This window comes from Calonectris borealis, chromosome 17 (genome assembly GCF_964195595.1).
Source record: "Calonectris borealis chromosome 17, bCalBor7.hap1.2, whole genome shotgun sequence".
Lineage (NCBI taxonomy): Eukaryota > Metazoa > Chordata > Aves > Procellariiformes > Procellariidae > Calonectris > Calonectris borealis.
In genome coordinates, this window is record NC_134328.1 from 14,373,158 (window position 1) to 14,515,328 (window position 142,171).

At 48.7% G+C, this 142,171-nt stretch overlaps 4 protein-coding genes across 5 annotated transcripts in view; all 4 read right to left on the bottom strand.

The window, feature by feature from the left end:
• Positions 1–18,337: 18,337 nt before the first annotated feature.
• On the bottom strand, positions 18,338–22,582 carry RPS21 (ribosomal protein S21). Its single transcript, XM_075166673.1, has 6 exons — positions 22,481–22,582; positions 22,169–22,262; positions 21,148–21,211; positions 19,284–19,355; positions 18,579–18,634; positions 18,338–18,400 (listed from the first exon to the last, which is right to left on the bottom strand). Exons 2-6 carry the CDS (start codon positions 22,216–22,218, stop codon positions 18,391–18,393), a joined length of 252 nt encoding a protein of 83 aa, XP_075022774.1. The 5' UTR covers positions 22,219–22,262; positions 22,481–22,582; the 3' UTR covers positions 18,338–18,390.
• Positions 22,583–22,841: 259 nt separating this feature from the next.
• Positions 22,842–47,558, bottom strand: CABLES2 (Cdk5 and Abl enzyme substrate 2). 2 transcript variants are annotated; one of them, XM_075166672.1, is made up of 10 exons: positions 47,043–47,558; positions 32,810–32,881; positions 32,537–32,629; positions 31,723–31,800; positions 30,099–30,207; positions 29,270–29,435; positions 28,396–28,499; positions 27,881–27,987; positions 26,354–26,558; positions 22,842–25,886 (listed from the first exon to the last, which is right to left on the bottom strand). In XM_075166672.1, the coding sequence occupies exons 1-10, from the start codon at positions 47,546–47,548 to the stop codon at positions 25,746–25,748; spliced, it is 1,581 nt and encodes a 526-aa protein (XP_075022773.1). In that variant the 5' UTR covers positions 47,549–47,558; the 3' UTR covers positions 22,842–25,745. The 2 variants fall into 2 exon arrangements, with proteins under 2 accessions (XP_075022773.1, XP_075022772.1); XM_075166671.1 differs by lacking the exon at positions 32,810–32,881.
• A 9,151-nt stretch (positions 47,559–56,709) lies between these two features.
• RBBP8NL (RBBP8 N-terminal like) lies at positions 56,710–70,412 on the bottom strand. The gene is made up of 13 exons (XM_075166099.1): positions 70,346–70,412; positions 69,020–69,062; positions 68,400–68,495; positions 67,920–68,032; positions 66,718–66,790; positions 65,229–65,392; positions 64,641–64,723; positions 63,077–63,240; positions 61,269–62,049; positions 60,731–60,839; positions 58,573–58,634; positions 58,126–58,249; positions 56,710–56,843 (listed from the first exon to the last, which is right to left on the bottom strand). The coding sequence occupies exons 1-13, from the start codon at positions 70,410–70,412 to the stop codon at positions 56,725–56,727; spliced, it is 1,998 nt and encodes a 665-aa protein (XP_075022200.1). The 3' UTR covers positions 56,710–56,724.
• A 63,248-nt stretch (positions 70,413–133,660) lies between these two features.
• GATA5 (GATA binding protein 5) overlaps positions 133,661–142,171 on the bottom strand; it is a 12,074-nt gene continuing 3,563 nt past the window's right edge. Inside the window, exons 3-6 of the mRNA XM_075166674.1 lie at positions 137,227–137,352; positions 136,281–136,368; positions 135,571–135,695; positions 133,661–134,579 (exon numbers count right to left, since the gene is read on the bottom strand). Of these exons, the coding sequence (XP_075022775.1) occupies positions 134,424–134,579; positions 135,571–135,695; positions 136,281–136,368; positions 137,227–137,352 (495 nt within the window). The 3' untranslated portion in view covers positions 133,661–134,423. The remainder of the gene's footprint in view (positions 134,580–135,570; positions 135,696–136,280; positions 136,369–137,226; positions 137,353–142,171) is intronic.

Here is a 142,171-nt window from a genome sequence, read left to right on the forward strand (position 1 = left end):
ATACTGATCCATGGGAAAAAGTTGGTATTAGTACAAGACACAGTAGCAAAGAGTTTAAATTGTCCATGTCTGGGGACTGTTCTTTGAGTTTTCAGTGAATGCCTGCTATTAAAATCCTTGTGCTGTAAATAGTCCAAAATCAACTATAATTTTAGCCTGTGACTCAAGCAGAATTTAAAAACTATTTTAAAAGCAAAACAAAAGATGCTTCACTTTCATTTCTGAGTTACAAACCAGCTGAGTTTGGATTGGGGGAGGGGACATTAATTCACGTACAGAAATAACAAGTGAGACAGCGGGTTATATTTCACAGAGTTTTAAACTTATTGGCCACGAAACTCTAGGGAATACAATGTCCCATGCATCCTGGCATTTTCCATCATTGGAAGACTCTAACCTAACATTTAAAAATTAGAGGTTAGTATTTGCATGGGATAATAGTTTAATCTTTTTAACAATGAAACTACCTGGCTGGCAGTGGTGGTAAGGATTAGGTATTAAGATGCATTTTTATAAATGGGGACAATCGGTCAGAGCTGTCAGGACAGCTTTCGTTGGGATTACCAACGTGATACCCAGAAGTGAAGGTGTACATAGGAAACCAGATGCCAAACACAGCACTGTTTTGCATTGCAGCAATTAGCAAACAGGTGAAAACTCATTACAAAAGAGACTCACCATGTGCATACAGCGACATGCACATATTTGCAAACAGAAAAAAACCTCATGAAATATACTGTCCTAATGACACTTTCAGAAAGCATCTAGTACGGATCTCACACTTGTCCCAATCCCACTGGCTACCCTAACCCATGCTGAATATTTACACCAACATAAACCCATTAAAAATAGTGTCCTGTGTGTTAATGAACACCACACTATGATGCGATGAGCTACTTCTACATGCAAAGGATTTATATTTGGGCAATAAACTCCATAGGCAGTTGTACCACATTTGCCTCTACGCGTGCTCCTCCCTTGAGTGAACGTGCTTGGAAGGGGCTGTGCTGTGGGCAGCAATCTCCGCTAAGACACAGCCATACCAGGATGAGATGGAGAAGCTTTTGGACTCTAATATTTCTGAGTGGTGTCTCCTAGACCAGTTCCTGAAGCTGGGATGAATTCCTGCAGGCATCTCTCCATTCAGTTCAAAGACATCACACTTGTCTGAGCACAAGTTAACCTTTCAGAACACTTGGAAAAAAAAACCACCACAGATGGTGCAAAAAGGATATTCTCACTGGCTTCCATACCAAATACTGCAGCAAAAACATAGAGACACATGAATGGGGTGAAGTCAGCGTACACAGGCAGTCACTGTCTGTCATCAGCAGAGCAAATGGCCCCTACAATTAAGAGCACAGGCTCTGTCTGGTTTTGGCATCATTCATTTCTAATGGCTGCTGCCATATAATGTACAGATGCTGTAGGTGAAATTAAACCTGGAACGCCATGACAATATATCATTTTTATCCCAATCACTGATGTGAAAGGTATGCTCAAGCTGGAATGCGACAATTTAAGTGTTGTTCCTGTCAATTTTCAAAAGCATTTGCAGTCAAATTGAGCTGCCCAAACTACTTTACTCCATTTGAAAAATTATGAGTAATAAAAATAGTGTTAGATGATGAGCAGAGGAGACAGGTGGTGCTGAAATGAATTAGCATGTAAAGTCTTGGGGACTCATCTGTATCTCCTCATCCTGCAAGAAGCTGATCCTTGTAATATTTTGAGATATGTGGTCTTGGTTCAGAACAGACGCAAGTGAAAACAGCAGGAAAAAAGCGGTGTCTGAGCAAGTCTATGTCTAAACAGTGGGAAATACTGAGGTGGAGGCAGGGAAGAGAACAGTTTTTGCACAGGAAGACCTGATCCCTGGGGGGCTTCCCCGATGGGTGACGTGCAAAGCCTCTCCTTCATGGCTGTGGTAGCCAAGCAATTCCCGTTACGCAGGCAAGTGACTTTTCCTTCCCTCACCATTGCCCCGATTAGCCTGGGTGATGCAAGCAGCAGAGAGCACACTGTGTTCACAGCCATATACACTCCCATCCCCACACACCCTTTTTCCACGTGGGAAGCCTGAGGGAGGCCAAACAAAGGGATTTTTCAAATTTCAAGTATGTACCGTTAGTACCACAGCTACAAACAGGATAAAAAACAGGAGGCAGCCTCTCTCTCCACTCAAAAACCACTGCTGCAGAGGCACTGCCTGTGCCAGTACAGTTGCACATCCTTTATCTTTGCAAACAGCGTCCTCAGCTCCCCATTCAGCCTGTTACAGCTAACACAGGATTTAGTTAATCATATACAGCAAGAACACAGCCCTCTTTGTCAGAGCCCTGCAAGTGTAAAAGACTATTCAGGCAATGGGTGGGCATCACTTGAAATTATGACACTAACGAGGGTCAAACGCTCCTTGTTTCCCTTCCATTAGTCACATCGAGCCTGTATAACACAGCGTAAAACCTGCATCTGCCCACCTCCAAACGCTGAGCTGGCCAGTGCCCATAGAGGGGTCCCTAACGATGCCAGCGTTGGTCTCCAGACACGGGCAGGCTGGAAGCAGCGGCATGTGGCTGAGCACACGGTGGCTACAGCTCCCTTCCGCAGCAAGGGATACCTGCGCATGGCACCAGGAGGCTGGGAGAGGGCTGCCAGCCCATCAGTCACTTCCAGTACATTTGTCTTGGAAAGTAACTTAACGCATCTGTCACCAATGCTACGAGATTGGCTGCCGCTGAAGCTGGTGCCTCGGGCGTACAAAAGTCTGTATACGCCTGAGCCTAGCAGCGTCCCTCCAGTGCAGAGGAGATGGAGCAATTTGGATTCCTACCACAAGCTGTCATGCAAACTGCAGTAAGTTATTTCATCCCTTGCCTTCCCACTGTATATACGGCCTCCCTGCTTTTGGGATGGGCTTGAATGCTTCAGTAACATAAACTGGGGTTTGATGTAAACTCCACCAACCTCCTCTCAACCAACCACGTCAGGTCTTTAGCTCAATCTCTGCATGAAAACTTAATGGATTTGGTCTGCTAGAGTGGCAGCAACTCAAGCAGCAGTTTCTATAGGTGCCTCTGTTGGGACTGAACCTCAAAACAGCCAAAACCACTCCATAGATGCACCTCACACCCACTTTGTTCAACCACAAAGCTTATGGGGAAAACTCAAGTCATGATTCCCTGAGGTAAGCCCAAAGTGGACATGGTGACCCAAAAGTTCTGTTCCCTACACTCCCATAATGGTGTTTTCAAAATCAAAAATTAGGAATGAGCTTATGTTGGCTTGGGCTGGTAAATGGCCACAGGCTGCCCTGTGTGGGCCGACCTACTGTCGTCCCAGGACCTACAACAGCCAGAAGAAATGTGCGTGGGCAGAATTCCTGAGTCCACAACTGGCCTCAAAAATCAGATAATACCATGGGAAAACACAGGGATGACCCCTGGGGGAAGCAATCCTGTATCCTCAGCAGCCTTCTTGAGAGTGACTCTAAAGCTGTCTTCACTGCACATAATGCCATTAGTTGCTGTAACTGCAGTAAATGCCTAGTTGTTTGAGAGCTGACTACCAAACACACTGCCTAGATCTGAGCAATTAAAAAAAAAAAAGTGTATTCTACCAGCCAACTGTTTAATTATCAAGGGTATTAAGCACAGCGTGCAACTAATAGAAAAGCTTTACATTTTCAAAACAAACTATTCTCTCTGCTCCGTTTATTGGAAAGAATCAGAGTACATAACAGGACGTGAGCACGATTCATTCCTGTCAGTACCACCCATACTGTGGGCTGTGATGGAAATGCCACAGGTCTGGGTACATGCTCTTTGGTATGCTCCCAAAGGAAAAAGTGGACTGAACTCCTTTTAAGAATCGGGCAAGATTCCCATTATGGAGAGAATTCCCTTGGTAGGTTTGTCCTACCCTGTTACCATAGTTGGCTTTATGTCATCTATCTGACCCCCCCTGATCTGCAGAGGAGAGTTTTTGGTGATCTGGAAGAGGGCAGTGCTGAGCCCTACCATTTCTGGGGGATCTCACACTCCTCTGGCACTGGAAGCTCTCCAGGGAGATAATGCTGTCACTGAGCGATGAGCCCACTAGGACTGCTGACACAGCATTTCTTTTCAAATGTAAACAGTTGTTCATGGTCCAAGAAAGCATTTCACACTGCCCAGCCCAAACATTTAAAAAACCGCCTCCTCTCCCAGAGTCTTGTTTAAGAATCTCAATTTGATTTTCATTAAGTTAATGAACTCTGGTGTTTTTAATCTGCCTTTTGTTTTCTGGACCATCTTTGGGGTGTACTTCAAGTTTTTCCCTACAGACTTCATGAGTAGAAACGCAGTGTTTAAAAAAATACAAGCAGAAAAGGAAGCTGCAAGTAAAACATCTGATATTGCAAGACATGATAAAATCACAGGAGCTGGCAGAACCGGCAGGCTGCCCTCTCCTCCTCCATCCATGGCCTATGTCCCTTTGTGAATTGGCCTTTGTTTGCTACAGATTCACTCTAGCGGTTTCTCACACCAGAAATTAAGCCCTATTTTATCCAAACCTGGCCCAGAGGGCCTTTGGCTCCTAGCCAGAACATACATAGCATTTCTTTTTATTTGCTCTTCCTTTCTCAGTCTCTCTCCCTTCAGGGTCCTGTTATTATTTTTTAAAAAAATCCTGGATTTTACTGATTAAAGTACTTACTTTCGTGTTGATACATTTGTTTTGTACTGCCTTTGGGGTCATAAGGAAGTACAAATTATTTTGGATTTAAAGGGAGCTGGGAGAAAGCTGAGGAGAAAAAGGGATATTATCAAGCATTCCTTTGGTACTGACACACAGGCACTGATATTAGCCTGGTGATGATTCAGGACTGGGGAGAGAAATGGTATTTGGATAAAATGAGATGTGCCTGCCATGGGCTGAGGGAACACGCTGTTATCAGCAGGGCCATGCCAAAGGACGTGCTGCCAGTGTGGGGGGACATCGGGCCCTGTCACAGCTGCTGCTGGGCTGGATGCAGGCAGTACGCCTGGGAACAGGCATCCAAGATAGGGTGCATCGCAGTCCAATGACTCAGCCGGGGCTGTGTTTCCTGAGCCCACCTCAATACGTTTCCCTTAGTGCCATAGCTTTAAAATTACAGGGAAAATAGCACCCAGCAAGCCGGTCTCAGCACAAGCCTTGCATTCCAGAAGGGAGACAGATGCCTGACACCAGGGACCATCACTCCAGACCATGCGTCTGCCAGATGTAGTTGCCTGCATCTGGCACACATGTGCAGCCAGTCTGGGCCAGACTTCTTGTCCTACCTAGACGTGTCCACGCTGCAAGCTGCTTCCCACAGGGCTGCTCCTCTCCTGCTACAGAACGTTGGTTTCTTGGCTTTGCTCCTAGCGAACTTCTAGGCTGCTGCTGCACACCACCACCTTCCCAGAGGCAGGCATGGAGTCCTTTGCTGCTTTGCTGCTGCCCTGAGAGTTAAGAAAGCATCAGATGACTGTCTGAGCAAAGCTAAACCTGCCCTCTCAGCTGAGTATAAATGTAAGTGGCTTCACTGAAGGGTGGAAATCTGCATCTGAGCCAATGAATTCTGCCCCTCTTCCAAGTGTGGAGGTCTGAGATCAGAGACCTTTCTGGTGCACAGCTCACAGATGCTGCAAACTTCCTAATTCCCAAGGTTTGGAAAATGCCGTGCCAGTGGAGTCATGAGCATCCCAGAAGTCACTTACTGTCCCCTGCACACTCATCCCGTGCAAGCATCTGTGCTCCTCAGGGATGCCAGCACCTTGCTCTGACTCTGGCCTATCTTTCTGGCTCTGGTTGCTCTCAGAGACCCCAAGACATAGGGTGAAATCTCTGAAGGGGGAGAATGATCAGAATCAAATGGGGAAATATTATAGGATTGTAGGACAAGAAAGGTTTTCTTGAAGACTTACAGGTCTTCCTTCTCATCCTCCTCTTATCTGCTCAGTTCCTTCTTCATATGTAGTTACCATTTCCACCTTCAAGTTCTCTTTCCTGATCCTGGAGATATGAGTGTGTGCAGACTGCTTCCAACAGATTACTAGCTCCTACCTAACCCTAACCTAGCCCATTTCCTTCCTTCTTGCCTGCCTGTGAGATGAGACCTTGTGCAATTGTCTGGTTGCTCCCCCCTAAGGTCTGGCTGTACCACCTTGCCTTTGTCTGATAAGACCTGGGCCCTGTAAGCATTTGCTGAAAAGCATGGAAAAAACAGCTACATCTACAAAGACCTCAAGCAGACTAAAGAACTCTATCCAAATCTGGAGTCAATTGTCTTTTAAAATCAATTTCAACTGAAATAAGATCCATTCCTCCCTTGTTCCCGCTCCAAAAATCAGCTGTAATCACAGGGCACTCTCAGTCTCGCAAAGTCTGGAGACCAGAGTGCGTCTCTGACACAGTACTGGGCAATTTATCACAGGAGATTACACCCAGGGAGGGTGCTCATGTGATTAGGATTTAACAGTCAATTAAATAACACCGACATTTCTAACAAAGAAGCTGCGATTAAGGAAGGACTCCAAAATTACTCCTTTTCCTTCCCGACTCTGATGCCAACCTTGGGAATCTCCCTGTTATTAACCCAGATGTTCAATTAAAGCCAACCGGAACAAATAAAATTGCTTCTGAAAGTTCACTACAATGGGAATCAGACAGTCAGGTCTGCCCTCGAGGCAGCCAGGCCGTTAGGAAAGCGTGCATAGGAAGCTGTCCTGTGTCTTGGCCTTTATCAAAAGGATTCCAGCCATGTGTTTAGTGCAAGTGATTACGCTGTTGCTGCTCAGGTCATTTCTAACGACCAAACAGGGAAGTACTACTTCTTTTCAAGATTAACCACTACCAGACAGTGCAGATGAATGTGGCACTGCTAGTTAGAAAGTACACATTCAGCTGTGATTGTCCACGCATTTACAAAGAACACGTGGCTTGCACAGTGATCTGAATGTCTGGGCCCCACATAGCGTATTAAATACACAAAACCTCTCCCTTCCCAATCTCTTCCAGCGGGCAGCAGTACCTCCCTCCAGATCTCAGTGCGGCTTTCCTTGAAATTTCCCCCAAGTCATGACCACTGAGCACCTCTCAGTCTCATCAGCTGCTTGCTCCTTCCTCACCCACTCCTCCTGGCTGAGTATGTCCATTGCTCCTGCATTTATCCTGCTTTATCCCTCCTTACAAGCAGGGCAGGCCAGGCATGGGGAATCAACAGACCCACTCCAGATGCTCAGCAGATCTCCTGTTCTGGTGGCATCAGCTCCAGTTTCGTGGCTTCCCTGCTCTTTATCTAACTACCAAGCCACTCTGTCTCTCTTCACATCTCACCTCTTGTTTTCTGTTATGGTCCATGTGCCCTCCCTTCTTGGCCATGAGAGAGGGTTGCATCCAGCTGTAAAACATCTCATTCACCTAGCACAATGCATTTCAAAACAGCGCAGGAAGAAATGCATATCACCATACTGTCTCTTCCCTGCTGTGTGACGCTGTATTGGGATGGTTTTTAAAGCAAGATCACAGGCTGAGCATCTAGGTAAGCAGCTCATTTTAGGACAGTAAGAAGAGCTTGCTGCCCAACCTGTATTCATCGTTCATCAAACACAAAACATTTCCATCTGCTCCTCTCTTTCAATGATTTTTTACAATAGTTAAAAAAAAAAAAAAAAAAAGATTGTGTCACTATTTTCTCATTTTATCAATTTCTTCCCCTAAACGCTGCGCCTCAGAGCTGTTCTTTGTGAATACGACTTTGCACTCTGTCACCCCTGGTTCCAGAGCTGTTACAGCACTGGGTCTCAGCGTACAGCTACTATTCTACTTAGGCACGAACAGCCTATTTAGAAGTTACCTGGATGTATAGAAGGACACAGCTTTTTTGACCCGAGTTTCCTCACCACAGAAATCAGGGAGATGATATTACACACTTGTGAATGTAGTCAAGATGCTGAACCTTTTTGTATGGCAGAAGAAACAACCTTCCCCTCTCCATTCCCCACTTACACTGCAGGCTGCCATAGAGATTTGATGCATCTGCTTGATTGACACCAAGTCCCGCAGGTTCATACCTCTCTCTCCACTTTGTGGGGTGAGTCCAGAGTCTTGTTTTATAGCTTCATCCAAAATGTCAGTGTTATTCCCAGCATCCTGTTCTGGACAATTCATCCCAGCAGTGTATGACATGGTGTTTTCCTAAAAGAGTATTTTATGAGGTGACTTCATCATCTAGTCCTTGTTCTGCAAGGTCGTTCAAAAGTCATGATAGTGGAGGCAAAATCCCCTTATGCTCTTTTTGGCGTATTGGAAACTACAGAACTGTTTGCTGGAAGAGGCAAAATGTGGCTGAAATAAACCCACAAATTTTCCCCTAATAGAGTTGCTAGAATAATAGCAAGGTCATAACTCCCTCTTGCTCCTACTAATTGTTTCAGCACATCCCTAAAACGGATGGCTGACCACAATACAAATATTTTTTTTCATGTAGCAGGAAAGAGTTGTTGAGAAATCACTTGGAGCACATGAGAGTCAGCCTGACGCCGTACTTGGGACCAACTACTTGCCAGGGATGCTCATCTTCTCACATCTACATCATTCTTTAACAGCAAATCCATAGTTTTCCATAACAAAGTTGTGGGGTTTTTTTCCAAACAGTAAACATAAATTTTCTCCCAAAGGTCTTCCTCATTTTTATTAAGTCATAGTACCTCTAAAACAAATGCTTGAGGCAAAACCAGAGTTAAGATACATAGATTACCACGGTGTGGTCTCATGTCCTTCTCCTCAAGTAATCTTCATCTGTGAAGATGCAGGGCAGCTCTGCAACTGCAGTGATGACACCAAAAGGGTGACAATGACACATTGAAGGTGTTACTATCAGTGTGTTCATGCTTCAAGAAGCATGGGGCTATTACGTGTCTAATTACAAGTCCCAGGAGAGACACTGGTACTGTGTCTTAATGAAGACTTTTTGTATTCCAACAGACACTTTGGATTAGAAAATCGGATCCCAAACTCAACATTTAAACAACCTCCATATTTCTGGCATGTTTTTTCCCAATATATGTTGTTTTATTCATTAGTGCATTTTCCAGCCACCCGAGTGACAGTCAAACAGTAATTTGGGGCTGTTTATTGGAACAGTAACATGTTCTGCTCCTTCTCCCTAAGGCCACACAGACACGCAGAACTAGCACCCCCACAAACTTTTTCCAGGAAGTAGTGACTTTTGGGAACCCGAAAGATAGGATGGAAGTCATTGATCAGAACAAGCAGCTGTAGATCCCTTGAGGCGACACACAATGCAGAACGGGATGCTGCCTGACACTGTTTAAATTGGGTGGATTTATGAGCTTCTCTGATAACAACTGTTATCTGGAGCTAGAATCAGTTACCGCCCCCTTTGCTGGAATTTCTCTTGGTTTGTTCTGTTCCCAGCTCTGAGCACTTCTGGAGAGTGTTTGGTGTAGCTTTGTCTTTTGCAAATTCATGAAGATGGGAATCTAAGTCTAATGGTAGCCTGTGAATTTCCATTAAAGGCTCCATTGACCTCAGAGATCCAAGAAGTCTTTAGACGGGGCCAGAGCAGTAGCAGCAAACATGGCAGCTACAACTGTGTGCCTGGAGTGGATTGTACAATGATCAGCCTTTTGTGCCATTCATGACTCCTGGGTCCCAGCTACTGATACCAGAAATGGGTGACCGAGAACAGGCTCCCCATGAGCATTGCTTTTTGCATTTTGGAGTCTCCAAATACCAGAGGCATTATCTCAAGCTGCAGAGCGTTGTAAATCAGAGTCACTCTTTCCAGCAGTCAACTTTGATATGACCCTCCCTCTCATCACCCACCCCCTAAAGCAAGAAAAAACACTCAAATTGTCCTACCCCCATAAATGGTACTGGATTCAAAAAGAGAAAAAAGATACCTGGATTATTTTATTTGCACGTCCAGAAAATTGGTGATGTAAAATTTCCCTGCTGAATAAAGGATAAAACCAGGGGTTAAAATAGTAAATTAGGACACCTAAATTACTTAGAATAGTAAATTACTAAATTACTTAAAATAGTAAATTAGGAGTTTACTCAGTAAACTCTACTGAGTTTACTGCAGACCTTCTTTAAAGTATATATTCCTTGCATAACAGTTATTTAAAGAACTGTGCCACCTCATATTGCATTTTCTGAGCACTCCTCAAATCAATTCAAAACTTCCTACTTTTTTCATCACATTCATTTTAAAGATGGGTAAATTCTCGTATAGGATGTAGCAGTCGACAGGTCTCGCTCAAAACAAATGTCACTGTCAGAAGTAGAAACTAGGTCTCCTGAGCTTTGGCCCCAGTGCTCTAGTTTTTCGGAATGCCTGTGATGCACACTTCATGGGAAGCACGCCAAGAACAGCTCTCTGCTCGGCAGAAACAAACAGCACTTTTTTTTCTTTCTTTCTTTTTTTTTTTTTAAAGGCACTGAAATCAATGAGGGTTGAGTAACAGAACAAACATGAGCCACAAGACATCTGATGAAGTGACATAGTTTGAAATTTTTACATAACTGCATGGAAAGCTGTTATACATATATGTGTATGAGACTTTCCTGAATATTTAAAGTTTTTGGGGAATTAAGACTTACAGCAGTGAGTCAGCAGTGGTTCCAACTGAGGCAAGGATTAACTCTGCTGTCAGGATAGTCTCAAACCAGCTTGAAAAAGAAAACCCACAGAGATATGTGACAAACAATACATTTTAGAAAATAAAAAATCTGCATCTGGGGCCTTAAGACCAAACCAGGTCTGATATCAACCATTCAGTAGCCAAGATCAGAAGTGAACGCTGGCCACAGTCTGGCTGGCAGGCAGGTACTGCCACCTGTCCCACACCTGCAAAGCCTCCCGTTCCCTAGACAAGGGCAGCATTTGGGTCAGACAAATCTTATAAAATTGCCTCCCTTTGCCCTGAAAGAGTTTGTGTCTAACGTGGTCACACTTGTATCACTCGGCAAGAAGGTGACTGCCGAGACATCAATTCCCTCTGTGATCAAAAGAGCCAAAGCTTGGCGCCATTATCTTCTGCAGGAGGATGCAGGCTTTCCAAAGGCAGTGCTGCGTCAAGATGTGCTGCGTTTCCAGAAATATGAGCTCTGGGCTACAATGATCAAGCTCCTTCTCAGGTAATATACTTTGCAGCCTGAAAGCGGCTTCCTTAATCTGCCTTTTGTAGTTCATGTTTTAATCAGCACCATCTGGGATTAGCTTCCTTTTATTTACTTATTTTTGGGTACAGGCAGTTTTAGATCCTTACATTTTGGTCAGCCTGCCTGGAAACTCTTCCAAGTTTGAGATTACCAGCTAATGTACAGAACTCCGGGATGACAGTTCCAGGCACTTGAGAGCAGACACAAGACAGCAGCAAAAGTGACCCATCAGCAGACACTGAACTTAACTGCAGTGTCGACTTGTTATGGTCGTTATTTCCTCAGCACAGGCTTGTGGGCTGTACAGTCACAGATCCGGCTCGTGCACTTGGCTGAGGGATCCGGCACAAATGACCCCGTTTTCCCAGGAATGCAGAGGGAGTTCGCTGCGAGCATGGCTCCATTGGCCAGAACAGAAATCAGGCATGTAAATCCCTTTCTTTTAGCCTCAAACTAGTCAAAGGGACAATTAAATCCCTAGCCTTTCTAGCCCTCATAGAGGAAAGAACTGAATGAGCAGGGACAAGCTGCAAGTAATGATCTCTGCCACCTTCCCAGTGCACTACCCAATTTATTTTGAAGCGCTATTTTTATTCAGCCTCAGACATTTGAAACACTTTGCCTAGAGCACGAACTATCACATTTCCCGGCTCAATGAGCAACCCTTATAGAGTTGTTTTATGAAAACGCTGTTTTGTGAAATAAAACAGGCAATATCTTAGCATTTTTGCTCAACCTTACTTACCTGACAGGCACTGCAACTCATGAGAGCGGGCGACAGTCTGAGTAACTTCACATCAGGACGCCAGTGCATTGTCTTTTGGTATGCATCAACAGATGGATCAAGGTGCTTCTGAGGACTCCGGTGCCCTATGAAAGCAGTAAAAAGATTATTGCATTTAAAGCCAGATAAGCAACAATTTTGATGTATGTGGCATGTCCTAGTGCAGAGCTTACAATCCGCTCATCAAAATACGAAGCGTGACTTTTACTTGCATCCCTGGAATAATCCCCAATCGACACCCAGCAAGCCTGGCCTCCCTGCACAAGGATCATCCTCCATCCTCTCAGAACATCTGCCATGGGTTAACAGATAATATACGTACAGCTCTGGGGCTCCCAAGATCTGCATTTTAATCCTGGCGCTATCGGATGTCTGACGGATGGCCATCCCTCACTTTCAGAGCACCATCGCTTTCCCAGGTGCGAAACATGGATAAATATACGTATGTCCCCGTAAAGCTAGTAGAGATCTGCTGCAGGAGAAGCGCAACACAAGACTGAGGCATTGCTGAAGCCCATCACCAGTTGTTGCACCAAAGGTTTTTATTTTAGTTACCTTTTGATCGGGACAAGAGCTGTGCCGGGTGTGGGTGCCCAGGCGCCGGCGGGAGGGCCTCTGTGAGGAGAAGCAGGGCCGCCTCATGCCGGACCCGGCCGGTTCCAGCCGGCTCCAGCCGCCCCGCCACAGGGCCCAGCCGAGCCCCTCAGCAGTGCCGGGGCATGGCTGGGAAAATGTGTGTAAGAATGGGCAAAATGGGCAAGGTAGAAAAAATAATTGTGAGAGACAGCCCTGCGAGCACTGGGGCCGGGGCAGGACGGGGAGATCCAGACGCCAGAGCGGGTGTTCCCCTGAAGCTGAGCCGAGGAAAAGGGGGTGGTAGGGGTTTCTCACCATCCAACTCTGTTTTAATAAGCAATAAATTAATTTTCCTGTTTTGCCCATGATGGTAATTGGTAAGTGATCTGCCCGCCTTCACCCACGAGCTTTTCCATCTTATTTTCTGTCCTGTTGAGGAGGGGGAGCAGGGGAGGGGCTGGGCGGGCGCCTGGCAGCCGGCCACGGTCAACCCGCCTCAGGACCGCAAAAATCGGCTAACGCTCTGCTCCCAAACCCAGGGGCCCGAATCCTCAGCAGAAGAGGCTGTATCTGCTTTTCTTCACAGTCCCAGTCCAGTAGGAAGAAACCACAGAACAGGATTTATTAACAGACTAAAGCTCGGGTATGTATGATGCAGAAAAATATGCTTGGTTCAGCCTGGCCACATTTGTTTTACTTCCTATTGGCTATTTGAGAATAGATGCCAAAATACCTTTTTGATTATAATACATTAAAAAAAATCCCACATTGACCTTATTAGTTGTTCTTAATTCTTAAAACCTGCAGTTCCTATTGAGGATTTAGTCAAGGACAACTCCTGTCTGATATTAAACAATAGTGTATTTCCCAGCAGGAAAAAAAGCCTAATTCATTTTCTATGTTTTTTACATGGCTGATTAGTCCAACATTCATATGGGGAAGCTGCCTCCCCTGGGATGCCTCAACGCAAATGGTGATCAATGAATTAACTAAAATCAAACCCTCCCTTAACCTGTTCAAAGTAATATTTGCAGCAGAGGTGTTTTTATCTGTGCGTATCACTAAGAGTGATGGCAACAGAACAAAACAGGAGACGGGAATAGACAGCTCTCCTTAACATCCAACTGAAAATCAAAATTGCTGCCAAATCTAATGTAACAGCTTAGCTCAGTCCTCTAGGCAGGCTTTCAGCCTCCAGCATCGCTGCATGCTTTAGGAAAATAAACTATATCCCTCGCAAGCTGTCCCAGCTTCCTTTCCGTAGGGAGCACTAGTGGGACAGCCTCTGCTCCACACTCTCCTTGGGAGCTTGAGCCAGGAAGCAGAGAGCAGCAGTAATGGATATACATGAAGGCAAAAGACACTCTTGGCCTTTTTTATTCCTCTTCTGAGTCAGTGCTCCTTTCTGCAGTGAAGCACAAGTGATGCCAGGGACATTGCCCTTTGTCTTCTCCCAGCCTTGGCAGCGTTTTGTCTGTTTGGCACCTTGCAAGCAAGGGTGGTGTTATCAAAGCTGCTTGTTCTGTGCTCCCAGCAACAGAAGATGCAGTGGCCTCCTAACCGCGGACCTGTGATCACAACACACAGCTGAGATTGACTAAAGCAGCTTTTCAACACCATGTAGTTCATTAAAAGAATGTCAAGGCTTAAAAGAAAAAAAATCAGTATTATAAGACATTGACAAGCTCCTACCAAAAAAACAGGTGTTTTAAGAAGTAGATGGGCTCTTGTCTGAGCACCAAAATTTTTGGCCAAAGACACTAAAATAGCCCCAGTTAAATCAGATGTCTTTAGGATGCCACTGCCAAGTCCTCGTAAGTAACAGAAAAGAATTTCATGACTTGGTGCAATGTAACCATGTAAGGGCAACTCTGTCCATCTTGTACAGTACAAGTACAGTTCATTCCCTTTCATGGCTCTAGAAGATCTGAACTATTCCTGTCCCAGGAAAACAAAGAACATTTTACATCACAATACTAGAAAATGTAACTCAAAATTGATTTTTAAAGGGACACATGTCCTCCCTTGTCCTCCCTGATTCTGCAGAAATTTTTATAAGACCTCATGTGCTATGCAGTCTCGCTGGTGAAAACGGTGTGAACTTCAGGAAGCCTTTAGCACAGCACTAATCCATTTCCAATCGAACTAGGTTTTAGGATATGGCACCATAACATTTCATAAGCTTATTTTGACACAAAATTAATGAAAAAGTAATTTTTTTCAAATTTTTTAAATTCTGAAAAACAAACAGCAATCAGTATTACAAAGCAAAGTTGTAAATTACAACATAATTCTTAAATACTTAATCAATACAGAAGTGTAAATTTGGTTTAGCTGAATGCTAATGGAGTTTTATTGCTTAAAAAGACATCTGAGAGACCTCAAGTTCATCCTGAACTTTTAAGCTGTGAGTTCACTTTGCCTTATGGAGGAATTCCACTGAAATCCACATGGATGAACAGAGTCCCAGGGGATTAGAAGCAAGTCAACAATATTTAAACTCTTTGGTAAACTAGGCATTTATCAGCAGTAAACAGTCACTGGTTTTATTTAAAGTTCTACCCTAATGCCAAGGCAGAAGCAGCTAATTTAAGATATGTCAGAAAGAAACATCAAGTCCAATTAAAACTTATCTCCTTTTACTGTGTACAAAGGAAAGTAATGAGGATTGGACATAAGCCAAGCCAAAATCTCTCCAGTTTGGAGACTGTATTTGTCTTTCCAGAAAGTTTTTTCAGAGATTTATCTGCTGGAAAAATGAATTATTTCCAGGAGAATCATAACTAACAGTCCTGTTCCCCCCCTTTTTTTTTTTATGCATTTTTCATGGTTGACTTAGATGTCAGAAGAAAATAGCTCAAAAATAAAGTGTGGGTTCATTTTTTTCTGCTTGTGGTATTTAAAAGGTATCTATCCCTCTCTCACGTGCTTTTTGTATTATTAAGTTCAACATGAATTGAACATGAAGCTTTTTTTTTGGTCTTTTTAGCCGAGTTCCCCCTTGCTTGAAACATCCAGGAGTTTATCTTTTAAAAGTTCTATCAGCTTGGAGGAGGACTAGTAAATTCAAGTGTTATCAGTGGGAAGACAGAATGTGCAACCAAAGATGTTTTAGTTTATGGCTGTGCTAAAAAGGGCTAACAGCCTGTCGATTTTGGTCTTCTCTGCTGAAATCGCTCCTGAAACAAAGGTTCAATTACGTACTTCATTATACCTATCCAGTGGCTTACACTTGAAATCCTAATTCACTTTATGATTTGAAAAAATCCTGATTCAAATTAAAAAAACACACCACACTGCAACTACACATTAAAATGGCCTGATTTGCCACGCTTAGCTTCAATAGATATTCATGGTGTCAAGACAGGATCTTCCAAAGAAATATGCTGCATTTTGACATGCCTGAGAACTAAGAAAAATACAGATAAGGAGAAAGATACTACACTTGGGTAGTTCAGCCATCCTCCGCCTTAGTTCAGAGGCGATAGCATCCCTATTCCATGCTCTCCTGAGGGAAGCCTGAGGCTTAAGTTCCCACACCCACATGCATCCACAGTAACTTGCAAACAAGTCAGAAATAAGCCACATGGTAACCAGCTCTACACGAAGACAGCTTACAGCATAAACAGGAAAGCATCACCAAAACAGTTTCTATCACTTGAGAAAACTTTGAGAGAGGCCCTATACAGAGATTTCAGTAAGGACAACTGCAAACATTGTCCTAGAGATGATCACGCAGGAGCGAACACGGTGTGATCTGGATATAATCTCTCTCAGTAATTCTTGAGAATACACAGATCAGAACACATGATCTGGAGGACAGCCTGTGTATGGTTGTAGATATTATGAAATTGGTAAAATGCGGCTGACAGTGGAAGTTTTCAATCCTACTCATATCACGCTGGCATATTTTAAAACTACCAAACCCATAGATGACATTCCATTTAAGGGATAAGCACCAACTGACAAATAAACCTGCTGTGTGCAAACAACATCTACCAACACAAAAGCAGCACCTGGAAGAAAGAATATAGCCTTTTCTTGTATCCCTCCTGCGAAGCAAAAATCTGAGAGACATTATACCACTAGAAAAGACACCATCTTTTAAGTCCTTGTGGAATTATAGCCAAAGTAAATCAGAAATCTCTTTTCCCAATAGAGGTGCCAATAATTTTAACTAGACACTTTAAGACACAGAAATATAAAGTGTCTGCTCTTCTCTGAACTCCTATTCTTTCCCCTTTCTCATACCTGTATCTTAGCGCCAGCGGTTACTTCTAGCCTTGCACTTACTGCAATTCTGTTTCTCAATTCCACGGACAGTATAGGAAAACAAAGATTGTGGAGAGCTTTTGCAATTTAATACAGTGCTTAACAGTGTTAAGACATAACAAAGTTGTAATACTGCGGAAAGCACTGTGGCCCACTAGAATGACACGTGAGATCCCAAAGGTTTGTTAGTACAGCTATAGCACCTTGAGCATAGCGCTGTCCAAATGCAATACCAAAGCCGAATGTGAAGAGCTAATCAAAGGAAAAAAAAAGCCATGAAACAGCAATTCCTGGCGTGTGTTGGCACACAAAGCAGGAGCCAGTTCAGAGGTGTCAGAATACAGTACTGCAAGGTCAGGATGATAGATCTTTTAAACACTTGGTAGATCTTTTAAACACTTGCGTTTGACAGTACATCTATGATCTCAGCCCTGCAGGATAACCAACCTTATTTCTAATCCAGTACCTGAAGTCAATGCCTGACGGTAACTCAGCAAAGCTGTGGTTTAAGTATCAGTGTAGTCTGAGCCAACAAGTAATATTTTTCTTTCACAGTAACTGCTTCAGAAGCTTTACATTATCAGAAAACCAACCAGTTTAAATTAAAACTAAACACCTGAAGTACAACAGGTGAAACCTTGAAGCAACTATTTCAAACTACATTAGAAAAACTTGTGTGCGTTACGTCAGAAGCGTGAAGTGATGGAAATTAGCCAGACACAGGGAACTGACAGATAAGAGAGGCAATGTCAGCAGATGTAGTATCATTCAAACTGCTTGCATCCTCCCTCTATTCCGCTAGCAAGATAGCTAAAAAAAAAACCCCACCACATCAGCAGGTAGAAAGTATATCTAGCCCTTAAAGAGCTATTAAGTAATTTATTAAAATATTGCCAAATATTCAGAGTTCTCTCTCCTTAATTACCCTGCTTTTCAGCTGGGAAAATATCTTAATTTTTAATTCTTTTTAATTTTTAATTCTTAAATAAGAGTAAAAAGGTAAAACTTTGTCTCTCTCACACGGCAATCAATCTGCTAGCATGCCAAGCAGCATTTTTGATAAGACAGTTTTCCATGAATTCCAGTTTTAATAATTCACTTAAAGAATGTGTGTCAATGGCAGAGTAAATATTGTGAGCCTCTATCAGCAGAAAACCCACTAAACCTTGATATCATAACCAAAAGAATCCCCTTAGTTTTTCCAACGAAAAAGCAGCAAGCTGATTAAGTTGCTACATTGCAAAATGTTCCATTACAGATCAAAAATGGAGTTGAGCTACAATCGCAAAACTTATTAAATCTGTAAAAGAAAGATGATAGTGAACCAAAGAGTGAAGTGGAAATTCTTGATTTTCAACTCTGGCACTGCTTTACAAGCTGATTTGTTTTAAGAATTCATAATCAGAATCTGTATATCTTTTGAAGACACACATTTCTAACTCTTTTAAGACTAGCTATAATAAATCCACCGATGTTTATGACTTGAACAAAAGACACAGCACAATATAGGTTTGAACTGTTTATTTTACATCAGATGTTCCATACCAGAGTTTCTTCAGTTAGAAGTTCCTAGAAGAAAATGAAACAAACATTGTTACAAACCAGTTTGCTTCAACAGCTCAAGTAAATAGTTTTGACCAACTGTGTAATCATCCTATAAATACAGTGTATACATTTTAATCCTAAAAGTTGGATTTGGGTATGGAAGTTACCCCTGCAAATTAGAGGATAAGATAAACATACGTACTTGGAAACAATTCCATCATTTTTTGCCAGACGCAGAATGGAGTCATCTGATTCACCCTTTAAAAAAATAAAAGATGATCCTGAAGTGACCAAATAATTGCTAATATACACTAAAAAGAGAGCCAGCTGCAGCATTTAATGCTGGTCATGAAACGCACAACACTTTCCACAGATCACTGCACTTTATATGCACAGATTAGCATTTTCAAAACAAGTTGTTAAATTATTTGTCATCCTTTAGAATAAGAAATGGTTTTAATTTGATAAAAGACACACTTGCATTACAAGATATATTTCTGGGTAAGCAGACTTCTGATGAACTCTAGGAAGCTTCACACCATGTTTAACAATTTTAAGTCATGGTAGTATCATCTCTAATAATCATAAACAACAGATAAAAGCCAGATATTAGTAGCTTGGTACATTCTTAAAAGAAAAAATCCACTTGCATGCTTCAGTGATTTTAAAAAAAATATAAACATACATAATTCTACAGACCAAAGGATTGAGGAAAAAAACAGAAGAAACTGATTCTTGCAAGTGAATTTGTTCACATCTTTACTCTGTCTTCATTATCTCCACAAAAGCTGTTCCTCTAGAATGAGCTGAAGGCACATTGCGTTTTCAGGGCCAAATATAAATCTAAAAAATCACTAATCAATATAACAAGAAGCACAATCATCTTATAGCTCAAGAAAATACTTACCATTCTACGAATTGCTCCGCAAATGGCATACGTTTTGAACTGGCCATTTACTCTGCCTGTTACCTTGTCAACCTGTAATTACAAGTTAGTTACTCCATACAGATCCCTATAAAATTTTATGCTCTTACATCACGCTTGCCAAACACTCAAAGATAAAAATTACTTGTTAAATTTTGCAAATATTTTTCCGCAAACTACAAAAACCCAAGGCAAATACTGAAGTTAGGAAGACAACTATAGAGTATCTTTTCACAGCAAATTTACAGTTAATTACATAGTGCAGCTATAAAATTTAATGGATCACACAGCATAACAAGAACACAATACAAAATGGTAGCTAAAAGAAGAAAATGCTTGAGTTCTAAAAAAATGGAAAAGTTCAATGTAAAGTTTACTTGGGCATTTTACTGCCTTTGTTATTTTTTCATGTTTCTTTTAATTAAGGTCAGCATTATGGAAAATTGAAGTGAAAGGGGGAAGGGGACGGTTACACAGGTAGAAAAATGTCCAAGTTGAGACGCAGAAATTGCCTCACTTCCTCCAGTTGCTGAGAAATTTAACACGAAAAAAGACAAAACAATATAAATCATGAAATTAAACAGCATAGTGAACCCTGTAATACCATGTGAGTTTGTTTTTGAGTTCTGCTAATCTCTGATCCTTTGAAAGCAAGAAATAGGGATCGCTGAAGGAATGAAACACAGCGAACAAGAAAAGTATTTGCCTTAACATTTACAGGAAATCACAAACAGAGCATTTTTTTAAATGATTTCTTAAGTCAGACAGATAACATAAGAGGCTCAGTTGTTTAAAAATATAGGAATGCAGTCTTGCGGTCTCCCATTCAAGAAGAAATAAATCAAGCTATATAGCTCATAAGCTATAGGAACATTGTGTCCACAGAATTCCTGCAAGGTGAATACTGATAAACAAATGTGAAAAAAAAGTGTGCTAAAAGGAGTTTAAATTAACTGGAGCCCATGTGCATTAACTGGGATCCTGCAGGAGTCAAGGTCTGCTGTGGTTTTCTCAGCAGGTATGTTAAGCTTGGAGGGATTCACAACAGTGCTACCTCAAGAAGATGAAATTAAACTTAGACAAGAACAAATTCCTTATGTTACAGAAAGAAAACTAAATGTCAATACAAATAACCAGCATGCCTCAGGAAAAATGCTAAGCATATAATACCCCAAGCACTGAGTTCATGAAATGATAATGCTGCACACAAAACACATGATCAACCTCATCTGTCACCTGTCACGAGCAGCAGTGTCAAGTAATAACAGAAATGATTCAAGCAAAACATGGAAGATGGCATTTTAGTTAAGCGAAGTAGAACCGAAATAGAGTTCTGCTCTGGAAACTGTATCTTTCTTAAAGTTTGGACAAACTAGAAAAAGCACAGAGAAGATCAACAAGAATAAAAAATTAAAAATTAAAAACCAGGGTGCACAAAGACAGACTGAAGAACGGTACTTTCTTACAGACGGAGAAGGTAGAGGGGATAAGAATCTCCCAGAAACAAGCATTTCTTCTCCTTCTTTCCTTCAGGACAAGGAATTCCCTAATTTATAATTCTAAATATCTAGAGTTAGGAAGTTGTATTTCATCAAACAGTTAAGCACTGGAACAGACTGTACAGAGCTTTATGAAATTCCCTCTAATGAATATTTTCCAATAGGCTGAAAAATAACCAGGGGTGACATAGTAATATACTTGTACGTTTGAAAGCCCTCAAGCTCTACACTTACATGGTCTCTAGTGAATTATTTGGAGACACATCACAAGCTGTTATATTTCTTAACTTCTATCAAAAGTTTAAAAGTGTAGCGCTCTCATCACATACTTCTGTTATGAAACTTACCTCAGAAATATTTATCTGAATAGAAGCATGATCCTTAGCACCAATTATTCGGTTGCTAGCAGAGCTTAGGAATAAAATAACAAAGATATATTTAAACAAATGGAAACGGACAGTGACAATGGAAAAAAACTATTAAAGCCAAGTCTACATGAGAATTAAAGCTGCACAAGAAGTTTAGACAGTAACAATTTAAGCTTTCAATGCTCAGAAAATTAAAATGCAGTTTTAAGCATGTTTAAAGGAGACTTTCACTTGGTAGTGTTATGCCAAGTTGCCAACTATCCCCTGGTTTTTATATGCCCAGTTCATCCCTATACAACACACACAGCAGCACAGGCCTTCAAAACACACAGAATATCAAGTTTTTATTTCCTAAAGTGCAAGAAATACAGCCATCAAGGTAATTCACGAGAATGCAGTTTCTATGCCTTTTTCACTGGGAGCCATTATAGCTGTCAAAAGCCACTCAGGTTGCAAACCCTTAGAAATCACAGGTTGTAAAAAACATTTGACTTAAACCTAATAAAATGCATACAAATGGTTTACTTTTTAGTGATTTTTTTAAACACACATATTTACAAAAAACTTCTCACTGTCCATTTGCTATAATCTCAAAATTGCACTTAAGATGTGCTATCAAGGCAACAAGCGATCACTTAACAGGTTCACTACGACAGCCTGTAGCACGGGAACACCAGCACGCTGCAAACATGCACATTTACTTCTGAAATGAACTACATGTGCGCTGTCGCTGCCACTGTAAGGCTGACAGTTATGCAGCAGAAGATGCACAAAGTATTCTTCCACTTTAGTTGTTGCTTCGCATATCATAAGATATTTAAAAATACAGAAACAGATAGAAAACAGATTTTTTTTTTCCTCCCCACAGATATTCGCTACTACAAAAAAAGCCTTTTGCACAGAGCGCACCAGCCCCCGGCCCGGTTCTCCGCCAAGGGGAACAGGCGCTGCAGACCCGCCAGCCCCAGCGGCACCCCCGCCGCCGAAGGGCACCGCTCACCATTTCCGAGGGACGTAGAGGTCCACAAACTCCCCGGCGTCGTTCTGCATCGCGTTCGGGTTGCCGCTGCGGCACAGGCACCAAGCGGTAACACCTGGAAGGAGCAAGGCAGGGCTCACGGGCCGTCCCCGCAAGGCCTGGCTGGCGCAGAGCGCTGCCCCCGCTCCCCACAGCCAACCAGCCCCGCGAGGAGCCCGGAAACCGAGGGAAGAGCACCCCCCGCCGCCCCCCAGCCCCCCGGGGCCCCGCGCGGGGCCGGGCCGGGCCGCCCCGGGCGCTCCCTGCGGAGCAGCAACGCGGCCCCGCTCCTACCTCGCGTGCGCCGCGGCGGAAAGGAAGGCACGGCGGCGGAAGCGGAAATACGCCAGAGGGGGCGGAGTGCTTCCGGCGTGCCGGCACTACGTCACCAGCGCGGGCGCGCGGCCGTTAAACGTCAGTTAAACGGTCGCGATGGGGCACCGCCCGCCCCCCCCGCTGAGGCGGCCCCGCGGGAAGGGAGGCAGCGCCGCCGCCGCTCGGCCTTCGCCCCGCCGGCTGGGGGGGAAGGCGGGGCCGGCCCCCCGCCGTGAAGCCGAGGGGCCTGGCCGCCCCCGGAACGGGCGGGAGCCCGCCGCAGGAGCCACCCTCACGGCAACAGAAAGACCATTCCGAAACAAGACGTTTGGTTACAAAACACGTATCAAAACAGCTTTTATTTCACAGCATCTTAATTTCACAAGTTCATGGGGGAAAAGAAAAAAGGGAACAAGGCTACAAGTCAGACTTTAAATAATGGAGTGAGACAAAACCATAACAGTATTGTTTACATAAAAATGTACAGCCTCTTATCAAGGGAGTTCTCCGTGCTGAGGCAACCCGGCAGCGTCTTCACACAGCGCGGGACCGCCCCTCGGCGTAAAGCAGCCTTTCTCTGCAAAGCAAGAGGCGTTGGGCTGTGAGAACGTAAAGCCGGCAGATCCATGCCTCAATTTTGGGTCCCACTTTCAGTTTATTAATCGGTAACGTAGTAATAGTCCTTTGCCACATGGTGGCAGCTTTTAGGTGAAAAGATAAATATTCCCACACAGGACTGCAAGCTACACTCTAGAAATAGAAAAATCAACACATGTACAGACAGAAGTCACCGTTTCTCTGCAGGAGTGGGTCTGCACAGACACCACAACAGAGGTACCGATGTAGAAGCCGCAGACAACACCTCTGGACAGCTCTACCAGAGACATGGGTGCAGCGTTTGCTCCACCGCATCGTTTTTGGCCTGTGCTTCCAAACAGCTTTTGAGCTCTAAGCCAACGTTTAGAGTAACCTTTAGACAACATTCAGCATTCTGTAATTTGTTCTTCTGAAAGAGAAAACAAAAGCTTGCCGTTTTATGACGTGAAACCATAGCTTCTGGGAGTGTAACTCCAGCCCAAATGCCCACAGCAACTAGACAAACTTCCACTGAATAAAGACCACAAAGTGTTGCAAACCGAAGTGCGTTTTTTTTTTCCTTAGAGGTGAGAAAGGAAAGTTAATTTTGTTACAGAAAACTCTTTATACACTAAACAGAAAGAAGTTCTCAGAGAAAGACATTTTCTGGCTTCGTTCATACTAACCAAAGTGTTTTACTATTTCTGGAGATACCGTGTGAGAAGTTTGTTTGCTCAGTTCTACCTCTTTCCCCTCATGACTTTAGGAAGTGGTGGACCACTTTAGTTGTCTTCACCACCGTTGGCTAATTTGAAGGCTCGTTATACACTAGATGTTTAGTATATCACTATTTCTTGCATGCAAGGACAGTTATATTCAGTAGAAAGTTTAACTAGTAGGCAATTTTTTAAACCTTTTAGAAGATAACTGGCAAGCTTATCGTCTAACTTATTAGCTACCATCTCACTTATGGAGACTGGCAAGTCCTTCCGTGTTAGAGAGAAGTCACAAGCATATTCAATTTTACACAAATAACTTGAAGCTACATACAGTTGAACACAGTTACAAAAGATTTGATAGTCACTGTAATTATTATATATGAAAAATACATTTCAAGCCCTACTTAAAGAGGAAGGGGCTCCAGTAAAGTTTGCTGCAATTCTAATGAAGCCAAATTAGCTTCAGACAAAACACAGCTGAAGAGCACTCAGCTTTGTTTTTGCCTACAACCAACATTTAATACAAGGAACAGGAATTTACATTACTTTACATATTAGATAGCAGGACCTCAGTACGAGGTCTAGTATTTCATTTCGGAACCAAACTTAAATTACAAATTTCTCAGTTGTAATAGCCAAGCATCAGTTTTGTTCCTTGCAAATGGACACAGTTGTATCATAATATTGCTTCAGAAAATAAACCCAAGAGCCAATACCACAGAAGGTTCCACATTTTAAAAATAAATGAAGGAATAGCCAATGGTCAGAGAAGTTATTTAACCTCTGCGTAAGCATTAGAGCACTGCTGGGCACCAGCCGTTAAGTGGCTGTTCAGATGTGCAACAAATGCCAGTTTTATGAGGACCATCACAGTGATGCAATGCTTGGAAGAACGGAGTAAAAAAGTAGCATTTTAAATATTGAGCATGCTTTGTTTCATTGGCTTAGTTTGGCAGCAGTAGCTCTACTGACTTAAGTATTTGCTCGGAGCACATAAGACCATATATAATACAGTCGTACTAAAAAGGTGCTTATTTCAGACTACAGAACACTGAAACAAATAAAAATCATAAATGATACATTTGACAGCAAATTGCTCTTAGTCAAGCGCTCATCTTCCATTGAAGAGTGAATTAGGATGGCAATTGCTTTGCTGCAGCTACCTTGTATTTCATGACAGATTTTCAATCAATCTTTCCTTTTTAAATAAAATGTATATTTCTAAGATATTAATAGTTAATTAAATTGGAACGGAGTAATTTCAATCTTGCTACTTCTAGATCTATAGTATAGTAGAGAATAGATGCCCTGTGTTATCATTAGTGCAGATATACTGGAATTGTTTTCCTTATATGCAAGGCCAATGCAGGTAAAGAATAAATGGCTATACAAATTCAGGATTCCCCACTAAATAACATAACTAACTTAAAAAGCACTGGTACCAGACCAGCCAGTTGTAGGCACATCTTTAAAAAAATAAAGTATGCATTTCATTAATGTAAAAATGCGAGAAGATTCTTAGAAACATCTGAACTTTATCGTGCACTGGAATGGAAGTGATGCTTCCTTTAGTTTCAAGGAATACAATAAACGCTTAAAAAAAAAAACCAATACCATAGTATTCTTCATAGGGAAGAACAGTTTTAGTAAAACCAAAAAGATAAATAAGGAATAATAAGCAGCCATGACAGCTGACTGGTGAATATTTGTGCTTTAAATGTCCAAAAGAAAAGAAGTTCAATAACTCTTCTCGTACCATCCCCCAGACTTGGCATATGTGTCCATAATGCACGCCTCGACAGTTTAATAACACACTGCAGGCTTCAAAACTATCTGTAGCCATGGCAGGACGCACACAGTGGCACAGAAAGGCCAGTGGCAACTTCACCAGCAGCGCTCAGTGATGCGATCCCCAGCACCCCTGGCTGTCAGCTGGAACGCAGCTTTGGTTAAGACTGTTGTGTGAGCCGTCTGTAATGAGGTAAAACTTGGTTTTCAGGAAGATAGAGAGCCAGTTCCAAAGCTACAAGGACGGTGAATTCAAAACCAATGAGATCTCTTCTGTTGAATCGGAATCTCTCTTCTAGTTTCTGTGATAGTAATAAAAAAAAAAAAAAGAGGGGGACAAAGAATCAGTGAATCTACAAGATACCTAACACACTGTTAGATTAAGTCAGCATAAAACAGGAGTCAGTGATGCACGGCCAGAGCGGTACCTACAGAATCAAAGTGTTGCCAGGGATCAGACAAGTAAACCAGCTTATCAGCTCAGCCGTGACACCCACACAACAGTGACCTATGTTTGCCTGAGAAACAGCAAGTGCAAAAATAACCTCACTGTAGGATCAATAGGACATTAGACTGCACCAGTCAGGTAGTTTTAATGATTTAAAAAAAAAAATCAAGGAAGAACCCTAATGAGACATAAAACTGACTGAAAGAGCTGGTCGTAAATGCAAGTATGCACTGCTGAAAGTTTTGGCTTTAATCTTTGTCTTGTTCTATAAGCTAGAGAGAAGGTTTTGACAACACCTGAAACAAGTCTCATAGTACTTACATCTATAAGGTGTTTAACTTCATGTTTCCTGAGATCACTGCTGATCTTGGCTGCAAGCAGAACGCAAGCACCAGCACACAGTTTGCGGTTCTGTTTGTTGAGTTTGCCTTGGAGGACGAGCTTCTCAAAGTAAACATAAGCCATGGAGACAGTAACCGGCTCCAGATTGCACTCTTCACTCAGGTTCCGCATCTCTCTCTTTAAACTGGGAATAAGAAAAAAAGACACCCTCTCAAACATAACAGCTTTTATGAAATGCTCTAGAAACACTGCAGCAAGGGAACTCAGAAGAGCATATGGGCAAGACTCCTGTTTGGAAAACCGTGACGAATATTATCCTAGACTGAAGAAGCCCAGCTGGCAGCAAGCTGGAGCTGATGCACAGACTGATTTAACCTGGCTGACATCACCTACTGTGGAAGAACAGTTCTGCATCTGCCCATAAACACCAGGGGCTTAGCTGCCCCACTGACACACAGGCTATTGCTGTATGGGTCCCTCCGGGCTCCCGAACTGGTTCGTGATTCATTTCGTAAGACTGAACCACCCTGACCTACAAAATACCACATCAAAGCCATGCGGATCTCAGCAGTTGCTGCACAGAGACCTGTCTACTCCACACCTCGCGGGAGAATCAGGGCTGAGGGGGAAGGCGGACTGGTTTACACACTTCCCACAACAGCTGGCCCTTCGCTTCAGCATACAGGCAGACTTTATGGTGGATGCTACCTCTCAGGGCTGCCATCCACGCTACACCTGCAAGAAGATACCTGTGCTAGCACACTACTCTAAACAGCTACAAAGAGGAGTATGCAGGATGCTGGCAGAACACACCCCAACCAAGCAAGCCTCCCACTCGGAGTCAAGAGTTACACATAGCGCTGGTGATTCAGCAGAATTGTGTTTAAGCCGGCTATTTCAGAAGGCCCCTGCTGCATTAACCACCGTGTAATACCAGCAAGATTACAGCTCTCAGAAGGCGCAACATTGCATCTCGCTGACGAGTGGCCACTTCTGTGTGGCACAGTCCTGCCTTCACGAAATGCTTTTCTTTACCAAGACTCCCCAGACCTAACACTCTTCTTTATCCTAGAATCTTGTTAGAGTCTTGTTAGAGTCCACGATTCTCAGTGAGTCTGGTAATTGAAAGGCAAAAATAGCCAGAGGGTCCAGAAAGACAATCCAGTTAGCGTGGAACTGCACTACAGCCAAGCAATCAGGTTACAAGTATTTGTTTCAAGGCTAATGCTGCTTCACTGTTAATTGGCTATGAGTGTTAATACACCACGGTTGATGAAACAAAACCCTTTTAGGCTGAACTATGAAAAGCAACTGTTACCCTTTCTCAGCATCCTAAACATTCCTGTACAGGGCTGTCATCCTACAGTCAGCTCAACTGGCAGCAAAAGATTAGTGTTTAATCATATACACTATTAATAGATCTAGTATTTGCTCCATACAAGTGGAAGATAAACGCGGCCTTGTACAGTGTAGAAGACGTTCTCATTATTCAATGCTGTTTCTTACCTCCTAATTTTGCTCAGCGTCAACTTGATATGAGGAAACTTCTCTCTAAAGGTTTCATTCATATCCTTTTTAAGGTCCGAGGGTTTCACATATTCTATGACTGTAGTCTGCAACGCAAGAGGCAAAATTTATCATTTCTCTTGTGATCAGTACTGACAGCCAAAGAAGTCTTCCAAAGACACTAATGCAAAGGCAAACCTGAGTTTTATTATTCACAATTTAACATTTCTATAATGTCCGAAGTAACAGACCATGTTGAATCTCAACAAAAGACAAATCTTAAAAAACTAGTAAGCAAATGGTTACAAGAAGCAAATGACAACATGGGGATACATGTCAGGTTGGTCCTCAACAAACTGAGTGTACAAACCCAACTATTTGTATTTTTCCTAATCAATTATCAAAAAGCCACAACTTTTTCTTTCTAGAGGAAGTTTTCTTCCTCGAGGAGGTTCTTTACAGGAGGATCTTCCAGGCACTCACTCACTCCTCTGTTAGCTATGCCAGTCACTCACCATGTAAGAGGCAAAGATGAGAACACGTTTATGTTTTCCACAGGGCCATTGAGGATCATCCAGAAGATTTGGATCATACTCTGTGGCTTCGCCAGCTTCACTTCCTGAGTGGAATAAGGAATGCACAACACTGGGTCACAAGATACAGAGCTTTAAATTCCCTGTTTCCTCTTTTAAAAAGTTTTCAAACAGCAAACATTAAAAGTGTTGGCAGACCCCGTAGTACAGGCAAACTGCAGCTACAGTCACCTGTTCGCATCCCATGAACACAACAGTCACGTATTAGAATTATTAAAACCCCCAACACAAGCTCTTTCTCCAGCATGTGCCTGACGCACCGTTGTAGACTTTGTGCAAACAGTTTGTCATCCACAAACATGCACAGGAAACAACTGCACGAGACTGAATTCTTTTGCCTATACTCTAATCTAGCAGACAGCAGAGCTGTCAGGTTTGCTCTTTTACACAGGAGAAGGGATCTTTGTCACAAAGTCTTTGGCTTTGCATTGTTACTGTGCTAGAAGGCAAGGAGGACCACCAGTACCTATGTACACCAGACGTTTCTTGTTGACTAATATAAAACTTCACATTTCCAAGGAAATGGCTTCCCACTCCTTGAATTGCATAAACAAAACTAGCCCAGATACACAGAGGATGCACGGAATGTGTGCGTGTCTCAGCCTTAGGGCTCGTTGTTTATACTTCATTAACAAGCCTTCTTTGCGAGGCTGTGCCAAAACCAGTCTCCTTCCAGCTGCAGCACATGCTTCCTAATAATGCACTTTACCATTTGCAATTGTTTCAGACAAATATATTCCTTTTATGTTTTTCTGCTATGTGCACAAGTGGTGACAAAGCTGACGGCTGTCCTTACCAATGTCTGTTCCTGCTGGTATCGTTTTTGCTGTCACAGGTTTATATCTTGATCCGGGAAGACTCCGGGAAGCACTAGCTCGACAGGAGGGAACAGCACTATGGCTGTCGGCTTTGCGAACAACTAGGGCATTGGTCGGATACAAGAATTTTGCATAGGACACAACCTTAAAGAAGGGAAAGTTGTAGTAGTTATGGGGGAAAATTTACGGAAAAACTTATTTCCAGACATCAAGGATTTTCCAACTCAGAGCCCCCTGGAGTTTGTGTTTGCGGGTGGGGACCTTGGAATTGTGGGACAGGAGGAAAGGGAAAAGTTGGATGAGGAATGCCTTGCTTTCACGACTTCAGTAGGGAAGTGTTGTAGAAGATTTGGTGGGGTGGCAAAGAAAAGGGGAGAATCACATCAGTAAAATTCTGGCAGTATATAAATTTAACTAAAGAGGTATAAATTTCACCCGTATTTCTATCAAAACATCACTCACATGTTGTCTGAGATACCAGAGCCAAATCAATTCTCCAGAAATGGAGGCAGAAGTGATTATGGGCTTCAACAGCCTCCTCAGAAGAAGCTTTATCACAAGCCAAACGTTTCAAACTTTAAGGATCAAAACAAACTTCCACTGCTCTGAACAGTTACAGCTCTCACTTAATTTATGCAGTGCTTTGCCATCCATGAAGTGATTTGCCCCAGCATGAAGTGGTCCCAGGGTGAAAGCAGCCAGCTTACCCACCCACTACCCCCAGCTCCAGTCAGTGGTTTGGTCATTGGCATTACAGATCAAGAGAAGAGAGGAGAAAAAAAAAAGAAAGGAAAAAAAATTCCTTACCTTGCCATCAGCACCCAGCTCTACTCCCTCCAGTCCAAGCACCATCTCAGTGGAGACTGAAACTCCCCCAGAAGGATGTCGTTGCTTCTGTCCTTCCATTTTTAGATCACTAAATGTAGATAAGAAAATGCAATATTGGAAAATGCAGCATAAGCCCAGCTTCCTCTGTGGTAAACACCAGGTCCATCCACTACAGCCAACACCACCAGGTCAGAGTTGTACGTCAGAACAGTGCAATCCCTCAATCCCATCTCCAAGAAAGCATTAATTTTTTAAATACTCTTTCCAAAATGTAGAGATGTTCATTAACTGAAGAATCAGATTTCATATCATTTTAAGTCAAATCTGTAACAATATACCTAGCAAACGTAAACTTTTAATATTTTATATTTTTTTAATATGGTCTTTCTGCGCAAGACCATACCATTCGTTAACACACTAATGCTCAAAGACTTAACAGCAAACACAATTTATATTACTAGTTTTCCAGGATTAGAAACTTGCCTTTCAATTGCAATTTTCCAACCACTCACACACAAACTCAAATTAAGAATTAAGGCTGCTAGCAGAACTCTGCTTCAGCGGTGGCAGCATGCAGCTTTGTCACCTATACTCCAACGTGAAAAAGCAGCTTTCGGTTAAAGAACTACATTGCCAGCTTACACACAAGCAGAACAACACAGTGCTCAGAACTGCTCTAAAATAGCTCCACTGACCTTGCAGCTTTTCTATGAAGTGAGAGAATATTTTCCCATCAACTATTTTTATGGCAATTGTATTTGCATACAATACAATTCCCACCGCTAAACATCCGTTTCCTTCGTCCATAAGTTATGTACAGGACACAAGTGACAACACAATTGTTTTGCCAAAAGTGGATTAGAATAAAATTAGTATTTTCTATGGTATACTTGTAGATCACAGACCTTCACAGAATCAACTTAGACTTCACAAGGGACTGAGCAAAGCTGCAGGGAAATACAGCTAGCAGGTTTGGTTTCTCATAAGTGATCATATTGACAGTTCTATAAAAAAATGTAGTACAAACACTAAAAGCAGTTTCAATCAGTCTAAACTGTTTGTTTTTCTTAGACTGTAAATAGTGACATTCATGGCTTAGAGCTGAAAAACAGACGAGCATCTTAAACTTATTTAGATGTAACTTCACTAGAAAACCTTGAAGGTTTCCAGTAAATGCAGCAGCCTCCTTCCCTGACGCTCTGTATGCTTTTTTGCTGACACAATTGTTTATTGCACTACAGACAGTTGATTTCTGACCACTTTAGGAGCATAGGAAAGCCTACACAGCACAAATCGCATCATCTGTTCAAAGCTGGTTTCAGGGATTTCGCAGGACTGGAGTGCTTTAAAATATGAATAAACACCTGAAGAAAAGTCTACCATATCCACCGTTTTTCTCTTGGAGTTTGAATGAACACTTTGACACTGTGGCAATGTCTGATTTCACTGCTCTGATAGCAAGCTCTTGTCCTTACGCATAAATGGTAAGTCAAGTAAGTTCACCTGCTTCAAAACAGGAGACCTGCACCAACCGTACCCATTTAAAAAGATCTTTTGCAAACAGTAGACCAGACATTTCACAAAGCAGTTAAAGATGACTCACCTGATCCGTAAACTCTCCCCGTAAGGTAGGATAGAAAAAGCCACACACAGTGTTCGTTTAGCACAGATTAACACTATCCTGTAAGCAGATGGGAAGAGATCAGGGTAAGAATTAAGATTCAGAAGTTAAAAAGCAGCTTTTTATGGAACATGAACACAGAACTCCTTTAAATTGCTGTGTAAGTTACATAGATACTGCTATGGATTTTACGTTTTCAGAAAGCAGCACAAAAGCAGAGGTTTTATTCTGACCCTGTAGGTCCTTAGAGCCAAGTTCTGTATCAAACCCCAGCGTTCAGTAACTGCCACCACCTTGGCAGCTCCTCAAAGGAGATCCTAGTCTTTAAATATATATCCATATTTATATAATTTTTACATAAACCTTGTGAAAAGATGTAGATAATATTTTATATTTAGATGAAGTCTCACACCTCTATTAACAATAAATATGAACGCGGTCCCCCCTTTCTCTTCTGCCCAGCAACTATGGGTCAAGAATTCGGCTAAACCAAGCCATTCTCCTCAAATCCTCCTCAGCTCTAACCTCTCTGTGTGCTGGAGATAAGAAGGGTGTTAGAAGAGAATGATTTAACCTCCTCAAAGCAGGATGGCAGAACCATCGGAATATTGCTGCAGATGTAGCAGATATGAGCGCCTACTGCCTTCGACAGAAGTGTGTATAAAATTAACAAGTCCCCAAGGCCATCACCTTATTCCCACTGACATTAAATGGCTAATCGCATTGGACTGGAGTCTGCTGCTGAGCACACCCTATTTCACCTGGTACAGGAGGCACCTTCATCTCCAGAAGTTACCTGCTGTTCTTGGTGTCATACTGCCTCATGTTCTTGATGAAGTGCATCTTCTTCAAGCTTTTGTGTCTTGGAGACCCGGATATATGCTTGGTTCTGCAATTACAAAAAAAACCAACACCACCCGTTAAGTGCTCTGAAAGAGAGTCATGCCAGTTGTATGATCAGATGGCAGCACTAGCATGCAGGACCTCAGATATTGGCGTGGAAGAGGGTGGAGGGAGGAGAGGACTGCATGCAACGAGTTGAGATTAATGCTGCTTTTGAAAAAAGTACCTTCGTACACTGGCATATTCCACTATGTCTTCTAAAAAGTCTAGAGAGCAGCGCTGGGAGATAAAACGCCTTCTGTAAAATGTACAACACCACGAAGAGTGAACAATATTAGTTCATGGCCTCTGAGTTTATGAACTGTAACAGATCTATGAGCTCTTATGACAAATGGCAGGTTTTTTGGATTTTTGTGTTGGAAGAGTGCTTAACTAAGAGTTTCAAGTTCCTAAAAAGGCCAAGAACTTGTCTACCCCTCCAGGGCCCTTGAAGTACATATTTACACCAACTTCATTAACACGAGCATTCATTATCTTCAACACATAAGAACACCTACCTATCAGTTAAACACCTAGAAAGCTTCCAAATACTCATTTAAAATCTTACAAGAAAAATTGCAAGAAGCCCCCCCTCATCAAGGCAAGGGACTAAGTCATTTTATATCAATCTATGGACAGATATAGGTATATCTATATGATGACTGAACACCTCTGTGTGTTCACGATTCAGAACAAACACAGTCATCTCCAGCTGATGGAGTCGGCAGACAGAGTCTATGACGGCAGCTCAATAAAATTGACAGATCCCTCCGGAAAACAACAGAGGGCTATTAGAGGAAGCCAAGAGTATTTGGTACCCATCTGAAATCCCAGAATGGAAGATGCAAGGAGAATAATAGTAGGAATCACGTGAGTTAGTGTAACAGTAATAGAATACTACATTTAAGCAAAAAAAAAAAAGAGACCTTGCCAAAGTAAGATACATTACTATTGTCAAAGACAAGACATTCTTTGTTGGTAGAGATTTACAAATGAGCTGTGAAGCTATGACTGCAATTTCCATAGGAACAATGCACTCAGATTCAACTGCCACCAGCAAAACACTGACACTACAACTATCAGATTCCGTATTTTCTGCTTTTGCTTGAGCATACATTGTGCTGCATTTTTAGCACAAGCTACACGCATTCAAGACCAAGGTTTTCTTCCAAAGTGACATAGTAACTCAACTAATGGACAATACCACCATGGAAGTCAACGGAGAAGCAGCATATGAGACAAAAGTTGCAGGACTCTGGTTTGACAAGATCTACTTTTGGAAAAAATTCAAACTTCAAGCTGCATCAGAGCTCTGGCACCCACGAGTGGCCAAACCGCTCAGACAGACCAAGGCCAGGCTCTCAGGCCTGGGAGTTAACATCCAACACCAAAGCAAATGCACGGCACCTTGGATTGGTGCGGGGGAAGAGGCCAAGAAAAATGGGATTTATTAATTGCTAACAGCTATAGAAAAGTTTTTACACAGCAAAGCCATTTACAGCTTCAGTTGATTCAAGTTAAAGATCAAAAAACACTATTGGGGATTGAAGTCTGGTCTTGAAGCCCAGCATTTCAGGATTTTGAAGCAGCCTGACAATCTGCTAGTCCCAGTGACTTTGCCTTTCGTCCTCTCCAGCCTGAGCTGGGTAAGAAATCAAACCACACTATTTTGTTGCTACAGAAGAGACACACCACAGTTCTGGACACGAACAAAATCTGGCTGCTTTTTCTTAAGCATGGTGTCTAGAAATGCAAACTGAGTGACAAAGCAGGTGCTCTCACCTCTTTTCCCCCTTCTAGCAAGTTATTTCTTCTCTTCTGAGTACTTGGAGCTATTGCCAGAGCTGCCTGCCAAAAACTGTGCCAGCGAGACGCGGCAGCGTCACTCCACGTGGCACATCGCCGTTACAGGCAGCGTCGGCGATGCACGGGACTTGATACGACATTACAGATTTCCACAACAAGCAGATAGCCAGTAACAGGAGCATTTGCCCCTCTTGCTTCAATCTACATCAGGAACATGAAAAGCAGCACTTTAGAAAAGATGGTGTTCTGGTATTCTTCCTCATACATCGACATAAATGTTACTCAAAACTGCTGATCTGCAGGCAAGCCTCTGCAATAAGGTCTCTGAAGTTATTCCTGTAGTTGTACACACCAACGATTATCTAGAGGTTTTGCAAAATGCAAAACTTTTCTGAAAGCATTCCTGAAACCAGGTTAGTTCCTCATTCTTTACCACAAGTTCAAGAGAAACAATTCACCATTTTCTGTGTCTTCAAGTACATAAAGAGAATGAATGCCAAAGTCTGCTTACAATCGCCTTAATGAAATATAATTAGCGCCCTTTTCCAGTGAATTTGTAATAATTTATACTCCCATATAACACTTAATTTTTTTCCCCTAGAAGGAAATTGTCTTCAGACTCCCAGCAGCTGCTCAGACATTCTTAAAAGGAAAAAGATCACAACTCAAACAGGTAGGAGGATGAAAAATTAGTGTCCCCTTCTGTAAACACAAGAGAGGTGAATCCTCCCACAGGACTAACACCTTCAGTATGGCTGGAGGCTGCCTCCTACAAATCAACAGCTATTAAGGGTGCTACTGAAGAACATTCATGGTGCAGCTTCAACGCCCTTCACCAGGACTTCGGTTTTAATTTTTTTTTTTTTTCCTGCTTTTCAGCGAGAACTGCACAGGAAAGTTTAACGCATGCACATACACATGGTTCTCCAGTCTACTTTGGCATCCATCCTGCAATAAAAAACCCTTCATGAAATGTGGAGACCAATCTCAAACCTCCTGGCATGAATGCCGTTGGTAACGTCCCCAGTTTTCCTCCCCTCCCGGGGCTGGCTGCAGGCAGAGACGCCACGTGTGGTGAGCAACGGGGAAACACAGCTAACGCCAAGGACAACAGGCGCCGGCACAAAAAAAGCACGTGGTTCTGTAAAAGGATGCTGGTGTAAGTAACTGGACGGATTGGGAGAGCCCCGGCTACACCCTCGCTAGTAACTCCACAGTGCTGTAGGTGCAACTGCCCTCAGGGTCAACGAGGGTGGGCTCACCACCACGGCGGAGACCCATCGGGAGCGTTACACCTTCTGAACACCGCCTCGTTTTCTCAGTAACAGGGACAGGAGCGACCAGCACCTGAACCCGCTGCTCTGTAAGAGCGCGTCGGGAAGGAGAAACCTGCTGCAGTGAAGGGCAGGTCCTGCCCCAAACCCAAACCCACAACGACTCACCCCCACGCTGCCACAGGAAACTTCATTTTTAGCTACGCTTGTAAATAATATCTTCTGTCCTCAAGTGAAGCTGTCACCTTGGAGGAATCCCAGATGCTAAGCAAGACACTCTCCCTCAAATCTCAAAACAGGGTGTCCGTAAAGAGGTCTCACTAATCCAGGTACCCGGAACAGTTTGTATGCGCAAGCCCACGCTTTACAGCAACGCAGCTCCCTCCCTGCGGCCCGAGAGAGACTTGCTACATTCCTCCCTTCCACGAATGTACAGAACTTCTTTATCAGGCAGTGCAGTACTTGGAGTATGCTGCAAAATTTAACACTTTTTGAGTAGCCTGCACTTATTTTTATATATATATACACACACATATATATTTGCTTTAGTTTGAGTGCTCTTCTCACGCAACCAATCCACGCTTCAGCAACAGGCAGCCCAGGATCGCTTCAGCGGCTGCTGGCTTCGATGAAAAAAAACCAACATCAAGTCACGTATCCTGTGCTAAGCAGCTTCACCTAGGATAACACTTCTTGCTTGTGGTCTGATCCACTGGAATTCAAAGGATTTTAAGTAGTTTACACAGAACGTTTGTTGCCAAACGCAACCTAAACACTAAAGCAGAATACCAACATCTGTACAGGCACTGCAGGTTACCTTACGCACACCCTTACCGATATGCCACCTGACAATCAGAAATCGAAGTATCCAATATTAAAATGTTAACGAGTTCCGTGGAGCAGGCTGTAATTTCAACAGTATCCTAAAGAAAGTTCAAACACGCCTGTTTGCCAGTACCAGCTATTTCCTTGACAAGCTACAGAGGGTTTGCTTGTTCGTACGTCCTTGGCCAGGAGCTCACTTTGGGGTGCTCCCCCCCACTATTGCAGGAGCCAGTAAAGCAGGACCCTGCCAGAACTCCACCATTAAAAATAGCAACTGTGTTTACACAGCCAGCACCTCCGAGGGGACCCACCAAGAGAGAAAACACATGCAGCACATGCTCAAAGATAAGGGGCTATCAAGGAGAGGAATTCTGGATTACGCCTTGGCTTGTTATCTCCGTGTGCACACACGGACGCACACAATCCAACACCACTGCCGAATCCCTGAGGAGCTAAACATGCACCTAAAAAAAAAAGCCCACAAAAAAAACCTTGTGTTCAGATAAAAACCTAACAAATTATGTTCAGAGTTGCATTTTGACTCCCACCCTGGGAAGCAGTAGCTGGCCCACACATTTATCCTGATGGATTTCCCTCTGAGGAAACCCAACTTCTGAGTGCCTCCAGCTTCAGAGTTGTCCTCTTCTGGTCCTGCCAGTGCCCCACCAAGCGCTGGCAGAGAAACTCTCCGCCGAGGGCAAACAACAACGGACACGCAGCACGCAGGGTCCCCAGCCCCAAAGCTGACACAGCTCGTAAGCGTTCCCAGCAGAAGAGGACACAGCTAAGAGCCATCTATGTATAGCACCGGTAATCCCGACATGTCCCGTCTTATGAACTGAAAGGAAAAAGCGGGTTAAGTCACAGATTAAAGAACAGCGACCTTTCCAATGGCTTGCCAAGAGTATTTTCCCCTTCCCACCACGGGCTGGGCTACCTGCAGACACCCAGAGGACAAGGGTAGAGCTTCAGGATGTTGCTGTAGTTGGAAGTGCCCAAGTTGACCATTCTTCAGCAGATGTTATAGCTGAATACAAAAGAGATACTGACCCTGTGCTATCAGACGTGGCTTCAAGCCTCTTCCACGCCTGCTCCTGCGCCACTGCGTCCTCTAAGGGACAGCGGGGCAGCCCTTTGGGCACCTGTGTCCCTGCTCAGCACTCCCAGGCTCTGCAACAGCCCTCAAGAACCTCATTTTAACTTCTAATATTGGTCTTTGAATTGCAGTGGCCAATGATCTTATTAAACCACTGCGTGCAGCTGCCGTTTGGCCATTTTGAAGCTTTTCTGTTTTGCCCTTCTGGTTCCTGCATTTCTGCTACAGCAGGTGCACGGGCTGCCTCGTCTCGCTCCTTCCTGAAGGGTTACGTCAGAAGTTTCTGAAGTCTTATGGGGATTCTCCTCCCATCCCGATTAACCCCCAGCTCTCACACGGACAGGTTTCCACTCTGAGCCAGCCAGAGTTCAATCAGCATTCAGCTATTTTCACCAACGCACCACCCTGAGTTCGTCTTCTGCCGTGACTTCTTATCCTCATCGCTCCCAGGATCGCCAAGCCCTGCAACACAAGCCTTCAAAGATGCTGCAAAAGCCAGACGCTAACATGACTTGAGACCTCCTCCAGCCAAGGGACCGGCGGGGCGGATTTGGTTCGGATGGAGTCACATCGTCACCCTTCTGCTGGGGGAAGGATCCCACGCTGCGTGCACCCACGCAGGCACCCACCCCCAGGCACTGGGCTAAAATTAGCAGCAAGGCTTATATCTGCTGTTGCCCTTTAGCCGAACGTACTGCTAATAGATGGGTGGAATGGGGGAGGTCAAGGATTTTTAATTACTGTGTAAAATTAGGGCCTAATAGAATTTGGTTTCCTATTTCTCACTTGAAAGAGTTTTATTTTAATATGGATGTCCCTTTGTAAGGTCCTTTACAGGCCTCAGTATAATCACAGCTGTCAAGGGACTGAGTTATTAATACAACAAGGACAAAAATAATTTATTGATTTTTGGAAGCACTAGCTTGGTAACAACTGTCAAAGGTAATTTGCACAAGAATCCAGATCCCAAATCCTGTTTACAATAGGAAGACATACCTGTTAGATTTGTTTTGCCAAGACATATTTTAAAGATTAAGCTGTATCGTTTTCCTTCCTTACGGGCGAGCCAACAACCCGATATGAACTGTGCTTCGGTTTAACTAGGTAAAATACTGGCATCAAGGGATTAAGAAAACCAGTTCTAGTTTTTACACGTAATTTTTTGCAACTGCCATTACTTATGCAGCCGAGGAGACATTTACCGTTTTCAGGCTTGCATTTCAGAGTGTACGGCTGTGAGCATCCCTATTCTCGTACCAGTGCCCCACGCCTTACCGCCCTCGGCGCTTACATTAATGAGTGTCCTGCTCGAAAGCAGATCCAGTACAGCTCACCAGTACCAACAGGTTCTCAGTAATTAAAGCCAAAAGAAGTCAGAGACCACATTTATACTGAATCACCTTCAAAACCACACATTTGGTGAAATAAATGACTTTAATGAAGAATCTACACCATGAAGTGCCCAGCACCGAGCAAGCCATTTTCATGGGTAGATGGTTTCAGCTCTGATGTTCAATGAGAAGCAGCGGCAGAGAAGACACCCTGCATAACCGATAATAAGCATACAGCTAAGTGCTCCTTCTTTACAAAGTCATCTACTCACTGTTTTATGGCACCACAAACGCACAGTTTGGATTGCAGGCCACCGTCCCAGGAGCTCATTCTGACATTTGTTTAAGTATCACACTGCCAGAGAGTAAATACAAGTCTCACAGCAGGGCTGGTTTAAGTTATTCCTCCTGTAATCTTCATTTTAAAGAGTAAACCCAAATTAGCCACATGAGCACGGAAAGTACTTCTATGCTTCAGAGCAGTTCCCTCTGCGAGACCTCAGGATGAGGGGGGAGACCCAATTCCTTCACCTCTGTGTTCTTATTCAAGGTTTGTTTGCAAAACTGAAGGGGCACCAGGGGCTTTCCTGCTGGTCCCAAACAGCCAAGAGAAAATCCCACACTCCTCAAACACCAGTAAAGCCACGTGCAAGGAAAAGAATATGTCATGCAGCCTACGGGACAGGCAAGAAGGAACAAAAATGAAGTATAATTTGAAGGAAGGTGGAGGCAGAGTAAGTGGGAAGCTCACTAAGCCTGGAGAGTTTTAAACACTAACAAGGAAAGAAATTAGATACTCTTCACAGCGGCTGCTACTTCACTGCTGATTCACAACCACATATGATTAAGTCTAATGCTACTAAGAAACGAGCTTGGTATTCATTGCATTTCATAAATCACATTGTTTTGGTGCTAAGAGTGTTTAGACAATCCAAAGATAAAATAATGCCTTCCAGTAAGTATTATGAAAGCCATCTGTTGCAACAGAACCACCAAACCAGATGCAAGGTTTGCCATGCCCAGAGCCTACTCCTAAAATCCCTGCTACTTCTCACCAAGCAAAGTGGATGTGCTGGCCAGGACACAACCAGTAACTGTATTTCTCCAAATTTCTACCAGTTTCTGGAAGCGTTCCTAGCTCACCAACCTGGTTCCCTCTGTGCTTTGTGCTCTGCTCACTAAGCACTGAACGGCTGACCAAAACAGGCAAGTGAAATGCAAAGTGTGTCCTTGATAACACTGTGGGCATTATGCTAGAAATATTCATGCATTTCCATGAGAGATGATGCTCTCATTTCATCATGTGCCTTGTTAAAATAAAAGCCTTCAGTACAATAAAACTCCCAAGTTTAAAAAAAAAAAAAAAAAAAGGAGACAAGCTTTTAACTGGGAAGGAGAAGAAAATTCAAAACAGGCGACCGGAGGAAACCCAGTCAAACAAAGTTTAGAGAGGTCTCCCAGTGTTTTTATGGGCACTTGGTTCTTCCCACCGCAACATCTGTCATCCCGTCCAACCCACAATCAAGAGGTTGTAGCCTCACCAGGCCAAAATTTTATGCTTAAATTGCAGTGACCACAACAGAACAAGTGCAAATCTGTCCATGCTGTAGAGCAAGCAGCTTTTGACCGTGCTGTGGCTGGCTAACAAACGAAATGGCTACCCAGCTCGGCGGCAGGTCTGCAGGCTACGCTGAGCTGGGGCACCACCACGCTGAGCGAGAGCCGGCACGAGAGGAGCTGCAGGAGTGGCTGCGCAGTCAGGGCGTTCGGAGCTCCCGGGACCACAGCCTCAGGGGTCAGCTGGCAGCAGGCTTTTAGTTTTAAAGACTCGATGCATCTCACGAATCAGAGGGCTAACTCGTGAAATGCTTTTGCTTCGCTTGAACTTATGAGACCAGTTAGAGGTTCCTCATTTAACACCTTTTTCAGAGGTTAGACTATAATAATTGACAGTAAATTACATATACAACAGCTATAAACCAAAGGTTAGGAGTTTAAAGCTCTGCATTTGAAGAGCTAGCGTGACAGAGTGGCTTTAGCTGAGCACCCTCATGTGCAGTCACCTGCTTTATCAACAGTATCTCGTGCTCATTAAAGAATCCAAATTTCATCATGCTTGTGTGCACGTCAGATTATGCATTTTTAAACTCAAACTACAGTGCCAGAAGACTTCAGAACAATCTTCAAAAGAAGGCTCAAAAGCATCTTCCAGCTCGCTCAGCCTGACAGCCTCACAGTTTTAACTGGTTGATAGATGGAAAAAGGAGGAACACAGGACAGCTGAAGTTAAGTCTTCAAGATTTAATAAAACTAAAAAACACATACTGCAGGAAATAAAAAAAAAATTTAATAGAGAATTTTGTGAGAGTCATTTCCCCTTCCTCCTCCTTTTTTCTTTTTTCCCCTTCTAAACCAAACTAACCGTACCCAAACCCAGAGCAGAAGAGCTCGTCTGTAGCTCAGAACTACTCTTTAAAACTGAAAGCAAAGATCCTTCCCTCCCTGCCTCATCCCACAGCTCACAGTAAATTGCAAAAAACTGAGAACCACCGTTGGTAACTCTTCTGAACCGGTTCGGTCACGGTGCCAAGAGCACACAATAGCCCCAACGAAGAAGCTTCACCCACAGCTAAGTGAGATAGCTATCCAGTCGGTTGGCGAAGCAGATGCAAGTTTGGGCACCCCACGTCTCTGCAATTATCAAGAAGGACTTTGGGGCTAAGCAGAGTTATGGTAAGAGTCCCGAGAACCTAAACATGTCCTTCTCACCACCGCCCACAGCGCTCGGCATACAGCTGCGGCCAACACCAGCTTTGGGAGGTCCGAGTGCTCAGACTCAGGAGGCACTTGTTCACCAGCTCAGCTCTGGGGGGAGGAAAGCAAGGAGGAGAGAGGAGATAACTATTTTAGACTGTGAATCAAAGAAATGACGTTTTAAGCCAATACACCGAGATCCTGCAGACTTCAGAGTCCAGAGTTACACTTGAAAATAATGGTTCAATAAAGCTTGTGTTATTTTTCCTGACTCGAAGGACGCCTGTAAAGTAAATCTTGCAAGTAAAACATTAGAAAACAGCCACGAATGCTGTGCTGCTACATTCATGTACGTTGGCAGTACATTCAAGTCCACAGCAGAGGAGCACCAGGATAAAGCAGCTCCAGCCCTAACACTCTTGCAGGACTTGCTTACTGGAGGTCTGATACAGGGCCCCACCCATTCTTCCCCACAGTTAAGCTATTCAGCTTTTTACATTTCATTTGGTAGCATTTTCCCCCTCAGCTGACGACCCGTTGACTTGAAGCAGCAAGACAACATCATTCCGACCACCTCCACTGCAGCGAGGAAGGCGAGCGGGGCAAGGGGAGAGGGAGGGGGGAAATGGCGCTTCCCCCTCCTGCAGCATCCCGAAACCTGGCCGCTGGGGCTCCGGCACAATTGCTTTGAGAAGCTACATAATCCGCCCGCAGGTGAAATCCACTGCAAGTACAGTTAATTCTGTACAGACTCCTCCTGCCTGGAGATCAAAGTTACTTTAAAAGCCTCTGGACTCTTTTCAGTGAAGAGGTCACTGAGAGTGTCCAGGATTGTTTGACCCAGACCCATTCGCAGAGGTGCGCAGGATACAAGGATGTGGATTTTCTGATCTCCGAGTTTCCTGCTAGGCATCCAACTTAGTACTTCTGATTCTGATTAATATACCTGGCAGAATGGCAGATAATAAATACTACAGGCAGCTATAAATTAAAAACATTTAATATGCTGGGGGTTGGACTAGATGACCTTTAAAGGTCCTTTCCAACCCAAACTATTCTAAACCATTCTATGAATATTGGACACATGCAATTCACCTGCAGTTGCAAATACAAGAGAAAGTTGTTGAAGCAAATTGTGCTTGCCGAGGAGGAGACTGCAGCCTTAACATTTCAGCTGACTTTTAAATAAGGTTCAGGTTTAGAATATGTTCATTTCCAGCCCCGAGCAGCACATCCCAGTTTACTGTTCATGCCTGAAAGGTCAACGCTCGCAGACTCTGACAGATCTTGCTGCTTCCTGAAAAGCACCATGTGTGCTCGGTTATTCCAAATAAGACTTAGAAATTAAAACTAAGACTTTCAAACACTTTATTTCATCCATCTCAACAAAATCTGTTTATTAGCAGAGGGTTTTTAAAAAATATTTATATTTCTCAAAGTGCAAACAGCAGCTAAGCTGACAGCAGGACAAAACAACACATTAACCATCATAAGCATAAAAGCCTGACCAAGCATTTCTGCCGTTCCACCCAAGGAACTAATGTGATCACACCTATGTCAGCAATCTGGCGTCCAATTAACACTTAAAAGCAGAGTTGGTCCAAAGTGCTGCTGTTATCAACCACTGTTTAAACTCCCACCCCTAAAATGACCTAAATTAGCTCAGTCATTTCTGATTTATCAGCGACCATGAACATTCAGTTCAGCTCCCTGACCACTGAACGCCAAGGACATTAAAGCATCAGTTGCAAATAATTCAGTCTCAGTATTTATACTTAGGCCCAGCAAAATGCAGCGAATATATGGCAAAACCAGCTGCTTTACATTACGCTATACTGAAACCTCAGAAGCACAACAAGCTTTGACATTCAGGGCTGTTGTTCCCACTCCTCATGTTTTCATAACCTGGCTATTTTCAGGGCCCTCTCTTATCTGTGTTTCCCCAGAAAGCTCTGCCGGTTTCAGACCCAGCTGCAGAAATTCATTAAAAATGTGTGAATGCCGATTTGTTCGCTGTTTGCTGCCTCCCTCCACTGCTTTTTCTGAGGCTTGTTCTTTGAAAGAACAAAAGAACAGAGCAAGATGGAAAAGGAGAAGGGAGGAGGGCTGGCAAGCAGGTTAAGCAAGCTGGTATAACACAGCATTGTAATTTAAGATCCTGTAAACAGAAGATTCCTTAGGAAAACAAAAGTGGAAGGTTAAAGTCATTAAGTTTATAATGCTCAGCCAGCAGCACAACGAAACCAAGCAGCCAGATTGAACGGTGCCTCCAAGGGAGCGTGCACCGCTGAAGTTCCATCCTAAGGACCTGACAGCTACCGAGCAACTCCAAGAAACTCCACGTTACACCAGCTGAGCAGGTCACTTATTCCTTGGGCTGTACTGAAGATCCTGCCTCTTGCTAATAAACAACCACCGACTCCAGCAGAGGTGCTGTCACAACCTGTCCTGAGCTACGCCGGCCGGTCTCATCAGCTTCTTGCAACTTCTCATCAAGTCAAACAAGATCAAGTTTTGCAATAAAACTCTGCCCAACGAAACTGCCAGTTCTAGATAAAGTGATCTCCACGGAGCGGGGCAAGCCCCAGTGCGATGAAATCCCCGGGCACGGCACAGGGCTGCAGTGGCACCCGTCACCGAACACCGACGGAGCAAATCTGGAGACCCTTCAGCACGAGCCCCTGGTTTAAGGGAGGCTCCACCGAGGGCAATTCAAAGCAGCTCTTGACAGTGACTAAAAAAGGACTCTGAAGAGAGCAGCTGCCTTAAGTGGGCACCAAAGATTAGATATCCAGAGTCACAGCACAGATTCCACCTCCCCCTTCCCTCTGATGACTTCAGACGCCTGTATATTTGCACGATGCATGCAGTTAACCTACCTAGAGTAGCGATATTACTGTATGGCAAAACAAGACCCAGATTCCCGAGTCCCAGTAAAAGGAACCCCATTTTGCAATTGTTTGTTGATTTCTGCACCTTATTTTGAAGCAGCATGCCACACGCAGAAGGGGAAGCAACATAACCACCACCGTCCTGCAGGAAAGCGCGTCCCTGAATCACCCCTCCTGTATTTGCAACAAGAGGAGACGCTGCTGTTCTGCAGGCACGAAGGGATGCTCTGTCGCAGAGCAAACTGTGGAACCGTCCAGCGAAAAAATACTGCTCCAAGTCCCTCACCCTGCAAGTCGCAGGTGAAATCGTAGTTACAGAGGGATGGTCCATCTCACCCACTCCTGCGCCCAACGTGACCGGGAGTAGATACGTTGGGTCTAACACATCCCCACGGGCAGCGTAAAACTGTCCTTTTGTCAGAAGATGTGTGTATCTCCACGTAAAGATGTGGATCTTCTGCCTGATAGTTTCAGCGGATGTTCTTCACTCACTCTTTTCTTCTTTAAAGACAAAACATAGATGAATTCTCACTCCAAACCACCCTCACAAGTAGTATACAAGATGATTAATGCAATACAATATACCCTTTCAGCCGTCTCTTCCAAGCTGAAAAATCATGGCCTGTTTTGTCATTACTCACACAGAAGCCCTTTCATTCCTCCGAGTATCCTCCGCGTGCTTCTCTCTACTGTTTATTTCCAATTTATCATTGTTTTCAGGTGGATTGATTAGAATTACGATAGTGGAACATAACAACATCTAAAATCAGATGCCAAGGAAAGAGGGCATAAAACGAGAAGATGCCAGGAATATGTATTAAAAAGTGTTTTCTTAGTACCCTCTTGTCTTGGCGTGGGAAGAGGAAGGATTGAACCATTTACATGAACTCCAGTGGTCCAGAACTCAGTACGCGCAGGCACGTTGAATGTCACACCCACAGAGGTAACTGTGCTTGTAAAGCTCCTGATGCAAACTCGCCCTCAAGAGCTTTACCTACAATATTAAAGCAATGAAATGAGTAGCACAGCACCTAGTGCACTGGCTTTTGTGGACCAGGAGTGCTAGGAAGGAGCTGTGCCACAGCAACACCCTTACTTCAGGCTTTCCTGCACAACAAGCTGAATACAACAGTGCAACCTGCGCATACAGGACATCCATCTAGCAGGCCCAGCTTCAACTTCTCCAAGAAGTGAGGAAAGAAAGGTCCCTTTACAAGCAAGAAAGCGATGAGTGGTAAATGATAGTTCAAGAAGGAAAAAAACCCAGGAGGGACGACGCACAAGAGGACCCCCAGACCTCACAAACAGCTACTTTTCTTCATATTCATTTGAACCTCCAACTAGCCGTTTCCTGGGGATGAAGAGGACACCTCCATTGTGAGATGTACACTGAAAGGGAACACCCATCAACTGCATTAGCAAAGCTCCCCAGCTTTAAAGCACAGACAATGTCTCTATTTCAGCTCACTAACAAAGCTCTGGAAGCCACTATAAAGACCACGGAGACTTAAAGCCTTTGATACTGCTTTGCCTATCTGCAGCCTCAGAGGCCAGCTCACTTTACAAAGCTGTTTATGCAAGAAACGGCCTGAAAAAAGTTCCTTCAGAGCTCAAATCCCCAAGATCTGAGCAAGAGCCCGCCTTCCAGTAGATTAGAAAACCAACACTTTCAGGCCGATAGAAGTCCCTCGGAAATGCAATGGTAATCCTGCACTGAAGGCCAGAACATCCTCCTCTGAGGCCGACTCAAAGTTCCTACCATACAAGCATTTATTAATATACAGAGTTACTGCACCGACAAGCAGCAGAGATTAGGAGAAGGCACTACATCAGCAGCGTGGCCGTTGCACGGGGTAAGAGTCCTACCTAGCAATGACTCCGTCGGCTTCATCTGGAAACAGAAAAATGCAAAAACTGGGCTAGGGAAAAGCAGCAGGCAGGGTTCAGGATACCGCAGAACTGCAGCCAGAGACTCAGCGAGCGAAATACTCTGCAAATCCCCCTCACCAGAGGCTCCCGCAAGCTGGGGCATCCTCCGCACAGGCGGCCGTACCTCCCCGGGGCTGAGCCGCACCCCCAGAGGCAGCGGGCAGGGCAGAGCGGACAGCGCTCCCCGGCTGAATGCCCCCACCCCCCAGCCCCCGGGACACCTCCGGCGGGGCTGCCCCGGGGCAGGTGCTCCCTCCCGGGGCGAGGCGACAGCGGGGCCGGCGCCGCCTCCCACGGCCGCTCTCCCCCGGGGCGGCCGTTTCCCATGCTCCGCTCCCCACCCCCCGGGGCCGCCGGCCGGCCGAGGGCCCTGGGAAAGTCCGGCTCTTCCCAGGGCCCCGGGGTGTCCCGCCGCTTCCCACGCCCCGCGGGGTCAGGGCGGCCCCGCCGCCGGCGGAGGGGGGTGTGTGGGGTGGGTGCGGGCTGGCCCGGCGTGCCCCGTCCCCGCACTCACCTCTGCCGCTGCGCCTCCAGCGCCAAGCCGCCGCCCGCCGCGCTCTGCGTGGGGCTCAGCAGCCCCGGGGCGCCCGGCTTGGCGGCCGCCAGCATCCCCGGCAGGGCGGGCGGCGCCGGGGGCGGCGGGCAGAGCGGGCCGCCCAGCAGCAGCTGCGGCAGGAAGATGCCCCCGCGGGGGGGGTCCGCCTCCCCCTTGGCTCCGGCGTTGGCGAGGGGGGGGACGCCGGGCAGCAGCAGGGCGGGCGGCGGCTGGCAGGCGGGCGGCGGGGACAGCAGGCGCGGGGGGGCTCCGGCCGGCTCCGCCGCCGCCTCCTCCCCCTCGCCCGGGCCGGCGGGCGGCGGCGGTTTCTCGGCGGGCGGGCAGGGCGGTCGGCCGTCCAGGGAAATGTTGTTGAGGAAGAAGAGGGCGGCCTGCCGCCGCCGGGAGTCGCCCCGCTTCCGCGGCGGCGGCTGCTCGCGGGGCGGACGGGGAGGCGGGGAGCCGCACGCCGTGGCCGCGGCCATTCTCCGAATGAGCCGCGACCGCCTCGGCCACCCGGGCGGGGCGCCTGGGAGCGCAGCGCGGCCGGCAGCTCGCACGCTCATTGGATGCGTCGCGCCGGAATGTAAATGAATCCGACAGTAGCCCCGCGCTCATTGGCTCGGCTTCTCATCACTGGTAGCCCCGCCCTCCCCTCGCCGGCCGGTGGGGCTCTGCCGGGTCCTAGCGCCGGCGCGCAACGGCTCCGTCGGCCCGGGCAGCTCGGTGGTGCCCCCGCCGAGCGGGCAGGGGCTGCCCCGGCAGCCGGGCTGGCCGCGGCGCGGCACACCCCCTCCCTGGCCCTCTGCCCGCGGCCGCCACGCAGGCAGCCCCTTCCCCCCTCAAGTACTCCCCTACCACAGCCACAAGCCCACCGTGTCCCCACTCAACCACCCACCACGTCCCCACGCAATCACCCACTGTGTCCCCACGCAAACACCCGCCGTGACCCTTTGCACGATTTTTTTAAAACTTCTCCTCCCCCCATCTCCCCACTCAAACCCCCAGTGACTCCGGCGGTCGCCCGCTCCCGTGGTCTCCTGGCTTTTGGGCAGGCGGGGAGGACACATCTGCTAAAACCATCGGCAGGAGGCTGTGCGCATCAGACCGCTCCTACAAAAGCAGGTGAAGGTGGTTGCTCCTCTTGCTCCAGCCCAGCAGCCTGGGACCCGGCCCTCCGGCTTGCGGGGCTGGAGTGGACCCCAACCCACCAGCCCCGAGGATGCGGATCCCTGTGCATGGCATGGATACCCGTGCATGACCCTGAGACTCACCGGCAGCCCCCGAAACTCGTGTGGAGGGATGAATCCTCACGCCTCCCAGCCCCTGAAGCAAAGCCAAGGCAGTGCTGATCGTGGGCCGTATATGGGCAAGGCAGACCCGGATCTGGGAGAGCATAAACTTAGTATTTATCTCCACAAAGTGACTCAAGGCATTTCTGTGCAGCATGCCGCTTCCCGGACGGGTGTGTTTATACTGCACAGAATAAACATACCCCTTAGGCACTTGAACTGATGTCTGCCACATCCCGGGGTGATGCTCTGATGGCTTGCCAAGTAAGAAAGCTCTGCCTCTTCCTCCGTCCTCAAAGGATGTTGACGTACACTGACGATGTCCATGCCACTGGGCCTGGCAGAGGAGCTTTGCTGGGCCTGATGAAGCCTCTGGCACTGTGAACAGCAGGGTGTGGGTGCTGGTGGCCTCTGCGTTCCTCTGAAACTGAAATGGCCCTTGCAGTCTCCTGTGCTTCCCACCTCACATGCTCCGAAGCAGCTTGTGCTCCCAAGTGGGATTTTGCCCGTAGACATGGACATATCAGACCAAATTTGCCATTAACGAGAGACTACTGAGTTGTTTACGATTAAGCAGGTATTAATGTATTCGCAACACTGGACCCTTAGAATGGTAAATGCTTTTGCCAAATATGTTTAAAGAAGCTACATGACAACTCTTAATTTTGCTTGCAGTTTACACCAGCAATCAGACTGATGTCTGATGAGATGACCTGAAATACGGGCACTGATTAAAAGATAGATTTTGAAACTGTCCTATAAAACACATACAGGTTCTACGTCTTTTCATATGGCTGTTTCATAAAATCCTTTTTTGTATACTGTTGCAAGTGGGACATCAACCCTTGTCTTGTATTATTATTAGTATTTAATAATAATAATAGGATTAGGGTAGGAAACATAAGACAATGTTTTCTTGTAGGCTTCCATTAAAAAGCCTATAGTGAAATATAAACTCTCCCCTTAAAATCCCAAGAACATCCTCAGTATCTTATGCTATTCAAAATAGGTCAGATTTTGAGCCTAAATTATTTGGCAGAATCATCTCATATCACAGCTGCAGAAAAAATAATTTGGGATAAAAAGGAATTAAAATCCTGCCTGCTGGCAAGCTCTTCAAATAAGCCAAGGGATAAACAGGTATGGAAACCTAGCTAGGCTTGCTGCAAACGATTCTCTAGAACAAGACTGGATTTTAAAAAATAAATGTTTTTTTTCATTCTTTCCTTGTAAAAACAGCTGTAGGATGTAAATCGTCCCACTGAGTCAGCGCAGGATGAAGCAGAAAGAAGCCAGCCTCCATAGCTTAGTGGGTTGCTAACTTCAAAGCTGAATTTAGCGGTTTGAATGTTGCTGCTGTTAATGCTGGGGAGCTTTCATCTACGTCTGACAAGCGAACTAGATTATGAGTACAGTGGGCATGTTGCTGTGTTTCAAGCAATCTGCCGCTAAAAGAGATGGATGGCACATCAGCATCATTTCCACAAAGGGCAGCGACTGGGTACAACCCCGAGCAACCTTTTCTCCCTGTTTCCTGCAATGAGGGAATCCCTGCAGCAGCGGGACGGAGGGAGCCCGAGCTCCGTGTTGACTGGAGAAGCTCCTAATTCATATACAGGGATGCTGTTTTGGGGAAAGGCTGGACTCATCGCGGTGCTGCTGCACAGCAGCTTCAAGTTCTGGGCTGAAGCACGCTCTAATTTCAACCGCTGCAAAACCCCTGGACAAACGGGAAGGCAGGGAGTTCTGCATTTACAGCAGTGTTTATTGCACAAATGTAAAGCATTACTCTGAATCTCCAATACTCAACTCACGCTCATTTTGCTCCTGGAGCTCCTGCTCTACCTTAAAGGAAGCCCTGGGCTGTGTGGCTATGTGTCTGAACAGTCAGGGATCGCTGGAATAAGGAGCTTGTTTGGAGTGGGCTAAGCCTGCAAGCCCTTTTTCCAACAATATGTGGGAAATAGAGTCATCAAAGTCACCAGGATTTTTCTACATGCAAGAACTGCAGGATTTGGTCTAAGCATTTGATATGAGACAGCATTTTAAAGTACATATGTGGGCTGGGTGTTATATTTTTTGCAAAATCATGGCCCAAAATCAAGCAAAGATAAACAGGTCATGAATATATTTAGGCTGGGAACCAGAAGAACAGCTTCCCAGTTGGAGGAACTGCCAGTATTAAGATAAGGTACCAGAAATTTCTGTACACGTTTTTCCAGCCTAAGCGGGGTGTGGATGGGGATCCAAGAGGCCTCATGGGGGAGGCCTCTGGAAGCCTGGGAGGATGATGAGTAAGTACAACGTACATCCAGAGCTCACCGTCCCCCCTCCCCTGAACAGGCTGTAACCGCAGGTCCTTGTCCCAAGGATGCTCTCACAGCTCACCCCTGTTAAGTCCTCTCCTTCAGTCAGCACACCCAGGGGGACCAGCACTCTCTGGAGCTAAGCTTCACACTCACCACATCCATCTAAAGACCAGCCACTGCGTTTTTGGGACTATGCATTCTCCTGAGCACGTCCTCCCCCTCCTATTTAGTACGTCTCAGAAAAAGCCCGGAGGTACCATTCCTTACAAGTGTTATGTATGTAAGAAATTACGAAACCCTTTCTAACGACACTCACATGTTGGACCACTCCTGCTCTCCGCTGGCACATCCATCTCCCTCAGCTCTCCTCCTGCATCCCAAACCCGCGAGCCGGGTTTGACTTGAGTCAAAACCGTGCGACCTGCAATGGTTTTAATCTGCCTCCAGTCGGTTCCAGCTGGGAGTCCTGGTTTCTCTTGGCCGATGCTGGAGCGGAGTGGCCGTGTCCCCTGGATTCCTGGATTCCCGAGTGCTCACCCGAGTGCTCACCCTCCCGAGGAGGGTGACACAATCCTCTGCTCTCGCTGCAGATTTCCAGTTACAGCAAAATAACATGCTGAGCCCCAGGAGGCAAATGTTGCCAGCAGACCTCTGTGCTGATAACTGCCTGCCTTGGAAAATGACTCAGGCTCTCCCGTGCGACACGAAGTATTTAAAAAACACGGAGCTGACTGATTTAATCGTATAGCTCTGCACTCGGAAGAGCTGTGTGCTCACGTCATGAAAAATGTATGTGGTGTTTACGTGAGGATTTGTGAATGAATCAAAGCCTCTCCCCTGAACCACTGCGCTGCACTACATGTTGTTATTAATAGATCAATAAATTTCATGGGAGTATCTTGTAAAATGCGTTTTCTGGAGAGGTCCCACTGGACATCAGCACATCTAGCAGCGAGTTTGGTAAGAGCAGGGTGTGCAGCACAGCCCTGCCAGAGAAAGAAGAGCAGAAAGCCGTGATGCCCAAGGGATGTGGCAGGAACATGCACTCTGGCTCAAAAATTCCTACAATAAACTTTGCTCGAGATAAAGGAGCAAAGGAACTCCCCAAATCTCTCCCTTCCAAGAACCACCACTGCATTGCTAAACCTATCCACATCTTCACAGTGTCCCTTCAAAAGTGTAAAGCCTTGCCCTTGTGCTCTGTTCTGAACACCCGAGTTGCCCCTGTCCCCTCCGAGCTCCCAGTTCTGCATTGCTGCATGCGAGGCTGCCTGGGTGCGTGCTGCCTTTGTCACACGTGCCGGGTGCATCTGACCTTGGGAGAAGGACCTACACAAGATGCCCAGCCCACTTAAATCCCCAAAATGGGACTTAAGCAAGACTGCAGTAATGCCTGGAATGCGTTTTCCTACGGTGAACCGAAGAGTGAAGCTGTGTTTCCAAAGCCAGCACTATAAATGGGCATTACTTACTGATCAGATCTTGGTTAAAAGGATTTCACTACAGAGAAGGTGGTGCTCAGTCTCATGAAAAGGGCATGAATTAAGCCACTTCCAAAATATCTGTTGCCATAGAGGCAATACCACCGCAGAAGATTGTAAGGGGGAAGAATCTGATGTGCATTTCTCTATTTTTGGTGCTTTTGGTTCCTGCATTGCAGCCAGCTGCGTCCCCAGCACAGTTCCCTTTTGCTCTGAGCTCGTTGGACTTCCTACTCTCCTGCACAGCACCGTGCTGAGAGGAAACTTTGTGTGGTGGCAGGGTTTTTTTTTCCAAGATGAAGATCTATACTCATGGCTAGACTTGCACAAACTTATTTCTTATGAAATTTTACAAATCAAGTCTAGAGAGTAGCTGAAAATGTCAATTTACTGCTGAGTTTAGTGGGAGGCTGATGCCCAGGGAGGACCGGGGCAGGTCTGCAAGCTGAGAGCAGCGATCTGTGCTCTGAGAATGATTCAGCATGTACAGATGCTTAAGGATCAGGAAGCAAAAGATCAGGAAGCAAAAGAGTTGCGATGGTCTGTTATCGGAATTGTTTTGCGTGACGGGCAATAAGGGAACCCGTCATTGCTATTTTGGATGGACTAAAAGTGAACAGAAATGCTTACACCGTTGCTCTTTCGGATTTGTGTGCAATTTCAAATCCAGCCCCTAACCTGAGCGAACCCAAGCTGTGCTCTGAACCTGTTCCTCTGGGAAACCAGTTCACCGGCCCAGACGTCCTACCTACATTGTGTCACTGATGACCTCAGAGCTATAATTTGCCTGAACAAAACAAACATGAGCTGCCACTCTCCCAGAAGGACTGATCTCTTCGTGGGACAGCTTCTCTTCTGCTTTATTGCTCTGTGGGTTGTAACTCTAAGGGTAATTTCAGTGGCTTTTTGGAGATCATTGTGTAAAGCAGTCCTTGTGCTGAACGGAAATGTGGCAACAAAAGTGGTTTAACTCTGCAAAAATCATAGATTGCTGGGTCTGGTACACATATGCCCCTCGGATTCATTAGCCAAACTCCAGCGAAGTTATTAAACGGCTGCCGTGCTCTCAGAGAAGGCAGGATCAGCCTGTCAGGCTGAACGCTGCCCAGTGCGGTCCTGCAAACGCATTATCTTGAGCAGAACTGAACCTGCGTATGGAAAACCTCTGGGAAGCTCCGGGGTCCCTTGCAGGTCTCAGATTTCTTCCCTACAGCAGAATAGTTCAAGTCTGAGGCTGCCTGCATATCACCAAATCGATACGTGCATTTATCTGTCAAAAATGACTTGAACAAGAGACTGACAGCCATAATTACGAGAGTTAATGGACTTCAGCAATTATCCATGTTTCTGCAACATGGTGGGGGGTAACAGCAAGCCAGGGGCTGGGTAGGAGCAGAGTTTCCGGGCTGGATCAAGTGCAGCGTATAAAGTTTTATTTCACTTCAGCAACTTGCTCAGAGGAGCACTTTGCTCAGAGCTGACAAAACTATTCTTTGTTTTTATAGTTATGGGTTTGCCCTAACTATGAAATATATTTTCCTGCCAGCCCTTCAAACACAACTGCATGGAGATATGGGGCATCAGCTGAAAACGCCTGCTGGAAAAAGGCAAGAAGCAACATAAAAGAAAATAAAAGTCCAACAAATGAAGGTGAAATCCGTTGTGGTCTTGTGCAATGGGAGAAAAAAAAATCTCTTGGTAGAAAAAAAAGAAATTGAGGAGTTCATTATTTTTGGCAGGACTTCTGCACGTTTTGCTTATCAAGGGTTTGTCATAGGGAGGGGATTATTTTATAGTCGCATAAAAGTTCCCTCCCTCCTTCAGTTGTCGTGCTCCCAGGCTGCCTCCCTGCAGTCTGAGGGGCCTCTTTACAGGATTTCATTTCCACTTCTTTTTTTTTTTTCTGAACGGGGTATTTTTAAAAGACAGATTTATCCAGTTCACCATGTGTGTTCAGTGCTGCTCTGGGTATTGCTGCCCCCTGCAAGTCAGTCCGAGCAAGGGACAGACGCAGCGCTGGCTGCCCGGGACCGAAAGGGGAAGGCATCAGTTGTGGCCCTGATCCACTTTCCACGCCCGTGATCCGATGAATGCTTTGAGCTGGGATGAATCCGCACTGCAACCCTGCACCCCCCACCTGCCCGTCCCCTCCTTGTGCCAGCCGTGTCCCCAGCACAGCACTGAGATGCAAAATGAGAGATGGACGTTACCTGGGCTGAGCTGGTCCCCAGGAGAAGGTGCTGTGTAAGTTGAGGTCCGCCTGTCGGGTGGTCGTGCCATGAGAGCCCCAGGTCCCTCCTGCACTGCCCACCCGCCTCCCTCTGCTTCACCTGGACGTGGGGCATCGGCAGTGCAGCTGGTCTTTCTCCCTTAGACCCATTACCACTTTATAACCTGGACGTCTGAAGCATTTCTGAGCACAGACCTCCAGGATGTTGATTCCCAGAATATCCACTGCCAGTGGATAACTCACAAGCTGGGACATTGCTCCTTGGTGCAGAGCACGACTAAAGGGTTGAGCTCAAAGGAACTTCTCCGGCCGAGTACAGCCTCTACTGTGTGTTTTTTTCAGGGGGAAGCGGTTGCCAGAGCAGTGCAAGTGAGATACAAGCTCCTGCTGCAGCTCCAACCCATCAAACCTCGCTTTGTTTTTCGGGGTCTGGCCTGGTGTTAATCAGAAGCTGCTGAGAGATGTGAATGAACGTGAGGAGGAAAAACCCATCAGCCAGGGACGTGATTTCTGGCAAAGGACTGCAGTCCACCCGGGACACGGTGAAGGTAGGAGCCCGTTAACCCACAAGCTCTGCACAAGGTATAACACCCCGTCCTGCCCCACTGTTCTGCCAAGGTTATTTGGAGGCTCTGCTTCCCAGCCAGCTGCTGCTAATGAAGATACCCCGTGACATCCAACGAGCTCTGCAAAACTGTGGAGATGGGAGGAAGATGAAGGCCATCTAAATAATTTTTCAGCTTGGGAAGTTTAGCTGCTCGGAAACATTCTGGCATCAACCGCCCCCGCGGGACCTCCCCCCGCCTTCCCTGGACACGCCCGCACGCTCCCTGCTCCTTCCCTGGTGCCGGAGCTGGCGGGGCCCCTCTGGTCCCCTTCCCCCGGCTCCGCAGCCATCAGCCGCCCAGCCCGGGGCAGACCCCGCGGAGCCCCCCGGGGGCTGAGCCGCCTCCCCCCGCCCCGGGAGCGGCCCGGCCCGGCGCTGCCCAGCAGGCGGCACTGCCCGCCCGCGGCACCGGCCGGACCCGCCACCCGCAACCGCTCCCGCGTGGCTGAGCCCTCGGAAAAAACATCCTCCTGCCCGGCTGGGTGCGGGGCTGACATTCCCCGAGCCCTGCGGCTGCCCCGGGCAAGGCTGAGCCTGGCTCCCCCCCCCGCTCCCTTGCAGAGCTGGGGCTTTTCGGGGTGGGTTTTTTGCTGCCTGCTTGCTCCAGGGAGGTGGGAACGTGCTGTGGGGTGTGCAGAAAGGATGCTGGTGGCAGGCTGGGTGCTTGGCTTTGCTTTTGTGAATGGGCAAACAAAACCATGGTTAAATAGAAATAACCGCGGGTAAAGGAAACGGGCAGGTACCATCTCTGGCACTTCTCCTCCGGCCTCCCTCCGTTTCGTTCCCGTTCTCCGCACGTGCGCTAGGAACAACCCAGCCTGACTCCTGGTGCAACGTTGTGGCTGCAGGGATGCTCACTGCAGCCCTTCTCATCCCATCCCCAGCTAGAGAGCCCTGTCACTTGATGCTGAAGGAAAACTTGCCCATGCTTAACACATCAGAAAAAATTGTTTAAGAACAGTTTATCCACGTGAAAACAAGCTCCCAGCAATCCTGCCAAGCTCAGTGTGAACTGCTGAGCTGGTGCTCTGCTGTGAGCCAGAGCTGGGTCTCACACACCTGCCTTTCCAGGCATGCAGGACACCTTGGGGAGGGGGAGCGCACAAGCCCTTCCTTCCCATGCTCTTCTCCCTGCCCTCTCCAGGGACACGTCCCACCTGCCCACCCACGTGCTTGCTCCTCTTAACTAGAAAAGAAAACCATGGGCTTTCTCCAGGCCAAACAAGTTCCATACATTATGAAACCTGGGTAGGGATTTAATCAATGCAGGTTTGTGCATGGGGCCCTGCGATGTTCTGCTTGGTCACCACCCTTCGGCCAGCCACCGGGACATCGTACATGGGGAGCAGGGTCTGGGTAGTCTGTTCTCCTTGCATGAAATCCCAGGGAAGGACACGGTCCTGATCCAGGGTGAATGCTGCAGAGGGCATCTCCTCTTCCTAGCACCAGTCTGAGGGTCTGCTCCAGCGCAGGGCTGGGGGTCACTGAACGCACTGCTCCACCAGCAGTGACCTGCCTGCTCCAGGTATCACCTGCTCAGCTCTTCCTTGCCTAGCCTCTCCCGGGGCACCGAGTGAGGATTTTCAGGGTGCTCTACTCATTAATGAGTCCTTATGAATTCCTCACTGCCTGGCCCAGCACGGCAGGAGGAGTCGCTCTCCCAGTGTGGGTGGGATGCTGAGGTTTCTGAGCCCTCTCCTGTGGTCTGCAGCATCTGTGTCACTTCTCATCCTGCCCTGCTGTTAGCTCTCCTCGGAGGTATCGTTGTGGGAAGCGGAGCAGTTCTCCGGTTCCTTCGTGATCCCCGCTGAGCCCGGCTCCATTTTGACTTTCTTTCTTCCTCTCATTGACTTCTTAGCTCCTGTAGACAGCAAGATGACCGCAGGAGTTAACCACAGAGCAATGGATTTACATGTATGAGGTCAGCATGGCCTTGTCCCAAAATAGGGACAGCGCAGGAGGAAGCAAAGTTCAGCAAAGGAAAGATGAAGAGAAACCCCTCTCACACGTGAGATGCACGGGTACCAGGGGGAGGCTGTTGTGACCCTGGAAACAGAAACAACGTGAAGCAGAAATAGGCAGAGAACCGAGCTGGTGCAGGAGCGTACCTGAGAGGGTACCCAGACCAGAGGGGTGAATTTCTTGGATTTCTCCCCCTTCCAGTGCGGTACATGACACACACCACATGCTGAGAGAGGGGTTAAATCTCTCCATCACCCTGTTCCTGCCACAACTGCATCCAGCCCTCACTCAGGACATCCCCATCCAGTCCCGCAGAGTCAGATGGTGCCTGCCCTGGGGAGCGCAGGGCAGCTTCCCCCCCGTTGCTCCGAGCTGCTGGATTTGTAGAGCAAATCCTCTTCTCGCTCAGCTGCGGTGGTGTCCCTCGAGTGAGCAGGCACCTCCGGAGGCTGGGCACAGAGCAAGGGGCAGCGCTTGGCTGTTAAACAAGCTCCCTTCACGCTCAAGCAACAGCCCTCTCTACATTTATAATTGGGTCAACATCTCCCTGTCTTTACCGACGGTACAAAGGGGGTGATAGTAGCGGGGTATTTCTGACAGAGCACTTTTTAAGACTTGACAGGCACACTGTCTTATCCTCGTCCTTATCAGGAGCAGTTTTCTGCTTATTCACCCGTAGGAAACACAGGTACAACACATTCCTCTGTCAGCAGGGAAAACCTCCACAGCCGCACTGGAAGATCAACAGAGTTGGCAGAAACCTTTCTCTGAATGTCAATAACTCACCCCTGGGAATTTGGCCTTCTCCAATCCCCACCTCCCCGACCAGCTAAGCAAACATGAGGGACTTAGCCCTGTTAGCTTAGGTGCTCGGGAGTGCTCTCGTGGCCACCCTGCCCAGGCTCCCCTGGCTAACCATTAGCAGGGGCTCCTCTGGCTGGAGACACAACCGTTGCCAAAACACGGTGCAGCGTGTCTTATCGCAGGGAAACGAAAGACTCCACCGTATCACCTTGGGCAAACATTTTTTTGCAGCGTGGCATGCACTCGGCAGAGGAGCACCCTCCTCTCCGCTGCAGGGAAGGCAGCCGGTGCCCTTGGGCATTTCTCACAGGAGCCCCTCGGGAAGCAGCAGAAGCTGTAGCCCTGAGCTGATGCCACGAGGAACTCCTCCTCCCTACCTTTTGTCCAGGGATCCTGTCCTCTTTTTCTCTTCTTCTGCAGTGCTTGAGCTTTGTCTTTGGTGCAAAAATATTTCCCATCAGCCTGGGCTTCTTGTAGATCATCTTCATATGGGGCAGCCACCTACACCAATGAGAAGAGCAGTCAGTCTAGAAACTACTCTGGCTTTCCCAGGGAACTGATGGCCCGGCTGCATTGCTGGGGACCTTTGTGACCATTGCTATGGAGTGGTGACAAATGCTGTTGTTCATAAACCCTCTTGACTCGCTGGAAAGAGTGGTACCTCTATCGCTCAGCAGCAAGTTGGGTAACAGTTTGGGAATGGGGTTTGGCACCTTGTGTAGGAAGAGCCACCACTTTCTGGACTGAGCTCGGGTGGGGACAACCCATCTTATGCCCTTCGGACCCGACAGCCTAAGCTAAAGGGCTGAGGAGAGCAAACAAACCTCGCTGTCCGTCGTGTCTGGCTCATCAGATTCCTGCTTCCCAGACTCAGCATCATCGTCATCTAAGGAAAGACAAAAGGAAGGGTTTTTTGGCTGGTGGGGGGCCCAGCAAGCTCACGAGCAGATGCAGAGCCACTAGCCCCGGCTCTGAGAGCCATCGAGGCAGAAAACAGATTTAGCAATAAACTGTGTTGCAAAGCAGAGGCACTGCAAGCTACGTGGCTTGAAATGAACGTTTATGGGAGATCCAACAGGACTCTGTGGGGGAACCAGCTCCCAACAAAGCTGTATCTGTAGGACTTTGCTACCCCAAGGTCATAAGCACTGCCCCAAAGTCCATGGCCATGTGGAGGTTGGGAAGCTGAGAGGCATCTCAAACCCCAGAGTGCACCTTCCCGTTTGAGACCCAGGTGGGGAGAAGCGTGTCTGGGTGAAGAGGGACAAAATGGACAATCCTCAAGTTTGCTGCCGGTGCCGGTCGGTGCCTCTCGGCAGGGAACGTGTGCCGAGGAGCAGAGGAAGGAAAGGCGGGGGAGCTGCTTCCCTGCCCGGCAAAAGGATTTTGCTGCGCACAGGCCCCGAGGCCACACAACCCCAGACACGTACCTGCACGCACCAGGCACGCACCCGACCTTTGCACAGAGAGAAGCTGCCCGGGCCAGGGGCCGAGCCTTGCTGGCGGTGGCATCACCCTGTCTGCACCCACAGCGGCACACCCGTGCTGGCCGTGGAGGGGCAGAAAGGGCTGGGGATGGAGCTGTGCCCTCTTCTGAGGGGCAGGGGCATTCCAGGACCTCAGTACTTCTTGCTCCTGACACCCAGGTCTGGCCTGGGTGGGACTGTCGGCAGGGCAGCCTCCCTTGCTGCTCCTGCCCAGGTGGGAGAGCAGACGGTGCTGCTTTCAGGCACTCCTAGAGCCCCTGATCCCGTCCTCACTTTATCCTTCCATGGGTCAAGGTTCATTAGAAAGTGCAGAAGTATTTGTGTATTGTTTCCTGGGCTTTGTGTCAACCTTAAGGTGAGAACTAAAGAAAGTCCTGTATTCCCACACCCAGAATGTAATCAGCTGAAATTCTTCTGCTATGATGATATCTCTTTAGCATGTAAATCACAGAGGACTCCCTTTTTTTTTTTTTTCCACCGTGCAAAATCCTGCTCCGGAGAGTGTTCCCAAACCGCTCCGACACGCCCAGACCAACTAATCCAGGCGAGCTCAACTTTCTGGCCGAGCCAGTAAGGCTGGTACCGAGCAGCTCTCGGCAGACGTGCTTCCCGCTCCGCTCCCCATGGCTGCTGCCTCCCACCCTCCAGGCAAACCTGGCACCCACATCCCGTGGCGGTTGGGCAGGGAGAAAGCACTGTGTGTCCCCAGACTAAGGGCACTGCTGGTTTTGGGAATGGAAAAGGCTCTTATGGAGGATGGAGCAAGGAAAGGGAGGAGAGCATCCTGTCCTACCTGCTGCAGGTACCAGCATCCCTCGCTCCGTGCTCAGCCCTAGGTGCTGTGCCAGCACAGGGCACACTTTGGAGCAAGGGGACACAGACAGGGATGGTTTTTCCAGTGCTAGACATGCAAACGTCTTGCATTTTCCCCATCTCTGCTGGAGCGACTTCTGAGCTTCTGCTTCCCTGAGAGGGGCGGGTAATGCTGGAGCAGCAACATTGTCTTGTCGTGGCTCACCGTGGAGTGGGTTTTGCCAATGGGTCGATGCTAAACCGACCTCTTTAGCTCCTGGAGAACTCTGTTACACCCAGCAGCTGAGTGCAGGGTGCAGGGTGCTCTGCAGGGTGTGCAAGGGCACCCCATGGTTGGCTCCTGGTCTGTCCTTGGCAGAGATACTGGGCTCTTCTCCAGAAGAGCCGGGGTTATTTTCTCCCTATAGATACTAAGCCTGAATTTTGGGCATCCCAAGGGTTGGAAATTGAGCCCTCAAGAATGGAAATGTGAAACCTGAAGTTGTCCCGATGGCCCAAAAGAGCTGGGAACCAGGAGCACCCGGGTCCCTGGAAGGGTGTCCCATGCTACTGCTTCGGTCGGCAGGGATTGCAGGTGCGTGCAGAGCCCAGCATGGATTGCTCCCGGCTGTAAGATACCTTCACCAAAACGCACCTTTTGCTCTTGCCTTCTCAAATGTCACATTTGCCTGGGGCTTTTTACCTGTTTCTCCCTTCTGTGCGCTGACAGCCAGTCTTGCCCCGGTCTCTGGAAGGGCCTCTGGGTTCCTCGGCATGGAGTTGTTTGTCGGATGTTCCCGTGAGAGCACGAGCTGTAGGATACAGGGAGCACAAATGCTGCCTTCGCCAGGCAGGAGGAAAGGGCTGTCCCCAGCCTCTATGCAATGACTGTGACACCCGTGGGGACAAGCATCGCAGAGGCGTTTCTATGCACTGGTGGTGTGTTGCAGGGGAGCCCAGCACCCCTGTGCACCAACCTGTGGGACGGGGCACAGGCGCTGCCTGTCCTTGGACCCGGATGGAAACCCCGGAGCACCGGAGGGGACGGGAGGTGGGGAACGGGAGCCAGGGCTGAGTGGCTGTGGCTTTGCCATGTGCAAATATGTCCTCATTGGCTTCACACGCAGCAAAGCCATCCTCCCACGGGACGCTAATGGTGGTCATAACGGTGCCAGCACCAGTGCCAGACACCCTGGGGAGGGGAAGGGACCACAGTTGATGCTAACATGAGCTGTACTCACCACAGCTGCATCCTCCTCCTCCTCGACAGCACCAGGCAGTGCCCGGGTGGCATTGGGCCAGCGGTAGGGGAGACACAAGTCATCCCGCTCTGCCCCGTGTCTCCCGCAGAGGCTGCGAGCTGCTGGCACAGCGAGGCTCTCCCCGGGGCTCAGCTCCTGGCGGTTGTGCCAGCCTGTTTCCCTGCCACGGCTGGAGTCTGACAGATCCAGCGGCGCGTCTGCACCATCGTCCCTTGCCGCCTTCGCCTTTTCTCGGAGCTCGGAGCTGTCCCGGCTCAGCCAAAGCTCCTTCTCTTCCTTCCCATCTGCAGCATCCTCCAGGAAGGACCTTTCCTCCTTGCATCCTGGCGTGATGCTCGGCCACGGGGAGAGGGGCCGCTCCTCGGGTGCGAGCTTTGGGTCTCCATCTGCCCGCTGGCCTGGCTGGCACTGCTGCATGAGGAAATGCTGCAGCCGCTCCCTGTGCTTGAGGAGGTGCAGCTTCTCCTCCAGGTGCTGATCCCTCACGTACACCATGGCGGCAGGGAGCTTCAGCAAGGTTGCGCGATCTTCCCAGCCATCACGCGACCGCGTCCTGCCGTCGGCGTCTTTGGCCCTGAGCAAATGGCTGGAGAAGCTGCCGCCGTCCCGGTCGGCCGAGGCACAGTTGCTCGCCAGCCCCAGCTGGTGCAGGGAAAGGTGCTTGTGGAGGAGGCAGAGCTGCTCTCTCCGGGTGGTCAGTTTTAGGTTTTCGTAGGATGGAGCAACCTTGGGGGAGTCCGGTTTGCTTGCTGTTAAATAACTAAAAGAAGCAGGAAAAAAAAAATCATGTTAATTAGAGAATTGTCGTATGATTTCCCAGCTCCTGCAGGTGATGTGCGAGGTCTCTCCTGCTCTTTCTGTGCCCTGTTGCAGCTCTTGGCCCGTGCGTCAGGCTTGCCTTTGGGTGCTGTGCCGGGGAGGAGGGTCCTGGTGCAGCCGGCAGCGGGTCTCCGCACTGCACACACTGCAGGTAGCCATCACCATCCCACCATCCAACACTGCTCTCCTGTCCCTGGGCCACGGCAGCTGGGATTGAGCGAGTGGGGGGATGCAGTGAGCGCTCACGTCAGCACTGCTGCTGAGAAGTCACTTGTCAAACCATGCCTTACAGCCAGAAGCATCCTAACTACCCCCCGTTGGGCTTTCTTAGTGCCTTGGTGGGCCTGAAGACCTCCAGGACTGAGGAACAGCCCGCCCTCCCCTAACCTCACTCAATGGGAGATTTTTACAGCCATGCTAAAAAGGTCGGTATGGTGCATGAACCTGCCCTGCAAACCAAGTCCCTGCTATTGCTGGTTATTTGGCAGCTTCCATGTGTGCGAGCTTTTCCCGGGAATGCTCGGCAGATCCACTCCCACTCTGGGAAACTCGCTGTCTCTACAGGTGAACTCACTGGCTTCGCTCAGCCCTCTGCGCTTCTGAAACCCGTGGGGAGGATAAGCCCGGGGAAGCGCTGAGCCCTGCAGAAAAGCCCATTAGAATAGATAAGGAGGAGCAGGGATTGCTGCCTCCCGTGAGGCAAGTCCTTCTTGGAGGAGGGGGCACCCCGTTCGCTTTACGGGTCTGTCTGACGAAGCTGGAGTAACGAGAGGCTGACCTTGTTGGGCTGGATTCCAGTCATTTTTTGCTGGTGTAAACTGGGAGACCCCCCCCTTCCCCAAGGCCGTGGGAGAAGAAGGTGGGCAGATACAGCGAATAGCGGCCATCTCATTGCAGTCTGCCTGGTGGGACAGCTGCCGCGGGCCACGGATCAGGCCCACACCACGACCCAGGAGCAGGTAACTCACGCCTCAAGGCTGGGGCTGTGCTCGCGCTCCGACGGGAGAGGAGTTTTCCTTCCCGGTGGGGACACTGCTGCCCTCGAAGGACTTTTTTCCAGGAGGCAGGGTCTGGAGCCGGGTCTCACCAGGGCAATGGTTCCATGCAGCTGGTTGGCGATCCTCTGGGACGCCTGCGGCAGAGGGGAGAAAGTCCAGGTGAGCCGTTCTGCTGTGCACCCCGGGCAGCGCGTGGCTAAGGGGAGCCCCGCCGCGCAGAGACGCAGCTCTTCACCAGCGTGAACAGGACAGACAGCTCCTAAATTTGATACAATTCTGGTCAACAACTCAACCGTATTTTTATTGGTTTTCCCAGGAAATTTTCCCTTCGTGTTTTCTAGCGGGATCGACAGTACTCTCTATTTTCTGGCTGCACTGATTTGTAGCCCAGGAGGTCTTGTGCTTCCTCTCAAGTCAAGCCAAGCCATGATTCAGTGGCTTAACCAAGATAAGACCCTGCAAATTCCCTGACCCCTAGTCAGGCCACTAGACTTTATTCATGCAAGCTCCTGGCGTGCACGATTTGATGGGTGTATTTCCAGTGGAGTACCTGGCTGTGGGGCCAGGACATCATCATCTCCATCTGCTGTCATGAAAGGCTCACCACATGTTCTGACTTGACTTTCGCCTGCCCACCTGGAGATGTCACCAACCCTTCCTGCGATCCCTATTAATTATCCTCACAGCCTGCCTGCAGCCTTAGCAAAACCCCTTTTCACCTGCTCTTTCAAGTTTTCTGTGGAGTTCAGGTAAGCGAAGCCTGTGCCAAAACAGAAACATCTATGTGGGCGTGTATGTGGGCTTGAGTTCCCACGACCAGGCACAGGGCTCCAGGTCCTCATCTCCCAGTACCCAATATCACCATATCCCTCAGCATCCCTCGGCTGACACATACTCTCTGTGTTTTAAAGGCACGGCAGGCTTGCATCAATGCACAAAATGGCAACCGCTGAATGCCAGGCCCCCCGAAAATACCAATATTCATTATGCTGCAGATGGAGAGATGCTCTTGGGCAGGGCTGCTGTGGTGTATTTGTTCTCAGTACCCACAACTCCCACAGTTTCTCCAGGCTTTTAATGCAGAGCTGACTCTGTAACTCAGGATAAGCTACACTGCAACGTGGCTCAGCACCACCTCCCCAGGTCCTTCACTCCTCAGAGCTTTCCCCAGCACGACATCTGAGAGAGGAACCAGTGCGACGGGCAGAGGACTCAAGGATGCTAGACGTGTTGTCGTGGAGGATAAACACAGGAGCAAAGGTGTGCATGCTCACAGCGGGGACAGGAGCCTGTGCTCAACTCCGAATGATGTGCTTGCAGCGAGTGGCAATTTCTGCAGAGAGGATGCATTTGGCATTTGGTAGGTGCCCTCCTTGGCTCTGGCAATGGCAAACTGCCCACATCTGGCTCATTATTTCCCTCCTAGGTGTCTCTTACTCATTCTCTATCCTAGTCCACCCCCCTTGATTCAGTTCAGATGACCACAGTGGTGGGGAGAAGGCCTGAGGACATCAGGCCACCTCCGGCAACTCACAATTTCTGCGAGGCTGACTTCTTGGAGGACAGTGCTCGGGGAAGTCCTACTGCTTGGAGAGCTTCTCTGTCCTGCAGGCTTTTCTGCAAAAGGAGACACAACCAGCCACCGTGACGGTCCCGCAGAGCTGTTGCAGGCTGCCCTGCCCGGCCGTGTGCCGGCGTCTTGCAGCCTTCCGAGGATGAGCTGGCTGGCACCAACCACCTCCTATTGAGGGTTTTGAGCCAAAATTTCCACCTGGCTCAAGCCACCACCTGAATGAACCTACCCTCCATTGCATGTGTGGGTGGCAGCAAGGCAACGACACGGTCTCTGCATGAAATGGGTGGTGGGTCCAGACCTGCACAGCACTCGTCTTACAGTGAGGGCACCCAAGCACTCTTTTGCTCTAACGCAGAGCAGCGTGTTTCTCCCTTGACATGCAGTTTCACCCCCAGCAGCTATTCTGGCCATGGCAATGTCCATCTGAGCTACCAACACCTTGGTTTTTGCTCTCCAGACCCTTTCCCAGAGCAGCTTTGCACCATGGCTCAGTCACTCTTCCCATCCCCAGGTCCCTTGAGGGCGGTGGGAGCCAGCAGCACCCACCTTCTCCCAGCTCGAGGCCTGGCACGTCGTGGTGGGCTTCTGCTCCCCTGTGAGCTGCTTTCTCGCTGCCGGCATTCCTGCTCGCTGGGGACAGTAAAGCCAAGGGGGAGCTGGGGGTGGAGCTGCTCTCTCTGGAGGTGACTCCTGGGGGCTTTGTCCTGTCCCTGTTGAAAGGAGAAGGACACAAATGAATGAGAAGGGGCAGGAGATGGAAATCACCAGTTTGAGAGCCACTGTACTGGAAGTTCTGATTTATAGAGCCCGATATAATAAATATACATATTTATACATATATGTATGTGGATATACCGGATCCTCAGACTCACCTCCTTCCATTGCAGCTTATCGCTAGCTCAGCTGCAGTCTGGAGCATGGGACAGAGCCAGCATGACAGCTCAAGATCTGATTTCCCCACTTGCCTGTGGGTAATGTCGCAGGAAGCTATGACATTGGGTAAGCCAAAATCCAACTGCGGCTATTGCAAAAGCTCTGTGAGAACCTGTACGTCCCTGGCTGGGCTTTCAGCCTGATGTAGGGGTGGATTCAGCACGGGGATGTGGCGGCTGTCCCCCTTCACCATATCAAGCTGGTAGGGCTGATGTTCTTGGTCACTACAAGGGAGTCATTGAGTCTTGGAGACCCACACTTATGTCATGGACAAAGTCCTGGCTGGACCCTGATGCCAAGACATGGGTGTTTGGCTGGAAGTCTTCCTATCCAGCAGCCCAGGGAAGAGCAGAGCAGGGCAAAGCAGAGCAGGAGCGCTCGGTGCTCAGCAAACCCAGCCCGACCTACCGCTCTGAAACTCCTCAGGCCTTGGGAAGCATCGGGGAGTAAAAGTGGGAGTTTCTCTTTAAGCGGATGGTGCTTCTGTGCTCCAAAGAAAACACATTTCTAAACTAATCCCTCAGTGCTAATTCCTCTGGACTTTAAACCCTTGAGGAATGAGCTGATTTGTATATATTGGCCAGCCTGGCAGGTTGCTTGGCTTTCAGCACAGCGCTCTGCTGGGATATGAACCTGTTGGTGCAGATCGCTTCTCCCTCTTAACCCCGTCTCAGTCCCTTGCGTGTCACTCTCCTTCCCCCAAAACACAACCTGCTTCCTGCAGACCCTCTCTAGCTGCTGCAGGAGGGGAGCTGGTGCCATGGAAAAGCCATGGAAGCCCAGGTTGAGGTCTGTGGCCAAGGCGAGCAGCCCAGGGCTTTGCTTCCCATGAGCAGTCCCCCATGGGGGGGTGTTGAATACCCTTGTTCCCCAAAAACTGACTCCCTGGATTCAGGTGAACAGGGGAGTAAGCAAAGGTCAACAAGGACTTAGAGACCATTACAGATGTTTTGGTGTCTAACATCTACAGGAATCTGTAGGAATTAGATGCTAAAATACCCCTGAGGACGCCGTGGTCTGGACGTAGCCCTGCTCAGCTGCAGGGATGCCTCTGTCCTTATCAAGACCCCTTGTAATGAATGAAACCCAGGAGAGCACTTACTCCAGGCTCTGGAGCCTCTTCAGTTCTTCCTTGAGAGTTTTGTTCTCTTCCCTCAGGCGGTTCGTCTCGTTAGCTGCAGGGACACAAGTTGTGCCGTGGATTCAGGCATCGCAAGGAGAGAGCTGATGCTCCTCGCAGCTTGCTGGGGGGCACGGGGGAGGAGGAGGGAATGGCACCAGGTTTCGGAGGGATGCCGAATTTCCTTCCTTCTCTGAAAACATGCTGGGGGCTAAGGGATAAAAGGGAGCAACTTTCCAACTTGGGTTTGGTCAGGATTGGGGTCTGCTTGCAGCCTGTCCAGCTCGGGGGGAGAGCGTGACCCAGATGGGGTGATGGCTGCAGCACGGTGGGATGGACACAGCCGGCATCCTGCCCACGAGCACCCAGGGCCGCCTCGGATGAGCGGGTGCTGCGTTAGGGGAAGGGCTGGGGGCCTCGAGTGGGATGGGATGAAGGCCAGAGGGAGCTGTGAGCACCCAGCAGCCGGGTGCCGCAGCGGGGAGGCAGCGAGCGTGAGCAGGCAGGCTCCCGGGCAGGGTGGGCTGCCGCCTCGGCTTGCTCCTGCTCAAAAGCAGCACTCGGGGAGCAATGGCATAACAGGGGAGATAACCAAGGGCTGCTGGCACATCTCCGTCCCTCCTAATGCCTTATCTGCTTTAACCCCACAACCCTCCCCGGGCCAGCCAGATCCCCAGGGAAAAACACCCCGAGCCTGAGCGGTGCTGGGAGCTCTGCCAAAGGCTCGGGAGAAGATCCATCCCACGTGTTGCTTGATTTCCATTTACCCATGCCGAGCTGCTGTTGTGACTTCCCTGTCTTTGCCAGAGTGTTGCTTCTGCGGTGCCAAATGCATCTTTTTTCCAGGCAGCTGACATGGCCTGGCCAGCTCGGGGCTACTCTCGGCGTGAGCATCTCTCATTTTTCCAGAGGTGCGGAGGGCTGGAACCCCCCAGCTCTGCCGCTGTGTGCGAGCGGTTACCTCTGCCCGGGGGGAACTTGGGCTGCCATCCACTGTCCCGGTCAGATCTGATTTTTCAAGACTTGCACACGTGCATTGGCTCCCTTCCTTCTCCCCATCCCCAACCCCCCCCCGGGTGCCTGGTCACTGGGAGGGTTCACGTGTGCAAATATCTGGGAGAAGCGTTAATGGAGCAAAGACTCAGCCAGCCAAAGCCGAGCTTACAGCAGGCGGCGGTACATACTGAGGATGAAGATGTGCTGCAGGCTCTGGAAATGAGAGGTCTCGTACTCATTCTGCTTCTTTTTCGCCAGCTCCTGGGTGACCATGCATCTGTCGCAGAGACCTGCTCGCAGCCTGGAGGAAAACCCCCGGCCAGCAGCTTGTTACCACATGGTTCCCATGGGGGAAATAAGCTCCTGCCCTCCCCACAGAGAAGCATGAACCCCCAGCCCATCACCCAGAATTGGTGAGAGGGGTTATCACCCGTGCAGCCCAGCCCTGGCCCTTCCACCCTGCCAGATCCAGTCCCACCACCATCAGCTTAGAAAAGCTCCTCTGCACGTGCCCAGGCTCCCCCAGTTCTCCCAGCAGCCGACCATGAGCAAAAAAGAGGTTCATGTGCTACATCCCGCTTCTGGGAAGACAGCAAACCCCAAACTCTCCTCCTAGGAGGGTGCACTCGCTGCCACCGAACAGCACCCTACCGAAAAATAAATCTTACCTGTTTTCTAACACTTTTACATTTTCTTTAAGGACCTTCTGTTGTTCCCTTAATTGGTGATTTTTAGCAAACAACTCTTCAATTCTCTGAGCATCACTAATTGAAGAAACAGAACAAAGAAAAGAGCTTTATTAGATTTCTCCCCAAAATCTGTGTCTTTATCCGCAGCACCCTGCAAAGGGGAAGGATTTCTGCCCTGAGCCTGCCGTGCTGCTCACACCTGTATGGCTGAATTGCTTTTGCTTGTGTGGCAGGAGGGGAAACAAATGTGTTAGAGCCCAGACGCTGCCCTGCAACACCTGCCTTTGGAGTTAGCAGCTTGCTTCATCCCGTTTTATTGCTTCCCAAGAGAGCAAGTGCCTGCCGGCACGAGCATCACTTGCCAGTGAAGGTAAACTGGAGGTGGGCTGGGATCATCCCAAGCCCTGCCTGTGCTGGGGACTTGCATGGTGAAAGTTACCCAAAGGTTTAAATTTGGGAGAGCCAGAAAGGCAGACTGTGCTCTCTAAATGAGGCAGCCTCGGAGGAGTGCCCGGGAGGTCTGAAAATGAAGTGGCGTAACCTCTCCTCCGCCCCCCGTCCCGCCGCGGCGTGGGTAGAGCAGACGTGGTGTTGCTCACCGGCACTTCTCCGTCGTCAGCTCCGTCAGCTTGCTTTGCAGACCTGGAATAATTAACAGAGACGGAGAGGTGGGTATTTATTGCCAATTCCCTGGCACTTCAGAAACAAGATGTAATGATGGAACTTCAGGAGGGTGCCTGGCTTTGCAGAAACCTCATCAATTTACAAACCTTATTTCTGAGAAGGAATAACACATTGCCTGTCTTAAGCAATATCACAGCTGGAAAAGTTGTAGAAAATGTGAGCACATTTTGTATTTCCACTATTTAATGAGTCTGCATTCCCCCCCCCCGCCCAAAAAAATAAAAAAAGTCTGTTTCAGTTTTGTTTCTACTTATTTCTCATTACAGCATGTATTTCCCAGGTGGGCAGTATTTTATAACTCTCAGGGCTGCAAAGCATCTTGGAGGATATTTACAGCTCAACAAGAATGGCTTTCGTTGATGGATCTGGAGACGTTACATCTTGTCAAATCCATTTTATGCAAAGTAGATGTAAACATGTGGTTTAAATTGCTCAACAGTTTCCTCTAACTCTCACATGGCTTGAAATTACACAAGAGAAGAATGAATTCATAAGCCAGAATCCTCCAAAAGCCCTGTTGTTTTGTTCATAATATTGATACTGGGAATTATTCTAATAGGAAAATGATTGGATTTGGCATTTGGTTGCTTAACCTAATGGTTCTTATTTTAATAATTTATTCCCTAGAGGAATAAACTATCTAACCTGCTCTAAGGTTTTCTTTAACAGAGCCTCACACTCCTGCTGCTTCAGTCTTATAGATTATTGCATCTTTCCACTTTTCCTTCGATCCCTCAGTATCCAAATATACTCCAATCCACGCCGCTCGGAGAAGATGCCCAGGGGGTGTGCATGTCACCTCTGCAAACCTCCCAATTCACCTTTATCACAGACCTCGGCAGCAGGAGCAGGAAAGGAGCCAAATCCCCTGTGATTAATGCTTGGAGCAAGTGGGATTCCCGCAGGTGGGATATCTCCAGGGATATTGGATGCAGGAACACCCTCTCTCTTCTGCTCCTCCTCATCGTCCAAAAAGTTCTCAGTAAACCTTGTTCTCCACTGGGATAAGATGGATAAACCATACCAAGGTGCCATCAGATGGTGTGGTCCCCTGAGGCGGGAGGGACCTGTGTCCCCATCCATCCCCGTGGGTGATGCTTGCTGAGCCCTAATTCCCAAAGCTCCCTAACCCACACCCGCTCCTCTTCCCTTTGGGTTATTTCAAACCAAACAGATCAAGGTGGCATCACAAGGAAATGGATCTCTGCTAGTTTTTAATAAGACTTCTCATGTCTCCTTACCTTGGACCTCTTTCTCATGGATTTCCTTGAGCTTATTCAGGAACTCTGCAAAACTCTCCGTGGTCATGTTCAGGGCTGCGCTGCACGCCGGGCTGCTTCCAGTGCGAGGATGTCCTTCCGTTTCAAATTCTCTAGGTTTCAGCCTAAAATAGAAACAAAAAGTCCAATAAAAGAGAAGTGTCTTCTGCATGTGGTGTTCTGGAAATTCTTGGAAACAGGACAAAGCTCAAATCTAGAAAGAGAAACCATTTGCTAAAGCACGGAGATGCACAAAGCAGCAGGCTCATCCCGGGAGGCATTTTCAGACCTGTCCACCCTGCCTCAGCCCTGGGCTGCGGGCATGGGCAAAGCGGAGAGTGATGGCTTTGAAAATGGGAGAACTGAAAGCCCAGCTGAAAAATCAGGCTTTTCCTCTACTTTTGGAGCTGTTTAAATCACATTTCTCTGGGGCAAGGCATCTTCTTGAGGAAGGGATTGCAGGGCTCGTGTCGGGACCACGTTGCTGGGGACTGATGATGGGAAAACTCGCGGCAGCTTTGGTGCTCGAGCCTGATGGACCCATCTCCTCCTGGGTCCTGAGATGCTCCCGTGCGTCCTTCCTCCCTCTGGCACCACGCACAGCTTCCTCAGAGACAACACGTACCACTCGGCCGCCCTGCTGTCATCGCCCAGGCTCCCCGCGTGTCCTCGCTGTCTGCAGCCTCTTCAAACCCTTGGGAGACACCAAACTGAGTGTTATTCACCCCATTTTACAGAGAAGCCAGGAGAAGTGATGTGCAGAGCCGAGCCCCACAGAAAGCCTGGTGGGTGCAGAGCCGGTGTGGGCACCCCGGGGTGCGCTGGCTGTCCCCAGCCCCTCCATACCGGGAGCAGCGTCCCAGCTCCTGCCTGGGCTCAGGTCTCTGCTCAGCTTGCCCCTGCCTCAGTTTCCCCATTGATGTTATGGGGAAACTCCATCATGCTGAGTGCCATCACTTAGTGCTGGCGGTAGCGTTCTATAATCCCCGACAACAGATAAAGTGCTCTGCTCTCTAAAAAAAACTTGCTTTTTCCTTTTTTGGTTGAAACCCCCCCCTAAAAAACCAGGAGAGGTGGAGAGCAGCCAATGACACCCCCAGCTCAGTAAACTGGGAAAGGCAGGAGGCAAACAAACAGCCTGAAAGTAAAGTGGTTGCTTTTTAAGAATTTTGCCCTAATTTTAAGAATTTTGCCCTAATCCCAGTGATCATAAATTTTGAAATTACTAGCAGGAATGGAAAGCAGAAACTTTGGAGATGAGAAAGCTCATTCCTCCCGGGGATGCTGATGTTGGGATAAACTCTTTCCTTTCCATCAGCCAAAGCCTCGGGGAGTCTCAGATCCCCCAAAATAACTGTGGGCCCAGGTCCCTCCCGGACCATCATGGTACCGGGGAGGGGCGTGCGTCCGAGCATCCCTGCAGAGCATCGTGGAGGGTCCCCTTGGGTTTGGGCAGGAGGGGTGGGCAGCCTCCCTGCCCCCCCTGAGCAGGTCAGCAAAGCCCTGCCCACCCCGGGGTGTCCCAGGACCACCAAAACTACGCTGGGAGAAGAGGGACTTCCACGTGAGGGCATTCAGCATCGCCACATGGGAGCTTCTCCCCTAAAAGTCACACCGGGTTACTGAGTCACGGCCGGTAATCCTGTTCCCAACAAAGCACCTGGGCACGCAGCCTTCAACCATGCAGAGATGCCCAGGGAGAAAACCTCCCCTCTGTTGTTCAAAGGTGAAAGGCTGGGTTGGGACCTGGGTTTTGCAGCCCCACAGCAGCACGGGGAGGTTTCCGCCGGGCTCCGGCACGCTCCCAGCCCGGCTCCCTGCCGGCAGCCCGCCTGTGCCTTTATCTGCATGCAGAGCAGAGGTGTGCCGGATCACCTGCATATGCAAGATGTGGGCACGCAGAGCTGGAAGAAGAAACTTTCCCCTAAAGCGTCTGATTTTCAAAAGAAATGAGGCACGCGCCGGCGAGCAGAAGCAGGGAGCTTGGCTTGCGTGCTCTTACCACGCTTGGATCAAGGGAAAGAGCTTCGTTGCCTTTTGAGCGAACAAGCAGAGATCTCACTGTCTGGAGAAACAATTAAAAAAAAATATTCATTGCTTCCACTTCCCTGGGCATAACCCACCCTTTCCCAGGGCTGGGTGATCTCTCCCAGCAAGTAAAAGCCACGCGAGGCACGGCGTGGCTTGTCGCGGCTCGCGCAGCTCGGGATCAGCTGCCGTGAAATGGGACTGGGAACCGATCTCCGCTGCTCAGCCCCAGAGCTGAACAACGAGCCAGGTGAAATAATACCCAGTTCTACTCCAAAAAAACCCGAAACCCCTGATGAAAAGATGTTAATGAGAAGCACTTTCCGGGATCGCTCAGTCCTCAATTCGGCTCTGCCCTGGGCAAAGCACCTCCCAGGGCTGAAGAGAGGTGAGAGCCACCGCTGCCGTCACGGGGCTGAAACCCCGAGTGCTGGCTGGGAAGGCTTTGAAGAGCTCAGGCGCTAATTCCCATTGCATTCCCCAGTGCTGTAAACTGGGAAGGGATTGCAACTGGGAGCAGAGCTGGCAGCAGCCGCGTGGGCTCCCTATGATGCTCGCTGGTGCCGGATCAGCCCCTGCCCACCTGGGTGCTGCCCTCTCCCCAAGGCTGGTGTCTCAGAGGGCTGAACAGCACCCGGCATTTGGGGCCATAGGGATGCAGCTGGGACATCCCGGGAGGGTGACATCCAGGCTGGGGCTCGTGCCAGCCCGCGGTTCGGGGAGGCAGGGCTGGGCTTGGATGTGGTGGGAGGCGGAGGGCGCGGGGGCAGCCCAGGTGCTCAGCGCCGGATCGGGATCCCTGCTGCTGTGACTCAGCGCTGCGGGCAGAGCCCGGCAGATCAGGATTTGGGGCTGGGGTGTGGGCAGCAGCTTTGCTTTCCGTGCACGGCTGCGGCTGTGGTGCCACCAGGGTTGAGGCTCACTCCTGATTTTCTTTTTCTCAGAGCCCCCAGGTCAGCGGGGATCTGCAACCTCCTGGGGATCCGATCAGCAGGGAAAAGCTATTGCCATTTTCGGTGCTTTTTGAGATGCCAGCACCCGTCCCTGCCTGCAGACGGGATTGCCACTCCGCGGCAAACCTGGTGAGGACTTTGGGTCTCTGATCTGTGCAGACACACGGTTACAAAGATGTTGCACGAGCATCGGTCCCCGTGTATCTGTACCCAGGATTTGGCCTTTTGCTGCAGCAAAGCAACCCCGCAGACAGCCCAGGCTCTCCGAGGGGTTCGGCTTTGCTCCCTTCTTGCCCAGTGTAGACTGGCCAAGGCATGAAGCCGCAGCCCCCCACTCCTCCACTCCACTCGAGAGGATTTATTGAGGGAGATTTATTGATGAAGACCAGACCACAGAGCCCCTCAGTGTGGAGCTCGCTCCCTGAGACAGGGATTTCATTTACAGCCCTGAGCCCTTTCCAGAGCTGTCACTGTAATATACACCCGCCGGTGCCGGATGCGGCCCCGCGGCGGGGCCGGGAGCAGCCCTTTGGTGTGCCGGAGGGGCTGGGTGTATTTCAAAGTGACGGGTGCCCTCTGCAAACAGAGCCCCAGTGTCGGGGACCAAAGGCAAGCCTCAACCCAGGCAAGGGATCTCATCCAACCCCTAAATCTGGTGGGTTTGGAAAGCCTGAGCCCCCGGGGCAGGGCGGTTGCTGACGGCTGTGGCTTTGCTCACCTGCCCTCCGTGTCCCCCGATGCTCAGCCTAGGGCGGGACACGGGGTCCAGGTCACGGCACAGGGTCCCCAGCACGTCGGCTCTCATGCATGGGGCTGGGGCAGCCCCCGGCATCGTCTGGGTACCGATGGCATCGCTCCCCGGGGCGGGATGCTCCTGATTGCGGACGGGGAAAGGAAAAGCAGCAGGAGGTTATTTCCTAGCCCATGCCAGGGGGCTTGGGAAGGGACAGACTGGGACAGCTGGCTCTGACAGCACAGTGTCCCCCATTCCCTGGTCCCTGAGGGGTTTCTGGCCTCTCGTTACCATCCCCTTTGCTGCTGGCCATGCTTGCATCGAGCCATAGCACATCCTGACCCTCAGCACTGTTTCTTTTCAGAAGAATAAAGCAGCTCATTAGCTAAATGAGCTTAAGATGTTAAAAAAAAATAAAAAATGGCAGGACTCTGAAGTTCTAACACTGCCGGATCAGTGAAGCTTAATGGATTTACAACCAGATATTTCCCCATCAGCAGCGCTGGAGTTGTTCAGCTTCAGGCTGGATTTATGTAATATACCTTTTGCTGGGTGATTGCCGGGCAGGGCTGCTTTCACCAGCCAAACTTTCTTTTCTTGGCTACCCTACTATGTTCCTGGTCTAATTTTAGAATTATAAATTGAATTTTTACCCAGAAAAGCTGCCTGATCACTCATGGAAAATCTGCAGTGCCAGGAGTATTTTGCAGGCCAGCGTGAAGCTGATCCGCTTTGCTGATGTACTGTGCACTTGGCAGATAGGAGAGAGGTTTTTTTTTTGCTGGGCATTTATTTATTTGTATGACTTAATGTGGCACAGGCTGTCCTAAAATGGAGCCCAGCACTTGCTCTCCACCACGCTCGTTTTGCGTGCGGGTGTTGGATAGGGGCTGGCAGATTGCAAAATTACCCCTGGACGAGTGAGACAGGAGGAGCAGCTTTGGCTCTCGCCTCACCAGGGAGGAGGATTCAGTGCCTTCCTCTGCCTCACGCAACCAGAAAATCCTCCCTGAAGCAGGGCAGCAGCTCTGTGCTGCTCCGCCAGCCCGGGGGCCGGTTTGCAGCGAGCCCTTGCTGCAGAGACCCTGCCCCAGGGTCGCCTCTGCGGATTTAGGATGGGGATCCCACCCGGGCGGTGCGGAGCTGCAGCAGGGTTATGATCCACCTTGCCAGCCCTTTGGGTTTGCTGGGGATCGGTGCTGGTCACGGTCCCTGAACAAGCTAAACAGGACCGGCAGCACCAGGGAGATGCTGCCCCTGCTCACGTGTGTGCAGACATGCCCTGTTTCAGGGAGAGGAGAACAAGAGCGAATCCTCCAAGAGAAGCCTCAAGTCCCAACCCACACACTTATTTACTTCAACCCTATAAAGTCTGTGTTGTCATAATACAGCGCAGCCCCGGCTATCACAAAACCAGCAGCTCAGTTTCTCCCCCACCACCCCAGCCTTTTGGAGGCAGTTTCTGCTTCTCTAACCGCTGTGGCAACCACCAAAGCAATGGGGATTTTCTTCCATTACCTTATTTCTGCTTGAGAGCCCCTAGCTGGGGGGTGTCCCTGTGTCCCCTGGGGACAGGGACATCCCTCCTCCCAGCATAGAGTCTTTGCGGCCGTGGGCTTGCAGGATCATTAAAGCAGGAGGAGTTGGTCCTCTGCAATACCTGAATATACCCAGGAACTGGACTTTGGCTTTTATATAGCGGGGTGAGCAGTTAAGGGGTCTCTTCTTGCTGGGAGGGAGGTCCCCCGCTGGGAGGGAGGATTTGTTCTCCTGCTCCCCCCCAGCTCCCTGCTGCTTTGCTGAGGTTTAGCAGTAAATATTTGTCCTGCTCCCCACTCGAGGAGGAATGGCGTTTGGACCCACCAGCCATGCCATGATGCTCCCCAAGAGCGTGGTGGGCTTTGGCCGGATCTGCGGGCAGGTCTGTGTGCCCGCACGAGGATTCAGAAGATGATTAAAAGTAGCCATTTATCTGCCTGTGCATCTTGGGGTAACCACAGCTTCTATAAACATCACTTAATTAACACCTCAAAATGCTCTGGGAAGTGGGTAATGAAGCATTATCGCATTTTTCAGGTGTTTTAATTGAGAAGCGGTGAGGCTCAGGGAATAGCTCAAGGCCCTGGCGGGAGGGGAGGCGTGCGGCTGCTGCCTCCTCCCAGCCCAGCCAACACGCTCCCGCTGCCTCCCCCGTCCCCAGAGCCCTCGGCTGGGGAAAGCGGGTGGTAAATACCCTGGGAAGCTCTGATAGACGGCGGTATCACCCCACGCTCTGCTTGTGATCCCGTTACGCTGTGCATGGCACCTGGAGAGCATCTCAGTCTCGCTGTCTCGTTCTCCATGGCAGAAGACCTTGACAGCAGCATGCCTGGGAGCCCACGCTGCTCCTGACGGATGGAGAATCCGTCATTCGTGGTCGTGCGTGGAAAGCAGGTCTCGCGTGGGGTAAGGGGCATCGTAACCATGCTCACATAAACTGGCACCTCTGCTCCTGCTGTGTTAGGGTGTGCGTGGGCATCCTGAGTCAAGGTAGTTTCAAATGAAAAGAATAAATCTCTCTCCCCCGGATATGGTGCAGGTAATGAAGTCTTTAACTGAATCAGCTTTTCTCTTCAGCACTATTTAAAAAAGGGGTTATGTGCTAGGAAGATTCAGTCCTGCAAAACCATCCTGGGTACTTTGGCCCCACTGGTTGAACCAGGTCAGCTGGATGGGGGTGGGATGGCCTGTGGCACTTCTCCTCTGTGGAAGCTTGTAGGACCGCAGGGTGCTGGATCTGGCTCTATCCCCATGGCCAGGGCAGTTTAAAGCCGCTGGTGGTACGGGTCCAAAAGCTGAACCAGGTGGCTGGGACCCCCTGCTGATGGGGATGCCCCAGTGGGAGATGCCTGGGGACCCCCTGCCGATGGGGATGCCCCAGTGGGGGATGCCCCAGTGGGAGATGCCTGGGGACCCCCTGCTGATGGGGATGCCCCAGTGGGAGATGCCTGGGGACCCCCTGCCGATGGGGATGCCCCAGTGGGAGATGCCTAGGGACCCCCTGCTGATGGGGATGCCCCAGTGGGAGATGCCTGGGGACCCCCTGCTGATGGGGATGCCCCAGTGGGAGATGCCTGGGGACCCCCTGCCGATGGGGATGCCCCAGCTTTCAGGGGGCTGGGAGACCACACCAGGCTTTTATCCACTGATGTAAGGCTGAAGTCTCAGTTGTCAGTAAATATTTCTCTCTTATAATAGCAGGAGCTGCAGGAAAGGCTCCGCTTGCTTTGAAGACCCAGGGCAACATTGCTGTCTTTGCTGTTATTCTGCCAAACAAGCTCCCCACCCACCCACAGGACACCTGCATGGGACACGGTCCCCTTGGCCATTGGTTGCTGCGAAGTGCTGGGACCACGGTGGTGCCTGGTTTAGGGTGAGGAGAGGTCGGGGGGGCTGCGAGGGGCCCTTTCGTTCACCACGCTCACCGCTCCAGTCTTGGGCAAGACCTCGTGCCTTGGCTTTCCCTGCACATCCCACGTGGCTTTTCTAAGGCAGTGACGAAGCAAATCTCCGGATGCTGCTTCTCTGCTTTCAAGGCTCCTTTTGGGCAATTTGAGCAATGACAGGGTTTTAGGCGTCATTCAGCTGGGGCATCCCAGGCTGAGCACGAGAGGGGCAGGAAGGGTGGATGCTTTCCCTTCCCGGCCTTGGCATCTGCTCCTGACAAGGTTTGGGAGGTGGTGTGGGAACTGAGCTCATGGTGTTGGGCAGCTGGAACAAATGAGCTGCCTACGAAAGCCCTGGAGAAGCTTTGATGAAAGATGCCAAGACTAAATCCACCAAATCTCCATCCTTCAGGAATTCCTGCAGCTCATGTTGAAACAGGTGGGAGATCCTGCTTACCTCCCCGCTTCTGGGGAGGGAAAGTGCCCAACGCCTCTAATTTGGAAGAAAAACCCACCCAGCGTGGCTTTGCCTTTCTTGCAGCCATACGTCGGTCCACCCAGCTGCAGGCACGTCTGCCAAGCAGAGCTAGTCCTCTCCTGAGCGTGGCCCCTAACACACCGCATATTTGCAGGCTAGCCGGGACATGCGCACCCTCTCACCGCTCCCGAGCGGATCGAGGGCAAAGCTCAGTGGGAGATGCCGTATTTGAGAAATATCTGTTTCTTCGACAGGCTTGCACGGGACTACGCTTCCCCACCTTGCTGGGCAGATCTCCTCCGGCTTCATCCTGCATCTGATCAAAATCAAGTGGTGACGTGATCCTCTCCAGGGCAGCTCTGCTCCACCTGGGCTTTAGCCCCACTGTGGCATCATGGACAGGTCCTCTCTTACCAGCTCAGCCCCGCTCTGTGCTGTCCAACAAGTGGGATGGCCACAGCCAGGCATTTTTATGGGCTGAGGCATCTCTGCTTGTCCCAAATGCTTGGTGACACATTGGTGTTGGAGACACTTTGCTGCCGAGGCTGGGTTTTGAATCAATACCACGCATCAGTGTCCTGTGTCCTCCACTGAAGCTATGGGAGGATCTGTGGTCATCTCCCCTGTAAGTGCTTTCAGGGCATTCCCCATCATGGGACCGTCCCAGCAGAGGGGACAAGGAGCAGGCGATGGGGACAGTCCAACCCACAGCAGCAAAATCCCTGTGCAGGGAGGCAGCCTGTGCGGACACAGCCTCCCCCCTGCAGCAATCCCACCATCGCTTCCTCCCCCCTGGATTTAAGGTAGGCGAGAGCAGGGAGGGGGCGACAGCCCCCATCAGCATCACACCTCGTGCCTGGGGCTGCCCCAGGAGCTCTGGCAAGCTCCAGCACTGCTGAATATTTGCAGTGCCCGCAGGAGCGTATCTGCCTGCCCTGGGAGGGCACCAGCAGGATGTCCCATGGGGAATGCAATGGGGACAGAGAGTCTGAAGGTGGGGGGACAGAAAGCCACCTTGCCCAGCTAGCAGGGGTCACCACAACCCAGCTCCCACAGAGGAAGGAAGCGTTCTTCTTAGCCCTGGCAATAGAGATGCAGTCAATTTAGGATGGGAAACCAGGGGTGGGAAAGGAGCCCCACGACCCCATTGAAAGTTATTCACTGCTGAGCGTGCGCGTGGTTTGGTGCAGGCCAGCGCTGCGCGAGATGCTGCATGGGAGGTGCATCAGGCATGAAAAGAGGTGATGCCCCCCCAGTGCCGGGCACTAACGCCCGGGTGAGCGGTGCTGCCAGCCCACGCACACCCCCGGTGCATCCCGTGGCTGCAGACCCGGCTCTGCTCACGCTACGGCTGTCGCGGCCCCCTGACATTTGCTCAGAGAGAGCTTTGATGTTTGCTGCCTCTCTAGATGCAAACATGACCAGACTCCCCGGTAGACCCATAAACCCTGACACCCACAAGCTGCTCTGACCCTCACACAGCTATTTTGCTTCGCCCGAGCTAGAGCTGGTTGCTGTTTCTTTGCATTTCAGATTCCAGTGATATCTCATTACCTTTCAAGCTCAAGTGGAAAATGCCAGAGGAGAAGTTTTTGTTAGAGGAGAGGAGAGCCCCGGGGTCCTGGCTGGGCAGCAGCCGCGCAGCCTGGGCTGGTTCAGCTCCGCTCCCCGCCGACCCCGCACGCCCACAGAGGCAGAGCCGCCACTTCGCAACAAGCCATCAACTCCCCAGCTGCTAGAAAAATCTAAATTTCCTCCACGAACTCCGTGAGGGGACAGAAAAGCAAGCAAACCCGTGACACAGCAGCCTCTGCCCATCAGATGGGAGCTGGAGCAGGCTCCGGCTGCCAGCACCAAGTGACAGCTCTCCCCAGCGTGCTGCTGTGTGGTTTTTGGGCAATTCTCCACGCGCAGCTCAAGCCAGCTCCCTTCCCGGCTATGTAACACTGCCGAGGACAGATAAAAATCAGCGCAGGCACAATACTCACATTGGGGGGCTATCTCTGTGTGTCTCTCCCTCGGCTCCTCCGGCTCAGTTAAGTTGTGATCAGGAGACGGTCATCTGGGACACGGGAGACAGGAGTGAGCAGTGTGGGTGAACTTGCACAGACAATAAGCCATAATTTTTCTTTGCAGTCTGACTGGCTCTACTGGTTTGCATTTCTTTGCCCCAGCAGCAGAAAGGAGGCTCAGCTTAACTAAAGCTGCCCAACAGGTTCTGCTATAATACAAAAAAAGTGGCAAGACCAGTCTGGTTTGAACCCAGATAGAGATTTGATTGTTTTCCCATAATTACAGTTCAACCTGTGCTGTTGGTTGAAGTCAATCACATTAGCAAACAGACCCATTTAAATAATTCATCCACCATTAAGATGGGAATTTTTTCGTTTTACATAACTTGGCTCTTTCAGAGAAGAAGATAAAAAAAGAAAAATCAAATGTGACAACAGCATCCTCCTACTAAACCCTTATGCGCTTGTTTGCCTCGCTCGGAGGGATGTTGCCTCCATGGAGTGCTCTGCCGTGCCCTTCCTAGGAGGATCATTTCCCAGTGGCACGGCTTGGACAAGAGGTTGCATTTGGGCTTGGGACCCTGCTGCAGAGTGGCACGGCCCAGGGCACGTCATGGGGCTGTGCAGCAAACAGCCCCCAGCCCAAACAGGCTGACAGAGGGGAAGGAACATGCCCAGATTAACACAAATGGCTACTTGCAAGTGCAGGATGAAAGCCTGTGGTCCTGGACTGTCTCTTGGGGGCACTTCGCAGTGGCTGGGGATGCTTTGGGGACCAGTGGGGAAAGGCTGGATGATGATCCTGGCCGGCAGCCCTGGCTCAGCCTGGGTTGCCTCCTGGCTCCAGCTGCTGACACAAGCAGCTTTCATCCCGAACCGTGGGCCGTCAGAGCCGAAGGCAACGTGGACACATCCTGAGTCTTTGAAGTGCAGCTATTTCAGCATCCCCCAGGAAAAAGCTGGCACCGACTCCCCTGCCTGCCTCTGCCAAAACTGGGCAGGGACAGCCTTCCCCCGCATCGCTGCAGACAGCAGCAGCATGCAGGAACTGTGAAAGCAAGAGGTGCATTTGCTCACCATCAGCATGACACAAATAAAAAAAGCAATAAAAAGTTGTTGCCTACATATCTGAGACCCAGACGACACGTCCTGCTCGGCCGAGAGCTGCCCGGCGAGCGCAGGGCCCTGCTGTGCTGGCGCAGCTGCCTCCGAGCACGGCTCCACGCTCGGGAGGGACGCGTCCGTGTTGCTTAACAGGACACGTAAGCTGGGGAGGGTGGTTTCCCTGTGATATTTCCAGGGCTGGTGGATAGGGAGAGCTCCTGCGGAAGGAGTTTTGGAGCACTGAGGCTGAGCTCCTCCTCCGACTCATCCTGTGCGAGGAAGGCAGCTCTGCCATGCTGCACATCCCCGGAGCTCGGTCCCCAGCCAACAGCTCAGACCCTCAGCCAGCGTGAAGTTGCATCCATCCACCGGCAGCAATATCACCACGCTGATTTACACCGCAGCTGCTGAGCTGGCTCTTTAAGTAAGCCTAGTGCGGCGCTGAGCATCCTTGGCAGCGTTTCCCCGCAGCAATTGCATCGCCCATCTGCAGCTCTGCTGCCAAACGGTGGCTTCGAGCTTTGTTACCTGCGCACGGACAGGTCGGGCAGGCGGGGAGCAGCTGGGGCTCCCAGGAATGCAGCTGCACGCCCACGCTATGGAAATGGGCGGCAGGTAAACAAGCAGCCGCTTGGTGAGCAGTGGTCCTCGGCAGACCTGTAGGGACTGTTTGGTGGTTGCTCTACATGCATGAAATTCCTGGCTCGTTCCTCTGCAAGAGGGACATAGCACGGGGCTAAGGGGGGCTTATTTTCCATCTGAGGCTTCTCACAAGCCATCTGCAATGGGCAGAGGGAAGTTCTTGGCCTCTTTATTCCCTTTTTCTTTCCTTTTGGGCTTTTTTGTTTTACTGAGGGATATGGCAATTAGAGATTGATTGCTTGATATGATCTGGTACCTCAGGCTGATGTTTGCGGTGGTGGAATTAATGGCAGCCACATGGAAGAGATCCTTGCTCGGACCAGCCCAGTGATATCATGGGAGCAGCAGTGGGGTAACAGGGAGGTGAGGAGCTTGGGGAGATAACCTGCAGCAGCCAGACCTCCGAGCAGCGGCGGTGGGACCTGCGGCACGAGCCGTGGGGGCACCACCACTGTCTTGCGCCTGGTCCCAATGGTTCAGCGACTGCTCTATCTGCAGCATCTCCCACAGGGGCATTGGGGAGGGAAACATTAAAAGGAGGGCTTAATGGTAGCGGCTGCTTGTGGGGAGTGAAAAGACTCGAGGCAGGAGCAGCTGCCTGGAAGGATGGTGCTGGTGCACGAGAAGGCAGAATGGATATTTCTAGCAAGCAGAAAGTGATGCACTTTGAAATAATCTCCACCTTGTCTTGCAAGTGTCTATTGGAGATCACGCAGACTGCTCGCAGGAACCATGATTGCACCAAAGATTGCTCTGCTTCCAGGCCGAAAAGCCAGAAGATCTGGACAGGACATCAGTTTCTTTACAACTGGGAACTTAAATAAAAAATAAAAAAATAATTTCAAGCCCTTTTCTAGAAGAAAAAAAAAATATTCTAAGCAAAGAAACACAAAACTACTAATGCAACCTGGAGGTATCTGATCAAGACTGAGACAGATGGCTGCAACTGGAAAACCAGCGAGACAGGAGAGCATTGCTGCATGGGCAGGCGGGGAGGCTCTGCAGCACCGGGGCTGCGATGGGCGGCATGGAGGAAGGGCCATCAGATAATTGCATCTGGGAAAAAGCAATCCGGTTCAGAGCCAGAGCTGTCAGAGGCTGCTGCCAAAATGTATCAGCTATTGAAGAGGACGATCACTAGTTGGACTCAGGGCAGAAATCCCCCCATGGTCACCATGGGCATGTGCTGCCAGGAAAGTGCCATGAACCTGTAAGAAACCTGGAGGAGGGTATTTGCCAGGGTGGGTGTCCAGAGCAGACTCCACACATGAGACTGAATGCATATTTAAAAAAAAAAAAAAATAGAACCTCCCCTGAACTGATTCTTTCTGTAAGTCCAGGCACATTTTCCCCTTTGTAAGCATACTTCTCGCCCTGCCAAATTCCAGCTGTTACCTTTACTGCGTAAGACAAGAAGGACCTTCAATAGATTTCAACATATTTGCTGGATGGAAAGGAGGTGGCTGAAATCACAGAGGGAGCTCTGCCCTCCCAAGACAGGCAGCCAGCAGGTCTGGGAGGTCCGAGTCCCATGCTGCAGGAGCCATCCCCATCCTCTGCCACAACCCACTCGAGCCAGGCCCCAAACAGCCATTATTCCCAAAGCTGGTTGTTTTATGCCCATAGCTTTGAAGACAATCTAAATAGAAGCCAAAGAAGGGAAAAAAACCCCTTTCCTGCTACCAAAGAAAGCAACCCTCATAGTTTTCCCACCACCTTTTTGTACCAGAGTGCTTGATAACACATTAAAGAAGAGCAAGGTAAGTGGTCTGAGAGCATCAACTCAATATATAACAGGGAAACTATTTTAATGGTGAGAAAACCCATTCCCTGAGTTGATTCATACTGACCCCAACCAAAATCAGAGGACAAATGTGAGTTAGGCTTTCAGGGAAAAATGGGTGCCACAAATAACATTTATTATGGATGCAGGTTATCCTGCATTCCACAGATTTCAAAAGAATGGGAAAAGTTCCTGTTTCAGCTCCATGAAAGCACGTATTTGTTCCCACTGAAGGGGCCACCACAGGGGACTAAAGCCACCCAGTAATTACAAGGGGGGGTCCTCCCCATGGGCTGGGTTGCAGTACCTGAGCGAGGGCAGGGCAGAGCTGGAGATCAGAAACAGGTTCATCCAAGAGCCCAAGTTACCAGGTGAGTTCATGGCATCATGGCCAGAGCTGGAGACGAGCATCCTGCAGCATCGCTGGGACAGGGACCAATAGCCCTACGCTGGGCTGAAATGGTCTCCTGGGCCAGGGGTGTGGGTGGAGGCCCCAGGTGAGGCTGCTCAGGGCTGTTAAAGCCCATTAGTGCCCTCAGGGCCCTGACAAAAACATTCCCACATCATTAGCAATCACTTATGGATACGGGGAATCGGGTGAATGGGAAGCAGAGCCCAATGCCTAGTTTTAGAGCACATCCATAGTGCCAGCTGCAGCACGTGCCAGTTATACTGGAGCCATCTTCGTCCGCAGCAGCCTGGGAGCCGGTGGCCCCTCACTGTGCACCTCCCCGCCTGCTAATGTAACTTCATGGGGTCCCATCGCCATTCTGATGAGTATTTTGAGGCCAAATAAAATGAAATAGAAACCCAGGCTGAGGAGCCGTAAGTGTCTGCCAGCTCCAGGGCAGGATGAGCGGCAGGAGCACCCACTGCAGTTCTTGTTGCATTGCCCTGACCTTCCCACTCCATGGCATCCAGCACAAAGCTTTCCTGCCCATCCTTACTTCTATTTAGATACTAGGCAAGGTCACAGACTCTATCCTCCACCTGCCTTGCCAACGGCTGCCTTTCTGCAAGAAGCACGGTCCTAATCCCTGTTACAGTGTAAGTAAGTAATAAATTGGGATTAGGCTGAAATCAGGACCTACCAGCGCAGCTTCAGCGGGGCAGGCAGTGCAATTAAAGCCCAGAGCTCCAGATGTATTTGGTGATCTCAGGTTGGAGATTCAGCATAAAAAAGTCCATGCAGGGTTTCTTGCCATCTCCTCTGTTTTATTCTTGTTAACTGTCATCTCAGTGCAGATTTAAGAAACATTTTTCCAGGCTTGCAATCCTCATTGCCTTGTCAGCAGGGCTCTGGCATTTTTGCAGCCATGCTGAGCACAGTTTCTCTGAGGGAACGTTAGTGTGTGTCATGTGAACAGGAAATTTTTGGAAATACATCCTCTCCCTTGTTTGAAGGCAAGTGATGTGAGCTCTGCACATAGAAACCTTGCTGAGAAGCGACTGCTCCATCGGCACGGGTTTCCTGGGAAGCAAAGTGAGTTGGACGCAGTTGTCCGAATCCCTCCCGCTAACAGGGGAATAAAATCTTCCCATGGACTATGCAGGACTTTTCAACTTGGTCCAACAGCAGACCCCCACCCGTGAGTCCCTGCTGATAAGCCGAGTGTGGAGGTGAGGCGTGAAACATCCCCCTTGCTCAGGACTTCAGTGGGGTTTGTGGTGACGAGGACGAGCCTGACCCACTACGACTGGCTTGATGCCTCCCCATTTCTGGCCCTGACTGACCGGTGGTGTTACTGGACATTCAATGTAAGCCTAGGGGCACTTCAGAGCCGGATCCTCTTGGGCTTTTCATAAAGCCCCCTAAGAGCAAACCCACCGGCTGATGCCCAGAGCTCTCCCTGGCAGGAACAAGCAGACGGGAGCAGCATCAATAGGCTTATTTTGAGAGGATGCTGCTCTGCAGCAGACATGCAGAAACAAAGGCAAAAAATACAAAGGGCAGCTATATAAATCCAACCAGGCAGATGTTGCAATGAGGTATAGAAATTTTCCCTGGCTAAAACCACCCCAGCCGACAGCCCTGCCGTCCCCGCAGCCCGCAGGCTATCGCAGAGCAGCCCATATAGCAGGCAGCATCCACCAGAGGCTGCTCGCCGGCTGCGGAAACACTGCCATTGCCGGCAGCTGCCTGCACAGGACAGGGCTCCGGGCCTTGCCTGGGGCAGGATCCGTGCGCCCGCAGGCCTGGAGGGGGTCCTGGCACCCCCTGGCAGCGCTGGGTGCTGGACCCGAGGGATGGATGCATCATCCCCTGGAAGACCAGGGGCGGAGAGCTTGCTGGTTGCTTTTCTTGCCTTGCAAAGGTGGAAAGTCCCTGCAAAAGTGGGATAAGGAGAGATCAAGCTAAATCAGTTGTTTGCAGGTGCTATAAGCATTTCAATAACACTAAATAACAAAGGCATCGCGCTTTTGTGCGCTGTGGTAGCACTGTTTCACCCTGGGTTTGCATGGGGTGGCACTGGGTGACACAGGGCGCAGGCGAGAGGGAGCTGCTTTAACCCTGGAGGACACCCACAGATCTCCTCGGAAATCTGCTTGGAAAACCCTTGTTTTAGGCATTACCTACCTTAAATTTCCATTACTAAAAGATATAAAAATGGATCAGCTGGGAGAAGGGCGTCCACTGAAAGTGTACTGATGGCACGGACAGAATAAATTCAATTTTCACATGGGTTTTCCTCTTGCCATCTGCTCCTGGAGAGCGTAACTTGGCTTCTCTGAGTCATCTCACTAATTTCAAAGCCAGGAGCTACCTGCTTGCAAGCCTCCTATCATAATTAGCAAACCGGAGCAAAATACATATCGAGGCAGAGGATAAACTTTGGGAAACCTCTAACATTCAGACCCACAGCAAAGGGTCTCACTTCCCAGACCTAAGAGCTTCACGCTGACACGACAGCACTGAGGGCAGGGAAAGGCTATTTCTGGAAGGGATGTTTGGTGTAAGGGTATCAGTGCTTTTTGGGCAGGTCTTTCCTGAATCAAAGGACCCACCTGCACGAGACGCGGCTATGGAGACTCCAAGTAAATGGTGATAGCAGATAAACATGTGGTGCTTATGCAGCCCCGCTCACCGGCAGATCGCCCGGCTCTTTGCTCTGAAGTGGGTAAATATCATTATACTCCCTTGCAGATGCAGAAGCTGCCAGTTTGAGAGATCAGAGCGATTTGTCCAAAGTCATGGAGCTCGCTTGTGGCCCTAAAAACTGTCCCTGACGCCTGGCGGGAGGGCGACTGTGGTGCTGCGGGGTCCTTCGTGCAGCAGGGACGGATCCAGCCTGTGGCTGGTGTTGCTCCAGTGATGCCAGCGCTGGCAAACATGCTATACAAAACCAGTAGAACAACTTGGAGTCACTCAGAAATCAAGCAGCTGGCCAATTTTTATCCTATTGCCTCTCAAAATGGCAATATATTGTCCGGACTCATGCAGAAAGTGGGGAAATTTCCAGCAAAAACCCCTCTTTACCTTCTATTTGGACCAGCGCTGCCAACTCCGGCCCTGGACACACGCCGGCGAGCTGTGCCCGCGCCCCGGACCTCCTCCCACCGGTGCTGCTTTGCCCTTTAGGTGTAATTTTTCTCTCGATTGGAAGGAGAAGCAGATGAGTCCTTTCCACTCTGGCTCAGTTTTCCTTCACCTTCTTGAACCTGCACCATCTGGGTTGCAAACACCCTAGGCGAGCAGCTCTTGCCTTCCAAGGTGCTGCAAACGTGCAGGAGAGTACAAAGACATCAGCAAACTGGGTGGCAGCTGTTCTCAATGAAGCGCAAAAGGATGATGGAAACGTAGCTGTCGATGTCAGGTTTTGGCACAACTTGTCTAGTCAGGAAACACGTTGTAAGTTTTCGCGATCCCACCTAAATTCACCTGTTCCTATCGCTGTTGCTCAGATTTTCCCCTTAGCTCAACGTATGAATATTTAATACCCTAAAAAATATAGTCTGGCCCTGTGGATGCGGTGGTTTGCAGGGTGCACTGGTGCCTGATGCCAAGGACGGGGCTGTGCCAGAAGTTATTCCCCTCTCTCCCAGCAAATCAGCCTGTTGAAATGTGCATTTCTTAAACTTTACAAAAACGCCCTCTTTTTGGCTCATCCATCTTTATGCAAACCCTCAGCTCGGGGGGGGAAACGAGAACGGGTTGCATGTGCTGGGGTTCGCCTCCCCTCCACCTCTGCCTTTCCCTTCTTCTGCAAGGAGGAAATTAATGCAATTAGGGTTTTTTTAACCATTTCCTCACTAACATGAAAATGTGCAGGCAGTGATGGCAGCCAGCTCCCACCTCCCCGGGGATGGAGGATGGTCGGACAGCCCCTCTTCCAGCCTGCGCTCCTGTCCGAGCTGGACCAGGATGCTGATCTTACCCCAAATTAATATTTTTTTCCATGGGGAGAGAGGAGCCAGGTCCGTTTTCAGCTGGCTCCCGCTCAGCTGAACTGGGGAGGACCCCACTGTCCTCTGACACGTCTTGGCTGTCTTTTAAGCGGTCATGACCCATAGTTTGAGAAACTCTGCATTTAACAGTCCTTCCTATCTCTTACTCCTCCATCTCAGCTCTGTCTCCTACAATATCCATTTTCCCTTGCCCCTCCCTCCTCCCCTGGCCAAAAAGAAATAAAAAATTAAGTGTGAATTTCAGAGCCAAAGATGCCTTTGGTTTTCTTTAAGCAGACACCAAGAAGTGAAGAAAAACCCTTCCCGTAAATTATAGTCCCATGAAAATGGCTCCAATTGCACAGAGAGTTTGGCAAATTACAGAAGATGCAAATGCCAATCGAAGAAACTCTGGCAGTAAATATTTTTCACAACTGCTTCATTAGCAAAGCTTTTCATTGGAAAGGCTCCTGCTCTAGAGAGCTGGGAAAGGATGACAGCTCTTTATTTTTTGGTAGGCTTTAAATGGTTTACCCATAACACACAACTATGTCATTTATCCCTCTGTAATTAATTCATCAATAATATCTCGGTCTTAAAGACAAGAAAACTTATTTTGAACTTCATTTCTGGCACAGATCCTTGGAAAGAAAGATGCTTCATTGCTCTTCTCTTGGCGCTCCTCGATATATTATCTCCAGCGGGGCAGCACCTGAATACCCAACGTACAAACCCTGAAAGTGCCAAAGTTGGGGTTTTTCTCGCTCTGTCTCCTCTTCCCCATAATGGAAAACCAACAACAAAGTGGTCACACCACAATAAAAGGCAAGAAGAGATGATTTGCCTCAGTCCAGTTGGAGTGGAAAGAGTGAATGTCAAACCAGCTGCGGAGCATCCAGTGCCACTAACCCATCACTGGTTTCTCACCAGTCTCCTAGTATCTGATTAGAAAAATCATAGAAAACCTTTTCTTTGGTTTGCAGTAGTGGCTGACCAGCTCTTAGGCAAGAAAAAATAGCTCTCCACCAAGTTAGGCTGCAAAAACCCCTAGAAGATGTTTCCCATAGCCTCCAAACCCAGAAGGTGAATAAAAGGACTGAAACGAGCACTGTACGGACAAATTGCTAAGCTGGTGCTACTGATGTTGTGTTCTCCTTCTGGGGCCAAAACCTTTGGTAACGTAAGACTTGCCCTAGGGCCTCGTTGCTGATCGTTCGTTTGCGTGGTGTAACACTCGCAGAGTGGCGTAGGCAGTTGTGCAATGCCACAGCTTGAGCTGTGCGAGCCCATGATTTACGTTCCTTCCTCACGAGCATAAATAAAAGACAACGTCGTCCGATATATTTGCAGGGATCTCTGCAAAATTTCCTTCTCTAAGTGCGAAAGCTCCTTCGGGGAACGTGGTTTATTTGCGCCAAGTTCTCCCCCACCCGCGCCAAGGGCTGTGTCCAAAACACGACTTTCCAGCCGTGGTCTTTGCAGGGTCCCCTCTCCCGGCTTGCTCCCTTGCCTTGGCGTGGGAAGCTGTTGAGCAAGCTCGGCACATGGGTGGCCGGGGGGATGGCTCCTGCAAACCCCCCCTCTCCCCTACATTGCCTGCCCTGCCTGGAGGGGTCCAAGCACACCCACCCCAGCAAAACCACTGCAGCCACGTGCTGCTGGGTGCCCCCCGGGAGCCCGGTCCTCGTGCAACTCCTTTGGGGAAGTATTTTAGCAAGTTCCTCTCCATCGCCCGGTAAAAGCAACACCCGCTCCGTGCTCTTTGCAGAAACGAACGTGCAAATAAAACCTGAAGGTGAAGGGCTTCGCCGCCTGCCTCCACGCCTGGCCCGGCTGCTCCCAGCCCCATGATTTATGCTTTGATTTGCGAATGCCTCTTCCTGCCAGGTGATCACATGGGCCCTCGCCTGCACATTATTTTCGCATTTGCTTTTGCTTCCCTTCCCTCCCCGCCCCCCCCTCGAAATGGTTTTCATTTTTATTAAAGCAATTTATTCTTGCGGTTGCCAAAGGCTTATCAGGTTCGGCATACGTTCAGACAAGTCGTGCCTGGTGATTTTGGAGGGGGGGGTATGTTTGAGGGGAAAAAAATGAATGAAAGCAACTCCACAAGGGCGGCCGAGCGGGGCTGGAGCGAGCGTGGCCGGTCTCCAGCGCCGAGATTTCGGCTCCAGGCGAGGGTGGAGGTCAGGAGTGAGACAGCCTGCACGGAGCTGGGGAGGACCAGAAAAGGGGCAAAGGGGATGGGGAGAGATATTTACACCCCCTTGAGCTATTTGCAATACCAGTGCTGCCAATCTGGAGCTGTTGGTATTTAAAATGGCATGTGGAGAGGCGTCTCTCCTCCCTAGAAGGTACCCTGTTAAGAAACTCCTTGGAAACTTCAAGGGAAGGCAAATCTTGATTGACGAATTTTCTCCCTTTGCTTGACCCGTCAGCCTGTGCTGCCAGCAACGTTCCCACTAGCTTCGGCAGAGTTTGCCAACATTTGCTGAGATCCAAAACCCATAGAAATCCACTGGAGCCTTTCCATGGATCTCAGGGAGCTTTGGGTCAAGTTTTCTGCCTGCGGGATGAGGCTCGGGGTATGCGCGTTGGCTGCCTGCTCGGAGTCTGCCGGTGAGTGATGAGCTGTTGAACAATGTCTTCATCTCTGGGCAGGGCCGGGAGGAGGGACGGGGATGCTAACTGGAACCAGCCTGGAGTGAAGTCATTTGTTTCGCCGCGCTGTTCTCCTTCTCCTGAAGGCTCCCAGGGAAGGAAGCAGAGCTCGCATGTGGCGATGTCTGCAAAAACCCGGGGCTCTTGTTGCGTTGTGTTAAAGCTTCCCATTCATTCTCAGCCCTAGAAAAGCTGCTCAGTCCCCGAGGATGTTACCCACCTCCAAAGATCAACCCACCACATCAGTCCCACCACGGCAGACCTCCCACCGCTGCTTTCCTGCAAACACCGTAGCTGTGCTGGGAAAGGGCCGTGGCAAACGCTGGCAGCGTGGGGCGAAGCACGGCCCCCGTGGAGGCTGCCCCGTCCCTGGCCAAAGAGAATGAAATATCTCTGAACTGACAGTTTTCGAGTGCTCCTTATGAGGCAGCTAAACATGGGTTTTATCAGCGTATGAGAGCTAGCAAAGATAACACTTCAAAGAAAACACCTTCTAAATACACCTTTAAAAGCCTTAAAATGTAATTCCATAAATGTTTGTGTTACTCGGGCAAGAGATAAAGCCAAGTGGTATTACTGAATTGTAGTGAGGCCGAATACCTGCAAACTTCCCTCGTGTCCCTATCAGATGAATGGTTCACTTATTAATCTATATCTGGATACAGGACAGCCCTTTCCTTTCTCAATAGCCTTTTTTCCCCACCTCTATGTGCTGGCTGCTTTGCCGCTCTGGCAGGACGCGGGTGCGGGCGCAAATCCCAGCAGGAGCAAGCGGCTGCATGGGCTCCGGTTCAGTGCAGAGACCCCGTCCCCGCAGCTTCACCCCGCTCCTGAAGATTAACTGAAAAGCAAGGTTGCAGAGAAATAATTAAAGCCAATTCTTGCTTAATTGGTGATGCTGGTCCCATTGGTTTGGAAGTGGTTGATCCCTTTTTCCTCTGCCGTTGGTGGGTCAGGACCGTGATGTCTCCCTGTCCCAAAGGATGGACTGCAGTGGCCATGTTTCAGCATTATAGAAATGCCAGGAGAGATTTGTGGCATCTGAGGATTGCAGAGCTGTGGGGTACAAATATCCCATTTCGGTTTTGTCTTTCGTGGATGTCAAAGAAATAGAGAAAATCAAAAAGGCAGGACTGAAGCAGCCTGTGCAAAATCCTGAATTTTAATCCTTCACAGCACTCTGGTCAAATGAAAACAACTCACACTAACACGTGTGCAGAGAGACTTCCCCCTGTCTGGAGCAGGAGTGAAGGAAATCCCTGAAATCCCTGCTCTGCTGTCGCTCTGGGCAGCCGGTACCTTATGGCAGGTTCGTGTTTACACAGGGTTGTGAGTCTGGGGGGGAGACCGATGCAGTTTTCCAACTAATTTCCAATTAATTTCCCTGCAGCTTGTTTAGTCCCTACGATGCTTATCAGGGAAGATGGGGTGCTGTTTAACGGGCCAACGCGGCACATCATAACAAAGCATCATGCCAACACCTCTGGAAATGTTAAACCTTGCGAGCACCAACCTCAAAAAGCTATTTTAGGAAGCAAATCTGCCCACACTGGCATACGTACAGTCCTCCAGCCATCTGGGATGGGAGCAGGATTTGGCTATTAGTAGTTAATTTGGCTATTATTTCGTGCCTACTCACCAAATCCATCCTTGAGTTACACTTAGCAACTTTCCTGAAGCTCAGTATGGGGGATCTGGCCGGGGGTCCCAACACCCATCACCAGTGAGAGACGACACATATGAGCCAGGCAAAGGGACTGGTCTCTGAGGGGCTGCACAGCCTCTGAGTTTTTTCCTATGTGAATAGCAGAGATGAGGCCACAAGTTTTCCGGCAGAGCTTGCAGCCCCGACCCACGGGCAGGTCCCTCTGGCAGCACTAATGGTCCGGGAGTGGAAATTGATGGTGGTGCAAAGGCAGCACAAATTGATCCAAACTCTTGTCTGATGGACAAAAAATTCCCGATGTATTGTTCAGTGCACTTAGTCTTAAATAATTAATATTATTCTTAAGGAGCTTTTTTCTTTAAACCCCGCCATGCACCTTTCTCTGTATTTAACCTGTGCAGACCACTTTTCAATCTCTAGCACTTTCCTTCTCCCAAAACAAAACCCTCTGGATTTCTTTGGATGCCAGAAAGCAGGAGTTTGAATATTTGGTTTAGATCCAGAAACATTTCCCTCTCTCTAAGCCAAAGAAAAGGCATTTGCAATTTTTTTGTACCGCACAGCGCAGAAAGATGCTTAGAGAAAGAAGGGCGAGGGGTGGTCCAGGGTGTGCCATGTCGCTGGGACCTTGTCCTGTTGGAGCCACCATAGGCACCCAACAACCCCAGCAAGGACCACAGGGAACCAGTTTTCCCTCATAAAACCTGCACAGCCTATAGGGAACCTCAGCGATGATACGGGTTGCAGGGAAGGCGACTCTACCCTGCAGAAAGTGGCTCTGCAAGCCCCGTGGCCAGAGAAGGCAGCTGGGAGCCGCCCGCCCAGTGGGCTGGGAAATCGAAATCAGGCATCAACGAAGATGAAGAATGGCAGAGGGAGAAATCCTGTCTTTTCTCTCAAGGAGATGTTTTCTCTCCTTCATCTAGCACGCAAGTTATTTAGGCTGTGTGTATGTTTAGCTGTCAGTGCCTGGGATGCTTAACACATTCCCTTCTGCTCAGCATCTGAGGGCAAACCCAGCAAAGGCAACGGCTGCAGCAGCACCGTGAGCAGCTCGAGAGCTTTAGAGAGCCAGGGTAGTAAGCCCCCATCCTTCTCCAAAAGTCCCTTTTGAAGCCCAATTCTGCGCTTGCCCAGGGGCTCCTCTGGCTCCTGGTGCTCAGGATGAGTCCCCAGTGTGTGGGCTTGACAGATCAGCCCTCCAGCTTGGTAAACCCAACTCACTAATGGTAAATAAAAGCTTAATCATTTGTGTAATCTTTCCTAGTTACCAAAGAAAAGCAACTACTCTGAGCCCACCCAGAGGCTCCAGTGTCAAACACTTCTCCCCGTGGTAATTGATGCTGGTTCCCCAAAATTCAAACTGATAGGAGTGTGTTGAGTGAATGCTGATGGGCAGGAGAAGGCACCCTGGAGGGTACACGTCAACCCGGGGCTTTATCTTCAGCCCAGAGCTCCTCGGCCCATGGTTGTGACTGGTTTCTACCAGGGCAGTCAATCATGCTTGCTGGGAGTCTCCACTCATGAGAAGAAAACACGTTAAAATGCCACCTCTATCATTTTTGCACGTAAAACAAGACTATCTGTGGCAGAGGGTGAGCTGCTTTTGGGTGCAGCTTTGGGGGAAGGGGCTAGGTGCATCCCTAAGGCACTCTGGCCTTTACCCCAAGTCCAGCAGCACCCAAGGGATGCTCTGGCTGGATGGAGATCCCACTACAGCAGGGACACGGGGGTTGCCCCACGGGTTACGTGACCATGTCAACAGCTGCTCTTACAATGCAACATCAAGAAGGCAAAGGACCACCACAAAGGATTAACTAATTAGGAATTAATGACCCCTTTTGGCTGGGTTATGGGGCAGAGAGGTGCCTAAGATGTACTCAAGGTATCTGGAAGGGCTAGATGTGGTTCCGCTTCTGCAAAACTCCTCCTAACATCACCCCAGCCCCGCTGCTGAACAGCCAAACCGCCCGCAAACATCCCCTGCCTGCACCAACCGGCAGGGCTTCGCTCCTCTCATGGTGCTGGCAGCTCTTCTGGCAGAGCTTAGGCAAAGGTCCCCACGTGTTTTGGCATTCAGGGTTCCTACCTCTTCTCTTACCACTGTATTTGACTCAGACCATTGAACTGGGGTGTCTGTGGTGGGATGGATGGAAACCATTAGACCAGAGAGTAAATGAACATGGCTTTCCTGAAACCCACACTGACGAGGAAAACACGATACCTGCTGTTTGCAGAAGCAAACGGGCTGTTCTCGGAGGCAGACCCAAAGGGGAAAGCCAGCAGGGCTGGTCACAGATTGTCCAGAGCCATATTTTCATGCTTCAAATGTAACATGGCTTGTACAGGACTTGCTGCACCTCATCCCAAATGCAAAGAGAAAAAAATGTCCTCCAAAACACCAATCCCAGGAGGTGATGCTCCTCTTCCTTCTGGGCAGATATCCAGTTTTATTGCAAAGAAGCTACTTTTTCTTTCATTTTACTTGGCTGTTATATGCTTTTCTTCCTACAAGAGTCAAGTGCTATCCACTGGTGCTGTCCAGGTTTTCAGGTCTCTATGTCCATTCAGTCCTCAGAGGAAATGAGGGAGATATTTCTTTAGTTGTGTGACATCTTTGCAGCATGAATTACCTCGTGTTTTACAACGCTCACTTGCAGTCTGCTGTGCATGCACGCTAGCACTGATAATTTTTTGGCTAATGGTGGTATTAAATCATCAAATAAAAACTAATGAAGGAGAGAGACAGAAGATGTGATGATGATGAGGGGGAGGAATTCATAGTAGCAGAGGGGGCCAGCCATCATCCAGGCAGGGCTGCTGAATTTGTGTGTGTTAATTAACATTTTGATTCATTAAGCATGGCTCATTGTATGGCTTCATTGATGAGAAGGCGATTTCGGAGCTGGTGCCAAGCAGAAGGAATTTTTTCCAGGTCCCATCCTGCCCTTGTTTTGCTGGTATAGGATCGAAGTGGCTCTTAATCTTAAATGCAAATAAAAAGAGAGCCCGAACGGAGCATGTCTGAGGGCCCAGGCAGCCCATCGACTGGCCGGAGCGAATGCCTCTGGCCAGAGAGAATGCGGAGAGAATACAAGGCTCCCTACCCACATCAAGTTTTCTGGGGCATTGCAACGGTTAAGAGAGCTTGCCGAAATCCGGCATCCGGATCCCCCAGCCTTCACTTATATATACAGAAACCACTGTACATCTCCTGGATGGCATTACACGGCATAAAGAGGTTACTTCTATAGAGGTAGGGATGGCCACATTACTCATGTGCAGCCAAGTGCTGAATCATCTGCGTCACCTTATGAGATGTCATCTATACTTGTCATATATATTTTACAGAAGGAATATTTCCAGGATGTTTTAGAGAGCATTAATATCATTTATATGTATTGCTTCTTTTATCCCTTTGCATAAAAAGCCAGGTGTATTTTTTTGCTGGCAATCTGGCCACCCGGGACTTGTAAGGAGAGAAGAATTATAGCTCAAACACTTCAGAAATCTCTAAAATGCACCTGCAATAGTTTCCTCATCCATCACCATGCTGTTATTTTAAGCTTCAACATCTTGGGACTTCCCAAGCTTCCAAGCGAGCATTGCATGTCTTTCCACACCCTCCCAGAAATTAATAACTACAATTAAGAAGGTGGACCAGCTTCTCCATGGGTGGAAATCAGCCCAGCACCAGTCCAAGCCACCAAGCCTTGCTATCATACACCAGCAGAAGACCTTGCCCTATGCAGCTCTAGACTAGAAAATGCTGATCCAAGACCAGAGGGACATGAATGATCCTTCTTGAGGCACTTCTCCTCTGGCTCTTAGAGTAGGAATTACAGGGACTCATAAACACGGAAAATAACCTGATTAATTCTATCTGAACATCAGGAAACAAGGGGGTTAAGATCAGAGATTGGTACTTATTGTGTCCAGTCTGTTTTGCCCAGTGCCTGGTGCCCAGCTTTTTTACTGATATTGCTTTTTCTTTAGGAAAAAAACAGCCAAGTTGCTCTGCTGGCTCACTGTACTTTTAAGAAGTGCATTTGGCCTCATGAGAATGCATCAAAATTTTGATGCTTAGCAGAAAATAAAAATATTTGCACTCAGTTCATTTCTAGAGCTGCACATAAAATGCTCCCCCTCAGGGCATATCCAAGGAAAAGACTAGAAATAAAATATAAATTCTAAACAGCAGTAAAATGTTTATCGCTTTGGGGGTTATGAGTGTTCAGCTTTTATTACTACGAAAATCAATTTACTGAACTTGGGTTTACAGCAAAATCACAGAAGTGAAAACCTAACTTCATTCAGCATCCGCGGCTTCGCTGCTTCTCCCTTCCCGTGCCCGGGAGAGCCGTGTCCTGCCCGGCCCCGCTCTCTGCCTCGTCCCCCCGCAGCTCCTCTCCCGATGACAGCCAAGCCGCCCTCCGTGGCTGACAGCCTCCCTGGGCTCCCTCCCACTGGACCTCTCCGAGAAGGAGACCAAGAGTCCAACCTAAAAAACAAACCCTGAAAAAAAGAGGAAATGGCCCATTTTCTCTGCCAGGATTTTCTTTTGCATTTATGACCCCATCATGAGCTGTGGTTTGGGGTAGGGATGCAGGATACGGTCGAGAAAGGGGGCTGCTGAAAGCAGCCTGTGTGTGAAAACCCCCATGTGAACTTCATCGTAGTGGAACTGGGTTATTTGCTGGAAAGTGCAAATTTGCATGTTCCAAATAATATTAGGATATTGTAATAGTGATTCAAATGTCAAAATAATAAAAAAATGACAAAGCAGGTGCATAGAAGTCACTTCACTGTGGCTGGGTATCATTCGGTGCAACCCAACCCACCGACGAATCCCACGTAGCCACTCCTCTACTTCCATTTCTGGAGTTTTTAAGGCTAAAATCAATGCATGTTTTAACAGAGCTAGTGGAAAGCGATGCAAAGAGTTTGGCCAAAGAGCTTCAGGCTTGCTGGGCCTTAGCAGTGGCTCAGAAGAAAACCGTGGCCAGGCTGCCACGACGGTAACATTTTGCAAATCCTTCACAGTCTGGCACATTCCCCCCCCGCAGAGTCCCATTTCTCCATAAATGCAAATATTTCACATAAAGAGAATTTCCACCCTGCTGATAATTTCTGGAAAAATTGTAGCAGAAAAAACATTTTTTTTTTCCCAAATTAAAAAAAAAAAAAAGAAAAATATTGAAAGAGGGTTAGATCAGCTCTACAAATAGTCAAAGCAAACGTTTCGGGTGCGATGAGGAGGATGAAAGCTGCCGAACCGAGCGAGTCAGCAAATAGCTGGGGATAACAGCAAATTCCGGGAAGGAGAGGCGCAGCTCGGGAGAGCGTGTTTGGGGTGGGAGGGTGAAACTCCTACCCGATATTAATAGGTTTGGCCCGTGCTGAAACGCAGTCAGAAACACATGAAAACAAGGTGTGTAGGAAGGAGATGTGAAACCCTGCGTGCCGGCCAGGCTGGGTACTGGGTGCCACGCCAGCTGGGTACTGGGGTGCCACGCCAGCTGCGTCTCTGCACCCCGTGATGATGGGGTTCAGGGCTGGCACCACCAGCCACCCCGGGATTTGCATGGGGGAGTTTCTTTTTGGGTACAGGACACCTGGGAGCCGGTGCACACACATTTCCACTTTTGCCACCCAAAAGAGCGAGGTTCCCAGATTTTGGGGGGATGGGGAGGGGTGTCCGTCCGAGGTGGCTAGTTGGCAGCCCCGAACGTGGTCCCTGGCTCTGCATTTGGGGGGGCCTTGTATAAAGGAGGTGCTTCTGGAGCGAGCCTCGGCATCTCCCTGCAGAGAGCCAGCAATGCTTGCCAGGACCGCAGGCGGATGGGGGAGCCGTGGACGGGGCAATGTGGCCGTGGCTCCGTGCACAGCGGCCGGCCCTGCCGCCCCGCTGCCGGCTGGCCAGAGGGCTGCCGGGCATCGCCAAAATAACAGCTAGTGCCAGGGACCGGCGGGTCCATCCCCTCCTTGGGAGTGCATGGGCTGGAAGGCACATGGGGAGGTTTGGACAGGCAGCGCCGGAGCGGCACTATGAAAACATTGCTGATTATGGGCTAATTTTTTAAGCCCCATATTGCCCCCACAGTGACACCCCCGTCCTGTAGCCAGCTGCATCCCTCAGCCTTTAAGGGCCACGTGGCAAGAACAGCCTTTGCATTGCACTTTTTTAAGCTTAGCATGGTTTGCTTCCGTCCTTGCTAAGGGCACGGTACCCACAAGACAGCCTGAATGGCTGCGAAGGCGATGCCGTCTCCCAGCACGCTCCGGCGGTGAACGCAACCCACTCCAGATGCAGATGGGACTTCTGCCCTTTCCCTTACACCTTGACACCCCTCCAGCAGTCCCACCCCAGCTGAATTTTTCAGCTGTTGCACCAAAGCAACCCCTCAAGCTTTATCTATCTATCTTGCAAAAGATGGAAAGTGCTTTACAATTTTTCCAGAGGTCATCTGATAACCCTGTCAGGCTTAATTGTGCCATAATCAAATCCCCCCCCGGCATGGGGTGGAATGAATCAATTGCGAGCAAACACCGCTGACAGACCCCACCGACATGAAAGGCGTGAGCTCACAAATAATTTATTAAAAATATGTGTGGTGGAGAGGATTCGTTTTCATTTCCTAAAAAAAAATAAAAAAATGGTCTTCCTGCCTTGCAAGGGAGCAAACAAGAGATGGGGGAGAGGCATTAAACTGCAGCGAACGAGGGAGGAAGGGTGGGTGGGGATGCAGGAGGACAGGCTGCGCTGTCTCCAGCGCGGATGCTCGGCCCTGAGCATCGTGCCGTGCTCAGGAACCCGGGGACCCTTCGCTCCCGCTGGGGCGGCTGGAAGGGGCACCCGCCAGGGGATGCAGGGCCACGCTGGGGGCTGGGGCAATGCCTCCTCCCCGAGGCACGGTAATGGGGACATTGGCTTTTTTCAGCCACCCCCCCAGCTAATAGCTCCTGATTTTGGGCCATGGTGTCCTGCCCGCCCTGCCCAGCGCAGAGCTCTGCCCGTACTTTTCGGGACAGTTAGTTGCCTGTCTTTAACACACAAAGTAGTTGCTTCTTGACATGGAGCACATCACAAATCCGCTCAGCTGATTCCCTTTTTCCTGAGAAAAGGAGCTGTCCCCATCACCTCCAATGCGCCAGATGACGGATCAGTGATGGAAACCTGTAACTGCACCCGACGCCCTTCCCTTGGGTGCCCAGAACCGCGTACCCCAAGGCAGAGGCACAAACCGCCCACAAAGCCATTGCAAACCATCACCAAGGGGTGATTCCCGGTGGGGAATCGCTGCCGGGCTGCGCGTGGGGCGGCACGGGCAGAGACGTGGGATGGCTCCTTTCCAGGGATTACATCCTGCTCCGAAGACTTTGCTGTGGTGCTGTCTGCGTGAGCAGGATCAAAAAGACTCGCTTGGAAGTTAGCTGTTAGAACAATATTGGTCTTGCCTAGGAAAATCCAGAGCTCCTTGAATTTTCCTTCACACTGGATTTATTTTCCAACAAAGCAGACTCCCTCCTCAAAAAAAAAATCCTGGTAAAATAACACACATGAGGAGGATTTAAGTCATAAAGGTGCTGAGTTTTGCATCCCTTTGGTTGGCATCACTGGGAAGAGAAAAAGCACGTGTGAAAAATAACCTGAATTTTCCCCCAAAACTCAGGCAATATTCTGTGGAGAGGTTCGGGATCCTCCCGATGAACACTTCCCTCTCTACAAAACCAAACCCTCAGGCTCCTGTGTGAAAGCTCTCTACCTCTTTGCAAATTGCGCAGTCCGAGAGACAATGCTGATCCCGATTCAGCATCATTGGGATGATTCTCCCGGGAATGCCGATGCAGGTTGCCTGGGCAGGACCTGCGGCTCCAGCAGCAGCACTGCCGCGGTGATGGGATGCACATAGATGTGCCCCTTTTGGCTCCGCAGCGCTCAGAGCACATCTATTCCAGGTCCTACACAAATGACCCCTCTGCCGTAGGCTGAGGGAAGAAGGGGGACAGCTTTCCCTGCTGCTACCACCACACCATGAGCAATGTCCTGATTTCCAAACTCCTTTGACCATTAACATCTGATTGTTAATTTATCAGCAAAGATTTCACACTAAATACCCCTATTAATCCAGCTTTCCAAGCCAACAAGGATTCCACAATATATATCCTTATTAATCAAGCTTTCAAGCTACCAATTAAAAAAAAAATTATAGATTATATATAGGTTGTTTAATAGACTGATGCAGCACTTCCCCAGTGTGAACCAAAGCCACCAGCCCCTCGCCGTTCCCTCAAGCCATAATAATAACTGTAATAAGACCAAGCTGACTCTGTTTTTTCCCATACAGCTCATGCAGGAGGACCACCGGACTGACCTCTTTTCCCGACGGGAGTGGGAGAGCCCCGCAGAAGCAGCTCACATTAAATATGGGAAATGACTGCCACCTCCAGCCCTCCGCCTGCTACTGGAGCCAGCAGCTCCCGGCCCTCCTTGGGTGACTTGGGGAACCTGGAAACTTGTTTTACCGCTTGCTTGTACCGAAGATATAAACAGTGGGGCTCGGAGAGCCGAAACACGAGATGGCAATTAGCCCAGAGCTATTAGCTGTGCCTGAATATCATATACTCCAAGCTTCCTTGATCCACTGGAATTTATATGACCGTTAATGGGGACTGTAAATTGCTGTCAGCGGGGATAATTCGATCCATGTTTTTTTGGAGAGGTGGAGGGACAAGGGGGAGCGGGGAGGAAGAGGGGAAGGTACCCCGAGATGGGCATGAGGAGCTGTACAACAGCTTTAAGGGACTGCTGTCTACTGGCATATAACAGATAATAAAAATATGGTTTAATTTAGAATGTAAGGATATGGTGTCAAAATAAAATGTCTCAAGGACAAGTAGGGAACATAAAAAAGTCATAGCCCATGCTGTGAGCATCAGCTGCACATCATAAAGATACATTAATGGTATATTTCTTTAAAAGAAATATTCATACTTGGGGGTTTTATGAGAAATAAGAGTTTAAAATATTAAAAGTGGAAATTTTATGTTTGGAGGGGAAAAAATGTTCAGATGAAGGTGACAGGAACAGCAAGAGTGCAGAAGTAAAGCGCTGGTACCTTTGGTGGTGCTGGCAGTGACAACGGGCAGCGACCCTGCCATGCTGAGCTGGGGTCCCCACCAACCCGGCGTGTCTTCCCTCTACCCATCCTGCATCCACAGAAACCAGTGGAATTTGTTATTAAATGGGAACAGAATCAGGCCCCAGAGGCCAGAGATACAGGTACAAAGTAATTTCTTATTGTAGCCAACACGCAAGCAAGGCTACTTAAACCAGATCCACTTGGGTGCCAACGGACAAAAATAAAATCAGTGACAGAAACGACGCTTTGTTGTCAAATTCAAATGTTAGAGACAAAAGCAATTAATCTGGGTGTGGATCGTTCCTTTTGTCCTAGGAAGAACTCACAGCATCAGAGCATCTTTGCAGAATGTATGGCTTAAAGCCACAGAATAAAGACCTCTGAGCCTGTGGCCGGTCTTCCTGGGTTCATCTGAGCTCAGGAATAATCAAGAGACCCACGAGTTCATTTTTATCAGGGTAAAAAAGCATTTTAACCCAATGACTAAAATATCCCTTCCTATTGTTCCACTTCTCTGTCAGTCGCTGGGAAGAACAACCCGGCATTTCCTTCCCCTGTCCCGCTGCTAAAACCGCAGGTTTCAGGGGAAAGCTCACAAAAATTAGGAATTTCTAAAATTTGATCTCCCATCTGCAACCATCGATGGCAAGCAGCTGTAGGGGTAGTTCTACTATAATATTTCACTGACATTAACATCCAGGGGTCCCAAATGGAGTCAGGGTGCTGGGATGCTCCTGTGCCAGCTTGCAATCATTTGCTGATTTAATACTTGTCTTCTAGATATTTACCTGCACCACTTCTGGTTTCTTAAAGGTGAAGAGATTTTGCTGCAGAGCAGTAGGTTCCAAAAAGGATGGGCATTGCTTGCACAGATTGCATTCGGTATCTCACGTTTGGAGGATGCTGCCTGCCCAGCCCCAGCCGAACACAAAGGACCATGTAAAGAGAATTCTGCTGCGTGGTCAGCTGCCAGCACACCCCCAGGCTGGAAATTACAGCTCTGGAGAAAGGAGGACTAAAATTTCATCCAGTCCTGTTAGAAGACATCTTTTTCCCAAATATAAAGCCAAATTTGCAGTATCTTGGGACACCATAAATATTAATGCAGAGTATATTATGCTTGTGTAGTGTAACTATTCATGATGCATGAATATTAATGCCCTGCATCTGAAATCTGTCTCAGGACACTCAGTGCCTATCAGCAAACCTTCATGGCTCACAAGAAGAGATCCTTCCCTCCCTTGATTTAAAACCTGTGCTCAATCCAGTTGTGCAAAAATTGCAATTGTGAGCATTGCTCAAGTAAAATTTTTAGGAGGAATGTCCTTAAAATAAACCAAACCTCTGTTCTCTTGGTCTCCCGATGCTGTAACAGCATACTCAGAGACCATTTTACTCAACTGGACCTTCCACAAGGCTGAAGGTGGCATCGCTCTTCCCCATGGTCCATAAAACGTGCCTACCGTCCTTAGGCTGCTTGGAGCCTTGTGTGGTCCATTATATTTTATACCGGTTTCCTAAACATTCACAGTTAAATAAACTATGATAACAATTCATAAACATTTTTCTAACATGCGGAATGTTTGACATGAATTTCAGCTATTTTAAAACTAATAAACAATTGTCAATCGGACGTCGGAGACTAAGCAGAAGCCACAACTGTTCTTATGGAACATCAAAGGCATCATAAATATCTGATTTTTTTTAAGCAAGGCTTTTGTACTTTTGCATATGAGCCTCTGTCAGAGAGCAGAGGGACGAGCGCTGGGGCTGTGTGTTATTGTCTGCTGTGCTTCGCGTTTCGACCGAGAAATATGAGGCGTTACACTTCATAGGATCAGACTGCACTTAAGAAATCTCTCGGTATTTGAAAAAAAAGCCGAGCAGACGTCAGGCTCCTGCTCTGTCCGCTGCAGATGCGCTTTTTTCTCCCAGGTGAAAGGCACCTTGCGGAGCCGTTTGCAGCCTCCCTCACTCTGCCGTCCCTCCGGCATCGCTCCTGGGGTGAGCGTGTCCCACAGCCCTGCCCGGTCCCCACGCCGGCACAAAATCAGGCAGCCTGGGGCTGAGGAGCCCATGTAGGACACGGGTCACTGGGGAGCCATGCAATGAGTCTGGATGGACTTATAGGGAAGTGGTGGTGGCCCAAAGGGTGCAACCTCCTTCCTGCACCCATCTCTCCCAAGCCGCTGCGCGTCTGCAAGCGGGAGCAGGGTAGGGGACCAATGATGGGCACACAACTCCCTCCCCAAAGAGCATCTCCGGAGGATTTTGCATTGCTGCAATATGGGGTCACACACGGGGTCCCTTAGGGCTCGAGCCAGTGCCAGTGGGCAGGGATGGGGGCACAACACCGGGGCCCCGCGACCGCCCCAAGCACTCGCAGCTCCTCCCCAGCGCAGGACCAGCCCTTTGATCATGCCCTGCTGGGTGGGGAGAGGAGACAGCTCAGAAAAATATTTGTCAAGAGAAATACAATGTCAGTGGAATATTTTTTTCTAAGGAGTGCCCTGGATTGGAAAAAAAAAAAAGGAGCTAATTTAGAATAACAGCTCATTTAGCAAGAGATAGTCCGTCTCCTTTAATCTATTGTTCGCAACATCCCTGCTAGTTAAAGGTTTCCCAGCCCAACAACAAGAGCCTGTGAGCTTCAGAGAGGAAACTACCACTGCTTAATATTTATCTCTGGGCTCATGCATCAGGAAGGAGTCACCCGCGGGAGCAGAGCTATCAGGCCCATGCTCATCTCTCCCGTGCTGCGAGGGATGTGCGATTCCAGACAAGATGAAAGTTGTCCCCCTGTTTGGGATGACGAATGGTGGCCGGTCTGGGAGGAGGACAGCTGGGATAACCACGTTGCTTTATGAAACTAGAGAGTTTTGGAACCAAATCTAAGGGAAAGTTGTAGAGGCTCAGGGCCAGATGCACTAAAAGCTCCGGTTTTTGTCATGATACAAGACAGAAGCACTGCAGAAGTCTTTTAAAGCCACCCGTGAGGCTCACGGGGGTTTGGGATGCTCTTGCCAAGCTGCTATGGAGCTGGGGGTCCCCAGCATTGGGCTGCTCCTGCGCCCCAGACAGCTCTGCCTTCCTGCCCTTACAGATCCCCACTCAATAAAATCCCAGAGGTTCATAAGATGAGAAACCAGGAGGGCATGAAGCTGTCGAGCAGATCTCCCACCCTTCCCTAGCATTTTCTGCGGTCGCAGGTGTGATGCCTGGGGAAACCACGGCAGGGACCTGCTGCAGCCTCCTCCGGCTGGACGCTGCTCCGCTCCGCCTGGCAAATGCCTCTAAATTCACGCCTGTGCAGATGCCCCGTGCTGCTGCTCTGGCTTTGCTTTAGCCCCTTCTGCCCTGGGATGTTGCTTCTTGCCGACACAGCTCTGCCTCTCGCATCCGCGCTGCTGCCTTCTCCCCACGCCAGAGCTGAGGGAAGGTTTTCGGCTGCTCCGCTTCGCCCCTCCGTCCTCTTTCCCCGCGGCGCTGCCCCGGCTGGCTGGGATGGGGCCGGCACCCAGTTTTTCCCACCGGCAGGAAAAGGCTGGTGAGCCCCACCGGAGCCAGTCTGGCTGCTTTCGGCCGAGCTGGGCGCTGGGGCAGATAAGTAAACACTTGCAGCTCTGACATAAATTACTTTAGTCCTTGACAGCAGGACACTGACCAGGGTCGCCTGATAAGGGAGGGAAAGCCTTGCATGTCTCTCAGTCCCACTCAGATATTTCACAATAAATGTCACTGGGAAAGAATAGACACTTCTGTACCCATTAGGCAGCTGCATGTTCCTGTCACCTTGAGAAGAAGGGACGCATTGTCAGAGCTGTCGGAGCAGGCAGGAACCAGCTGTTAATCTGCTCTGACATCCTTTTTCACAGAGCAAGTGTGAACGGGGCGCTGCAAAAAGCCAGTGGAAAGGTGATTAAAAATAGGACCTCAATGAACACCTACGGGGTCTGTCACTGCGCCGCTGATGGGGAGCATCGGCCGGAGGACCAGGATGGAGGCACCACCTCCTCCTGGTTTCAGCTCCGTCACTCTCTGCAGTCCCCTCCTGCCCATGCCTCAGTTTCCTCTCAGCAGGGGTCACATCGCCCAAGGGCAGGACATTTCCCTTTACTTCTGCTGGTGGCCGAGGTACATCTTGCTTTGAATGGACCGCAGATCACCCAGATCCTTCTTCAGGGCTGCGTGTTTTGGACTAGGGCTGGTTGCTCGAGTCCAGGTGGCACGGTTGCAAAGTTGATCGTTAAAAGATGAGCTGGATGGACCAACACTGCTTCATCTGGATGGGTCCTGGCAGATGTAATAGTGGTACCTGAGGATGCAGGTGATGTGGTACAGAGATGCTGGTACTGGGTCTCCAGGGAGTCAAATGTGCCGATGGCTCTGAACTGAAGCTCCTGGTGTGTCCACCTGGGAGAGGACCTGGGAATCACTGTGGCCAGGCAGGCAAGAGACCCGGAGTGGGCAGGGAGCAGTGTGCCTGCTCTTCCATAGGTTCCCTGGAGAAAGTGGGATGCGGGGCTGAAGGTGTATTATATGCTCATTTTAGACTCTGGCTTCGAAGTATTTCCCAATTGAAAGACCCCTGCCTCCACCCCCTCTCCTTTTCTTAGAGACATTATTGACCAGTGTGCAGATTTCTGTAGTGGAAATGGGTTTGATTTTTGTCCTGATGGGTAAGATCGCTGCAGACCCATTCCTGGTCTCGTAGCTTGTTGCTTACAGCGAGATGTTGCTGGCCCAGCTTTTGCTCCGTGTAAATCACCTGCACGCACTCTCTGCCAGTCTCTATCTGTTCTTGGATCCCCGTGTCCTGCAGATCTTCAGGATCTACGCCGTCTTTTAGCTACAGGTCCCTTTTATTACTTCAGATATTAGGAAATCTTGGGTGGAAGACATCTGCTTAGTGTCTAATGCATTTAGGATGCCCATTAAAGGGATATTTCCTCCTGTTATCTCACATCTGATCTCTGGAGGAGGATGCTGGTCACTGTGGCCGCAGGCTGCCACGTCTCGCCAGGGCCCCACCATGGCACGGGCTGTGCCTCCCAAGCCCCACGCGCCCCTGGGGACCTGGCCTTGGCTCCTGCCCGGGTAGGACAGGTCTGGCCAACACCGTGAGCTGAAAGCTCCCTTGCAACCCCATGTTCAATATTTGATTTTGCTCCACTGTTTAGCCTTTTAATGTGGTTCTGCTTATTTTTACAAGTTTCCCAATCTGTCCCCTCCCCAGATTGTTTATATTTTTGGAAAGCCTTCTGTTTAGTGCCTGTAATACCCCTGACGTCCTTTAGCTGCAGTGGTCTTCCCTTACCCACTCTTCTGCTGAGACTTAACTGGGATTTGTTTCAATACTAATCTCTCAAACTGTTTATTAAACCACCTCCTGATTTATCTGCAACAGATTTTTCTTTAAGTTATAAAATCTCAATCAAAATTCCTTCGGGCGTTTTGCATTCCCCTCTTACGATCACTAAATCCTATTTGTTCTCAGCATGACCCCCCTTGGCTCGCAGCCCGGGCTCGGCCCCGGCGTGGCTGGAGGAGGAGGCGGCGGGGCAGAGAGCGCGGATGCGCGCCGCAAGCGAGCGGCTCCAATGGCCCCCTGCCCCAGCAACCTCCCGCCTCCAGACAGGGAGACTTCTAGAGTTGCTCTGCTGAAACCATTTCTTTCCTTTTCACCTTCAGACTTAGCCCCTAGCAAGGCTTCCCCCTTAGCAAGGGTGAGTTTTCCTTGTTGTTTCATCCCCTCGCACCTAGTTCCAAGCCTGTAACATGCTAAATAAGTCCTCTTCCACCTTGGTGTTTACATTCTTCAGATACTTTCCGCTGCTTTTCATGTCCCGACTCATTTGGCCCTTTGCTGGGTTGTACCCGGCTCCTTTCATCTTTGCCCGGTGGAGCAGCCTCCCATCCCTCGCTCCCTCCAGCCCACCCAGCTCAGCTGTGGCAGCACCGGCCAGGCTGCTTTCTCCCCAAAAAAAGACTTGTCCACCCATCCCAGTCCTTCCAGGATGAGGTTGGGCCGAAGGATGAGCTCGTTCCCTGTGCCTGGATCCCTGTTATCCAGCAGCTTTCCCAGCCAGCTTGCTCCTCTTGGTGTAAATCAGGTGTAGATTGGACCAAGCAGCATTTTATTCCCATTTCTCATTCTGCAGGGAATACAACTCTCTAAAATCCTGATTTGAGAGGCAGCCCATGAATGCACATAGCAAAGCTTCATCCTCCCAGTCTGCTCTACTCTATTTCCCACACCACCACCACAGCTTTTCCTAGTGCCCAGGGTAGCTTTTGGCCAGAGATGAGAACAGAAAATATTTCACCTATCTGGAAAAAAAGTAATTGGCGTTCAGCCCAACAAACAGCTTTTGGGCTCTATTTACAGAAGGAGGAAAACCCTTTAACAGTCTCCTGCATACCCAATAATGTCACATCAGGGGTTCAAATCCTTCTGAGGGTTTTACCCTTAGTGTCATTTCATTACGTATTTACTATAGCAAAAGAATGGCAAGTCAGTAATTGGAAAATACAGCTAAACAGAGAAGAAAAAAGCACCTTATTAGTTTAATACACACTATTTCCCCCAAAACACAGCTCCTGACTAAAGTTAGCCAAACGAAACAGTCCACCTACTATACGCAGGACACTTCAAAGGGAAAATTAAAAGGGACAAAACTGATGTGAGAGGATGAGGAATCCCAGAGGGTCCTTATCAGGATCCATTTCAGTGGATGTTCCCATGTTTTAGCGGAAAAAAAAGAAAAAGCAACAACAACAAAAAAGAGCCGGGAGTGCGAGCCTCTGCGGCTGATAGAGGATTTTCCTCTGGCTAGACACAGAGCCTTTAAAAAAGCTGCAGCGGAGTGTGGGATCATTAAACACCTTCAGATTCCTTCCCCGCTGCCAATCACGGCATCAGCAACCGCCCTCTCCGTGGCGTCTGCTGATCCCACTTTGAAAACCTCCCCATTTATCACCGCTGGGAGAGATCCTGCTGAGACCGCTGGAGCCTGCTGCTTGTCAACAGGGCACCTTATCTTCTCCAAACATTTACTTAACCCTTTGTCTGGCAGGCCAGGAACAATGGGAGCCCAGCCGCGGCCCCGCACCGGGGATCCCAATTCCAGCCCTGCCTCGGGCAGGCGCTGCCGGTCCCTGCCTGGTCACGGGCACTGGCGGTGGGCTGAGCGAAAGGAGGATGCTGGACACCACCATAGTACCAGCCTCCTCCTCCACGGAAAAGGTTACTTGCAACACGGTAGAGCAGAGAATTTTTTTTTTTAAGTATTTTCTACCAGGGACAGATGTACAAGGAGCTTTTCTAGTTCTAAGCAGGCAATGAAATATATCATCAGTAATTCAAACAGTCCCCCAAAATCAGCTACATCAGCCCAGAGTTGGTGCAACTCTACTTGAAGGAATGACACCGCCTTCAGCTCTTGCTGTGTACCGCTCTAAAGATAATTTTGAATTACTCTATATTCATTGCCATTGTAAGTGGAAGACTCTGGAGGTGTCTTCATTGAACAACTTACCATTTCAGAACAGTTTTCTTATAAAAGCAGGCTTTTTTGGAGAACTTTCCTATGATGTAGCAAGTGAACCAGAGTTACAAGTTTCCAGTGGAGATGCGTCAGAGACTTGCAACAAAAAAATGAGATCTCAGCTCTCGACCTTCAATGCAACAGGAGAGAAACCCACGGGGCCAGATCCTGGTCCCAGCAGCCCAAAGCCCCTGATGTGCACCCACTCCTGCTGTGCCAGCACTTAAGGAGTCGAACGGCAGCGATGAGGTACCTGCTGCCAGGAATGATGCCCATGGGACCACAGCTGAGAAACGCAGCACCCCTGCTGCATGCCAGGTACTTTTGGGATTTGGGAAATGGATGAAGAACCTCAAGGCTACACGTCCTCACTTCATAACCAGCCTTTAGCAGCCCCACAGCAGCTGATGGCACGTACAGAGACACTGGCCCCGCAACGCAGAGGGATAAAAACCCGTAAGAAACCAGAGGACATAGAGATGAGCTCTCACAGCTCAGCTCTCCCAGTTGTGAACAACCTGCAGCAGCCTGGCTCAGCGGCTGCACTGAGGACAGTAACAAATGGCTGCGTATTTGAAGCCGAGTTTTAAGTCTTTGTATTGTCGTTGTAATGCTTTGTGCTGTTATCTGTGACAAGAGCCGGGAGTTCACATCTTTATCTAGGAATAAAGACTCACAGATCAGCAGTGTTTGATGGTATGACAGCCTTGGGAAATCTGGAATACAGTTAGCAACAAACAGCCCTTCCAGCACAGCGGTGGTGGCACAGTGCTCCTTTCTTAATCCCAGTCTGGATCACTAGATTCTCTGAAGTATTTTAATTAACTGTCCTTCATGTACTTGCTTAGCGGAGTTGGGAATGAGGTTGATACACGTGCTTCCTAGTACTTCAGCAAGTAACGCTATCCAGGTGGTCTCCCTAAGCCGTTTGGAGGGAATATAGGAAGGGCTAAGTAAGAACTTAATGTTTCTGAGTCATATATATGTTATATTCAAACTGTCACTTCGTTACATACTTAATTAAACACATATTCACAGCCTTGGGGACAGGTTCTTGTGTTCTTGACTCACATGCCACCTAGCAAAGCTTAGGACCCTTTCTAAGGAGAGGGGCTATTTATTCTTCAGCAATGAGTATTTATATTGAGTGTTAGTGCTGGCAAGTGACTCACGCTGTGTTCGTACGATGTTTAGCAGGCCAGCGTGGCCTTGTGGACACCACGCTATTGTTACTGAGATGCAGGCATAGACCTTCAGTAAAGGAAGGGACTCCTTCAAATATAGCTTAGGATGCATCTGTGAAAGCTGCATTCTCCCAGCCCGTGGGAACAAGAACGACGTTACGGCCACTCCAGAACAGAAGTGAGCTTAGATATCTAAAGGCCATCCCTCTAGGACAGGGCACCAGGACGAGTCAGTAAGAAATCAGCAGCATGGGCATGGTGTGCAGAGGTCTCCAGGACTTGTGAGTGCACAAGCAGAGAGCTCTGGTCACCTTTTCAAGGGCATCAGCATTTACTCTTCAAGCATTGCTTATAGCACAGGAGAGCCCTGGATGGAGTTAGACTGCGTCCTGAATTTAAGCAAATGCTTAAATAGCACTTAGACCAGTCTAAATTTCACTGAATTCAATGAAAAGACTGCAGTGGGAGTTAGATTGGACAATATGCACTGAACTTTTTCTAGTGAGAACTAAGTCCCTCTACATGAAGAGGAGCTCTATTCAGAGTTATGCAGCTACTCAGAGAGCTAACATGTTGGTCTTAGATCTATAGGAAAGTTTAGTGATGCTTTCATGTTACTTTCCATCTTTTTTTTGATAGTGGAAGCACCAACTTGCTCCAACTGTTAATTTGTTTTTCTAAAGACCTGTGACCAAGAGCTAGTATTTCTTCAGTGCCTCTCCGTTTCCACCCCCATATGCTTGTTCTGCAATTTTGAACAAGGAACGCACAAGCTTTCTACGGATAAAATGGAGACAAGATTCCCTTGTCCTATGTCATGGTTTTTAAAGGATATTGTGATAGGGAGAGAAGCCTAAGGTCAAATGAATGGTGTTGTATTTTAAGTGATGTCTGAGAAACAAGTACCTATCTTTATTCATTTGCTAAAAAAGCAAAACAAAAGAAATCCAGGATGGCTCAGATAGCTTTGGATCTAGAAGGGGCTTTTGACGGGGAAGGAAAGGAGACTTTGGATGTAGCTTGTACAACGTTTATGCTAAGAAGAGCTATGGAATGTGACATATATTTAGCCACTATGCCTTGAACTATAGAGGACACTGCTGTGTAACTCATGACTCCCATTTCCTCATGTTTTTATTGAGAAAGGCTCCCTGAAATTGCCAGACATCTGATGTATTTCACTATGAGTGAAGATAGTCCTTCTGGCACGGAGCAGGCAACCTTTTGTTTTTACAGAGCGTTGCTGGACTGACTGGTGAAGTGGCTGTCACACTGCAATGGTGTGCTTTCCCCAAGTTAAGTGACATTCTTGTACCCTTGGCAGCAGAAGACATGTTTCTCCTGCAGTGGAAGCGTTCAGAGGAAAGCCCCGCATGCTTTGGCAACGCCAGCTGGGTACCTGGCAAAGATCACTCAACACCGCCTGCCCTTGCTCCATCCCACGTTGCCTCCACTACGATAATGGGAGCCTGCAAGCATGCTTCCCCTAATCCCAACAAGGAAAAGTGGAATTACATCAGTCTTAAGGGAAGAGAAAGACATCACTTTCCAGATGGATGAGTTACAGTATCTCCTGGCTGATTTAGGACAGAGAGGATAAACCACGGTTCCAGCTCACCGATGCAAGCAGGGTTGCACAACCACGATGCACAAGTTTCAACATGAGCAGGGGGGTTTAGATACACTGAAGACAACAGAGCTGCCATTACATGTTGAGTTATCACACAGTGATCCCATCAGTGCAAACAAGAATTTAACAGCAGCAGTTAAAGATGTTTTTTTTTCTCCACCCCACCAGTGATGGGCAGACATTCAGCATTGGCATTGGGCTGACAGCACACCAGACCTTTGCTGCTGTTCAGCAGATACTGCAGTGGCTTGTTTAGGTGACATGATTCAGCCACACACCTGAGCTCCAAGTAATAGTGTAAAGATAAGGGTCATCAGAAGTACTCACAGGATTTTTGGAGCATGCACGTCGAAGCCGTAGGTCTATGCCGAGCTGTCCTGCCTTTCCCTGGAGCTGGCTCTGCTGAAGCAGCAACCTGCCTGCACGGAGACCAAAACGTTACTGGTTATGTGATGGCTGACAGGTCTGTGATGCTATAGCATGGCACGTCTACAGAGGTAAACTTTGACTCCTCCAGGAGAAATATCGTTTAGGGAGAGAGGACTAGTCTGAACACGCCTCCTGTGTTCCTCTTCCAGGCATTGAACAGAATAAGTTTTTTTTTCCCCACCTGAGCTATTGTTGTTTAACTTAACAAAGAAGGATGACTATCGGGAGGAAAAAGCCATAGTATTGTTTTTTTTCTGCAGCTTGCATAAGTTAAATCCCATCTTTAGGCTTTCATTTCAGAATAAGTGTATCTGCACCAAGCCCAAATCAAAAACTCGTTTTTGAGTCACTCTCTTGAGACCCCTTTTGCCCCAGTCTTGCCCAGAGCAGTAAGGTGTTCTCGTGGTGCCAATGCCAGCTAACAAGCTGGCTGCTGTGTAAGCATTGCAAGTCTGACTCCAGCTCATTGGGTCTGAGAAATGAATGGAGTTGAATAAGAGACATTAAGCCCATGAAACATCAGTTAGGACACCGTGGGACTTTGCCAACCAGTAATTAACTGGCTGTTAGAGACCAGAAGACCAGACGCAGTAGGTTAGTACCCACAAATGCTGTCTTCCTCACTGTCTGCTAACTGGCCATTAACATGGCTTTGAGAGGAGACCCAATGAGAGCCCTGTGATTATGTTTTACCCACCAAAAAAACCCCACATTATGAACTTAATTTAATGGAAGATGATTATCAAGCAAGAGGAAACAAAATGAGATACCCAAGACTGTCATCAGGAGCCATGGGAAGTGTTGGAATAGAAATAATCCCTTGAAAACACTCAGCTGTTATCCCAGCAAAGCTGTTTTTTAGCTAATAAAGCAGCCAGGACTGCCTGCATTACCCCAGCAATCCCATATACAGATAAATAGCTGCAGGTGAAGCTGAATAGGTGGGGTCCCCTGGGCCATGTCCTGCTAAACTGGAGCACAGAAACCCTGTAAGTGGCATCTCCTCGTCAGCAGTTTGGGACCAGGAACAAGGGGAAGGAGAAGATTTCAAGCTTCTCCACTGATGAATGAAGCACCTCTGGCAGAAGCCAAGATTACTTCAGACCCTGAAGCCCCATCCCTGGGACAACATACAATTTAACACAGATGGTGTTTGCAGGGTCTGGGGCCATGGCTCTCACTCATCCTAGGCTTGCTTGGACTTTGAACCTCGTTTGCTGCATGCCAGGAGAGCAGCAAGTACTCACACGGGGGTAAATGCTGCATCATCGAGGGTGGCTGCTGCTTACCTGAGCCCACCTGGGACCAGCAGTGCCTTCACCTCCCCTCTCCACCAACACCCAAGCACCCAAATAACCTCCCTTATATAGCCCAGCCCCTCCAGCCAGGGCTGGGGGACATCCTGCTCACTCTTAAAGAAGTGCCATCTGGATCCAGCCCATCCTCGCTGAAACAGGCTTTGTTAGGCGGAGATGATTGCAAAGGAGAGCTTTGGGCAGTGGCTGATGGACGTGCTACAGCTGGGGGTGGAAGTGGGTGGTGCCCCCCCCTCCTTTGGGCCACACAGCATCGACAGAGCATCCTCTGCTCCACGTAGGGAAGTGGGGAATGAATATTTTATATATAATTAGTCATTTTTCATTCATTGTGACTTCGATGAAGTGGCTCCAATCTGCAGAGAATTTAGCTGGAGGGGTATAAAAAAAAATTTCAAGTTCCTATACTTTAATTGATTTAACATTTTTCCAGATACTCTTCCCAGTCCTTACTCACATTGTTCCTCTACCTGTCATGGTCTTCTTCAGGATAATTTTGTTATCTGTTACTTTAATCCCAAAATGGTGAGGGAGTGCTACATGGAAAAAAAAAATAATGGGAAATAGGCCCGGCAAATGGAGTTAAGGAGAGATAGGACGGAGCCAGAGTCTGTCAGCTCCCCGGGGCCCCGCAGGATGCCTGCAAATGACAGACAGCATTTCCCGAGTATCAGACGAGGCCAAACACATTTCTTGATAAACTAATTAAGTAAATGTGTCGAAACAATGTGAGTGTGACTGGGTGCTCGCTCCTCCGTGCGCGCTGGCTGGGGCTGCTCCCGGGGCGGGAGGCAGCCCTGCGGCTGCTGAGGAGGGTACGGCGGGGGGTGAAGCATTCTTCCAGGGAGACGGGACCGAATAAAGTGCAATTTGGGAGTGGGTTATGACCCACCCGTTGTCACTGCTCAGTAAGGGATCTCCAGCACCTGCTTGAGGGAAGCTTGGTGGGTGCCTATCTCTGGGACCATCATCCCTGTGTGTTGAGCGAGTAAGGGTCACTTTGTGGGGTTTGCCTGATATAAAGTGGGGGTGCCAAGGTGGGCTGTGGCACGCCACAGTCCCCCTTAGCTGGGGTAGCACATGGCAGCAGCCGTGTGCTGGGGGCTCAGCCCCAGGGCAATGCTCCCAACCCATGAGGGAGACATGACATTTTGTGGGTGAGACTGGCAGGTGAATAAGGGCTGCCAGCTTGGACCAGTTGAGCATTGGCACTGGGAGTACTGGGGGACATGGTGCAGGGAGCTTTGGGCAATAGCTCTGGGTAAAACCAGCTGCACGTATGATTTAGTTACAGTACTGGTGTTGCTGGGATTGCTGGTGAGAGCGAAGAGGAAGATGGTGGTGGTGCCCTGCAGAGGAAGGAAACCCAGTGCATCCATCACCTGCTTTATGGGGTGAGCTGAGAGGCAGCTGCCCTGGGGCACCCTGAGCTCATGTGTCCATCAGTTCGATGCCATACGTACAGCCTTCCTCCTCAGCTCGCACATCCACACTGCACCATGACTGTGGCACATTTGTGCCTTTAGATCTTCTATTTCTTCATCCACACAAGAAGCACCACTAAGTTCAGCACAATGTCCCCAACATTTTCTGCCTTTATATTTTTCCTGCAGCCAAAAATAGCGAGCAGATTCTCAGGAGAGCGGTGCCAGGGCTGCGGAGACAGCGGCTGCTCTCTGCCCGGGCTGGGGACTCCCTTCCTCCACCCGCTCAGGGCCAGACCCCCAGCAGCAGCAAAAAGAAATATTCCCATCCCGCATGCTTGCTTGCAGGATGAAAGATTACATCCTATCCTTCCTTCTCCTCCCTCTCGGTCCTCCGCTGCCTTCCAAACACGATGTCGGGCCGTGCGTATCCTGAGCAGCATTCGCTCAGACACGACAACCTGGACTTGACCCCTGAGGTTCTGGCTCCACCGAGTCTTCCTGGCCGTTTCGGGCAGCAGGAACCTCTGTCAGCGCCGGTGATGGATGGGTTCAGCGGGAGAGAGGCCTACAGACAAAAAGTCTCGCGAACACAGCGACAAGCAAAAACAAAATAGACCCCAAGCAGCAGCAGCTTGCTATGAGCAGAGCTCATGGTTCGCAGCCACAAAGAGCCGTCCCTCCTCGGGGCTGCTCTGTTGCCACCATCCTTTCTACAGCCCATGCTGTAGATAAGAGAGCTTTTTCTCTTGCCCGGGCGTATATTGGCTTTCAGGCTTTCCCACCCTTCAGCTTAACCATCAACAGCTGGAAATAGAGCAAATAAAAGCAAACATTTCTCTGGCGTATTAAGAAGCAGAGGTGTGGGCTTTCCAGGAGGAGGGAGTGACATCGCAGACACAATAAATGCCTGAGGCCACATCTCTGTTTATTCATGACCGAGCTCCCAGGAAAGCAGATGGTCCATGATGGTATCTCCAACTAAATGTTGTGATCAGCCTGGCTTGACCGGCAGATGACTTCTTATATTGTGCAGGGTCAGGACTACTTCTGGGCAGGATCCGTCTCCTCAGGACCGCGCTACCTGCAAGATGTCACCACACTAGAGGTGCTCTGGCATCCCTGCCCAGCGCCCACCCCCCGCAGCTGCCATCACACCCTGGGAATCCCTGGTGAGAGACATCCCGGAGACCGGTCTCAGAGACATCAGCCTCTTGACTCCTCCGCAGTGTCTGGGCAGCCAGCACAGCCAGAAGAGGAAATGAGGGCAGAGGAGAGAGGATCTGACCTTGTGGTTCTGCCTCCTTTTCCAGATTAAGTCGTTTCCTTACAAGAGACACACGCCCTGCAGTCCAAATATTAGCTGAGTTTCCATTTCAGGCAATGCCATCATCAGCAAACTCAATCCCAGCATGCGTTTGCACCCTCTCCATTTAATGACATTTTAACATTGAAACTCTATTCATTTTTTTAAGACTAGTCTTTCATTTGCGTATCCAGCGGAGAAGACAAGGTCACCTGAAGCACCGGTGCCCTGTGAGCATGGATTGGGGGAACATCAAACTGGAGGGACAAGTCAACCCTTTGTTGCTGCCCCAGCAACACGTGCCAGGACACGAGCAGAACAATGCTGCTTCTGGGGACAGCTGAGTTTATGTCCCTCCTTATTCCACCACCCTTCTTCAACCACCAAAGCAGCAACAGGAGCCGCGTTGTGCAAACCATTTCCTTCAACCAGGGAAATCAAGGCTGAAGACTAATTCTTTGGGAATACTGACTCTGACCAAGGAATAGGGGTTGCTGTAGGACAGTGACTGTGTGTGCTCCGAACCCTTGCCCTTATTGCCTGTGCCCCCTTATTCACCTGGTGCTTTATGATGGGTTATGCTAACATACATGAAATTCAATTTCCGGTTGTTAACCCACAGAAAGGTATTGCTGTTTTCAGAGAAATTACGTTGCTTCCAATTAGTGTTGCCCTTTGGTTTATGGTATGTTGTTTTTCTTGAAAACCTTTGAACCAGGTTGTACACCAGCTGAAGGGCATTCTGGAGCTGTTAATAAAGATTAACTCTTTTGAGCAAATACGTGCTCTGATTCATTTGCGAGGATTGAGCCGTTGCAAAGGATGGGGATCTCGGGAAATGCTAGATGGCTCTTTGCTTTCCCTTCAATTTTCTCCTTATGTATTTTTATGCTTTCCTGTTCCTGCGGTCCCATTTTCCAGCCTTGCCAAAGGAGATGTCCTTCTTTCCATTGCCACAGCAGGATGGTGATGACAGCAAGAGTTGCCTTCAGAAGCTGGACATTTACCAACTGCGCTGCTTCTGTAGAGAAAGGCTTTGGGCTGGCTTTGTCCAACCCCTCTGTAAAACTTGCATAGAGAAGAGGAGACTGGAGACATGAAGAAGAGGGAAATGGGAGTTATTGTCACTTAGGAACAGTGATATACAAATCTATTTGACCCATGCTACCATGAAATTTTATGGCTCCAAGTCAGCCTTAGCCTTTCTGCTTGTTGGGTATCGTTTACCCACATCCTTACCTTCAGACTACCGACGTACAGTACAAACACAAAGGGAAAAGTGTCCTCAATGTTGTATTTTCACTCTGACTGGCTTTCAGCTTACTTTTATTATTACCTCACACTTCTATCATGCTGCCAAAGGCTGTAGTCTCCCATGCTCACTTGTTTTGTCCTTTCATTAGACCTTCCCCAATCAAATATTTAAAACCAGGGAAAAAAAAGAAGAAAATTTACCCTCAGAAATTTAGCTTTTATTCCTGCCTTTCATCCAAACACTTCTCTAGACTTCTTGCAGCTCCCACAGGAGAAATGTGGTTTGCAGTGTGGGTACTTGTGCTATACCTCTGCAAGGCAAGGTGATGGGTTTTTGTCTAAGAAGAATGACAATTCAAAATATTTCAATTTTCCTTTAAGAAAGCTGTTTGCACGACCAACACCTGCATTTTATACTTCTCTTATTTAAATGAGGCACGCAGCCTGTCCTGTTGTTCTGCACATAATAACAGCATCTTATTTTCCAGTAAGATCACTTGAGGAGATCGTTGGTGTTTCTGATTAGTTGATGGCAACTTTTCTCTTAAGCCACTATGCCAGCTGAAGAGGCTCTGGAAGGTGATCCCACAGCTAACAACTGTCACTGCTGCAACCTCCCAAAACGATGCCGGTTGTTTATTAGCTCTTTACCACCCAGGCTATGGCATAATGCTAAGCAATAAACAACAGTTGGTGGATCTGAGCCACCTACCAGTATGTCTTTCGTCTAAACTCTTAGGACTTCGCCTGGCTCCGTTTTTTTCCCCTCCTGTCATGTCTGGGCAGCATGAGGTGTAATTTTGCACTTATTGGGTGCTTCCCACCTTGGTGCTGAGCTCCTGATGCCCATTTTACCCCGTGGATGCACGTGACTCTCCAACCTGGAGTTCCAGGACAGAATATGGCAATCCCAGCTTCATCCCCATGCGCCAGGGAGACACAGACATGTCCTGTCTCTGAAAAGCTACTGTTGAGTTCTTGGAGTGCCAATGTGTAGAGAAGTCCATTATCTTTAATTTCAAGCAAAAAAGTGTGAATTAGACTCATTTGTGAACAGGTTTGATGTTTAGGGAGGCAATGTCTACAAGGATTTCGTTGCAATTCAGGAGCATCACCCCTTTGCAGATGCAAACCCAAGACAAGATCTATGTGCCAGACAGCCATGGGTCAACATATTCCTTGGCCATACTCATTCCTTATGGAAGTGGGTGCTTCAATCTCTGCCTTTTTGAACAGGCTTGTTTAATCTACTGTCCTGGGCTAGTGCTTCTCCTGAAAGCTGGTCTATAAAGCAATGAGCCTAAGATCCTGAGTGGGAAATACATTGCACTTATCTGTTTTCAATATGGCCATATAGCTGCAAGGACATGCGGTAAACAAAATGGCTGCAACCTTGGCAGGTCTGCGGACATTTATTGTGAAAAGCAGCTGGGGAACAATCAAAGTAATTGCTCTGGGCCGATGTACGTGTTTCTAATGAGTCTCACTGCAGAGGGACTTATTCAGTGTGTCTGCATTATTTACACAGGACACCACTATCAGTAAAAGGCCTTATTATCTTCTCTGTATTTGTTTCTATATCTTTCAGTTTAGCAACTCTCAAATTCAGTGTGTGGTTTTTTTATTTTTATAGCTTGTTTCCTCTTTAGTGATATTATCATGGAGCCAATAAAAGTGCTTTCCTTCTACATCTGGTCAAGGAAAGATTTTGCTGGGTACACGAGTCATATTTCTGAAAATGCCTCCGAGTGAATATAAAAAGCTGTTGGAAGCAATTGAGTTTACTGTTGCCTTATGTACTGTCATTAATTAGGAAATAAAGCAAACTGCATTTTATATCACTTGTAATCAAAACGTTACAGTCTTAATGTGAAGTCTTCCAAGTGCAGAGCCTGAAAACAGACTCTGTTCTCGTACAGATGAGCAGAGAAGAAAAGGATGCAGAGCTTCTTTAAATTTTAAAATTCATGGCCCAGATTTTCCGAGTGACAGCATAAGAAAGGCTGCCATGCAGCGAGGCAGGATGAGGGCAGGCAGGATAACTGCACGTTGTAGCTACCCGGATAACCAGGTGGCTGCTGTGATTTATTCCACCACTGCAGCATCACAGGAACTCTGGTAACTGGCTGAGCTGCAGCTCGCAGTCTGGCTCCCATTCTTGAGTACCACAAAACACCCATCTTCAGCAATCACTCTTTTCCTCTGCTTTAGATTAAATTGACATTTTTGCCCCCTAATTCTGTTTTCGTAGAGTTCAGAGTTTTCCTGATCCCTTTTCCTGCCTCCCAGTTCAAAACATTGAGCGTGATAAAATATAAATAATAAAAGAAATCCAAACAAAATACTTTAAAAGAAAAAAAAGCCCTTCATCAGCAACTCCTTTTTTCACAACCTTTAACATTAGGTGCCTTTGTCAAGTCCATTAGGACCATATCTGCACTTTCCGGAGGTTGAATGCTTTCATATATTTGGCTCCATATGAACAAACTGGTGGAGCAAACATATTAGTAGATCATTTGCCATGTACATGATTCAGATACCCAGACATGTACAAAACCCAGGCAGGGATTAACCAAGTCTGACAGCACTGAAGTGACTCCAGTTCTGTGTATGTATAAGCGATAATGAACCAAAGGCCCTGTTTGTCTTCAAATAACACACAAAATGATTAATTAGACAGAGGGGCATGAGTAATAATCACAATATTATATGCTCTACCATAATGGAACGCTGCTCTCTTCTTGCTTTGTTCCTCTAATCTCTGAGAAGCAAATATCCACAGGGTGTTACCAACAGAGCTGGGGGCAGATTGCAGTTGCTTACACTTTATAAGCAGCACTTCTTTCCCATTGTGATTTTATACCCCTGGGACATACAGAAAACCTCTTTAGAAAATACACATGGTTGCTAAAGGATTAAAGGGATCTGCAGGAAAAAAAGCTAAGAGCTCTAGTTGCAGATTACAGACTTGAACATGTTCCCATCAAATTCAATGGCAGATTTTTCTTTGATTCAAGATTTGATCCTAACTGAATGTTTTATCATCAAGATATTCTTTGGTAAAAATCATATACTTTGTCACAGAGATACATTAAAAAAAACCCAACTGTTGCTCAACCCCATATTTCCTGTTTATTCATCTACTTCTGATGTAAGGCAAAACTGCTCTTCTGAACATTTACCAAAGCAGCTCTTCTGATAATGGGGTTTCCACCCTCGGAGATGCTCGCGGTGGGGTCGGGCACAGGTACCAGCTGGGACTCGCAGAGGCTCGCCCCGGGCTGAGCCTCTCGCTCTCAGCCGGAGTCGGCAGAGGGAGCAGCAGCCTTGACTTGCTCATGTCTCCTTGTCCCTCGAAGGGGCAGTGTGGGTAGCAGGTTTCCAGCACAAACTGGAGAGCAAAAGGTAAAGTCTGGAGCCGCTTACACATTGCTCCATAGCCCAGAGAGCTGCATGATCCTGCTTCCAAACTGCATCTGCAATCAGAGCCCTGTCCTCCACCCCTCTCCCCTACGTGGCTAAATAGCAAACAGAAGGGAGTAAAATCCCTCCAGTGTCTTTACGATATGATCCATACTTGCCCCTCGGCTCCCCCAGGAAGCCCACACACAGCCCCAGGGTAAATGCAGAAAGGTGCAGTGCCCAAAGAGGGTTATTGGTTTTGAAATTAAGCCTACATCAAACCTGTTATCCAGCTAAACAGCCACACCTTTTGTTTTCCTCATTTAAGCAACAAAACCCATTTTTCTGTATTGACTATATATAGCTTTGCCATCCTCCAAGTTTAAAAATATTATAGGCAAATTCCTGTCTTTGCCTATTTTTAGTTGCTATTGTCCACTTTGACATTTTAGTGTACACTATTGACTTGGATGCATATGGATCTGGCAGAGGTTTTGAAGGGGTTTTTCAGTAGGAAGTGACCAGGGAACACAAGCTGTGATGCATTTCTGCATTTTAATTCATTAATTAGAGCTCAGCCCAAGGGAAACCAGTGCACTTCCTCAAGTACCACTATATCTTCTCCCCCTGGGACCCTTGGGTTTGGAAGGAGCAAGAAGGCAATTGCACCGCCTGCGTGGGAAACAGCCCCGGACAATGGAGTTTCCCAATGCAAAGTTGCTTTTTGCCACCATATTTTTTCTCCTTCAAATGTCTCCCACCTCTCCTTCCTCAAAGATGACATGGTTTGGGGGTGCACTTTGCAAGCAAGCCATGTTCAAGTGGAAGCAGCATTAAGTTTTTCAGTCCCAAGAGTATTTCTGTCTCAGCAAAATCAGTTTCTGGTCAAAATTTTTGCCTAGGATTGCAAAAGGGCACTCTCATTCATTTAGCAAAGTAAGCTGTTTCCACCATGGTCCAACTCTGCCTTTGAAGCACCTCACATTGGCCATTGATGGACAGGGTAAATGGAGATGTGAGATACCTTCCCAGGCTGTGCCAAGCTCTTGCTCATGTCAGAAGGATCTAAGCAAGTAAGAGGAAAGGTGTTCTTCTAGTCTACTCTAGAAACACTAGTTAGGTAAGCTTGGAAAAACTGGTAACTCCTCATGATTTAACTGTCCTTGCAATATCGCAGTAACCTCTGAAATGCAGAGCCAGGCAGCTCTGCCAGCACAGCTCATGAACACCAGCCTTTCCTTCACCACCTCTTGGCCCACAGCATCCCATTCCCTCCAGGGGCTGCCCACCCAGTACCTTCCCTTTCCCACAGCCTCTGAAGAACCCTGTACCCCATAACTGCACTCCTTGCCAGCCCTGACATTTGCAAACCCGCTCCTGTGACCGACCTCAGCCAAGTTGGAGGCTGATGCAGAAGGGAAAATATTCCCTTCACTTGACATACCTACGTGTTAAAATGAAACAGGCTTGTACGGGGAAAAACCTCGCCCTTATCAGTGTGACATTGTGGAGTCTCACGATCATAATCCAATATTAGCGTGCGATAGGGATCCTGCTGGTGGTGCAGCCCGTGCCGGGGGAGAGATTGGACCTTGCGAGTGACCTCTGCCTGGCTCGCAGGTCTGCCTTCACCTGCTGCATAACCCCCAGCACATCCCCGCTCAGACACGGGTATTTTTGACTTTGGGAGGGGAGAGGAAGGTCTGGGACCTTTCCTCCTCAGCCATTGCCCTTCTGCAAAGTGCTCTGTAAGAGGGACCAGCCATCAGGAATATCCGGGTCTCTCGGGGCCTCCATCACACCTCAAAAGCTTCCTGAGCTTACGGCAGGAAGGTCCGTGGGAAACAGATCTCTGTGCTGGGGAGATGCAGCGGTGCTGAAGGGGAGGTTGGATGCAAATCAATGCCTCTTCCCATCAGTCTGCCCTCCAGATCTGACCCTCTCCTCTACCCTGGAGGCCACAAGCTCGTTTGGGTTCCTGCTCTTTATCTTACACTTGCTCAATTACTCCAGTTTTCAAGGACCTCACCTTTTTAACGCAGTAATCACAGGAGGTGTGGGAGTGCTATTATCTGCACTTTATTCTCCTAATACCCACTTCCCCCCCCAGCACAAGGCAGTGGCTCTGGGGGGACAGGTCAGCCCCACTGCTCCCCTTTTTGGGTGCAGAAGGGGGTGTGGGGAGCCTGGCAACTTTGTCCCCAAGAAGCAGGTTCCTGAGCTCACCCTGCTCCAGGACAGCTGAGCCATAGCTGGATCCATCCCTCCAAACCTAACATCCTAAATCAGCGGTGCAGTCATCTGAGGCTCCATCTCGAGTCACTGGACACACGTGATCCAACTGCCCTCCTCACCCATGGAGATAACCGACTGCTTTTTGAAGCACAAGCTGAGATGTAATAGCATGAAACCAGAAGCTGAACCTTTAAGGGGAAAAAAAAATCAAATATTCCAAGGCTAATAAGAAATCATAAGAACCCACTGAACTGGAACAACCAGAATGGATTTGCACTGGCAGAAGCTTCCCTCCCACGCCCAGTTAATCCATTCAGGGGCAATACCTGCACCCCCTACCCACTACCAGGCTTCAGGGTGCAGGTGACAGCAGCCCTTGGCTCAAAGGTTATTGCATAAAGCAGAGTTTGGCCCAAGGCAGCTCTTCATGGTCACTCTCTCCTCTGAGCATGGCATGGCTTTGGTATCTGAGCTGAGGAGTATGGAGCTGAAGGCCAGCAAGCTTTCACATCCAACTGGGACCCATGAGAATAAACCTTGTTCCCTCATCCTGCGATCAAATCCCAGCCAACAGGACCCAAAGGGACTCTGAAACCTTTCCTCTTTTTGTAAATAAGGCAATATATGTCAAAGCATTTACTTGGATGTGAACCTGAGAAGTCCTCTGCCAAGTGACAAGCTTAGGAGCATTAAAGCCATATATATGCTCTGCGGGGAGGGCTACAGCCAAATTCTTCTGGCACCCTGGCACACACCGAGCCTCCTGCAAAGCCCTGCCCCTGGCTGGCAGAGCCAAACCAGCCACATGTGCTTTTTCATATTTATCATCCTATCATCTCTCTGGCTCAAGGAAGGACATTTAACACGTCAATCATATTCCCATTACTGTAGCGATTCATTAGTGCAGTGGAATGAGATCCTGGGAGAAACCCTCTTGAAGGAAAGGGGAGGAGAAACAGGCTGGGGAGTCTGCAAGGTTAATTCATTGGGGAATTGATTTATTTTTTAATTCAAGGCAAATTTAATCATGCTTGCCAACTGTTTTAAGGAAAAAACAATTATCTCGGGTGCTAACACACTGCAGAGACAAGCATAACTAGGGACCGACCTGAGTTACACCCCTAAACCCAAATCAGGGGCAGGAGAAGCAGGACACTGCTCACCCAGGCAGCCACGTACCACTTCCCCCGGTTGTGAGACCTAAACCTAATATTAAAGTTTAGCATGACAGTGGTTAGATGATGCTAGAAACCCTCCTTTTGCTTTATACCCGCTCGTACCTCTGCCTGTACTAGATAACTACATCAAAACCAGCAGCACAGGCAGCAGCCTGCCTATTTGCATCCCACACCAGATCGGTGGGATGCACAGGAGCTCCTGGAGGCACAACATTTGTCCCTGCCCTGCAAGCACCCCTGGCCTGGACTTCAGCAAGAGCCACACACCGCTGCTGAGAGCATCCATTTATAACCGAGATGGTGGAGTTCCTACTCAGCACTACGGAAAGGCTCTTTACGTCATAAATTGTATTTAAAGGCTCTTTCAAGAAGACAAGCAAATTTAAGAGGGCAGTTAGCTTCTGGCACTTAGATGCATAACTTTATTTGAGTATTCAATTTCCTCCTTCATTCATAAAGTAAACATCTGAGTTATCTGAAAGTGACTGTATACTTACGCAGTGTTTTCTTAAAAGAGTCAATAGGAGCAAGGCGACATAAAATGCCTCAGAGAGCATGACACAGGAAAACACAAGCCTTTAAATTATACACATTCAGGAAACGGTTGAATTCAGCATTTTAGATGGAAAGGTTAAAATGTTTGTGCTGAATTGTATTAAATCTTTCACCAGTAAATCCTGTAGGAAGCAGAACATTTGAAGGAGCCTACTTATTCCCAGTGTCTAGGAAAGACTCCCAGAGTTTCAAAGGAAAACATCCATTAATCTCATTGGACAAGTGCAATCTAATAAAAGCTGTTGTTAAATTAAGGCAACTTTGTTATTAAGTGTTTTCCAAATTTAGTCTATTTTTCCCCCCAAACAAAATCCCTTTTTGTTCTGAAATGGAGGACCTCTGCTGCCTTTAGCCTGAAATGATCTTTTTTAGGAAGACTACTGTACAGAGGGTTGGAGGTCCACCTACTAGAGAATAGTTTTATTTACCACACATCTGCCTCTACAGGATTTTTATACAGATAGGTGAGGTTTTGGTTTGGGCATCACCTTAGTGGTATAAATATCCTACTGACCTTCACACAGTGCACAAGGCCCCTGTTGCTTTGGGAGCGCAGAAGCCCAGCAGGAGCCACGCTCCAGCCCGGGGAGGACAGCATGGTGCTGGCAGGGGTGGCCAGGGCTGCTCAGCAGCAGCTCAGCTCCACTGCAGGATGGGTTTGCAGATTCAGGTCCATCAGCAGGACTATCCCATGCCCACTGGCTGACCCCAGCAGTGGTTGCATTTCTCAAACACAATCCAAACTTTACTATACAGATTGTTTTTACTCCAATTCCATGACAAAATCCAGAGTCAAGAAACCAGGGCCATTCCTGCCACTGACCTCCTGTTGGACCTTCGGCAAGTTGCTTTGCCTCATTGCATCTCAACTCCATCACTGACGAAGTGTGGATGTGACAGATGACCTCTTATATGAAGATGACACCAGAAAGTGCCCTCATCACCGCAGGGTTAAAGGTGGGGAACCAAGCTTGAAAGTCTGATAGAAATTAAACATTTTAGCAACGTTTTACCAAAAATCCTCTGGGGAAGGGAAGGAAATCAACTGACAACAGGACAGCATATTCACAGCCTCTTTCCAAATCAGAACTGAAGAAATACTCAATTTCAATGGAGGACTGAAAAGCTAGATTTTTTTTTTTTAAAGAGGAATTTAGCATTTCTGGAGTCTGGAGAGCCTGAGGATCTGAAGCATTAAAACTTGTGAGCTTCTCTGTGGTCAATTCAGACTTGGCTGGGAAGGGAAATTCTCAGCTTTCTTACAAAACAAACTAAAAGCAAAACAAACCACTTTTCCTGGTGAGACTTTCATTCAATTCTGCAGACTCAGGAAGCTCACGAGATAAGCCTCCACTCTGACGATACACTCTGAGCTGGCTGAAGCCGAGACCCAAGCTGGCAATTAGCAGGAACGCAGCACACTTAATGAATTAATGCATTTGGGCAGCCTGACTCAGTATGGAAAAATAACCTAAACATTTGTGGTATTTTCTGCAGCCCAATTATGCACCTCAAAAAAGGCATCAGTGATAACAAAAAGCATGTTGGTCTCCCAAGAAACCTCCCGAGGAAGTCCCCAAATTTCCTGGTTTTGAGTAGGACTGAGAAATCTCAGGGATTTCTCCCTGACTTTTTTTCACTCCTAGTTTTGGATCTCAGTGGGAAATTCAGAAGCACTCAAATGCCAAGTTAAAAAAAGCTTATAAACCTCAGATCAGATTCTGGTTTTGTTTAGATTTGGTTTCTGATGAAGAGATAAGTAGATTCCTATTCTATCCAAACCAATTTCCTACTAATTACGGACTGATTCCTAGCCTGTTTTTCTTTGAAAAATCAAAACTGAATTTAATTACAAGCATAGAAAACAGCTATTTTAACTGGAAAACATAGATGCTATTGTGGTTTTATTTCTGGCTTTTGCCTCCTGCAAATGCAAGAGGGCTTGGTTGCCATTTATTCAGGCTGCCTTTAAAAAACAGAAGAAACTCCATCCCTGGTGACCTCGCTCAGCACGCTCCAGATGTAACTGATTTTGTGGTTATGTTACAAGCCCCATTGACACCGCTGTAACTAAAATGATTGGTGATGCACAAACCAAGCCAGAAAGGAAAAGCAAGCCAGAAAAGGAAAAGTCAAGAGATATCTTCATTCCAGAGTAACCATAGGCTTCAAAAATTTTAAGAAAAACCACTCTGTGCAAGCACAGAGACCTTCTGAAACCTGGAGATCCTGAGGAGGAAAAGTGCCAACATCTCAAACCAGCTAGTGGTGTCTCCAATCTGCCCTGGCTGTCATCCCCCAAAATTGTACAAGGCAGTGCTCTTCCTGTCTGCAACTTTGTTTTAGACACAGGTACAAATTTCCACAGGTAGGAGACAAGGGCAGGCCAAGCACTCCCTCCCCATGAGCACCTCAGGGTGCTGCTTGTGCTCTCCCAACCACACAACTTCAAGGTGATGGGACAGATGTGGTTCTTCTCTCCCTCGGTTTATTGCCATTAACTCTGTAAAGGTAACACCGGCTCTGAAATGGGGGTGCCCAGGGCACCCCACACAGTAGGGGAAATGAACTTGAGGACCAATTCTACATCTTTGTCTGAAGATAAGGGGAAGCAGCAATGTCAAAGTCAATAACCTCAGAGCAGAGCCCGTCCGAGAAGGAGCACTGTTATTAAAACTTGCTGCTCAGAAATGAGTTATCCATTATTAATATTTTAAATTGCTAAATCCTTTCTAATCATGTTTTAATATGAGGCAAAGCTGCATGATTTAAAAGCAAAGCTCAAGCCACTGCCAATCACTCCTGGGCATGTAGCAAAGCCTGCTGCAAGAATACTGATAAGACCAACTTCCCTGCAGGGACAGATACCTCTGGAGCAGCTTTGCTGGGTCCTCAGCCTCCTCTAAGAGCCCTTCCATGCTTTGGGGCTTTCCTGGGAGCCACAGACACTGCAGGTACATTTACCCTGAATGCAGAGCCCGGGGCCAAGCTGGCACACAAGGCTCAAGCTCATAGACCCTCTTCTGTAGATGCAAGGCTGGATTTAGGAGCAAGTTCTGCAATGTACCAAGAGAGAAACACATCCAGGAACAACATCCCTTTACCCTTTGTTTTTATCATGGGCTTTCTACAGACTCTTGTGGAACTGCAAGATCCTTCTGGCACCTCAGCATGCAGGAAGGATTTGCTCCTGGGCAAAGCCTGTTTTGGGGCATGACGTACAGCACCGCTGCAACCAGCAACCCAAGCTAAAGACAGTAAGGTCTGGGTTGCTGTTGACTGGGATGAACTTGGTTATGGAGGAATTACAGTCTGTATTTATCACTTGCTCCTGCCGAATGAAGGTGATGGCAACATGTTCAGCTACATCTGAGTGCCAAGTCAATCCCAAATCTTGCTTTGTTATTGTATCTGTATTATTAAATATAGAAATAATATATACATATTATATCCATGATGACATAACAGGTTTTAAATGCTGTAGGACAGCGGAAAAGCAAGCTTACACCCTTCCAAAGGAATTCCCATGGAGTGAGGCTCAAACACCACCATTATTCCTACATGCTCATGGTTAGCCATCATCTTCTGTGGAAGTCCTCTGCTCCTGTTTGATGCCGAGGCATTATTAATCAGAGAGAAAAGACGTCAAGGTCAGGCTCAGGAGTGAAAATCACCCTGCAGTCCCCATCCGTGCTGTCTCGCGCTGATGGCCCTGCCAGTGACAGAGCACCACGGCACGGGAACATGCTCCCACAAAGCAAACAAAGGTGAATCTGAATAAACTGCCTCCCCACTTTATAGTGCCCTTTGAGCAGCGCCTTCCCCATTTATGCTTACAGATCCCTATACACACACAGCGTGTCTGTTATAGCCTCCATCGCACTCGGGGTAAATGATTAACACTGCCGATTCCAGCTTGCCGCTCACCTTAGTCCTCCTGCTCGCACACGGAGGGGTGGTGTCTCCAGCACTATTTTCCTACCCGTCTCGTTAAGGCCATATCACTAAAAGCAGCTTAAGCACCCCTCCAGTCGGATGTTATAGCGGGCTCCTGCAGCTAAATGCCCGTCATTTCCATTCATTTCACAAGCCAGAGCTATTCTTCTTTATTACAAGCAAAGAGTGAACAGATGGGAAGAATGATACCAACACCTGAAATAACAGCAACATTAGGGCCCCGCTCCGCATCCCGTCTGTGCCCACCTCTCCTTTCCTCCCATTCAATCTTTTGGGTGGTCCCACAGGAGGGTCAGACCCACCCCTTGCCCTAGAGCAGGGGAAATGTGAGCACAGGTGAGACTGGGACAAGGGCTGGAAGTTTCCACCAGTGTTTGCTTGAAACCATTTGCTTGGTTTGGAGGTAAAAAATAGTGAGAGGCACTCTTACTTTACTCTTTTCTATCCATCCTTTCCCCCATGCCTGCTCTTACTTGCACTCCTCCCTGAGATGAGGGCTCCCAAAGCTTTCACAGCCATGAAGCAGCTAGTTTTGCACCCAAGGCAAGACAGACTCTTCTACTTGAATGATAAAATTTTCCCACTTTCTCCTGTTTTCTTCTGGATCATCAGGAAATGTAAATAGCATCCTGTTAATGAGGTTAAATGTTTATATGGGAGACGGATTCAGCACTGTTACCTTGCACCAGATGAGGAATTGGCCCTGGAGGCAGCTCAGACTCCAACATTTTCAAATACCACAATAGTCAGGGTCTGCTCTTGGCTGTGTTTAACACTGCGGGGGAAATGCTTGTTATAAAATCTTTCTTTAAATTCCAATACTAATGCACTTCCTAACGACATTAAAGACGGCCTGCAAGAACAGGAAGAAGACTGGTAAATGCTGACAGTCCCAGTGGCATTAGAGCACTGTAAATAAAGCTGCTTTTTGCCAAGTTTGACCATAAAGACAGGCCAACACTGCTCCCCTTCTTCCCTCTCAACACCTACTGTATCCATGACACGTTACCTGTGGTGGTACTCTTGGGTAGAAATTTTACTGAAACATGGGATCTCGGGTTTTCAGGGAAGACAACAGGATGGGGATAAACTCCCTTTAACTAGAGCCTTTTTGGAATGTGCTGCTTTTCACCAAGCTTCCTCTTGAGGAGGAGCTTCTTTGAAATAAAAACACTTTGCAAAAGGTGTTATTGCTCCTCATTAAGTGTCTTTTGGGTTATTCAATGTAAATTTGATGCTGAACAGGAGAGGTTCCTTGGAGACACTACCTCCTACCAACCCCTGGCCACAAAGCTTTCTCCAAGAAGGACCACCTGATGTGATGAAAGGAGCAGCGCTGTTTGTTTTCTTCTTCTATGCATACAATGGTGAGATCAAATATTCAGCTCTGGTTTAGCTGCTGCACAAGTAAATAGCCTGGACATTTAACTACTGCAGCACATTGACCTGGAAAGCAACATGAGTTGTTTTCCTGGCTGGTACACAACCAACTTAGCAATAAAAAGCACTGGAGAGGAGCAGGGAAGCAGTGGACAAGGACTGGGAGGTAACAGTGAATTTGCCTTTCCGCACCACCAAGCACTTCCAGAATGATCAAAAACTGACCACAGAGCCCCTACACCCCCTTCAGCCCCTCGAGCCCTGCTGTACCTGCCTCACAGCCTTGCTTCCACCTTCTTTCCAGGAGAAGTCTCTGGGATCCACACAACGCTTCACAGGCTTGCCAGCCACCAGGACCAAGAAAGGGAAGCTTGATGCCCCCATCCTCTTATAACCACGATGAGCGTGTTCCTCAGCTGGCACAAATCAGCCTAACCAGTGACTCTGGTGCACAGCTTCACCTGGGGGGGGTGTACCCCCAAAGGAAGAGTCAAACCCATCTGCCAGCTGGGTGGTGTTTGCAGTTCAGGCAGAGCCCGGTCGGCAGCTGAGCTGCCACACAAGTTGTGCTGAAGACTTCTGTGCGCAAGGCAGAAAAAATGATGGCTCCCTGTGCTCCAACGTAAAAGTGACACCCCATTAGAGAGTCTGGGGCTTCAGGGCTCCCAGCAAAAATTAAACCACAATGTTCCATTTTCCATGCAGAAATCAAAAAGAAACAACCTTTTTGTTTTTTGAAAGCAATTGCTTGGGTAAGCAATGATTTTATTGTGCTATTAATATGACCATAAGCAAGAACAACATGTGTTTATAGGCTCAAGTGCTTCATTACTCACTCGCTGACTTGGTAAAAATCACCGTGGCACCAGTATAAAGTGCAAAATGGAACAGATCATGGTAGTCATGTTGTAAAATCATCTGGGCAAGTGACCTTTGAACAAAGCCAATTGATAGCTCTGAGGCAGCTGTACAACAACAGTAAAGATAATAGTTGTCCACAAGCCACCAGACCTGTAGGAGAGCAAATACACACCGTGCCTGGGAAGGGGAGAGAGCACCAAGGGGACTGAGAAAGGTTTGGGAAAGAGAAGTCAAAGTTGATCTCTCAAAGTGCGTCTGCGAATGCGCCTTGTTTGGGGATGGGGCGGGGGGCGTGAGCCTGGCCACAGAAAGCAGCTGTGATGCTGTTAGCAGAGCATGGGCAGGGTTCGACCAAAGGCAGCTCCTACCCACTGGTGCGTGGGAAGCCCATAACCTCCAGGTCAGCTGGGGAGTCTGGTTCTCCTGGACTTCAGTTTTGAGTCCAATCTTCTCCGTTGCTGCCACCCCAACCATTCAAACTCCTGCAAACATGCGGGCTGAGCTGGGCTGTGCAACCAGGCGCCCGGAGGCCGTAGGAGCAGGACTGGGGATGTAGCATGAGCTGGGAAGACCCAAATATTCCCATGGCTTTTGTTCACACTTATGGGGGCAAATGCTCCTCTTTGCCATGTAATGAGGGATACAAAGGGACGTGGACCCCCCTAGGGAAGTCTTCAAAATGGCAAGTTGGGAAGGTAATGGCTAGAAGGTGCATGGGTCCCCCTGAATGTGGCTGCTGCAAGGCTGGGACCTGCACAGGGTGAGCTTCCTGGGGTGCTGGCTCCTCTGGGGGTGCAAGGACCAGGAGGAAAGGAAGCCTCCCCTCTCCCGAGGGGCTGTGCAGATGGTGCTGCCTCTCCCGTTAGGGCTGACCAGGAGACAGAAGTCTGCAGGGATGGCTTCTGCCTTGGGGACGGGAGTGAAAGGTTGGAAGATACCCCCAAGAAGTGAAAAATCAGCTTTATGGATGATGCTGTCCAGTGAGTGCAGGGAGCGAGCAGGAAGGAAAAATTACACACGTCCTGGTTGTTTCACTTCTTGTCCCTCTGCCTCGTTTCATCAGCCACCAGCCCCCGGAGCATCCCGACGCCCGGTCGATGGTTACCAACAGGCAATAAATAAAACCGCTGGAGCCTCTGGTGTCAACATCTTGGCATTGTTTGGGTCTTCTTGTTTGCCTTTAAAATAACTCTCCCCCTCGGGGTCACGCAGACGAAAAAGCAAGGACCCCCTGCCATCATCCGTAGAAATCATCTTGCGACGACTTGTGTTGCGCTGCCTTTTTTTTTGCCTGCAAAGCTTGGGGTTTGGGGAGCTGCCCGGGAGCGTTACTCATGCTACGCCCAGGGCTCCTGCTCCCTCCTGCCTGCCCGTGTCCCGACATGTCACCCCAGGCGCCTGCAGGTCGCCTGAGCCTGGGCCACATTACCCCTTTTCCTGACTCCCAGAGGAACAGTTTGGGCTGGATTCGGTGTCACCCCGCCAGCCCTGTGCTGCTGGCTTATCTGCTGCACGGCCGTGCCTGGCTCTGCTGAGGATGTTGGCAGGCCAGAGAGTGGAAAAACAAATGGTGGAGACGCGGATCCGCGGTGAGAGCCCGGCCGCGCAAACACGCTGTGCCACTGCTGAGCCCAGCGCTGGAGGGATGCCCCTCCACGACAGCTCCTGCCCCGGCACTGGAGCTTGGCATGGTGCAAGCTGCTAATAAAGCTCTGGAGGCACAAGAAAAGCCCCTCCAAAGAGAGTTTTAATCCATGGGCTTTGATAAAAGGGTGGCTTAAAACACCCCATGCCCGCACAGGGGTTGTTGAGGGACCTGCTGCTGAGCTATGGCAGCACTGGAAGGCACTGATGCTCCCCGGTGCCTGGAGCATCTCCTTTCTTCCAGCAAGGGTTGCATGGTGGAAAGCACCATCCTCCACCTCAGCTGAGTCGCGACTTGATGTCATATTTCACTCTTCCTGATCATCTTTAGTCTGTTGTTTATAATAAAAATCAAGCGATCCATCTCTTCTGACAAGAGGAAGAGTTGCTCCAGGAAGCCCTGGACAGGTCAACTTCTATATTAAGGAACTATTACTTGACAGCTTCCTGGCCATAAATAGCTGTCCAGCCAGGCTGGGGATTTTATTTAGAAATAACAAATAAAGCAGGCCATAGACGAAACTTCATGACCTTGCTCCCCCTTCATTTCCCACCCGTCTTCCCTCCTCGGTACGGTCTTCTCCTCACCCCCAGGCTCCTCTGGAGCTTCAGGGCCCCCTTGCATGTCCCCAGCAGAGCGTATCTCCCCATCGCAGCTCCAAGAAGCTGTAGAAACGTGTTGTTGCCAGCTTTTGGAAGTGTGATGTGGGTTTTGCATCGCTGATGATCTTTTGCTACAGCTCAGCCCCAAGAATTTATTTCCTACTTGGCTTTCATTAAAATAATTAAAAAGGAATCTGCTCTTCATGGCTGAAAGCTGGAAATCCTCCATTCAAAATATCCCCAAAGCTGGATGCAAACAAATACACCTCCAACACATCCTTTATTTTTCAGTCCTTCAAAACTTTCTCTTAACTTTTGGAGGACTAACCTCTGCTTTTCTAATGCTCAGAGTTGGCAATATCAAAAACAATCAGGAAATACGAAAGAAAAACAGCATTTCAGTATTCTTTTATTATTGGGAGGTTTTGACCATTTTTGTCATGTGGTTTGCCTAAAATAATAATAAAAAAATCTTTCTTTGGAGCTGGAAAGGGAAGAGCAGCGTGTTTATTTCATGTATGACTCATCAGCTCAGTGTTGATACGCTAAACGCTTCAGAAGCTAACACTCTATAGAGATGATCGTTTTTAATATAAAACAGTAAATGTTTAAAACAACCGTTACCTTTTTTTTTCCTCTTTTCTTCCTGTTATGGCCAATAAAACATAAGGGAGGCCACACAGTTTACATTTTAATAAAATTAAGTTATTTGGTGCCATGTTATTACAGTCTTTATTGAAAAGTGGAATAAATTGCACACAGAGGAGTCATAGGAGGGAGAAATCACTGCGAATAAACATAGATTCTGGGATGCATTTATTTGCTGGTTTCATCTCAAAGGAGGAAGGCTTTCCTTGGGAAAACAGAGGTGGCCCCAGGGCTCCGGTCTCGGGGAGGCAACCCTGGGTCGCTCTGGCTGAAGATGAGCTTTTTGGGGAGCTGATGCCACAGAGGGGCCACCCTGGCCCCGTCCAGCCAGCGTTTTCCATGCGCATCCTCCAAGAGAAACCTGTCCTCTGGCCGCGGCTCGACATCCCGCAGTCCCGAAGCACCAGGGCAGTCCGTCCTCCTGCCCGTCGGCCGTTTGCAGGGCCAGCCGAAAATGTTGGTCCCGAGGCTTTTTGCTGGAGGTTGGGGGTTTCTAGGCGAGAGCCAGGGCACACCAGGAGTCCTGCCGGAGCGGCACGCTCAGCCCGGGCTGCGGGGCCATGGTGGTGGGGGAGAAGGTGTAGTCCTCGGGCTCGAATTTGAACTCGCCGTGACTGCTGGCCAGCGCCTCGTCCGACTGGCTCTGCGCCTGCCCCGGGGAATGAAGCAGAAATTCATTAGAAAGCCTGTTATTAGCCAACGGGTCACTCTCCCCCTTGTCGTAACGTGGTGGTAGGACTTGGATGGATTATGGACATGGTAGGTTATCCCTGATGCTACGGCTGCCCTTCGGAGCAGCCCGGAGCCGGGCAGGACGGGTGCTCCATCCCCAGCAAGCACAACGAACAAGCGGGGAGGAGGCATCTCCATTTATTTATTGACTAAACAGGTCCAGTTTAGAGATCTCTAGGTGCATGTATGTTTTTTAAGAGCACAGCAGAAATCAGATTTATCTGTTTCAGCCAAAAAAAACCCTGTCCCATACGGTGCAGCTGGTGCTGCACCAGGCACCCGGGCGCTGGAGCTGAGCCTCCCCTCCATGTATGCATATCCAGCTCGGGGAGGGCTTAGACCCAGCGTAAAGATAGTGCTGGATCTTTTCCTCTGCCAAGACAAAATAACCACCCGCCCCAAGGAAATCCTCAGGGCAGAAGCCTTGGAATCTGGGATCTCTGACAGCATTACAGCTCTGTGAGCACTGAGTACCTCAGGGCTATAAAGCACAGATAACGTATGCCCAGGGAGCCTGTTCTTGGGAGCTACAGAGGTTTCCACCCTGGGCTGATCCCCCCAACTCGACAGGGTTGTAACTCCCAGGATTTCATGGCAGGAGATGGGAGTTAAACCCAGCTCTGTGCCGAATCCTGTTCGCCACCACGGCAGCAGGGCTTGGACCTCCCAGTTTCCCACTGCAAGATGGAAGAGCTGATGGGGAGCCAACAGGCGGGAGCCCTTCCTGGTCCGCAACATCTTGGCTCAGGCTCCTTGCTTTCCTCAGTCTGAGGCAGTCCATCAGGCTGGTGGCCCCCAATGCAATGAACTAATTGCTCAGCCTCATCAAGGCCCCCCAGGTCAGCGACTACTGAGGCATGTGGAGCATCCACCCCAGCAGGCGATGGCTGCAGGCCCCTGTGCCTTACCTGGGACACCGACACGATGGTTTGTCCGGGATACTGCGAGGTCGTGCTGGGCTCTGTCTTTAAAGTGACCGTGCTGTCTGAGTTCGTAATGGAAGAAGGGGAGTTAGTGGCCGAAGTCGTAGACCCTGGAAGACAATCGGTACAGGATGGTGAAGCAATGTAGGTGCAAATCTGCTCTTAAGGAAATTTATATTTTAACGGCTACCCTCACATCTCATGGCACGACTCTACTGTTCTCTTTCTCCACTGCATCTCTGTCAGAGTAAGGCTTTGTATTTGCTGCCAAGATGCTGATGGAGGAGGAGGAGCACCCTTTCACAGCCTGGCAGTGATGGTCCTGGTACAGGCTGGATGGGCTAACGTTGAATGCGTCATGATACCTTCCGCTCAACTCTTCAACGCACCATTCCCAGCCCTGTTTTTTCCCATTACTCAATTTAGCCCAGATCTGCTTGAACACGAGTGCTGCCGGGCTGGAGCCGGGTGCCCACAGCGCAGAGGAACCTCACGGGAATATGACAGCAGTGAGATTTCCCACCCAGCATCCTCCTTCCACGTGAGGGCTAAGCATAAATACAGGCCCTACTTCTAAAGCAATCATTGGGAAAAAAGTCACAATATTATTTTCTAATTATCATAATTTCTTGCAGAAGACATGTTGAGGTGAATTGTGCTCCAAGCCCCCCCGATGGATCGTAGCAGCACTGTACCTGTCGAGGTTTTGCCTTTGGTAATGTTTTTAGGCTTCCTTTTCCTCGTCTGGATGCTTTCCTTTTTCATGGCCAGAGGTCGTGGTACCTTGACATTCGTAAAGTTTGGAATCATTAATATTGTATTTTACTTAGCTCCATCCCACACACGTGTTGCTCTCCTATTTACGTGCTATAGCTCATGCAAAGCACCTAAAGTCCTTGTCCTTCACTAAGTGCTATTTTTCTCTGCAACAGGCCTTGGCTGGAAGATGTATAAGGCTAACAGCTAAGGCTTTCCCACAAATTTTGTTTTTTCCTTTATTTCCTATTTTCCTTTTCCTGATTTATTAGTGACCTTTATGACAGGGCCCTATTAAATTACACTGACAGATTGAGAGCCTACATGGCTCAGAGGGAATGGTCATGGGATAAAGAGACTTTAACCTTTATGGCAGAAGTTTGAAGAGGCCTGCATGGAGGGATGAAGTCTCCTTTTTGGCTGATGGACACGTTACCAACAGTTCCCATCCTCTGTGGATAAATGTTATCAGCCAGCCTCCATGTGGACTCCTTAGCATCCTTCACACATTCTTAATTACCACATCTAGAAGAAATATGCTCCTTATCTCCAGTCTGGGTTTGGGAAGCTTCAGTCTCCAGCTACTGCAGCCTGGTAAGCTTTCTTTTTGGGGAGTAACCTGGCAAACAACCTAATTAAGAGCCATCCAGTGCTAGAAATCTCTCCTCTATGCAGGTATCTCCTGAAAGTGTTCCAGTACCCCCTTAGCCTTATTCTGGAGAATCTCAGTAGACTGAGCTTTTAACTGTTCAAGGAGACAGGACTGGGTTACGGCTCTTCTGGGTCCAGCCTAGGGGCTGGTCCCTCCAGACTTGATATCCTGGACCTGCCGGGCTGTGATCCCAGCGCCCAAAGGGTCCCTCCCGGTGCAGACGCGCTCCTCACCCCATGGAGCTTCATGTACAACCCGCAGGCGTTGCAGACGGGCTCCCCTTCGGCGTTCCTTCTCCAGAGGGTGGTATTGGTTGTGTGGCAGTTAGTGCAACATAGGCCAGCACGTCTAGATGAAGACTTAAAAACAAGCAAACACACACATGAATGCACACATGGGAATGATTAATTGGGAAATTTCCTCTCATATAAAAATAAAATCTCCAATTACACTTATTTCCTGGAAAATGTGAAACACACACGATAGCCAAATTCAGATCAAAGAAATTACATTCAAATGAGATCACTCTAATTTGCAAGTGCTTTTTTTTATTGAGCTTGATAAACCTGGCAAATAACCTTGCAACTCATTTCACAAAGTTCCAACATATCTGCTGGAAGTGATCAGGACTCAGAGCATAGAGAACTTTCCTCCAGGAGATCCACTCAGATGGAGAAAGAGATGGAAAATGCCAGCCAGGCTTTAAGCGCACGAAGAAAACTCCTCATGCTTTAAGTGAACTCTCTTCTGTTTTTCTGGACTCAGAACTACCACTAAAGATAGCAACATCCCAATTAATCTCTGGTTTAAGACAACTGGAATCAATTGGCTGAACTGAGCAGAACCACACTGAACTGGCCCGTGATGGGACCAGGGAAGTTATTCTTTGCACGTCTCGCAGATAATCTGTTCTCTTACAGGCTGCTGAAACACCGTGCAAACATTAATTAATGACATATTTTGTGAGTGCAGTGATTGCTGGCTCTGAAATGCTAATACTTCCAAATGGAGAAGGAAAATATTCTGGCAGAAGCAGCAAACTCATTTCTGACAATGGTACTTCAAGCCACTGGAAAATTCACAAGTCTCTATATACAGACTTGTCAGCTCAATTGGCATTTCATTTGAAAGTCTCTTAACACTAGCTATTGAAACTATTTTAATAAAAGACTTCACTAAGTATAAGATACCAGTGACATAAGTAATATCATAGGCTCTCCACATTCAGGTGTTTGAATATGTTCTTCAGCCTTGAGAAAAATCACTCTGATTCCTCTCAAAGGCAGACGATAGGTGATGCAGGCAATAAAGAACTCCCTGTTTGTTTATTCTTCCATTATTGCTTGATATCATGACTGAGCAATACGATGAATGAGGTGGGAAGACTAGGAATAAAAATGAAATGTTTTTACAAGGTTAGCAGTCAAATAAAGATCAGCTTTGAGTTTCAAGAGACGCAAGTGACATGCCCAAGCTTTGATTCACTCGTTGCTCAGCAAAGAGGTCTCAGCAACTATGTGCAAATAACAGTATTGCTTTGGAAATTATTTAGCTTTCAAGAAATAACCAGGCAAAAATAATAATAATACACCGAGGTGTGAGCTGACAAGCCTGGCACAGAGGAGGGGACAGCAATCCTTGTCCCTAATATGGGACATGGTGTCAGAGCAAGATCCTGGAGCAGCTACAGCTTCCTTAAAGCCTTTCAGCTGCCGGGGCTGTGCCGTTCATCCCTGCAACCGGGAGGGACCTCAGCCCCGATGGGAGCAGAGGGAGGTGCTGAGCACACAACGGGTGCAAGGGGCTCTGAGGTCCAGCTCCTGCCACGGGTGTGGAGGGGAATTTGGAGACACTCAGCCCTGGGGTAACTGTGCCCGGCGTGGGCTGGTGAGATCTGTCATCACCTGCGGATGGAGGAAGGCCAACGCAGAGCCCTTTGGAAAGCCCCAAGATTTCTGGGCCACCGCAGGCCCCTGGGAGGGAGGGACACGCTGTCCCTATTTCGTACAACGCTTTGTCCGCGGCCTGCAGACGAGGTGGCAATGAGACCCGTGGCTCCGGTGGCCCAAGGGCAATGCCAGCCCTGCCAGAGCTCTGCCCACCTGCCAGCGCTGCATCACGACCTTCTCGCGGGCTTTCTGCTGGGGCAGCAGCATGTGCCTTCCGCATCTCCTGCACATCACTCCGTGTGCTGCCTCCTCCTCACACAGCAGGGAGAGCAGAAACCATCCTCCACAGCCAAATATTACAATTTAAATCCCAGAAACCCCACGAGGACCTGGCCCTGCACCACAACCTGCCAGCTTAGCAAGAAAGAGACAGTCAAGGCTACTGTTGCTCACTGAAGGACAAGGGTACAATACATTATTGCTGGTTTCCCAGCAGTTCCCTTAAAAGAAAATGCATTTCTGCTTGCCTCCACCCGGCTGCCTTTGTACCATTCTGACCTTGTCTAGGAAGTTGTTGACTTCAACATTGTGCTCCAGTGTTTATTTATACAAATGCAGCATACACTCAAACAAAAACTCCTCACGGACCAGGCTTGACAGCCAAGTGTTGCTGATAAGCTCAAGGAATGGTGAGTTGGTGCTTATCGAATCAACCGTGTGCCAGTGCTGCTTGGGGAGCCCAAAAAATTCAGAGCGAGCAGGGCAGGTCCCTCCGAGGGAGCCCAAAGCCATCAGAGACTTTGCTTCACCTCCTTTTCAAAGGTAGAAATGAAACCACAGGGTTTCACAGGAAAAAAAAGAAGCCTCTGAATCCCCAGATTTAATCAGCACTTCTCTGTTCCCCTTGCCAGCAGAACAGAGGGGACCTGGTGTCAATAGGAAAGAGGTTGCAGGAAAATGTGCTGAGATACCTGAGCTCAGCTCCTGAAAGCGGGCAGATCCGAGGCTCAGAGCCAAAGGCAGCAGCATCATCTGAGATTTGCCTTTGCTCTTGTGGCTCTGGGCAAATCCACACCTCGGAGGACAAAGGAGGCACAGGAACTGACGGGCAGGAGAAAGCCAAGGCACATACTGTGAGCGCTGCATGGCTCTAGGGTCCTATCAGGTTGTCCCAGGGCTGTGATCGGTCCCATTCCCACCTTCCTCAAAAGTGTCACCAAACTGTGGCATTGCAAACTGTAAAAAAACGGACAGGCTGAAAAAATACCCCCTGAGCCAAGCCAGCAAGACTCAACTCCAGGTTAGTCCTTCAACTCAGGACAGTGTGGGAGTTGCTGAGCACAGGACGGCTGCTGCATCTGCCCCCGTTGCTGCACCGTGTGGTGCAGCTCTGCTCCTACCACGGGGAAACTGCATGCGCAAGGATGCTCCAGCAGCTGCTCCTGGATGGTAAAAGTGATTTGGCTTTTAGGACCGGGTCTGAGGTATCATCTTGTGAAATGCACCAAGAAACTTTGGCTAGAAAAGATACTGCCTAAAATAAAGCGCTGCTTCCACCCTCCTCTAGATAAATCCTTTCTGCCAAAAGCCACAGGGCTTTGAATCGAGACACAGCTGTAGCAAAACAGCTGCCCCTGCTGCATAGAGGATGTTGCCCTTATCTCAAAAAAAGAAACAAAAAATTAACTGGAAACTACACTACTATTGCTCACCCTCTCCCACACACAAGCAGGCTGAGCGCTGCCGAGCTGCAGGACGTCATTCCCGCAGTGTTATCTGGGCCACGTTGCGTTCTGCAGGGCTTTCAGCAGGACTTTGCTTTGTGAAAACAGGAGTCAGAATAACTCCCAGCGCGGCGTCTACTTACAGAACAAAGGTCGTAACGTAAAGGACAAAAGCAACCATTTTTCCTTCCCGTGTCTGTATTTCACTGTGAAACAGCCGATTGCATCGTTCCTAGAGCAACGGTGTGTCACCGCGTTCACTGCTCCGCTCCCACCCAGCCTGTCTGGGTGAGGTTTTGAGCAGGGAAGACATCCCCTGCCATGGAAATCGTTCAGGGGAAGAAACATCCCAAGCTACAGGGGTGGTGGATTTGCAGAGTACGCCTGGCACCCTCTTGTCCATCATCAGTGGATCCCCCTTCCTCTGACGGGGCAGAACTCGTTGCAACATGAGATTTCAAACCCTTGGGAAAATCCAAGATTTTGAAATATTTCATTCCAAAGTCAGGATAGAAAGTCAAAATTGCAGCCTCTTTTCTAATCCATAAAACAAAATCGCCTCAAGTATTTCAACCTTACTGAAACGTTTCCCCTGGATAAGAATCAGCTCTTTCACTTGGGCTTTATCATTGTTGTATTGATTGCCAAAATAATAATAAAAAAGGTTGGAAGTGCTTTGATAATTGCCAGCAAGATTTGCTCATCCCTGGGAAACGGTCTTAATTCTGCGAACCAGCGCTCTCCACCAGAAAACTTTGTTGAAATGTTTGCCGAAAAATGCCTCATGCGTGCTGCGTATGGACTCTGCCAGCCAGGACAGGGGAGCAGGCAGGGAGCTGGGGGTTCCCGAGCGCTGCCTGCACCACGCGGGTAGGGTGCAGGCAACGCAAGGCTGGCTCCCTTCCCATGCGCCGAAATAAAATACTGAAGAGCAGCGAGATCTCTCCAATTCCTTTGGGGAAAAACTGTTCAAAAAAACCCTGGAAATTCATCCAACGCCTCATTTTGATGCCAGTCCAAAATGCAGAGTTGGATTTAAACTGGTTTGCACCTATCTCTCTACGCACGGATCGTATTGCTCTGAAGAAATCAGCAGCGTAACTCTGAGATTTGCAGCACAGCAGCGACCAGAGCCCGCTGCCGGGGTGCGGATTTAATGTCATTACATTAAAGGAGACCAGGAGGGTTTTGGTGAGACAGGCAAATCCTGTTGGATAATGCTGAATGTTTCACAGAAATGCCTCGAGTTTGATGTGATGAACCAAACAGGGTGATTTTCCATGGAGCCGCTGCTCATTTAATTTTGCAAATCCAGAACCACCTTTCTGGGATCGGAATCTTGCTCAATCCCAACTTTTTTTTTTTTTTATGGTTTTCTTACACAGAAACTTGTCACTGTTGGGTTATTGCTAATAATTTGTTTTGCAATGCAAAAAAATAACTGCGGGAATACACCCCGAGCGAAAGCAAAAGGAGCTCCCAGCTGTTCCCCAGCACGGCTCCGACAAACATCCTGTTTGTAATGATGGCTTCTGATGACAGGCTCTGAAACCAAAACTGTTACC

Bases quoted from the DNA above. Each gene is read 5' to 3' on its own strand.
- RPS21 (XM_075166673.1), bottom strand. From the start codon at position 22,218: ATGCAGAACGACGCCGGGGAGTTTGTGGACCTCTACGTCCCTCGGAAA. The intron at 21,212-22,168 runs GTGAGCGGTGCC...TTTATTCCTAAG, and splicing joins CTCTACGTCCCTCGGAAATG to CTCTGCTAGCAACCGAATAA. The intron at 19,356-21,147 runs GTAAGTTTCATA...TTGTAATTACAG, and splicing joins TTCAGATAAATATTTCTGAG to GTTGACAAGGTAACAGGCAG.
- RBBP8NL (XM_075166099.1), bottom strand. From the start codon at position 70,412: ATGACCACGGAGAGTTTTGCAGAGTTCCTGAATAAGCTCAAGGAAATC. The intron at 66,791-67,919 runs GTATGTACCGCC...GTGTCCCTGCAG, and splicing joins GCAGCACATCTTCATCCTCA to CTAACGAGACGAACCGCCTG. The intron at 60,840-61,268 runs GTGAGTACAGCT...TGTATCCTACAG, and splicing joins AGGAGGAGGATGCAGCTGTG to CTCGTGCTCTCACGGGAACA.
- CABLES2 (XM_075166672.1), bottom strand. From the start codon at position 47,548: ATGGCCGCGGCCACGGCGTGCGGCTCCCCGCCTCCCCGTCCGCCCCGC. The intron at 32,630-32,809 runs GTACTTTTTTCA...TTGTAATTGCAG, and splicing joins GAATATGCCAGTGTACGAAG to AACCAAGCATATATCCGGGT. The intron at 30,208-31,722 runs GTGAGTCATCTT...ATCTACATTTAG, and splicing joins GGGGAGAGTTTACGGATCAG to TGATCTAAAAATGGAAGGAC.